The sequence below is a fragment of the Anabrus simplex genome, chromosome 3 (genome assembly GCF_040414725.1).
Source record: "Anabrus simplex isolate iqAnaSimp1 chromosome 3, ASM4041472v1, whole genome shotgun sequence".
NCBI lineage: Eukaryota > Metazoa > Arthropoda > Insecta > Orthoptera > Tettigoniidae > Anabrus > Anabrus simplex.
Window position 1 is genome coordinate 505,469,929 of NC_090267.1, and position 144,179 is coordinate 505,614,107.

The following is a 144,179-nucleotide window of genomic DNA, read 5'->3' on the forward strand; positions in this document are numbered from 1 at the left end:
CAACTACCCTCTACACCGGCATACGAAAATTTGCTCATTGACCTTCAGAGAAAAAGGGAAGAAATATGGCTGGATTTCTACTCTACAGACGCTATGTTAAACAGCGAATGGAAAAAGCCCGGTTATCAGCTTAGACATGTAATGACGCGATTTGCTGTTCATGGATTTCACCACCGGTTATGCAGCAGAACCAACTACCATGAACCAAACGATTCACAATGCTTCTGCAAATTGTGTGGCAAGGGCTGTGAAAGGTACCACGCAATGTCATGCAGGAAAAGATTGGTGTCACTGACTAAATTCTGCCTCGATGAAAATGAGAGCTAAAATTATTTTCTTTGCACATTGTGCGAATCTTTACTATTAAATAATATTTACTGCTGAGGCTTTCGCTCACCGCCGTCTCGATGTCTCGATCTTCTTATAATGCCTGTTCTATGCCACTAGTTTAACACAGGAAGGCGCGACTACCAATATTTCTCCAAGTCGCCGTAAGAGTGCAGCAGTAGACGCACAACCTTCGCTGTCAGTGTGGGTGTAGCACTGTGTTATTGGAGCATGAATGTGAGTGAAAACCTGAGTTATTTCGTACAATGAGTAAACGTGTCTGGTCACTTCCGTTCGTACAAGAGATATTTTGTATAGAACTGTGAAATGAGTTAATCATCTTATGCTTATAGATATTTCGAATGTGACTTTAAGGTGTTAGTACTTGTTTCTTTCCGTTCGTGCAAGGTATATTTTTCGTAGAACTGAAACTTCAGATTCTTTCCCCGAAATATTCATCTGTTGTGTACCATTTTGCCAATCTCGGCAAGGTGGTTCGCAACCAGAAAGGATACGACTCCATGAAATACCGTCTAGTAAAGCGGCTGTCGGCTTTATCTAGGCAATTGGATATCCACAGATTACTCTCGTATCTGTGCATTTACACCTTATTTCAGAAGGTGATGGAGCCTCCACGGCTCAGGTGGCAGCGCGTCGGTCTCTTACCGCTGGGTTCTGTGGTTCAAATCCCGGTCACTCCATGTGAGATTTGTCCAGCGGAGGCGGGACAGGTTTTTCTTCGGATACTCCGATTTTCCCTGTCATATTTAATTCCAGCAACACTCTCGAATATCATTTCATCTGTCATTCATTAATCACTCCCCCGGAGGAGTGCAACAGCCTTCGGCGGCCGGCACAATTCCTATCTTTGCTGCTAGATGGGGGCTTCATTCGTTCCATTCCTGACCCGGTCGAATCACTGGAAACAGGCTGCGGATTTTCTTTCAGAATGTGATTAAAGCCGTGGAGGATAGTGGATTTCTTGTGATAAGAATTGTGACGGACAATCACAAAACAAACGTGTTCATGTTTAGACAGTTTGGACAACCTCAGATATCCAGACGATAACATTCCAATCAAACTAGAAACGGTAAATCAAATCCTAATTTGCGGGTACTAGGTTCGTGTTGTTGAAAAGAGGATGGAGTGTGACATTTGTGTCAGTAACATCTCACTGCCTAGAGCTTCGACACCGCTAAATGGAACTGATTATGCATCAGGACAGGGGAGGAGTTCGATACCCAAAACCTTGTTTTGTTGCTCTGGTGAAGCATCTGCAGGAGTTCGTTTAAGCTGCTGTGCCCTATTGTCGAAGTCCTCAAACGTACCCGCGTAATACGAGGACTTGCGACGTCTTCCCTTTCAGAATATCGGGCGAGTTAGCCGTGCGGTTAGGAGCGCGCAGCTGTGAGCATGCATCCGGGAGATAGTGGGTTCGAACCCCACTGCCGGCAGCCCTGAAGATGGTTTTTCCTTGGTTTCCCATTTTCACACCAGGCTGTACCTTAATTAAGGTCACGGCCGCTTCCTTCCCATTCCTATCCCATCTTCGCCACAAGTCCTATCTGTGTCGGTGCGACGTAAAACAAATAGCCAAAAAAAACCTTCAGAATGTGTTTTGTTACAGTTTGAGGTCAAAGAACATCAGCAAACTGTTAGTGACATTATCCTAACCAATTTCGTAAGACCTCTATTATTTGATATTGCGTTGGCAAGAATACAAAAAGTACGATACCACTCCAAGCCTTCCTCCAGGAAAATCTTTAAATTGTGCATTAAGAGGCCAACTGCGACTTCATATAGGTAATATTGCCGATATTTAATATTACTGATGTAATTTACGAGCTTCAGTGAACATATGACCATACTGCATAGTGTTTTGTAGGCTGTCGTCATTAGAATAAGTTAAGAACATTGTGCGTCTATGTCTGCCATCTAGCGGATAAATTTTGTCGCAGCGTAGTCGCAAAAATGCTCGCATAGAGCAGGCAGAATAGGAGGATTTATATTGGTGTTCTGTGAGGAGGATCGAGACGGCGGTGCTTTCGCTATACGACAAGCTTCGCTATACCTAAAAAATAACCAAGTCTCCAAAGCGATCATTTTTACAGATTCCTTCAGTGTGCTTCAAAGTTTAATGCCACATAAGTCCTATACAAATTGGTACATCTGCAATATTCGCCGACTTTTATTTGAACTCGATGAAACTGGTGCTGATATAACGTTAACATGGATAAAAGGTCATTCGAACAACGCAGGTAATGATAAGGCTGATAAAATGGCAAAACAAGCTGCATCCGGAACCGGAATCAATGCTTCCATAGCCCTTCCCTACACAGATTTCGCGCCGTTTTTAAACTTGCTATTCAACAAAAATGGCAGCACAATAGGACACAATCGGCGAAACTCAAAGGAAAATATTATTATCAGCTGCAACCACGTATTGCTAGTCACCCATGGTTTTCAACAACAAAATATTCACGCAGACATATTACAACAATTATCAGTTTACGCTTTAATCATGCTCTAACTCCGGCTTATAAATTCAAATTAAAGTTAGCGGATTAACCCATGTGTTCATTGGCGAAGAATGAACTAAGTAAGGGGGTAGACAGAGATTTATTTTATTTAAACTGTGTCAAGCATATTATTATAATAAGGATTTTTTTCCACGCATACATCTGTATTCAGTGGTATATTAATGACTGAAAATAAGACAAACCCTATAACAACCTATAACCCTACGTGCACTTTATTTATTTTTAAATATAGACGAAATATGCCGCGGGAGTTGTCAAATAACAACATACTTTTAAAATAAAAAATAGCAATATATTTCATTGTGAATAAGAGAAATAAGAAATAAATAGTTGTTCGTACAAGTCACCTTAAACAATATTATTGTAAATGAGTTTAATCCCCCTGTCCTTCATTTCGGCAAATACCTATATCTATTACTTTCGTCTTGAAGTCGGGCGTCTTGGTAAGATTCCACAGAAATTCCTTCCATATAGCTAGAGTTCCCAAGTTAGACAGTCTCTGGTTGGTCATCCAATTCCTTAAATACGCTTTAATTCGTTGGAAGGCACTCATAGCGTGTTCATTAGAAATTGACTTTAAGGGAATATACAGCATCAAGTTAAGCAATTTTTTCCGTATGTGTACTCTAGAATACCTTATTAAGACTGGAAGCCAATAGTTGTTGCGGTTATAATGCCGCAACTAACATTGGCGGGCAAGAAAATGCACGTACTTGAAGGGTTTTGATGCTGTCATTCATTTATTAGGTGTAAGCTTACTATACTTTGTATTTGAATATCATTAATTTATTTTTAGACGTGTCTTATAATAAAGTAAATTCAAATTAATTACATTAAAAGCATGTCTGAGATGGTAGCCAATAAGAGCACGTTTACAAGAGAGATCCAAATACTAGCCAATGAGAACAAGAAGAGACGCTGGTAAGTCTGTCTACTGGGCGGAGACATCTCGCTACAGGAAAGTCATAGTTCCACAGTCAGTGCCTACAGATAGCGTTAGTGTTGCTCTATCTGAAAGCTTTGAAAATCAAAGGGAAAACACACAGAATGGACAGCGTCTACTTTCGCCTACGTGCTTCGTGTAACTGACGCGACCTTAGCATTGCCGAAGTGAGAAGAAAATAAGGAAAGCAGGAAATACAATAACGTCACGAATGTGGAAATAATTAATGTTCTAAAAACTAATTGCATTAACTAGACAATATTTCTTTCACAAAATGGTAAGGGTGCACGCTGTCTACCCTGTCTCCCCTGACGCTTCGCCCCTGCATGTGTTCATGTAATGATAGTGTGGCCGACACTACTCACATATTCTTTCAATGTTCCCATTTTGCCCTACATAGAAAACGTTTTTGCAAACTTTACGCTCACAAAAGATACAAGTACCCACATCGGTCGCTCGCCTCGTTCAACAGCCTACACCTTCACTTGTTCTTGTTATTCAAGAATTTTTGGATAATTGTCATATTAAACTCTAAATTCTTTTGTCTAGTGAGTCATATGAGCTTCTTAACTCGCATCCTCCTCTACATAACTGCAACCCAATCACTTTGCTATGACATCTGCTGACGTAACGTTCTCGACCTGTAACCCGAGTGTTTCTACAAGTGTTGAACAACTCTATCCCTCATAAGTAAAACTCAGTCTGTTTCCCTTGAAGATTTGTGATAATAAGTGTTGTGAGGGGGGTCTTTCATCGACCTCTCAAAAGTGGGAATAAAGCAACACGCCTCGACATGTTTTCGGCTGGGTGGCCCTCACCTGTATTCGCGACTCAGTCGGCCCAATAAACAATAAATAGGCAGACGCCTCGTTGGCATTCGCCTCCCCTACAACATGTTCTCCTGCATTATCTCAGGCGTGGACGCCGCTATTACTGAAAAGGACATTCTCAACGAACTCCGTATCACCGGCGCCCCAGTCCACGATGTCATCAGACTCCTAGAACATTCCACCTACTCACCGCCCACGCACGTCTTGGCATCAGTACACAGCCAAGAAGATGAGGTAAAAATCGTAAACAACGGTGTGACCATCCAGAACAAACGCTACAAAGTGGAGCCCACTCCGGAGTACATAGTGCAGGAGCTCTTCGATGACCCTAGCACCACTCCCTATGTCAATGAACACCAGCCCCCACCACCTCCCAAATCCATCCTTCCCACAACCACCACTACGACCACTACTACCACCATCACCACTTCGGCCTTTACTCCTTCTTATACGATCACCATTAGTACCACGTCCAGCCACCCTTCTCCTCTGATGTCATCCTACATCACTTCCTTCAGTTCCACACCACCCAGTACCCAGCAAACCCCTACCACCCTTACCGATGCAACCAGCGCAACACCCACACAAGGAAACGCAGCCACCACCGCAACTCCGTCACTTCAGCAACTACCACCACCGAGCTGTGTTCTTCGAGGCGTAGATCCAGCCATCACAGAAGCAGAAATACTCCGAGAACTTCAAACAGCAGGAATACCAGCCCGCCGCGCATATCGCATACACAACGTCAACGGACCAACATTCATGGTGCGGCTACAACTCCCCTCAGAAGAAGTAGTATGTCAGCTGATATCCACCAGCGTCCGAATTCACAACCAGCACCATTGAGTGGAACACTCTCGCTCCCCACCCCATTCCATGCGCCCCCCCTCCTACTAACTCGCAAGGCCGCCCCCGGCTACCCACCCCATCAGCCGATACTAGACCTATTCCGTCTTCTAGCAACCTCCATCGCTCACATCACAGCTTCCCTTCATTTCATCTTTTCCCAACCGTACATTAACAGTCCCTAGTTTACCTTTCCACCGAACCTGTAAATTGTAACAGCGCCATAAATTTTTGTATTATATCTCTGCTCAGTAAAGACCATTCTCTTTTGTAAAAAAAAAAAACACTTAACCAAGAGGCCCCTATTTGCCCCACTCCTTCATTACACATCTCCTTTCCCCTCTCCTTCGTCTATCAAATCTCCTCAACCCCGCCCAAGCTCACGGCCAGAGGAAGGGCGTAACCCTTCAGGTGGCCCGCCCATCTCTTCAGGGTGGGGAATGAAAACGTTCACGCACGCACGCACGCACGTGTTGTGATTGGGTAATGGCTTTTTAGCAGCGCCCAAGAAAATCCTAAGCAGAAGAAGAAGATACAATTTGTTTTATTGTGACTGGGTGACATACTCCCACAATATTGGTGGCCTCAGATGGTGGGATGATGAATGTCACCACCTCGTTCTTAAAAGGAAACGCCTTTTTAAAATCTATCGGAAAACACTAACCTTAGTGAATTATATTCGCCTGAAACGCCATACTGCTACAATACGTCGCATATTTCATCAAAAAAGGCGCACAGCTTGGAAAGCCTTTATCAATTCTTTCCATAAATATATATCCGTCACAAGATTATGGAACGGGGTTAGAGCACTAGCGCGTGTCTCCACACAAATTCCTAGACCTTTAATTCAGACAGATATTTTGGAACAATTCCTTTATTCATTAACTCCCAATACGGTGGTCCCAAAGTTCGTCCCTAATTGTAACGATTCTCCACTATCGTCTTCAGTTTTGCTACAGAACATCACCCTACGTGAACTCACAGCAACGCTAAAAAAATGTACCACCTCCACACCTGGTCCGGACTACATTACTTATACAATGCTAAAAGCACTCCCCACCCCGGCATTACAAGCACTTGTTAATCACTACAATCACGTACTACAAACCTCTACCCCTCCAAACGACTGGAATACATTTTTCTTAGTACCTATTCCAAAACCTCGGCTACCGTTGAATAATCATAAACATATTCGTGGAATTGTATTAGCCTCTTGCATACGCAAAGCATTTTTAAAAATACTCCTACAACGTTTTTTATGGTACCTAGAATACTATGAATTGGTTCCCAAATGCCAATATGCCTATTTTAAAGGTCGCAGTTCACAAGATGCCATTAATATACTCATAACTGACATATTACTTGCTAAAACAAGAAAATATCACACAATAGCAATCTTTCTGGACATACGGGGAGCGTTTGACTCAGTCCCATTGCATATGTTATGGGCCGCATTATCATCCAAAGGGCTTCCTACTCCGTTTATCACACTACTCCGAAACCTCCATACATATAGACAGCTCATAATCAAACACCCTGATGCACCACCGATTTCACGTCAAGCTACAGATGGACTTCCACAGGGCGATATTTTTAGTGGCATATTATTTGCCTTGTATCTCTCAAACCTCGAACAACTTGTACTCCAACATGCACGTATCTTACTCTATGCTGATGATATCGTCATATATACATCAGGTAAGGATATTAATGGTGCCCGTAATACTATTACTAAAGTCATGCTTGAAGTACAGAACTGGTTAAATGACCATGGTTTATCAATATCTCCAACTAAGTGTTCAGCACTCATTTTTACGCAGAAACGGGTCTACAACACTGAACCATTAAAAGTGGCTTCCTATGAGATACCGATACATACATATCATAAATATCTCGGCATCATCCTCGATAATAAACTAAACTTTACTAGACATATCCAGTACCTCCGAAATATAGCAGACAATTATACAAAACTCCTCAAAGCTATAACACGACGATCTTGGGGGGCAGACCCTACAACAGCCAAGACAGTATACTGTGCTACACTTCGCTCCAGATTAGATTATTGCGCTCATATCATTGATATTGCTAATCCCGCAACACTGAATAAGCTAAATACCATACAACACCACGCATTACGTATTTGTTTTGGTGCACTCACATCTACACCAACGAATGCTCTACAAGTGGAAACGGGAGAACCACCACTCCACATACGTCGGCAGTTCCTTACTTCCAAGTACCTAATACGACGTTTCATAACAGTTTCTCATCCTATTGTACCGAAACTCCACCTACTACATGAACGATATAACTCATATAATATCAGGGACAAAAGAACCCCTGCTCTAATAACAGTCTTCCAATATGTATCGACATTAACAAACAATATCATAAGGTGCGCCAAACTTCCCCATTATACAGTACCGTATGAGGTAGTACAATACCACACAGATACGCTCCAAGCTACAACTACTACTTTTGCATTCCTACAGTATCAAACCTCTATGTTTTTACCACCCTCGAAAAAAATCCGCTTATCATACTCTAACATTGGACATAATTTCTATACCGATGGATCTCGGAATTCATGCGGGGTAGGAGCAGCATTTTATTATGAACGAATACAACACATTGAACTATATAAACTCCACCCGGATTTCTCTATATTCACTGCAGAACTTATAGCGATCAGACAAACGCTCCTGTATATAAAAAACGCAGCAATCCCGAACGCTAATATCTTCACAGATTCTCTATCAGCATTACAATCGATCCAGTCTTCTAAATTCACGATGAACTGGTATGTTTATAATGTTAAGCAACTATTATATGACCTACATACTACTGGAACTCAGATTACAATTATATGGATTCCAGCTCATAAAAATATTCCCGGTAATGAAACAGCGGATAAAGCTGCCAAACAAGCATCACTCCTCAACACCCCTCCAATGACATTTATGACTCCGGTTACTGATCTAATTCCACTACTAAAGCAACATCAAAAAGCAACATGGCAACAGTTCTGGAATGACACTGCACGAATAAAAGGGAAATTCTATTACAGTCTCCAACCCTCTCTGCCAATCAAACACTGGTATCAACGATCAACTTACACACGGCGTCATATCATAACTATTATTAGGCTACGTTTCAATCATTCGCTTACGCCCATGTTAAAGTATCGTTTCAATATTGTCAGCCAACCGACATGTCAGTGTGGTTCAAATGAGGCGGATGCAAACCACCTCATTCTCCAATGTCAGTTATATCCTCAGGCTCGTACACGATTAATTGCAAGTCTCACCCGTTTACGAATACCGCTTCCAACAAGTGTGGCTTGTCTTGTTTACAATCCGTCACCGGACATCATATCCATATTAAACAGGTATTTCGATGACACGGGCATCATATTGTAAACATACCATAAGATTCACGTTTCTTTAATAGTTGTGTCACTTACATAGTCTTCATAACACTCCCGACTATGCCTACTTAGGTTTTGTTTAATTTTTGTTATTATATAACTCTAGCAGACAATGTGCACAAAGTTCGCGTTCCTATTGTCTTTTGTCGCCCCTAGCACACATGTTAATACGTTGTTCATTTGTTAGAAAGATCCAGATTCGGTAGGTAAATTCTCTTTGGTAGGTCAGATACTCTTTGGTAGACACGGTTTAGGGTAACAAGACGTTAGTTATATCACATGTCCTTGGTAAGCTTTCCTTACACTTTGCGCGATATATACATTCTACCCCTCCATTTGTGTTATTCCATCCTTAATACTAGATCCTTTAGTTTTTGTGTGCTATCCTTTGTACTTCCCAATTGTCGGCTCGTTCCGTATGTCAAAGTAGAAGACGCCAAGATGAGCCACTTCGGCGTGAAGATATAGTACCTTGTGTCCCCGTGCTTACTCCTATGTCTATTACACTTACACCCACAAGATGTAGATGTTCACCCATACCAGTGATCCTTGTACTGTGAGATGAAGTATTTCTTAGTCACCATAACTAAATGTTTCTGAGTGTTCGACGGTGTTTCATTTACAAAGTATTGGAACTGGGTGTTAGTTACATACAGAGCCCAACCAAATATCAAGAAAGAAAAAGACTGGGTGACATAACGAGCCCAAATCAGCTTTAAGAACAAGAACAAGAACAAGTTTCAATTTGTTTGTAGAAAATAATATTTTAAAACTTGTGTTCCACTTTTTGCTGTTTGAGGTTAAGATCAAAGATCTAACCGGTAGTTTGTGGAAGACACTGTTCGTAACTGTAGTGTGCAGTGATATGGGTGATGGTAATGTATACTTATTTGCGTTATTTTAATTGTTACCTTCATGACAGTATTATTTTGCATATAAATGTTCTCACATGTGTACTTCTATTAATCGGTAATTAGATCTTAAACAGTTCGTGTCGTGATTGTATTCGCATGTAGAAAAGAAAAGAAAAAATCTAAATTATTTTCGGCATAGGTAGTCGTTAGTACTAACTGCATTCCTGTTTTCGCATGGAATAACATATACAAACAACGTAACATCTTAAAAGGGCGTATTGGGATGGAATAATCACTGAGTCGCAAAATATAAGTGTACGTCTGTTGGTTATTTCACGGTAAATAAGGATGGCTAATAATTTCTTTTCTTTTCTCTACTGTTTCTTAGTCATGCGTATTGTTGAATAAAGAAACCGTAGGCATATCGTACATACCTACAGTGAGTCACCTTAATATTCGGACACCGTATGGCATGTGACAAACTAAACATTATATTTGTATTTTTTTGATACATACAGAAAAGAAAGTTTGACAATACAAAACCCCAAAGTTTCCAATATAATTACATAATAATACAAGTGTCTCAGAGCAAAAATGACATGTAGATAAAAAATAAGTCGTCACTTGATCACATACCAAAACCACTTTAATATTCGGACACAAGGATCATAATGACCGAAACTGTAGCGTAACATGGAACTCAAATCAATCTAGTACTTGGTGGCATTGCCACGGTTTTCAGTCGTTGTGTCATAGAACAAACTTACTTTTCCGTGTCCTTGGGGCTAATAAAAGCCCATTCTTGTATCAGTTTTTGTTGCAGTTCCTTCTTTGACATTATTCTGGACTTCTTCAGTCTCTTGTCAAGTTCGGTCCATAAATTCTCAATGGTATTAAGATGGTATTTGGGGTGGAGTTTCAAGCACCTCTAGGCAGTTCAACAACAGCCACATTTGGACATTCCACGCTTTATGCCTGGGATCATTATCTTTATAGAAATGAAAATGTTCCTTATCCCAAGTTTTGTTTCATTTTGGTGTAAATTCTGCTTCAGGATGGCTATATAATGTTTATGGTCCATTGTATGTTCAATAAACGACATATCACCTACTCCAGCAACAAAAAGCACGTCCATACCATTGCATTCCCGCCTCCATGTTTGACAGGTGGTTGAAAATATTTCGGTTTAAGTCTCCATTTGGTTTGCGCCAAGCCATTCTCCTCCCATCCGATCCATAAATATTAAATTTGCTCTCATCACAAAAAAAAAAAAAAAAAAAAACAACACATGTTTCCACCATTCTGTGTCCTTGTGTACATATTGCATGGCAAACTTCAGTCTTTTCCTTCCGTTCACTTAACTGATAGGCCTAAATGGCTTTTTCCTCGACACCCTCCCGTTAAATCTGGCCTTTCGAAGAGTCCTGCGCACAGTTTCAGGTTGCACTGATTTACCAGCTTCCTCTTTCTAATTTCCGTGCAAGTTGCGGAACATTCAGTTTAGGATCGTTGACTATTTTTCTTGAGAGAAGTCTCCACAATCGGTTAGCTTTTTCAGTTGACCCGTTTGCAGTGTAGACTCATCGTCTTCTTTAAATTGCTGTACAATGTCATTGGCAGTACTCTTACTCATGCACAACATTTGTACAATATCTCTGCAACTACGCCCCTTTGCATTCTGGAAAATAACCAATTGGTGCTGTTCTAACGTGTTTCTGCAGTGAAATTCAGGGAAACATATCCTACTCCTTATGTTTCTCCCTTGCTGCAATTGGGTATGGTAGTGCAAATGGAGTACCGGTAACGACGACGTGTGCGAATAATAAAGTGATGTGTAGTATCTCATGATTTCATTTTCTATCACTATCAGAACACTTCACCAATTCGCCTGACATTTAATTTTGCTGTGATACATGGGGTATATACTCATCAATTGTTGGACGTGTGTTTGTTGTATATACATTTGTTTGCATATGCATTATGTCAGGAAACTTTTATATCTGTGTTGCCCGAAAATTAAGGTGACCCACTGTACCTGCAATTTGTAGATTTGGAACCGTAAATTCACAATGGTAGCTGTCAGCTTTCATTCGGGAGATAGTTTGAAACCGATGGTCGGCAGTCCTGAAGATAGCTTTCCGTGGTTTCCATTTTTCACACCAGGGAGGCTGTAACTTACTCAAGGCCACAGTCGCTTTCTTCCCACTACTAGAACTCTCTCCTTTCCTCGCCATAAGACCTATCTGCGTTGGTGCGACATAATGCAAATTGTAAAACAGGGAAAAAAGGTCACAATGCTGATAAATTGATAAAATTGATAGCTGAATGGCAAGCGACACTTTTCTCACCACAGTGGCCTTGTCTGTAGCATCATTCATTATGTAAGTTTATGAGAGATTGGGTTAAAAAGTAATATCCCTAATTCCTTCAAAACCTTGAGGTCTCATGGCTACAATTGCTCTTGAGTAATGTTCATTCCTCCCTTTTAAGACTTTCCAACTGGTGCTCGATATGGGGCAGGTAACCCTCCCAAAAATTATTGTTCCTTTCAGGAAACGGCTGGCTATTTTATCTTAACTTTCACTTAGAAATAGCGGATCCTACAACATTCATTATTTAAGATGAAAGAGCTGGATATGATTGCTCTTGGGATTCAAACCTGAATCATGTTGTTTTGATCTTGATTCAGTTATGAGGAGACTGTCTTGTTATCAATAATAACATTATTGGTTTTACATCCCAATAACAACTGTTACGGTTTTCGGAGATGCCGAGGTGCCGGGGTTTGTCCCACAAGAGTTTGTTTACGTGCTGGTAAATCTACAAACACAGGACTGACGTATTTGAAAACCTTCAGATACCACTGGACTGAGCCAGGATCGAACCTGCCAACTTGGGCTCAGAAAGCCAGCGCCTTAACTGTTTGAGCCACTCAGCCGGGCTTATCAATCATTAGATCACGTCCTGTCAGTATCTCCTGTCCATCATAAGGGTAACTTGGGAGTGCGAGTCTGGCATTGCTTCCACTTGTCTGTGTCCTAGGTGCGAGGATAAAGCGTGCTACTTGTTTACCAGCTTCCATGTGTCCATTGTCATAGCTACCAGGGTAGTAGCATGATGGGAACTAAAAGAAAGCAATGAGTTAAGTGGGAATATAAGGCAAAGCAAGCATTATATATTCAAAGGTCGGCATCAGTTACGGGAGTTCCATCACCTCTATAATAAGCTGAAAGCTGATCCCAATACATTTTCTGAATACTGCAGAATGTTACCTTCAACATTCGATTATATAGTGGGGGTTATTCAACCACACCTTTTGCTTATGTTCATTTTGGTTTAATCATCAGTTGAATCATATCACACCTCCTGGTATCAGTGTAAAAAAATTGTGTGGAAATTAAATGTAATTTGTACTTACTGCTGATTCCAAGAATCAACCATGTCCCTGTTGTGATAATGTTTAATTCTACTGTGCCATAGTACGGGTCTCTTAAAAACATCAGAAATGAGAACCTTTGATGTTGCAATAAAGCTGACATGCTGCAGCCTGTATACTCGCGGACAAACTTGTTTGGAAGGCGTTTCCTTACTTGTGAGCGTTGGTAGCGCTACCTGGGAAGCATGCACGTGAGAACGCACCAAAGCCATACAGACACGTGTGATAGTGTGTGTTTGTCCGCATAAAGCAGGTAGCGCACAGAATCTCCTGGAAGTGTGTGCACGCTGGACGCTCGCACCTGGGACATAGCCTTACTTGTGTCAAGCTCCTCAATTTCATTTTTCTTTTCTTACATCCTTTGGTCAGCTCTTGTTTTCCTCCAACTCCAGTGGTAGTAAGTTTGCAAAGCCTAGGGAGTCTTTAATTTTCATACTATTTGCCCTTTGCAGATATCTTTAGTCTTCAAATACCTTTTTCTTTGTGGATTGGTGTTGAGAGGATAGTTGCCTGGAAACTTCGGAGTAACAAAGAAGTTTACCAGAAGGTGGAAAGAATCTCAGAGACCATGAAGAAAAGGAGGCTGGCGTTTCTTGGACATCTGTACAGAATGAACGCAAACAGACTTGCCAAACAGATATTTGATTACTTCTGGAGAAAAAAGACCACTACAGCATGGATTAAGGAAACGAAGAAGGATATGGAAAGGTTAAGCATCTTGGAAGACCAGCTGTTAGAAAGGAATACGTTTGGGAACACACTGAAGAATTTGGAAGGTGCTCAAGCCGCAGGAAGAACTAGGAAGACCGGAAGAGCCTGGACAGATGAACAACGGAAGTAGGCCAGCGCGAACGCATGAAGGAGTATTGGACACAGAGAAAACTCTGCACGAAGAGAAAGAAATGAAGTTGTAGCGTGATCCTTAGTGGTCCATTCGCTTGTAAAAAAAAAAAAAAAAAAAAAAAAAAAAAGCTGTCTAATAAGTAATTTACACTCCAACATAAACACGGCTAGGAATTCCAAAACCGAGCTCGATAGCTGCAGTTGCTTAAGTGCGGCCAGTATCCAGTATTCGGGAGATAGTGGGTTCGAGCCCCACTGTCAGCAGCCCTGAAGATGGTTTTCCGTGGTTTCCCATTTTCACACCAGGCAAATGCTGGGGCTGTACCTTAATTAAGGCCACGGCTGCTTCCTTCACTCTCCCAGCCCTTTCCTATCCCATCGTCGCCATAAGACATAACAGGAATTTATTTCAATATTTATAGTCATCACCACATCCTGGAAACAGGAGTTGGGAAAGTGATTCTGATGATTTATAGTCGTGGCTTAGTTCGGGTCCTTGTCTGAATGGTCAGCATAGTGGTCCCTTTCTTTTCTTGAAATCAAACTTCCCATGGATGAGGATTGTTTTGTGAGGGAATTTTTTGAAATGGTTGTGGGCTTTTGTTGGGTCCGGGGTTCAGTTCCTGGCTGGGTCGTGGATTTTATCTGTGTTTGGTTAATTCCTCTGAATTGAGGACTGAGTGCTTGTGCTAGTCTTTACACACAAGGCAGCACACGACCGAACCACCACAGAAACACATAATATTGGAATACATCTTCCCACATAGGGTTTGCAACAATAAAACTAGGCTTAATCATCAGTAAAGTTAAAAACTTCATTATTGTTCCGTATTGAATAGAGAAATAAGATGTACAATATTATAGGTTAGGATCCACCTTTCAATACTCCGTAATAAGATGGTAAAAAGTAGTTATAACCTGTTTAATGGGACCGGTTTCAACACATTTTAAGTGTCATCATCAGCCAATTTGCGAAGATCTTAAAACAACTAGCACATTGAATACAGGCAAAAAATTAACATTGTATCATAACGTAGCAAATCAGTAAATGTTTTATTGTGATTATTGTGTTTTGAACATTTACTGATTTGCTACGTTATGATACAATGTTAATTTTTTGCCTGTATTCAATGTGCTAGTTGTTTTAAGATCTTCGCAAATTGGCTGATGATGACACTTAAAATGTGTTGAAACCGGTCCCATTAAACAGGTTATAACTACTTTTTACCATCTTATTACGGAGTATTGAAAGGTGGATCCTAACCTATAATATTGTACATCTTAATCATCAGTAGTGCTGACCCCAGACCATTGGAAAAAAAAACAGGTTAAAAAAAAAAAAAGACCAATTACAGTCTTGGCTTACCTTGTTTTTTCATAGAATCGGGGTACGGAATGGTATACTGAAGGAAGTCACTTGTACAGTTTTATTATAAACTGCTCATGGGTCAGGATAGTTTTGCGAGATGATGTTTCTGAAATGGTTGTTGGTTTGTATATAGATCATTCCATGATAAGAAAATATTGCTCTTATGACATCAGGGTTGCCATATCAAACGGCTCTGCCTAAGAGCATCCCTGGCACATAAATTTGTGAAGCTCTGTATTTAAACCTTTCTCAGCACTTGCCTCTAATTGGAACATAGTTGCATGCGCACGGAATTGGGGACATTTGTAACAAATACGAAATATATTTTGGGATTTTTAAAAATTATCATCATTGAAGTGTTTCCCTAACATCATCATCATCATGTGGAGCAGTTTCCAACAACAGGCTGGGTCTGCTTGGAAGATAAGCCTCTCCATCGTTTTCTGTCCACTTCTCTTTTGTCACTGTCATCCAGTTCCCTCCTCTTGCCTCGATGTTCTTCTTTACACCTTTCAGCCATCATTCCCTCGGTCTTCCTCTTGGTCTCCTTCCCTTCAACTCCATTTCTCACATCTTTCTTGGTTTTCTCTCTTCTCCCATTCTTTTAACATGTCCATACCACTGCAGGTTCGATTTTTATTATCTCTTCTTATAGGGCTATCTCATTTATCATTTCTTACTCTGCCAATTCTTGTTAAATCTACCTGACACCTTTGAAACTTCATTTCCACTGCTTCTATTCTACTTTTATCCCTCTCCTTTATCATCCACATTTCTGATCCATATGTCAAAATTGGCTCAAAATAAGTCTTGTGTATAATTCCTTTACATCTCTGTCGTCCCAAATTATTAAAAAAATTGATTTCATTTATACAAATTCAGGAAGTTATGATTTTTTTTCCTACAGAAATCATGTAGGCCAATATTTAAGTTAAACAAATTACTCTTAAACTTATTCTGAAGGCCTTAAACAGCTATAAATATTCTACTATATAGAGAAGATACATAATTACTTTCATAAATATTCTGTAAAAATTTTGTGGGCAAAAACAATTTTGTAAAAATGCAATGTACAATGGCACGCGTGCGGAATGTGGGGATCCAAGTCACATTTCATGCATCACACCGACATGCCCGGGTTCCTCTAAGCCAGTGTGGAAATATCCTTGATGTGTTAGTGTTGTTGTCAAAGTTACAAGCCGATAATCTGAAGATATGGACTCACAGACCTCGCGCGTGTGATTGAAGGTAAGAGGGAAGAAACTAAGCTGAAAATTATTTTTATGAACTCAAGGGGACTTGAGTTATGTCAAAGTTTAGAAGAGGCTCATTTTAGTATTCACAGCATGACAGAAAAACTGTGGCACATACATTGATGAAACTCTGTATTAAGTTCAAGATAAGTACGCACTGATATAAAAAACATACGCACCATATAAACAGAAGACTTCTCTACAACAGTAATAACCTGCCAGTGATTCAAAGTAACGGATTACGTGTTACATGTAACAGAGCGACACAGGAGGTAAATGAAAGAAGGCAACAAATGGATGGCTTTTCCTGCCATTTTGCTTCCTCTCTGCAAATGTATTTATGAAATAGAAAATTTTAATTAGCCTACTGTAGTTGCTTTCATAATGCATGGGCAAAAAATGCCTCATCCTTTTTTCTTTCTTTCTTAATGTAATATACAGTATCTTTCATTATAATATTCCTTAATCACAAGGAATTATGGGTGTGTTAAGAGAAAGAGTGTGTTCGCTCCTCGTAGTTCCAAAAGAGCAATGCTGTTTTCTTAACATCGAACGATCTGTAGGGTAGTGTTCCATCTCTCTCTCATCACAGTTGAATTTTTATAATCTTTGTTGCAGCCAGTGGCCACGATTAGTGATACCTCATTGAAATAGTTATGTCAAAGTTTCTCTCCTTATACAGTTTGTTGCATGATATCTTTCACATACTAGCTCACACCATTTTCACACGCAGTCAGGACCCGGATCATGGAATCCTACTGTTTTACATTTTTATGGTGAAATTCATGTACAGCGAACCTGGTGACGATATGTCGTAAGTTGTATGCTGCTCCTGTCCAATCTCGAAATATTGCATCTGTCATGTAGAAATAGTCCCATATTGTAGCCCTCTTTGTGTGAACCTGCTGTAGTAGTTCCATCTAACTCGCTGTAGATGGCAGGAGAAACTGGAGTCTTACAACTTCCACTAGGAAGTTGACAGGTTCAATCCTGTCTTAGTCCGGTGGTACTGGAAGGTGCTCAAGTATGTCAGCCTCGTGTCTGTGGATTTACTAGAATGTAAAAGAACTTCTGCGGGACAAAATTCTGACACCTTTGCATCTCTGAAAACCCTAAAACTGTAGTTAGTTGAACACTCGGGGTATACCATTGGCTGTCGTAAGTGGCGAACACAAGGGGCCCCAGAGGCTCTTAACTTGAGAGCATTGGTTGGTGCCCATGGGGCCCTTAGCTGAATCCTGGCATTTCTGCCACTTACTTGTGCCAGGCTCCTCACTTTCATCTATTGTATCTGTCCTCCCTTGGTAAACTCTTACTCTTTTCCAATCACGACGGTACTACGTGCGGAGGCCTAAGGAATCTTTCATTTTCACGCTCATGGCCCTTGTCTTTCTTTGGCCGATACCTTAATTTTAGGAAGTGTCAGATCCTTTCAATATATTCCACCTGATTAATGTTACTAGAGAATGGTTGCCCAGTTGTACTTGCTCTTAAAACAATAATCACCACCACCACCTGTAGTTAGTGGGACGTAAAACCAATAACATCATTATCTTTCTCATTACAGAGGACGTGATAAGGAGGAGACTCCTAATTGATGGAGATGGAACTGGAGATGATCGTCGTTTGAATGTCTTACTGAAATCTTTCATTAAATGGTGCAACGAACCATCATATGAGTAAGTATTGCTGTTATGATATATCTTTATGAAAACTTAATTTCTTGTTATTTCTTTTAATGCATTAGTGATTGGAAAATGCTTAGGCTATAGTTTAAATAGCTAAATAATAGCTTAAAATGTAACCTTTGTACATTAAACTTGCTCTGAAAGTTGAAAAGAGGGTGAATTCAATTTTTAATTTAGGAATAAAGCATGTATTTCTGTATGTGAGATCATTGAACATACACTGTATGGTTATGCTAAAGAAGCTGACCATCACCGGTTCACTTGTAGGTGCTCTTAAATCCTATTAGATATATTCATTAATATCCAAAAACTAAGTCTCAATTTTTGCTATTGAGCCTGTGTGGCAAATTTTATTATTTAGCTATTCACTAGGAACAAAATAACTTTCGTGATATGACGACACAAGCATTTTATTAATGTTTTTAAACTGAGCTGTTAGCAATTTATTTTTGCATCATAAACAGGGTCACCAACATACACTCTGTTAGGAATGACTGAAATACCATGAAAATAGGCGTTGTGTTGTTGAATAATATTGGTACTACTATCAATACTGTTTTATGCATGTCCGTTTGCCACCTTTTCAGATACTGACGGTTTGAAACACGTTAGGTGATAGGCAGTGTTAGAATTGAAATGTTGTGGAATTGTTGTGTAAATATGCAACTTTGTGTAGTGTAATTTATTTAGAGTGCATATGAAATGAAAAGAAAGGTCAGGAACAATCCTGCTGCCGTATGTGACAATAGACGGTACTACCGGAGACTGTCTTGCTGAGGGTCAGGCGGCCAGTACCAAACCTGAGAAACTAAGAGAGAACGAACAGCTAAGAGCGGAGGATTTCTTCCTTAAGAGATCTGATGAAGCTTTGTGGAGGAAATGACATAGAAATTCATCTGAGTGCTGCTGTCTTGTAGATGTGGCAGGGGACTGCCAAAGGCTACGGGAGATTACCCCATCAGAAAATCTTCTGCAGTGTCAGGCTTAGCAAGCCAACCGCACCGAGGTAAATTTATTTCAATTTTGTGTGGCTATTTCTAGCCGAGTGCAGCCCTCTTAAGGAGGACCCTCTGATGAACGTGGGCAGCATCTGCCATGTGTAGGTAACTGTGTTATTGTGGTGGAGGGTAGTGTTACGTGTGGTGTGTGAGTTGCAGGGATATTGGGGACAGCACAAACACCCAGCCCCTGAGCCATTGGAATTAACCAATGAAGGTTAAAATCCCCGATCCGGCCGGGAATCGAACCCGGGACCCTCTGAACCGAAGGCCAGTATGCGGACAATTCAGCCAATGAGTCGGACACTGAGGTAAATGAATTTTGCTTTCATAACTAAAATAAGCCTCAGATGTAAATTAAAAGTACTGGACGTGACAATTCTTCACGCAGCTCATGAAATCATGATGGCTAGCAATCCAAAGCTCATCAGAGGTACAGGAAGAGACAGACATTTCCTGGGAAACAGCTCAGAATTAAAACCCTCAACATCCCCGCTCTCACTAACGGATGTGAAGAACTCACAGACATTATGGACAGGTGAAAGCTTTGTATGTTGGGGTTGAGTGAGACAAAGTGGACAGGCTGTGGAAAGAAATCCCTGAGAAATGGATATATGGTATATTGGCGTGGGAATATGAGTGAATAAAAAAATGGAGTTGGCCTCCTCCTTCGTAAAGATTATAGTTGTACAAACGGATGTCGCTGATGGCCAAGCTGGTCGTTATATTAGTGATATTAAAGTCATACCCAGTGAGTATCTAGCGAAACCATCGGCTATTAATAGCTGACCTTAAAGGTCTCCAAAGCTATGTGCAAGAAAATGCCGAACATATCAGTGACAATATAATCTATCATGGCTTCGATCTCTCTATCCCAACTGTATGTCGTTATTTTATAACTCTGCCTCTTCTGCTACCATGTGCTTTGTATGCTGAAGTTGTTTCATACACAGAAATCAATCAGGTTGTCTCCTTCAGAGTTTTTGTTCCCAAAGCCATGAGGTGCAGTGACGTTTTCTGTCTCCCTTTACCACCCATACAGTTGGGTCACCCACATCCCTGACGTTTCTCAGACAGTGTTGCCGATTTTGAACCGTGCAATATAAACAAACACGAACGTGTAAAATATTTCACACATACGTAGATTAGATTCTTTTGTTAATGTGATGGAAATGTATATTGAAATATGCGAAAATTACTTGTAATATATTGAAAGCCTGGAATAGTGTAACCATAATAATAAAACATTCCAGTCAAAATTAAGCACACACAGAGCATTGAATAACCGTAATAACTCAATAATAGTAGACTATAAACGTAATAATAAAATACTAACATTAAAACTCGAAGTCTGTAAATAGTATCACCGTAATTAAATTAAATCAGAATAAATAAATAAAACCCTAAGAATAGTAGCGCTGAAATAATAAATTATTGCAGTAAAATGAAACCCAAAAAAAACAAAAAAACCTCTCATTAACTAATTCAAAGGGAATACACCACACTTCAAGGAAAGCCAAGTTCTCTCAGTACTTTACTTAACCTGGTCTTCCCCCACTGAATAAGCAAGATTCTTCCAAAGAGGAAAATAGTTTCTCACGCGTGGGAAATTCCCTCCTCATCTAATAACTATAAATATGCCGCCTTATCACATTTGTCTGAAATGCATCCAGTGATGTCTTGGGACGATGTCTTGGTCTACGTTTTTCAGGGTTACGCAGCATTTCAGAAGGTATATAGAGATCCATTGGACACGTCTTCTTTTGTTAAATGTCACAGTCACCTTACCTATTTTTAAAGCGTTTCTCAAAATATTCACATAGCCGGTATGTATATTCAAAGCTTTGGCTCTTATAACAACCGATTTTTAAAAATATTTTCCAGTGGTCCACTGACCATGTCACTATAACAAAAAAAAAAAAAAGGGCTTACACAGACCGTGAACACATGCACTTCATGCAGACTAGAGAGCAACTGAGGCCACGTGTTTCTCATCAAACAAATGGCAAATACCACACCAGCATTAGACGGGACCCTGGCGACATGAACGGTGATTGGTGCTTGCTGTTAAATCTTAAATCTGGCGGTCCAGTGACGTCAGGTATTGCAAACTGTGACACTTATTCTACCAGTAGCAGAATTCCTAGTATTTTTTGCTGTAAAATAACTTAATTAAAACAATAAAATCAGATTAACAAAGGGTGTTGGTTTCAGTGATTTAATATAAAAATCATATGGCACAATGTAATTCATAATAGTGTTTTCAAGGTTATACCTACAATTTCAAATTGCCTCCCCTCTCTCTTTACATCACAATCTGTCAGGGCCGGACAGCTGGCGGCTCGACTATAATTATGATGCTCTCCTCCATTATTCGTTCTACACGTTTGGTATTGTGCCATTTCAGTGTCCTAAGATGATAATTCAATGTAGCTAAAATGGTTGCAGTTGCCGATATCATAGTTAAACAGGATGCATAAACTCAGTCATTCATATCAAGGGGATACGATATATATAATGAGATCAGAATAATACAGATCAATATGGCAGTGGCTGAGACAAAGAAAAAAAAGGACTCAGAATTATTGTTACGACACTGTACTATTGCAAAATGATACTTGAATGAGCAAGCTTAATGAACGGACGTGTCGATCTGAAGAGACTGAAAACGCGTATGTAATCTCAAGAGTTGGAAGAGAATCATTAGAAGAAGAAGAAGATTTGAGAGGTCTACATTTATTAGAGAACGTATAATTACAAAAGCATTTATTTATTTAGCGTATGACATTATTAATAAAAACACACAATCCAAAATTAAATATACAATACGCTATGTAGGTTACAATTTAACCATCAAGCTCTGCAAATAGTCTATACAAGAAGGATTTGCGTCAAGAAAGTCTTTTGGGCTACCCTGATAAGCACTTCAGGGGGCGCTGTTCCACTATATGACGAACTGTTTGCTTAGGGGCACTGCAGCTACATTCCAGCGAGGGAAGTTTGCTCCATTGATAGAGGAATTCAGCGCACTTTCCATGGCCTGTCCTGATACGATTGAGGGTTGTCCAGGTTTTGCGAGGTAGGTCAAATCCTTTTGGTATTCTTGTAATACAGGAGAAGTTCTGATACTCAGCTGGAGTCATAGAAGTCCATTCTTGAATCCAATCCTGCTGCAAGCTGAATTTGTCAACCAGGATTTTGGCAGTACTTATTGGTGGATTTCTGGACTGAAGTCTGTTGTTCAAGGCGTTGGGTATATCTCCATGAATTGGCAGATTGGAATTCCTCGACAGCTTCTGGTACTCACGCAACAAGGCATTCTTTCTCCGTAGGTGAGGTGGAGGAATTTGGCTCAGAACTGGTAGCCAAGAAGTGGGGGTAGATTTTATGGTTCCCAATATAATGCACAAAGTATGATTTAGCTGTGTGTCAACCAGTTTTGTGTAACAGCTGTTCAACCAGACTGGAGAGCAATATTCTGCAGTTGAGAAGACAAGGGCAAGGGCTGAAGTTCGTAAGGTCGAAGCAGAAGAACCCCAAGTGGTGCCACACAGTTTGTGGATGGTATTGTTCCGTGACTGGAGTTTAGCTTTTGTCATCTTCAGATGTTCCTTGAAGGACAGTGTTCTGTCAAGGGTTACTCCGAGGTATTTTGGGTGTTTGTTGTGAGGAAGTCTAGTGTTCTGGAATTTGACATTAAGTTCACGGTGGGCCAGTTTGTTGTTGAGATGGAAACATGAGACTTCAGTTTTACTCAAACTTGGCCAAGTCTCCACTTACGAAAGTACTGATCTAAAATGGTGAGATCAGCTGTCAGCGTATCTTCGGTGTTCTCCATAGATTTGCCCTGCATTGCAAATGCCCAGTCATCCCCATAACCAAATGCTTTAGAGGCTGTTTACGGTAAGTCTGATATATATAAGTTAAACAGCAGAGGTGCTAGTACCGATCCTTGAGGAAGTCCGTTATTAAGGATCCTTTCCGTACTTGTCTTGTTTCCCAAAATTACACGAAACCACCTGTCTATAAGCATGTTTTCAATGAGCTTGGCGATTTTCTTGCAAGGTATTACTCGAAGCAGTTTGTAGATGAGTCCTTATCTCCATACTGTATCGTATGCTGCAGTAAGGTCCACGAACACAACTGAGGTTTTTAGTAATTAAAACCGGCAAATAAGAAGAGAATTATAAAGGAATTCATACATTGAATTCTCATCCCGGCGAAGACTTCTTAACTCATTTACAAGGAAGAAAATTCGATACTATGCAGAAATAGCTAAATCATAAAACTGAGACAAGGGTAGACATATTGGTAATCTGCAAACGTTATTAAAATTGAATTCAAGACGAAGGAATTATCATTGAAACTATAATATTAAGGGCTTTGGATTCAACGTTATGACACAACTAACTTCATATATGTATATTTGTATCCCATTTGCGCAAGATCTGGCTGTCATACATTTCTAAGACGACTATGGTGAAATTATCTGGAGGAGGCTGAGCCGAGATGATGGCAACGAAGGTCTACATTCTCCAGAGCATCCCAATGACCAACGGCAGGGTGTGATTGCCAAGCTGAAACTGCATATGTCAAAGAGAAACTAATCCAATCCCGGAGAGGAGCTGAAGGAAAAAGATAAGGTTTTTAGTAAAGTAAAGTAAATAAATGTTATGAATTCCAATGTAATCATTCATAATTGTTTGTGAATAGATGGTTGATTGTTGTAGTCTTCAAAATATCTCAAATAAGTTACATTCTCACAGAATAATGTTACATTTGTATCAAAATACATGGATATAGGTAGTCATCTGAAAGACATAACCAATCCTGGTTAGGGAGTGTGAAGTGAATTGTACATTAGTGCCATTACTATGACATTTGCCGGGCTGAGTGGCTCAGATGGTTAAGGCGCTGGCCTTCTAACCCCAACTTGGCAGGTTCGATCCTGGCTCAGTCCGATGATATTTGAAGGTGCTCAAATACGACAGCCTCGTGTCTGTAGATTTACTGGCACGTAAAAGAACTCCTGCGGGACTAAATTCCGGCACCTCGGCGTCTCCGAAGACCGTAAAAGTAGTTAGTGGGACGTAAAGCAAATAACACTATTATTATTATTATTATTATTACTATGACATTTAAGTATATTGAAGGGTTATTTTATATGAATTGTGAGATGTATATCGATAGAATATTTACGATTATATGTGAGTGGTGATTAATGTCATGGAATATGCAGGTCGAACAGTGCCATAGGAAGTCAGAGTAGGATAATATATGGATATGAGAATAATTTGAATTGGTGATGAGATTAATTAAGAAGATTGGATTAATAAAGTGAATAATTGAGGGCCGGTTGTAATAACATAGCTGATCCAAGATCAATTTTGATTCAAGATCAGAAAATGATCCTTTACAAGGTGCTCGTTGTGTTGTATAACGTTGATCTTGGATCTCTTGATCCGGATCAACTTTGATCCGTCATCATAGAACTTCGCTTGGCAACATCGTAAACAGCGTGGGAAATTCGTACTAAGGAGGAGTATGTTGGTAGTAAAGTCATGTTATTTCCCTAGCAGAAGTTTTCTATAATGAGAATTGGTTTGCAAACGTGTACACAGTCATTTCAATCAATCTGTTTCAGCATGTAATAATCTCTCATAATATGAATATATCTGATTGAATAATGCAAAAATTAGTTATATTTCCCCTTCTTTCTTTTTCACAGTATGCAGACATTGTCTTAAATTTTACCTTGATCGTTGTCGTCACTGAAATTATACAAATACACCGCAATTGCCAAACGGATACTGCTGTCGTGAAGTCCACAGATAAGAAGGTAACAAACTACAGCTCCGAGTTCTATTTTATTTGACGATTCATTTCCCGTATTGGAAGATATACCTACAGTAGAGCCGTCATGCTCCGAGGAGATTGTAACCGAAACAGCTGGGACAGATTGACACCATATAGGTGGAATCAGTGACTAAAGCCAGTGATAACATGGAAGTAAACGTACTGACTGAATTATTGTAAACTCCAGCACACCCAAGCACGTTAAAACTACAATAAATGACTGTAAATATATTATAGCCAGTTCATTATTACTTACCAATGTTTACGAAACTAATTTGTTGGAATCGGTTCTAACAGCACTAGCTGCAGTTACCTGTCGTTGCGCACCGATAACTGTTGTTTCGGAAACTCATTGTAAACGTATCACCATGTTAAGTCGCTGACAACTACGCATCTACAGGTAACTGCCATTCCAGAAACCGGCCATAAATCCCTGGAACATCGGAATAAGTGGCTGGTTTCTATTTGATCGTCTCATTAGAGAGTCGCAAAGTCTACCTTTCATAATCTCAACAGTGTGTTTGGTTAGACGGAATCTCATTTTAAAAGCTTTATCGTTAAGTTCTAAGAATGGGTTTGCTCTTTCATGGAATAATTGAAGAGACCGCCAAAATTCTTCATTATCGTCATCTGAAGAAAAATCGGAGAAGTCAGACATCTGTGATTCAAAGACAGAATCGCGATAAAAATCCCTTCATCATATCGACCCTTGATAGCCAAAAGGGCCAACGTTACATTTTGTTAATTTTTTCAGGAGAAGCAAACAACGTTTCAGGAAATGTTGATTTATCTTCAGGTAAATAATGATAGTTCATATAAAGCGTGCAACTTTTCTGTTTATGTTGATACTATTTTTTTCTGTTTTTATTGGTTATAACTGCAATAGATGTAAAATACATGTTAAAACTGCGACGTTCGCCCTTTTGCCAGTAAGCCTCCATATTGGAATTAATACCTTGGCGCCTTATATAGGTAACTTTATCTGACATTGGCCCTTTTGGCAGCAAATATTGGGACGTCAATTTTGCGGTGCTGAATCCCAATCTCAAGTAATTATCATTGAAAGAAGTAGAACTGCACACAAATTAAATGGAAATTGGGTAATCAAATCACATCAGTGTGTTTATAGTATTTAATCATTTCAAAATTACCTTACAGCCATAAAAATAAACTACACATAACAAATGATCAAACATGTTAGCAGCGTTCTAATACTATGTGGTAATAAAAAAACAAAAGTTCGGGATGTTCTAGTTAGAAATTTAAACTACATTACTTGAAATAAATCCAAAATACTCGAGTACTTATTAATGAAGTAGAATTTCAACTCAGACATCCTCTTCATTTGTTTCTAACAGTGTGTCTGGTACATTAGGCATGGGCTTCAGACTGAGGTGTTCATCATGGTAACAAGGAGGAATAACACCTGATGTGCACAAGTTATGCAAATCCTTGTATTTGGCTGAAGATACTGGAAGTTCCTTATTGTTAGTATAAAGAAATCAAGGTTTTACTAGAGCAGCTCAGGGTGATCTCGTAGATTTTTGCTAGATTTCAGTTTCTATACTATCATTAAGTTGCAGTGAGCATTTTACTAATACCTTACATGTGTCCTTAGAAAATACAACCTTTCTTGCATTCCTCAATATTACCTTAGTCCCATCTGGTCTCATCATGGAAATATCGCCAACAAATTCTTTCCAGCTATAGAAATCGTTGTATGTCGGCACTTTTACCTCATATGGAGCAGGCTGTGTTCGGGCAGTACGAATACTTGTGGACCACTCACTGGGAGCCCATATAGTTTTCCTTCCGTAATTAGATTCACTTGTGGAATGCATGGAATCGGCAGGCATGAAGGAATGCCCTGGCATTAGGCATATTAGACAACAAAAAATCATGTTGCTATTCAAGGGAACCCAGCTGCCAATATGATTCGAAAATCAGTTTCCTATCATTCTCTGTGAATAAGTGACAGCTAACAGATTTAGTGCACTTTCGTCCAAAGCATGAGTTTTTTCCCAAACTCCTCTTATTTTTCTGAAAACCCTTTGAATTTGTGTACTCTCTTTCCTCCCTTCTAGCTATTTTATTGTTCAATTTTGCAGAAAATGGCCTTTGTTTTCGCTTTCCTGTTTTCCCTACGCACTCACTATCACTAACAATATTTACGCACCCTTGAGCATTACCACTGTTGGCATAATTTTGTATACTGCCCTGTGTTCCTACAATAATTGCAGCTGAAGAAATTTCCTGAGTGTTGTTGATTGAAGACTGTTTAAAAGTCGAGTTCAAGGTTACCATACAATCTGCTTCTGTTGCAAACTCACTGATTGTTTGAATGTCATTATTACTAGACACGAAACGGTCCAGTTCACGATCACTTATATTTGTACCCATTTCCACAGGCTCAAAACTAATGTCACTAATGCTAAATTGATCATTTTGTGGACCTGTAGTTGCACGTTCTTCAATTCGTTCATTATAAGCTTCCTCGAACTGCTCAAATTCAGATAGATTTGAACTTACTTCATCAGGATCAACAAGATCAACAATTTCACTATTTACCAATGGCTGATTTTGTGATTCTGGAGATGTACTCTCTTTAATGCAGAAATTAATGGCTCCTTCAAATGTTTGTCATGAGAGTTGAACAATACGACGAGTGAGGATGGTTGCCCAGTTGTACTTCCTCTTAAAACAATAATCACCACCACCACCAATACGACGAGACCGTGCTGACATAGTGGTACAGTTCGTAGTCACTGAAAAAAGGCATGATTTATTTACAGCCTGCACAAGGTTCAAAATCACTATTTTGAAGTTTTCTGTTATTTTAAAATCAAGTAAAAGACTTTGCAAACTTCGTATAAACTTATTCATAATTATGTAATAAATATTGAAAAACAATAGAAAGCCAATCTCTTGAAGTGTGGCTAAGCCTAAACATTATTTACAAAGTATAATCTAACTTCACTCTGTAATTAACTGTACACAGTAACATCTAAAATGTACAATAATGAAAATATTAATATAACATAACCTCACAATATTCTTACATGGCTTGACCTAGAAGCAAGGCACAATGTTAAGTTACATAGTTTGATATAAAATAAATGTTTATTACCTTACCTCGAAATGTTCTTATGGATGACTTATTTGTAGACTGATGTGGGATGGAATTATTTCTCCTCTGACTGTTACTATTCGACACAAATACGACAGTCCACGAGATATCTCAGTATGAGATTGTGTTATAGAGAGATGTTGTTAACATGAATATTACAAACAAAACACGGTAAACTGTACCTCTAGCTGACTCTGAAGCATAATACGGGTACACACGTAATGATACATTGTAAATTACATTATCTGTAATTGTAACAAAGCTCCAACTAAGGATATAATGTACCCAATTTTCGTTCGTAAAACAGGCTATATGTATTGTAAAGATAGGACGTTGGCCCTTATGACGGTAACGTCTGGAGAACGTTCGCCCTTGGCTCATACTTTGATTTTGTATTTTTCGGCTTATTATGGGACTAAAACGTCTGCCCCTTTACCAGAATGTGCATTTCACATCGCTAAATACGAATATATCAATAACTCAATTTCGCAAAAAATGTAACGTTGGCCCTTTTGGTTATCAAGGAACGATATTAAATACCGATAATAATGCAGAAACATTTTAAATATTTTCTTACCATGATTATTGTTACGGCACTATTTTTCACTACAAAAGCCTTCTCCTTTTCACATTGATAAATGCGGCCGACAATACAAGAACACCACTTGATCCGGATCACAAGGCTTGATCCAGAGTATTTCTTGGATCAATTTTGATTTGAGAATGAGGAAAAATGATCTCAGATCAATGTTTATACAACACAAATTTGAGGATCAACGTGATTTAGAATCAGTTTTATGGCTTGATCTACGATCAACTGCTTTATACAATCGGGCTAAGAGTTAAAGGATTCCAAGCGTCAAGTTGAGGTACATATGAGAATTATTTGGAAGAAAAGGAAGAAATATGATATATGAGAAGGATAGGAAGGCTAGAGAATTGGAATATGTGTTCCTACATTGGTAAAGAGGAAAATTATTAATAGTGAAGAAAAAGAGGAGGATATTGATGCAATCCAGGATCATTAATACAGCGGAACCTCGATTCTCCGTGTTTGGAGGGACCACGGAAAAAAAACCTACAACACGGGAAAACGGAAAATCCGGGAATGGATGAACCATCAACAATTTGGCTAAACATCACAATAATAAAATATGTATACTTATATTCCTCCTCTGCAAACCATGTGACCTTGCCGCGGTGGGGAGGCTTGCGTGTCCCAATGATGCAGATAGCCGAGCCGCAGGTGCAACCATTTCGGATGGGTATCTGTTGAAAGACCAGACTGACGAATGGTTCATCGAAAGGGGGGTAGCAGTCTTTCGGTAGTTGCAAGAGCGGCAGTCTAGATGATTGACTGATACGGCCTTGTAATAATACTCAACATGGCTTAGCTGTGTTGATATTGCTACACGGCTGAAAGCAGCGGGGAAACTACAGCCTAACTACCTCCCGAGGACATGCAGCCCTCTCTGTATGAATGATGTACTGATGATGGCTCCATCCCGGATAAAATATTCCGGAGGTAAACTAGTCCCCCATTTGGATCTCCGGGTGGGGACTACATGAGAGGGGGCGATCATCAGGAAGATGGATACTGACATTCTGCGAGTCGGAGCGTGGAATGTTAGAAGTTGGAATCGTTGTGGTAGGTTAGAGAATCTGAAAAGGGAGATGGATAGGCTAAAGTTAGATGTAGTTGGTATAAGTGAAGTACGTTGGCAGGAAGAACAAGATTTTTGGTCAGGTGACTACCGAATTATCAACTCAAAATCAAACAGGGGAAATGCAGGAGTTGGTTTAATAATGAATAAGAAAATAGGGCAGCGGGTAAGCTACATTGACCAGCATAGTGAAAGAATTATTGTTGTCAAGATAGACACCAAACCAATGCCCACCACAATAGTGCAGGTCTATATGCCTACTAGTTCAGCGGATGATGAAGAAATCTAAAGAATATACGAGGAGATAGAAGATTTACTACAATATGTAAAAGGTGACGGGAATCTAATTGTGATGGGAGACTGGAATGCAGTGGTAGGCCAAGCAAGAGAAGGTAGTACAGTAGGAAAATTTGGATTGGGACAAAGGAACGAAAGAGGAAGTCGGCTGGTTGAATTCTGCACTGATCATAATTTAGTCCTTGCCAATACTTGGTTCAAACACCACAAACGACGGCTGTATACGTGGATGAGACCTGGAGACACTGGAAGGTATCAAATAGACTTCATTATGATTACGCAGAGATTCAGAAACCACGTGTTGGATTGCAAAACTTTCCCAGGAGCAGACGTGTACTCTGATCACAACTTGTTGGTCATGAAATGCCATCTGAAGTTGAAGAAATTGAAGAAAGGAAAGAATGCAAAAAGATGGGATCTAGACAAGTTGAAAGAAAAAAGTGTGAGGGATTGTTTCAAGGAACATGATGCACAAGGACTAAATGAAAAGGCTGAAGGAAACACTATAGAGGAAGAGTGGAGAATCAAGAAAAATGAAGTCAGTAGGGCTGCTGAAGAAATGTTAGGAAGGAAGAAAAGATCAACTTAGAATCAGTGGAGAACTCGGGACATACTAGACCTGATTGACGAACGACAAAAATACAAGAATGCTAGAAATGAAGAGGGCAGAAAAGAATACAGGCGATTAAAGAATCAAGTGGATAGAAAGTGCAAGGTAGCTAAGGAAGACTGGCTGAAGGAGAAGTGCAAGGATGTCGAAGGCTGTATGGTCCTGGGAAAGGTAGCTGCTGCATACAGGAAAATCAAGGAAACCTTTGGAGAAAGGAAATCTAGGTGTATGAATATTAAGAGCTCAGATGGAAAGCCACTTCTAGGGAAAGAAGACAAAGCAGAAAGATGGCAGGAGCATATCCAACAGTTGTATAAAGGTAAAGATGTAGATAATTTTGTTCTGGAACATGAAGAGGCAGTTGATGCTGATGAAATGGGAGACCCAATTTTGAGGTCAGAGTTTGACAGAGCTATGAGTGACTTAAATAGGAACAAGGCACCTGGAATTGATGACATTCCCTCTGAATTACTGACTGCCTTAGGAGAAACCAGCATGGCAAGGTTATTTCATTTAGAGTGCAAGATGTATGAGACAGGAGAAGTCCCATCCGATTCTCGGCAGAATGTTGTTATACCTATTCCCATGAAAGCCGGTGCTGACAGGTGTGAAAACTACCGTACCATTAGTTTAGAATCTCATGCCTGCAAAATTTTAACACGTATTAGTTACAGAAGAATGGAAAAACAAGTTGAAGCTGAGTTGGGAGAAGATCAATTTGGCTTCAGAAGAAATGTAGGAACACGTGAAGCAATCCGGACTTTACGTCTGATCTTAGAGGATCAAATCAAGAAAGACAAGCCCACGTACATGGCATTCGTAGATCTAGAAAAGGCATTCAGTAATTTTGATTGGACCAAGCTATTTATGATTTTGAAGATGATAGGGATCAGATACCGAGAACGAAGAATTATGTACAATCTGTATAAAAATCAGTCTGCAGTGATAAGAATCGAGAGCTTTGAAAAAGAAGCAGCAATCCAGAAAGGAGTGAGGCAAGGCTGCAGTTTGTCCCCTCTCCTTTTCAGTGTTTACATAGAACAGGCAGTAAAGGAAATCAAAGAGAAATTTGGAAAGGGAATCACAATCCAAGGAGAGGAAATCAAAACCTTGAGATTTGCCGATATTGTTATTTTATTATTATTATTATTATTATTATTATAATTATAATATTTGCCTTTAATTGTAGTGGCGAAGTTAGGACTCATGGTCCTCTCTTACACTTAACCATCTGAGAGCAATATTCATAATCTTATCTTAAAACTACCATTACAAACTATGAAACAAAATAACATAAACTCGATAAATATTCTTAGTCATGTCTTAAAACTATTGTTACAAATTAAAAGTTGAATGACACAAAATACCATAAGCAGAGTAAACGTACATTCATACACACATTCACTCTACCAGATTCATTCAGCCTGGCGGCACACATCGAGGAGATGCTCACGGCAAGACAACTTGAAGGAATTTAAGGATTTTATGGCTCTAATGTTGTGGGGGAGAGAATTCCATATTCTAGCTCCATTTGCAACAAAGGAACTGCTAAATGCTGCTGACCTGCTGAGAGGGATACCAAGTGTACTGCCAGAGCGTATGTTATGCTGGTGGAAAGAGGATAGGAAATTGAGTTGTGAAGATAAGTAGTATGGGGTTTTCTCTTTTAATACTCGAAAGATTAATACTGCCACGTGGAGGTTTCTATATTGTTCAAATTTTAGAAGGGAAAGTTGTCGATAATAAGGGGTAACATGAACATCATAGCGTAAGGAAAAAGATAAATCTAATACACGAGTTCATAGCACGTTGTAATTGATTTAGTTGTTCTCTCGTGGCATCAATTAGTACTACGTCACAGTAGGAAATTATAGGGAGGATAAGAGTATTTATAAGCCTAATTCTCATGTTTAGTGGCAGCATGTTTTGATGATATTTTAGTGGGTGAAGGGACGCATACACTTTTCTACAGATATTTGTAATGTGCTCCCCCCAGTTAAGATTGTCATTTATAATTACATCAAGATTTCTTACCAAGTTTTCGTACGGAATAATTTTACATGTTATAAACCTCATTTTAGGTCCGTATTGAAAATTTAACAGTTTAACCCTTTCAGTCCAGGTGTACAGTATACTGTACATCAAATTCATTAGCTTATAGCACCAAGAATTATTAGTGAATAGAGGAGTTCTCTATCTTGCTAGAGACTTCTATGCTTTATCTTTGTTTCTCAATTGGTTGAAGTGACATCTACCAACACATTAGTGAATTATGAAGATAAACAACAAACATGGCAGACAAGCATGCTGTTAGTGGAGGTAAGTGGGAAAATTTTATTCTTTATTTTTAACATTTTATTCTGTTTAGGGTAAAGTTCTGTTTGGGGGTTAAAGATAAAGGTTTGAATAGAATATGCATACTAATTATAGTCTTTCATACCCCTTGCCTCATAACATCCATGTATATTAGCATGTACAGTATATACTGTACATGGGGTCCCAAGTGTTGCAAATAGTGTGACTGAGTTCATTATCTTTCACAAAGTTTTATTTATATACCTGGTAGTTTCTAGTAATATAGAAGAAGATTAAGTGTTGTATACTCTAGATTGTCTCTTAGAAATGTAAAAAGAAACTTTGTTTTTGTTCTCTGAGTTCCCTAAAATATATTTTTTGTTGAAATTCAGGCACATCAAGGATGAAAATGAACCCAAGCGACGTTGATATGATTTTGAAGTTGTTGGAGAATGGAGATGTGTCTGATGTGGAGGAACTAGCCAGTGATGATGAGGATGAACCACAAACCAGCCACAAATACAGCGCATTGGTACGTTATCACATTCAATATTATTACACATTATGAAACTCCAGTACTCTTATGGCAAACTGAGTTGCCCAAATTTTTAGCTAATAATTATTAAAATATAGCTTTATTTTGCGATATGTTTCAGAAGCTGATGTTGAGATGATATCTGTAAGGAGCCCAACCGAGACAAGTGGCAATGGAAATACTATTCGTACTTCTGGAGATGCTGAACTTTCTGTTGAAGATATTTTCCTGACACAGAGGCCTGATATTCTGCTCCCATAACAATGTGCAAACCAAACAAAACTTTAATTACTTTCCTCAGGTTTGATTGGCTTGTATGTCACGTCTTTCTGAAGTACAAAAATATTTGTTTTCTCTGAGTGATGGAGTACAGCCAAATGCTAGAAATGCTGGGTTGGCACAGAAGGAGATAATGGATTTGTTAGATTTCAGGCTTAGGGTAACTGAAGCTTTTGTGAAAGTTGATAACCAATTCAAGGGTATCAAAAGAGGAAGGCTATCTACAAGCCCTGTAAGATCACCTTCAACTAATAAAAAACAAACAACTGAGACGAGACCACAGAGGGAAGTGCGGACGGATAGTGTTGATCACTTACCAGAGCATGATGGCAATAAAGAACCTACTCGATGCAAGAAGATTAATTGCACCCAGCTATCACACATTATCTGCAGAAAATGTGGAGTACATCTTTGTATAAATAGGAACAGGAACTGCTTTGCAGCATTTCATAAGCAATGAAATGAATGTGAATTGTTATGAAGCATTTCTTTGTCGGTAACATGTGAACAAAATATAAATATTTGTAAATAATTATCTGTAAACAATGAAAATATCTCAAAAATAGATAATTTCAGTTCTATAGGAATGTATAGCTTACCATTTAGTACAGTATAAACATTGTATACCTCCAAATCCTGTCCTAAGAAGGTTGCCATCCCAAGGTAAAAGTTTAGGATTCAGCAACACTTGATACCAAATGTACAGTATACTGTACATTATATATTTTTTTAACGGAAGGTCTCTCATCAACCAAATTTTGTAAGTACACCCCCAGTATGACCTAAAATCAAAATCCAGTCAGAAAAATTTTTTCTTTCTAAACAGAAAAAATCAGGACTGAAGGGGTTAACAGTAATAAAGGTGTTTTAATTTGTTCCACCTATTCAATACTTATATTTTCACTTATAGTGGTTACATAATTAGATTCTTAGTTACATGGGACATGTTTCGCCCTCAATTAAGAGCATCTTCAGCCTAAACACAATCATCAAAAATACAATTAAATTAAAAGTGGAAGTTAAAAGTTTAGTCAGTTATTAAAATTCGGAACATAAAAATGTGAAAAGTGATAAAATATAAAAAAATGCTAATGGAAAACTGTCTTATGATTAAATTATAATCTTGTCGGAGACTAAAACTTCTTCTATTAAAATTCCAATTAAAACAGTTCATATAAAATATTAGTGGAAAATCAAAGTGGTAATAATATAAAGCCAACGACATGAGGGCGTGAACACAAGCATAAACTTGGTTGTCATGAATACAATCTTTCCAAAGCCGCTGATGAAATTCGTCAGTAAGTGAGGCAGAAGCATCTGTTGAAAAATTGTAAGTGGCCGTTAGCACCGGTAGGTAATAAAATGGCTGAAACCTTGCCAGAAAATGTCAGTAGATGCAGAAATAATGTTTTCTGTAAGAGAAGGAAAAGAAGAAATAAAAAATTGAACGTAAGGAGAGAATTCGGTTTACATAAAATTGAAACAGGTGAGGACTTACATGTAAGTGGAAGTTGTTATTTGTTATCTACTGTTGAGTTGGTTGCTGCCTGTCTGTTGGCTCTGAGTCTGGTGTTGTAACTGTGCTGCAGAGGCGGCAGTGAACTCGGAGGGGAAGGAATAGGGGAATACGGAAGGGAGGAGAGGATGGGTGGGTGGAGTCAATTGTGACGAGGCTGACAAAGGGGCGGAGTCAACCGCATTGCTGGAAGTAGGCCTAATATCTGTAGGTATGGGAGGAGTATTAGAGTTTGAAGAATTAAAATATATTAGGTATCCTAAAGTTATTCGAATTAACTGACTTTAATAATTTCAGCATTAATTCATGTAACATACTTTTATTGTCCGTGGTTTCATTGAGATTCTGTTGCTTATTGTACGTCTGATCTAAATAGATGTATAAACTTTCTAATTCGTTCAGCATTCTTCCTTTTTGTATGTTTCTAATTATCGCTAAGTCTTTCTCTATGGATTCAAATCTGTGACCAGTCTCCCTCATATGCAAACTCATTGCTGAATATTTCCTATGTTTTTCCGCGTTAACATGTTCCATGTATCTTGTCGTAAAACTTCTCCCAGTCTGACCAACGTATGAAAAATTACACTGAGTACATTTAAGTCTGTATACTCCCGATCCCAAATAACGATTTTTATCATAATTAACTTTTTTATGATTAAAGAATATGGACTGGTTAGTATTAGTAGTTCTAAAAGCTATATTAAAATGATGTTTCTTGAATACGTTAGTAATCTGGTGTATAGCTGGATTATTAAAAGTGAATGTAGCATACTCAGTTTTTTTGGTCTTTTCTGGTATCAGATTCGTAGATAATTTGTTCTTAATTTTATTGATTAATTTGTTAATCATTTCTATTTTGAAACCATTTTGTTTAGCGAGGTATCTAATATAATTTAATTCTTTCTTCAAATTCTTGGGAGATAGAGGGATTCTTAGTGCTCTATAAATCAGACTGTGAAAAGATGCTTGTTTATGTGAACTCGGGTGTAAAGAAGAATTGTTTATAGTTGTAGATGATTGTATCGGTTTTCTAAATATTTGGAAATCAAAAGTGTTAACCTTACGCGTAACTGTTATATCTAGAAAATTCAATGAGTTATCGACTTCGTCCTCTTTCGTGAATTTCAAATTAGGTTCTATTTCATTTAATTTATTTAAGATTTCTTGACTGTTAGTGACATCTTTGTTTATGATAACAAATGTATCATCTACAAATCTCAACCATAAATCAATTCCTTTAATTTTTGCTATTATTTCATTGTGTTCGATTGAATCCATAAATATGTCAGCAAGGATGCCCGATATTGGGTCACCCATTGCTAATCCATTCTGTTTATAAATATTATTGTTAAATGTGAAGTAATTATTGTCTAATACGAACTTTAACAATCTAGTGAAAATTCAACGCAACTTAAAGGCCTTACTTAAAAGATCCACATCTCTCTTTACTGAACAAGAACAATTAAAACTTGTCAATATGAATCCTAGGCTCTCGGAAACTAGAGCTATGCCCAAAATACATAAAAAAGATATTCCGATTCGTCCGATTATCAATTGCCGAAATTCTCCCACGTATAAAGTCTCCAAATACATTCATAATTTTTTGAAAAGACATTACACTTTTAATAATAAACAACCATTAAGAAATTCCATTGACTTATGTGACATTTTGCTTAAATTTGGCGTACTTGCAAACCAGATGATGTGTTCGTATGACGTAGTGAATATGTTCCCGAATATTCCGACAGATAAAACTGTTAATATCATTCATGATAATATTTGTAAACACAGTAATCTTAGTAAAATGGAAGTAGAAGAATTCACTAGATTGTTAAAGTTCGTATTAGACAATAATTACTTCACATTTAACAATAATATTTATAAACAGAATGGATTAGCAATGGGTGACCCAATATCGGGCATCCTTGCTGACATATTTATGGATTCAATCGAACACAATGAAATAATAGCAAAAATTAAAGGAATTGATTTATGGTTGAGATTTGTAGATGATACATTTGTAATCATAAACAAAGATGTCACTAACAGTCAAGAAATCTTAAATAAATTAAATGAAATAGAACCTAATTTGAAATTCACGAAAGAGGACGAAGTCGATAACTCATTGAATTTTCTAGATATAACAGTTACGCGTAAGGTTAACACTTTTGATTTCCAAATATTTAGAAAACCGATACAATCATCTACAACTATAAACAATTCTTCTTTACACCCGAGTTCACATAAACAAGCATCTTTTCACAGTCTGATTTATAGAGCACTAAGAATCCCTCTATCTCCCAAGAATTTGAAGAAAGAATTAAATTATATTAGATACCTCGCTAAACAAAATGGTTTCAAAATAGAAATGATTAACAAATTAATCAATAAAATTAAGAACAAATTATCTACGAATCTGATACCAGAAAAGACCAAAAAAACTGAGTATGCTACATTCACTTTTAATAATCCAGCTATACACCAGATTACTAATGTATTCAAGAAACATCATTTTAATATAGCTTTTAGAACTACTAATACTAACCAGTCCATATTCTTTAATCATAAAAAAGTTAATTATGATAAAAATCGTTATTTGGGATCGGGAGTATACAGACTTAAATGTACTCAGTGTAATTTTTCATACGTTGGTCAGACTGGGAGAAGTTTTACGACAAGATACATGGAACATGTTAACGCGGAAAAACATAGGAAATATTCAGCAATGAGTTTGCATATGAGGGAGACTGGTCACAGATTTGAATCCATAGAGAAAGACTTAGCGATAATTAGAAACATACAAAAAGGAAGAATGCTGAACGAATTAGAAAGTTTATACATCTATTTAGATCAGACGTACAATAAGCAACAGAATCTCAATGAAACCACGGACAATAAAAGTATGTTACATGAATTAATGCCGAAATTATTAAAGTCAGTTAATTCGAATAATTTTAGGATACCTAATATATTTAATTCTTCAAACTCTAATACTCCTCCCATACCTACAGATATTAGGCCTACTTCCAGCAATGCGGTTGACTCCGCCCCTTTGTCAGCCTCGTCACAATTGACTCCACCCACCCATCCTCTCCTCCCTTCCGTATTCCCCTATTCCTTCCCCTCCGAGTTCACTGCCGCCTCTGCAGCACAGTTACAACACCAGACTCAGAGCCAACAGACAGGCAGCAACCAACTCAACAGTAGATAACAAATAACAACTTCCACTTACATGTAAGTCCTCACCTGTTTCAATTTTATGTAAACCGAATTCTCTCCTTACGTTCAATTTTTTATTTCTTCTTTTCCTTCTCTTACAGAAAACATTATTTCTGCATCTACTGACATTTTCTGGCAAGGTTTCAGCCATTTTATTACCTACCGGTGCTAACGGCCACTTACAATTTTTTAACAGATGCTTCTGCCTCACTTACTGACGAATTTCATCAGCGGCTTTGGAAAGATTGTATTCATGACAACCAAGTTTATGCTTGTGTTCACGCCCTCATGTCGTTGGCTTTATATTATTACCACTTTGATTTTCCACTAATATTTTATATGAACTGTTTTAATTGGAATTTTAATAGAAGAAGTTTTAGTCTCCGACAAGATTATAATTTAATCATAAGACAGTTTTCCATTAGCATTTTTTTATATTTTATCACTTTTCACATTTTTATGTTCCGAATTTTAATAACTGACTAAACTTTTAACTTCCACTTTTAATTTAATTGTATTTTTGATGATTGTGTTGCGGCTGAAGATGCCCTTAATTGAGGGCGAAACATGTCCCATGTAACTAAGAATCTAATTATGTAACCACTATAAGTGAAAATATACGTATTGAATAGGTGGAACAAATTAAAACACCTTTATTATTGTTAAACCAGAATAATTTTACCAGATAAAGTTAGTGGAGAAATGTTTTTGTTTTTTGCCGCACTGATTTGTTTCATCTGCCCAACAATAATAGCTTTAGATTTTGATGGATTAATTAAAATACAGTTTTCATGAGCGTATGCACAGATATTATTTAAGTCATAGTTCATATAACCTATTGCTTGATTGATCTCTGAAATTTTGGAATCATAATAGATCTGTAGATCATCAGCATACAAGTGGTATTTACAGTGTCTTAGCCATGTCGATATATCGTTGAGACTGCAGAAGATCTCGAGAAGTTGCTGAATGGTATGGATGAAGTCTTGGGTAAGGAGTACCAGATGAAAATAAATAAGTCCAAAACAAAAGTAATGGAGTGCAGTCGAACGAAGGCAGGTGATGTAGGAAACATTAGATTAGGAAATGAAGTCTTAAAGGAAGTAGATGAATATTGTTACTTGGGTAGTAAAATAATTAACGATGGCAGAAGTAAGGAGGACATAAAATGCAGACTGGCACTACCAAGGAAGAGCTTTCTTAAGAAAAGAAATTTGCTCACTTCAAACATTGATATCAGAATCAGAAAGATGATTTGGAAGACTTTTGTGTGGAGCGTAGCATTGTATGGAAGTGAAACATGGACGAAAACTAGCTCAGAAAGAAAGAGAACAGAAGCTTTTGAAATGTGGTGTTACAGAAGAATGTTGAAGGTGAGATGGATAGATCGAATCACGAATGAAGAGATACTGAATCGAATTGGTGAGAGGAGATCGATTTGGCTAAATTTGATGAGAAGAAGAAATAGAATGATAGGACACATCTTAAGACACCCAGGACTTGTTCAGTTGGTTTTTGAAGGAAGTGTTGGTGGTAAGAACGGTAGGGGTAGACCAAAGTATGAATATGACAAGCAGATTAGAGCAGATGTAGGATACAATAGTTAAGTAGAAATGAAAAGGTTAGCACATGATAGGGTGACATGGAGAGCTGCATCAAACCAGTCTATGGACTGATGACTCGAACACAACACACATACTTATAATCTTACAAACACCCCTAAACCAAACTACAGCCCCAATTAATGTGACGAATCCTCTCGGCCATTATTCCTGGTTCTCTAGACCGGAGTCGCCATCTCACCATTAAATATCTCCTTAATTATAGGTAATAGTAGAATGAGTGAACTTGGAACCAGCCCTTACATCAAGGTAAAAATGCCTGACCTGTCCGGGAATCTAGCTTGGGCCCTCCAGGTGAGAGGCAGGCAAGTTAGAGCAAGGGGGCGGCTTCAAACCTTAATTACCGGTACGCGACTTAAAAATCTCAAAACTTTACATTCAGTTTTACTGGGAAAACTTTGTAAGTTTCCTCTGAAAACGTCTTTCAGTTGCAATTTTGATCAGCCAAACTCTTCGAAAAATCGAATACCCGTAACGCCAAGTCAAACAACAAACGACTACTAGCAGTTTTTAATTCTCTACTGTAATAAAATAAAGCACCCAACATGATGGCGAATTTTTTTTTTTTTTTTTGATTTTCCGTTGTAATTTGGTCATCGGTATACTGTTTGTAGTCATTTTATGGAAATCTTGTACCGCGTAAATTAGGCCTACAAAGACTTTTAAACGTTGTGTTGAACTCGAGAATATGGTTTCGAATGTAAGTATAGATCCACAAGTTCTTGAATGCATTATATACAATTCTGCACCTGACAAATCACAATCAAATTGGAAAGAGAAAAAATATCATTAACACTTACGAAATTACGGTTATTCGCGACCTTGAGCTCAGCTGGAAAGCGCGCTCGCTGTACAAATCGGTACGACTGCAAAATGATACATATTTTCAAGATGTAACGTGTGGAAATAAAACAAATACAGTTTTTATAACGTTTTAACACAAAAACGTGAAATCCCCAGTCTGATATTAGGACCAAAACAGTAATAGGCAATAGGCTTTATGTATGTAAGGTGCAACATCTGTGCTGGTCTCGTTAACATAATCGTATACGGTATGATAATATTAAAATACTAAATTTGTGTTACTTAAGAAGGAGCAGTTTCGATTCCTGCCTGAAAGCCCAGTGAGTACAGTGCCTTGAGGGAAGTGCCGAAAGCCTGTTCGGTGATACACTCGAAAGGAAAAAAGAATCTAATCTAGGACATAATGTAGAGGTTTTGCAAGTATGAACATTTGACGAAACTAGTTCAGTCTTCAAGTTGAGCTGTCGAAATATGCTCTGTCTCCTTCCAATTGTTGTGGACACTCTCTGTTTTATGATTTCCAAAGATTCCCTAAACAATACCACCCAAATGCGATGCTAAGATGGTCCCTTATGCAAGTTCACCGCCGATTGATTTTCCAGTACCTACGGTACACTACATCCTCAAATTTACCTCAGTGACAGGACGTTAACACCAAGATCCATAAGTATGCCGTAGCTGTCCTTTCGTGAGATACAGTTTCTTGAGAAACGTGTGATCGAAGATTTAGCGTTGATAGGACTAAAATTTCTGGACGGTTGATCCGGGAAATAGATTCTTCGAGGAACGGATAATGCAGGATTTTTACAACGTGATTTAATTAGGATGCTCGTGGGACCACATAATTTGAACGAATAGTACGGGGAAACGTAGTTTCCGGGAACGTATAATTGAGGTACTACTGTATTCATGGTACCGTGATGATCAGTTGTTGACATGTAATCCATATCCTTCGATGGTGAAAACATTGTGGTGTTTATAATAAGTTATGGCATAAGTAGATCATCGAAATGAATCCTTTTAGGAAGTGTTGAGTAGTAAGTTGATTAATTTTCACCTAGATCTCTACCGTAATGTTGAATATTCATTGAAGATAAGCATGGTATACACCGAATCATATGCATAGGCATTATTATTTCTTTATAAATAATTACAGGAGGTTAAATAATTCATAGACTCTTCATGAATGATATCCTTTACCAATTTTAATAAATGACGCTAGGTAATGTGTTAGAATTCAGGTATTCATGAGAGAATATATCTCATTAGTTACATTTTTATGGTTAAATAGAATTGAAGATTGAGATGAATGATACACTTGTGTTGATAAGTGATATTAGATATTAATGTAAATATTAGCACATGTTATTGCTAACTTGATACTTATCTTTTTCCTGACGCATTTAAATGAATGAATAATCCTACAACAAATGAAACCTAATGCTCATCCTAAGTAATTACAAGAAGAAGAGTGAAATATGATACTTTCCAAGATGATTTGTAAATAATTTGTAGAGATTTTGATTATTTTTTATTGAACATTTTTATAATAAGATTGATTATGTGAAGTTGATATCGTCCCTGCTCTGGCAAACTAGCGAAACTGACAAACTAAGGAATCTGTAGTTCTGAAGTTCTGGTCTAGATTTTGTTATTTATATACTGTCCACCCTCTGACAAAGTCTCACATCTGCAGCTCATTCTGTATGTCTAACACATAAAACCAATAATTAAATATAAAAATTGATTTGACATGAGTAATCACAACTTCTTTCAGCTCTCCTAACCTCTTGACAATTTTCAGATTCGTTAGTTTGCCAGAGCAGGGACGATATGTGAGTTCATTTCAAAACTTAAAGCAGAATTAATGAATTTAATATCAAATGATGACATTCCATCAATTACATTTTCTTTTCTCAATTTTTAGAATGTGAATAGTAGAAGTCTGCTATAGCGAGTACGGCATATAACGAGAACTCCGTTATACCGACGACTTTTTTCTGTCCCTTCAAAATTCCTATATTAAACTGTGTATCGTCCTTCGGGTACAGCGAGAACCCTATCACTGGCGCATCCGTTATTACGAGCGATTAAGCGCGCGCGATTTTTTCCGTTACCGATATTTATGCACCCCAGCGATGATATTGCATGCAATCGATTACCTTCGGCATCGTTTCCTCGCTATGTGCACTAGCGATTTCTCTCGTCGACATTCGAAGGCGATGTCGGAGTCGATTATATCCGTCGACAGCTGTTCCGTAAAGAAAATTCGAAATGAAAGAGAACATATTTTCGTTATAAATGCGTAAATAACGTGTCCGATAACGGTTGTTAGCTCGTTAAAAATTAAGGCTGACTAAGCGACCGCTTAATTTTGAGGCTAAATACTCCAATTAAGTAAGAATGGGATACACCTCGAGATATGGCAGAGTGCTTAATTGATTTCATAGGTTAGTTTGTATTTTGTCGCGTCTGGTTAAATTACGGAAAGGCTATTATGAAAATTTATAGCGAGAAAGGTATAATTTCTCTACCGGCGCTTGAAGTGTGTTTTCATCATACGTATAGTACGGTTAAGTTAGGATACATGACGCTGTTTGAATAAGAAAACTGAAACGTTTGCAACAAAATGCGGTCGATCATCTTCGGTACGGTATAGTTTTCTCACTTTGTGAATTTGCGAGCTCTCTCGTTGACATTCAAAGGCGATGTTGGAGTTGATTAGTAATACCCATCGACTGTTGTTCTCTGAAGAAAATTCGAAATGAATGAGTATAACACCTTTTCGTAATAAATGCTTAAATAACGTGGCCGATAGCAGTTGTTAACTCGTAAAAATAAAAACGGAATAAACGAGGTCTTAATTTTAGTGTTATATACGGAAATTACGTAAGAATGTCATACACCTCAAGATATGGCAGAGTACATCACTGATTTCAGAGGATATTTCATATCTTCTCGCGTCTAGTTACGGCTATTTACATGTAAATTTTTCGCGAGGAGGTTATTTCTCTACATGCGTTTTAAATGTGTTTTTCATGATAGGCTACATATACGGTTAGGTTAGGTGACGCTGTTTGAAGAAGTAAGCTGAGGTGTTTGCCACAGAAATCTCTGGAGTGATACCGTATTTCTCCGAATCCAAGACTTTTTTTCTCAGAATCTCATGCGAAAACTGAAGGGTTGTTGCAAACGTGGCCTAACAGTAAGTTAATGGGTACCACTGGCAACTACCGCGGTAACCACGCTGCTTCTTTTCACACGCGCACAGAACTCATTGACATTAAACGACCGCCTCTTTACTACACATCGCTACCGGTTGTACAGTGTACAGTGCCTGTGTGTTTCTCAAATCTGCAGAATGGCATCAAAACAAGCGACCCTTCGATTTCTTAGAAAAGCCATGGCTATTCAGTGGCAGTCATAACGCGTCTGTTGTACTTGACGCTTAGTAAAATTAAGGTTTATAGACAGCAGGAATATTTTCGTGATGGATAGTCGTATTGTAAAGATACGTGGAAAAGGTATTGCCGGCAAATTTTCAACGGGTTCTAGTCGATATTATGATGCCAATTTTAAGTTAATGTTTATTAAACACTCGGAAATGTAGAATAATTGTGCAGCCGCAAGAAAATACGGCATAGGCCTAACTAAAGCCATTATTTGGCGTTAGCGTGAAGACAAACAGCTAAAAAACTGCGTACTGTACAAAAAATGCATTCAGTGGTCCGCAACAAGGACGTTTTAAAGAAGTCGATGATGAAATTGTGAGGTATGTGCACGAAAAACATAAGGGCGGTTAGCCATACCGTGGCGCAATAAACTCGTTCGTTGACATTCAACGTTCGCGATTAGGCTTATACATCGCTAGCCGTTGAATTTGGCCGCACCCGACAAGCGAGACGTGCGTGTAGCGGTAGCCGGTTATATCTGACGCTGCGTAAAAGTAACAGTTTTATAGACAGCAAGAATAATTTCCGGATGGATCGTTGTATTGTAGAGACGCATGGAATAGGTATTGCCGGAACATTTTCAACGAGTTCTCTTCGGTATTATGATGCCAATGTTAAGTTAATGGTCCTTTAACCCGCGGAAATAAAGAATAATTGTGCAGCAGCAAAAAAATGAAATACGGCATGACGAAAGTCAGTGTTCGGCGTCTAAAATAGTCTAAAAATGCGTAGACCTGTATGATTTTTCAAACTTCTTTTTGAGCCCGATTTAAATTTTTTGAAGGAAAAAGTGGGGTTCATCTTGGATTCGGAGAAATACGGAACTATATTTTTTCAGAATGAAATTAAACATACACTTTCATGTAGTTTCGGATTACGAAAAATAACAAACAAGTAAGCCGTAGTACGGATATCATCTGCGGAAACGCAAGTTTTGAACAAACTGATTGCCATTTCATACCGATTTTAAAGTGCATGAAGGGTTTTCCTACTTTTATTCAAAATCTGATATAACGACAATCCGTTATAGCGAGTAAATATTTCGCTGTTATGAATTCTCGCTATAACGAACTTCTACTGTAAATAATTATGATTAAGATACATTGGTATTCATATTCGTCATCTAGCTTAGGCATTTCATATTTTTTTAGAGTTAAGGTATAGGAATTATTTTCTTGCTGAACACTAATGATTTGTGGAATGGAGACATCCATCGTTAATTTGGGCAAGTGATTCGTTGGTTGACAAGAATTTTGCGTCTCTCCCAGAATTCACGTTAAAAAATAATGACAGTCAACTAACTGTGATTGTATGCTAGTCTGGGTTTCTTCGCGACCCGCCCTGGACGCAGGAAAGGCGCAGTATGGAATTGTTCTTTCTCATCCCTGGTACATCCTGTTTGAGGTATATATATATATAAAATAAGAGTTTTGTCTGTACATTGATCAGAATTTAAAAAGGATGGTATTTATGATGATTCATGGTGTGGGTTACAGTAGTCACGTCCCAGTTCGTGAACCATGGGCAATGGCTGTGAGGCCTAGTAAGTGGTCCTGAGAGTCGGGATACAAGTTGCTACGGAATGGGAGTGGGCATCTTGGACATATTCTGATTCATGGCCCTCCTTGTGGAGCCCCACTCCCATTTGACAAGCGAGGGACTCCTTGGAAACAACTTGGCGAACGAAATGGAATTCGATGGGGAGCTATCAATATTAATGGGGCTTATGGAAAAAAGAAAGTAGAACTGGCTGAGTCAGCAAAGAGGATGCATCTGGATGTGCTAGGAGTAAGTGATATACGGGTAAGGGGAGATAACGAGGAAGAGATAGGAGATTATAAAATGTACCTCACAGGTGTTAGAAAGGGAAGGGCAGAGTATGGGGAGGGTTGTTTATCGGGAATACCATTGCACGCAACATAGTGTCTGTTAGGCACGTAAATGGGCGAATGATGTGGGTAGATTTGGCAGTTGGAGGAATTAGGCCGAGAATTGTCTCAGAGTATTCACCATGTGAGGGTGCAGATGAGGATGAAGTTGACAAGTTTTATGAAGCATTGAGTGACATCGTGGTCAGGGGTCAACAGTAAGCATAGAATAGTGCTAATGGGCGATTTCAATGCGAGAGTTGGAAATAGAACTGAAGGATACAAAAGGGTGATTGCTAAATGTGGGGAAGATATGGAAGCTAATGGGAAGGGGAAGTGTTTGCTGGACTTCTGTGCCAGTATGGGTTTAGCTGTTACGAATACATTCTTCAAGCATAAGGCTATTCACTGCTACACATGGGAGGCTAAGGGGACCAGATCCATAATAGACTATATCTTAACCAACTTCGAATTTAGGAAATCTGTTAGCCATGTTCAAGTTTTCCAGGGATTTTTCGATGATACAGACCACTGTAATAGACAAGAAAAATGTTCCACCGATCAATACATTTATTGTGAATGAATTATTGCACTAGTACCGGTTTCGGCCTATCTTGGCCATCATCAGCTAGCACACAAATTTACAGTCATTAGACAAAATTACAAATTACAAAGATGTTACGTTGGAGCATCCGGATGTCTAATGAAAAATGGAAGTAAAATATATTGCAGTATGTTGCGTTAAAATATCTCTGATTAAAAGTAGTGATGGTGTTAAACTAAAACCTATTGATTGAGCATGGACATGAGTACATAAACACATTAAAATATATATGCCACATCATAAGACACTAAAAAATACAGTACATCAAACACATTAAAACATGGTATATTTTAAAAACGTCTATTAAAATTTGAGTTCATGTTGAGTTGCATTCATTCTTCAATCCTCTTGTAGTTCTTGTAGTTCTTGTGTTGATTAAGTAGTATTAGGTGAATATCGAGAATGTTCTATGGCTGATATACTTTGTATTGGTATGTTATAAGAACTCTTGTCATTAAAATTTGAAAATTGAGTACTGTGCAATTCAACTGTTGATGTAGTCAGGTAAGATTTGTATATACAGCAAGATAGGGTTTAATTTTAGAGCAGTTGGTGGTGACACCTCTCTCGTCTATGCACGTTATATGGTTGTTATCTGTAAAGAAAAGCTAATATGAGTATAGCGTATGTATGAAGGAATGCCTGGATGTATGTGTGAAATGAAAAGAGTACTTACTGTTGTTGCTGTGGACGTTGTGTACCGATATGTTTGGAGATTTGTTGTGTTCTGCTACGAGTACGCCTGGGGCTCATGTTAGCTGTGTGGAGGGATGTTGGTGGAGGGGATGGAGGAGTGGCTATTGTGAAGGTTGGGGCGGGGTTAGGTTTGTGATTCGTCGGTTTGTTATGACGTGTGTTTACTAATTTGAGATAGTCATTTTTTATTGCAGGAATGACTTTGTCAAAGATGATACTGGTTTTCTCCGTAATGTCGTTAATGTTATGATTGGGGTTAGGGTATTGATCCAAAGAAATATAGAAATCTTCGGTTATGTTGAGCAGGGGGGGGGGGGGGGCGAAGATTTCTATATTTCTTTGGATCAATACCCTAACCCCAATCATAACATTAACGACATTACGGAGAAAACCAGTATCATCTTTGACAAAGTCATTCCTGCAATAAAAAATGACTATCTCAAATTAGTAAACACACGTCATAACAAACCGACGAATCACAAACCTAAACCCGCCCCTACCTTCACAATAGCCACTCCTCCATCCCCTCCACCAACATCCCTCCACACACCTAACATGAGCCCCAGACGTACTCGTAGCAGAACACAACAAATCTCCAAACATATCGGTACACAACGTCCACAGCAACAACAGTAAGTACTCTTTTCATTTCACACATACATCCAGGCATTCCTTCATACATACTGCACCATCCTGAGGGGGTTTCTTTCTTGCACCATATTGGGCGACCTATCAATTGCTCCGGCTATTTTCCCCTCAACCATCCATCACTTCTACAGATCATTAAATGGATGAATGCATATAATAAAAATGATGCTAAGTGTCGGTAGCTATGCTCGCTTCTAATATTCTTTGTATAAACAGTTACCGCATCATAGACTTTAAGCGATATCGTAATCTTCATTTTTCCTATCACATTTATTGATATGATAAACCTTAAATTGCCACGCGACACCTCTCAGGGATAATTAAATTGCTTATGCGAACCGTACTATTTTTTACGTGAGATCAACTGAGACACCACATTTCCTTTTTAATAAATTACCATCGATACCATTCATCATCCAGAATCAATATCAAGTTTTCCAAGTCCAATCATTCGAAGAAAAGAAAAGAAAATAAATAAATTTTTTTTTTAAATGAACAAATTCAAAATCATTTATATCATAATGATATTAGCCTATCTCCTAAAATAATAACATCTAAATTGGATAATCTATAATTTATTTCATGATTCTAGAATCATAAAAGAAAATCTGATAATATTTATCAACATCAATTATCTTCCTCCTCTCTATAAAAGAAAAATTTAATTTAATCTATCTTCGATCAGATTCAACTATTCCTCTAGCATCGATTATGCGCATCACAAAAATAAAGGATTAATTCTCTTAATTACATAAATTGAAAGTACATATTCTTTCTATTGAAAACGTAGTATAACATTTTTGGGTTAAAAATAAATCTAAGTCCCTAAGCCTTATTAAACTTCATAATAAATATGCATAATCTGAGTCCATCAGTTCTTGTTTCTTTCTTTTTAAAAAAATGCTTATTTTCATCATTATCAAATTGATATTCTGTCACTATCACGCGTTTCTTTCGATGTTATAACGTTAGCGATCGCAAGTAAGTTCCAAATATATATCAGCTCAAAATGGCTATTTCAAATATATATCGTTCATTAAATGAGAAATATTGGTCACCTTGACCATGTCATTTGGTTAAAATATTCAAATAACACCTTAAAATTAAATGTAGGTATCGTGTAAAGAATAATTATAATCGTAGTTCAAATAGAAATTATACCTAACATGATTTATAGTTTTACCAATATCCAATCAGATATCAAAAATTCCGTAGGAATGCATTTGGTAACCTATTTTATCTAATTGTGGTAGAGATTTAAATTATGGAATTGTTCTATGAATTAAATACATTCTCGACATCAAACTTCAAATAATATTCAGTACAACGTTGATATATTATCTATGAAGACAACAAGTTTCCCTTCTTTTATTTCTTACTTGGATATTTAATATGAAGACAGTTTACGGTAACCCATATACGAAATCTGCGATGTATTTGATTGTATTCGTGTACCACTAACCCAATATATCTCGCATTACCATATTAATATCTTGCCGCATATGTCAAACATCACCATTGGCCAGTAATACGCCGTATTTACCGCCAAAATTATCCATAAGCATATCTATCTCTCCATTTACCAATATTAATTACCATAATATATCATTATTCATTCCCACAAACATATCTCAGCAAATAATTATTCGTAAATCCACATCAACATGCCACTCAAATCATAACTTCCCTACATAAACATTTATCATTTCCAACACAACGGCAAATCATCTTAACATCTCATTAATGTACTGCAACGGTACTCTTTTGGGTTAGATTTCATATATAATACACATAAACACGTTATCCTGAAAATGAAACACATATATAAACCAAACAAGTTAATATTTACTCTGTCATCGCGTCGTAACAGCAACCAGATATTAGTTACTCAGAAATCAACTATCTTCTTTAAAAATATTAAATTAGGGATACGTCTCTTTGTATATGATGTTTCAATCCCATAATGGTTGAAAATCACATTCTAAATCTCTCCTTGTTCAATTATAAACATTCCTATATTATGACATTGATTGTAAACTCTGGAAGAAATACCTATTCCCATAATAATAAGTCAACAAGGACAATCTCATTGCAAAGATGGCATCGACTGAGATTTTATCACGAAGAACTACGTAAAAACAACATACCAATGTTCACTACAGATATATGAATACTATATTTACTGCATATTAATTTCAAGATAATAAAGTAATTCTTTGGAACTTATCTTGCGATCGCTTACGTTAGATGACTGGCTTCGGCTTCGATGTTGACATCTTAGGACTGCGTAGATCGTCTCCATCCTCCGTTACGTCACCATCAGGTTGTAGTTTTGGGACCCGGGATAGTAGAAACAGCTGGGCGGTCTACGTCGGAAAGTCGGCTCCATCTCCGATTTAGCCTCTCATGTTGTAGCCGTCAGTCATCTGTGAAAGAAACATTTCCAAAATGGGAATTAATTTCAGGTCCATACTCTTGAGAATGAGAATCTAGTTTATATCTCTGATTCAGGTTATTAAGACAGTAATTCAATGTTAATTCCTTGCGGCAGTTTAACAGGTAAAAATCATCAAGTTAGCTTTCTAAAAAATTTCTTTTGTCCAGCTAATCAACCTATAATGCGTTAAACTCGACTTGATTTCTCGTAACGGCCTTCGGTCTATACTACGACTACTGTTCGGATATTTTTCAACTTGCTCTGATTTTCCGTCACGATATTTGTTCAAATATAGGTGTGATTCAAATATTTCTTCGCTTTGCAGGTTCTTCAGCCCGTAATAACTGCAATATCTCCCTTCTTCTTTATGCGAGGATTTTTTTTTTCTCGTGGATAAATTTACGTAGTTTTGCGTAACAGATTTTTTTTTATTGTTCACCTACTTCTTCTTTTTTAACAATTTTAAAAACCTTCTATTATTTTATCACGGCCGCATGGATCCTTTATAACTTTCCGTCTCACTCCGTGATCTAGGCATACTTAATTCGCCAAATAAACATCTTTGCCGTCACGTGCATGGCCTTCTTGATTTTTTACGTTCGTATTATATATATTCTGAAATCACGGCCTATTTCACGTAATATATGCGTTCTTTTCAGATGTATGGCCCAATTACGTAATCTTCGCGATCTCATTACCGTGCATGGCAAACTTTTAATGTCGTGTGACAACCTTTATTCCGTTATCAGGACGATGAAAACGGTACAATACGCTATACTCATATTAGCTTTTCTTTACAGATAACAACCATATAACGTGCATAGACGAGAGAGGTGTCACCACCAACTGCTCTAAAATTAAACCCTATATTGCTGTATATACAAATCTTACCTGACTACATCAACAGTTGAATTGCACAGTACTCAATTTTCAATTTTTAATGACAAGAGTTCTTATAACATATCAATACAAAGTATATCACCCATAGAACATTCTCGATATTCACCTAATACAACTTAATCAACACAAGACCCACAAGAGGATTGAAGAATGAATGCAACGCAACATGAACTCAAATTTTAATAGACGTTTTTAAAATATACCATGTTTTAATGTGTTTAATGTACTATAATTTTTAGTGTCTTATGATGTGGCATATATATTTTAATGTGTTTATGTACTCATGTCCATGCTCAATCAATAGGTTTTAGTTTAACACCATCACTACTTTTAATCAGAGTTATTTTAACGCAACATACTGCAATATATTTTACTTCCATTTTTCATTAGACATCCGGATGCTCTAACGTAACATCTTTGTAATTTTGTCTAATGACTGTAAATTTGTGTGCTAGCTGATGACGGCCAAGATAGGCCGAAACCGGTACTAGTGCAATAATTCATTCACAATAAATGTATTGATCTGTGGCACATTTTTCTTGTCTATTAGAATCCAATCAATACGGAATATGAAACTTATAAATAATGATACAGACCCGTGTCGGATCTGTAGTGAACTAAGTATCTCTAGGGTAAAGAAAGTGAAATCTGTCTGCAAACGAATAAGGGTAGAAAATCTCCAGGATGAGGAAATTAGACAGAAGTACATGGATATGATTAGTGAGAAGTTTTGAACAGTAGACAGTCAGCAGGTTCAGGACGTAGAAAGAGTGGCATACAGGGATGCTGTAATAGAAACAGCAAGGGAATGCCTAGGAACAACTGTGTGTAAAGATGGGAAAGGCGATCATCTTGGTGGAATGATGAAGTGAGAGCAGCTTGTAAACATAAAAAGAAGGCTTATCAGAAATGGCTCCAAACAAGGGCCGAGGCAGACAGGGATTTGTACGTAGATGAAAGAAACAGAGTGAAACAAATAGTTGTTGAATCCAAAAAGAAGTCGTGGGAAGATTTTGATAATAATCTGGAAAGGCTAGGTCAAGCAGCTGGGAAACCTTTCTGGACAGTAATGAAAAATCTTAGGAAGGGAGGGGAAAAGAAAATGAACAGTGTTTTGCGTAATTCAGGTGAACTCATAATAGATCCCAGGGAATCACTGGAGAGGTGGAGGGAATATTTTGAACATCTTCTCAATGTAAAAGGAAATCTTCCTGATGGTGTTGCGAACAGCCAAGCTCATGGGGAGGAGGAAAATGATGTTGGTGAAATTACGCTTGAGGAAGTGGAAAGGATGGTAAATAAACTCCCTTGTCATAAAGCAGCAGGATTAGATGACATTAGACCGGAAATGGTGAAGTATAGTGGGAAGGCGGGGATGAAATGGCTTCATAGAGTAGTAAGATAAGCATGGAGTTTTAGTAAGGTACCTTCAGATTGGACAAAAGCAGTAATTGCACCTATCTATAAGCAAGGAAACAGGAAGGATTGCAACAACCATCGAGGTATCTCATTGATTAGTATACCCGGCAAAGTATTCACTGGCATCTTGGAAGGGAGGGTGCGATCAGTCGTTGAGAGGAAGTTGGATGAAAACCAGTGTGGTTTCAGACCACAGAGGGGCTCTCAGGATCGGATTTTCAGTATGCGCCAGGTAATTGAAGAATGCTACGAGAGGAATAGGCAGTTGTGTTTATGTTTCGTAACTCTAGAGAAAGTTATGATACGGTACCGAGGTAAAAGATGTTCGCAATCTATGGAATTAAAGGTTGATTAATAAAATCAATGGAAGGCATTTATGTTGACAATTGGGCTTCGGTGAAAATTGATAGTTAAATGAGTTCTTGGTTCAGGGTACTTACAGGGGTTAAACAAGGCTGTAATCTTTCGCCTTTGCTGTTCGTAGTTTACATGGATCAACTGCTGAAAGGTATAAAATGGCAGGGAGGGTCTTCAGTTAGGTGGAAATGTAATAAGCAGTTTGGCCTATGCTGATGACTTGGTCGTAATGGCAGATTGTGCCGAAAGCCTGCAGTCTAATATCTTGGAACTTGAAAATAGGTGCAATGAGTATGGTATGAAAATTAGCCTTTCGAAGACTAAATTGATGTCAGTAGGTAAGAAATTCAACAAAATTGAATGTCAAATTGGTGATACAAAGCTAGAACAGGACGATAATTTCAAGTGTTTAGGTTGTGTGTTCTCCCAGGATGGTGATATAGTGAGATTGAATCAAGGTGTAGTAAAACTAATGCAGCAAGCTCGCAGTTGCAATCAACAGTATTCATTAAGAAGGAAGTCAGCTCCCAGACAAAACTATCTTTATATCGGTCTGTTTTCAGACCAACTTTGCTTTACGGGAGCGAAAGCTGGGTGGACTCAGGATGTCTTATTCATAAATTAGAAATAACGGGAGGGTACTTGGAATGAGGAGATAAAAGCTACAGGAATGAACTCGATGGATGAAGCTGTACGCATAAACCGGCTTCAGTGGTGGGGTCATGTGAGGGGTATGGAGGAGGATAGGTTACCTAGGAGAATAATGGACTCTGTTATGGAGGGTAAGAGAAATAGAGGGAGACCAAGACAATGATGGTTAGACTCAGTTTCTAACGATTTAAAGATAAGAGGTGTAGAACTAAATGAGGCCACAGCACTAGTTGCCAATAGACGATTGTGGTGACTTATAGTAAATTCACAGAGGCTTGCAGACTGAATGCTGAAAGGCATACAGTCTTTATTGATAAAGTATGTATGTATGAATGTATAGTATTTATGTATCGGTCTTGTCCACAGTAACAAGGAAATACTCTTTTTAATTTTCCGTAATTTCTGTATGTATGTATGTATGTACATGCATCACGAGAAAATGGCTGAAGAGAATTTAATGAAAATCGGTATACGAGGTCGGGAAATAAGTTATAAAAATCTAGGCTATAAATAATTTTATTCACGCTGAGAGAAATGGTAGTTGAGGGGAAGGCCTAAAATTTTTAATTTTTAAATATTTATGCTATTAGTGGTCCTATCCTAATGAAAATCGGTATGCAAAGTCAGGGAATAAGTCACTACAATCTAGGCTGTAAATAATTTTATTCACACTGAGTGAAATGGTGGTTATTTTCAAATATTTGTTATTATTGGCCCTATCGATAAATACTACATAACTAAAGTTATATAGTATTAAATTTCTGATCATTATACATTTTTACCGTACCGGCTATAATAAGAGATATTCATGAATTTTGAGTTTTATTGCTTAAGTCCATATCAGCGCTGAGTCACGAGGAAATGGGTGAACAGAATTCAATGAAAATCGGTATGTAAATTCGGGGAATAAGGAACTACAGTCTACATTATAAATAATATTATAAGACACCCTAGTATCACAGAGTCGAAAGAAAACTAAATGTGAAGGCCTACAATACAGATAGCTCATAAAATTGATCAACAGTAACATTACGTTGACCATTGTGTGTTGTGATGTGCTTTGTCTCTCCTGTTGCTACTCATTTCTGATAGATGATATTACTGCTGCGAACCGATTATTTTTTAAAATTTGCTTTACGTTGCACTGACACAGATAGGTCTTATGGCGACGATGGGATAGGAAAGAGCAAGGAGTGGGAAGGAAGCGGCCGTGGCCTTAATTAAAGTACAGCCCCAGTATTTTCCTGGTATGAAAATGGGAAACCACGGTAAACCTTCGCCAGGGCTGCCGACAATGGGGTTCGAACCAACTATCTCCTGGATGCAAACCCACAGCTGCGCGTCCCTAACCGTACGACCAATTCGCCTGATCATACCGAGTGTAACAGCCTGTCTGAATATTGGGGGGAAGTAACTGGGGTGTTACATAACGTTCTTCTTTAGCATCCCCTTCCTCTAGTTCATAAATTTTCTGATACTACTGGTACGTAACACACTGGTTCATCATAGCATTCCAGCTATTCATTCCGTACTCGGTGGCACTGATTGGAATGAGCAGTGTGCACACTTACATGAATAATGGCAGAGGAGTATTCACGGCTATCTGCGGCCTGGTCATTCCTGCACTGGGACTTTGGACTGTTAGATCGGCACTGTAATACTTTTCGTTAAAAGTGAGAAAATGTGCGGTTTTTCATTTGAACGAGTAGTTTATATGATAACATTGCTTTTAATCGCTACATTCCTACTGCCTTTTTTGCAGTGACCTATGTTGACTTCAGGTAGGAAAACTTCACAAAGACAGTCTTTCTGAGAATCCCGTAGCGAAGCACGGATACATGAGCTAGTACTTTAAATAAATGTGATGCATATTTCCATCTCATAATCTCACCTGGATGATCCTATCTTTCGCATAGTTGACATATGTCTGTACATGTTTATCTTTGTGAAGGAGAAGTTGTTTAAGAACCCAGAGGAGAAAAAAGAATTCCCAAGCAAAGATAACAAGTAAATTACCCAAAAATGCGATTAAAGGGGTAGAAGAAGAATGGATCTTGGTCAAAGAAACTCTTGTAAAGGAAGCTGGGGAAATCTGTGGGAAAACAAGTGCGACACCATAAGAGAAGGAAACACCTTGGTGGAATGACTGTGTGAAGACAGCAATAAAAGAAAATTATATCAAATAAAACGAAAAATGGGCAGTGGAAGAAATGAGGTAGAAATTGAAGGAATATCGGAACAAGACGTTGGCTATATATATATATATAAAAAAACTAGTCCAAGAAGAAAAGAAAAAGTGCTGGGATGACTTTACTGCCAGGATAGAGGAAGACTGTCAAGGAAATAGGAGGCTACTATATAAAGTAGTAAAAGGTAAAAGAATTGAATGTGGAAATATCCTTGAACCGGAAACAAATGATAGTAGTATGATAAGAACAGAGGAAGGGATCAGAGACGAAATGAAGACGTACTTCAGCATGTTGTTAAATGGAGATGGAGATAACACCACCACCAACAGCTGTAGAATACATTAAATCCAGAAAAACCCAACCCCATTAACATGGCTTGAAAATCAAAACAGCACTAGAGCACGCAAAGGGAAATCCTGAGGTTTTGATCTCGTCTCATGTACAATAAAGGCAGCATACCAGGCATAAATTGGCTATATAGAGTGCTGTCAGTGATCTGGGAAGGAAACAAATTCCCAGAAGATTGGAGAAAAGGAATCCTCATCCTACCGTTTAAAAAGGGCAACAGACAAAGATGGGGACTCCTGGCAGAAAGCTTATGGGGAGAAGAAAAACACAGAGTAGGTCATACAAAAGTTACAACAGTGACATAATCAGTAAAGAACACTTTGCCAACATTACAAAATACTGTCACAAAAACTGCTGTGGGAACACTGATATTCAATTGCTTTTATGCTCTGGATGCAAGTTTTAGTCAGTGCTGTGGCAGGTTGAGGGTAAAGCTGACTGATAGACATTTGTCTTTGCAGTTAAAAAGTGCCTATATTCATATTGTTAGCTAATTCTTTGTTAACAGCTTAAAACTAAAGTCCTATGTTATTGTTTGTTCAAGGTATAAACTGTGCAATGTACAAAATAAAAATGTATAATAAACAAAAATAATTGATGAAATATGACCTCTGTAACATCTTTTAAAATTATATAGCAACTAAAAGACAAGTATACAGTGCAATATAAATGGAAAATATCAAATATTTAAAATAATTATGATATATAAACCTAAGAAAATGTTTCCTAACACAAGAGTTTACATCTCTGTTTCATCAGCCATTTTCTCAGAAAGTGACTTTCCTACTGATGTCATTTTTCCATCAAACCTCTCAATTGGGACATTGATTTGCCTTAAAAAAAATAAAACACTATGTTTCAGTGAGGCTATCATCCATAAACCACAGTTATTTTCTTAATGTTTCCTTGTTCAATTAAGGTGCTTATTCATCATGTCTCTTCCTCAATTTCTTATGGGGAATTCATGAAAAATTATACTTAGAAATTTTAGGGAATGATGATGAGCCTGATTTGAGTATACTGTAGTGAAGATAAGTTACTGTGAAACAAGCTGTAGACGTTTGTCACACCATTGTCAAATTCTGGTAAAAGAGCCAACGAGAAACTATGGTGGTTAGCTTGTGTTCGAGAGACAATGGGTTTGAACCCCAGAATCGGCAGCCCTGAATATGGTTTCTGTGGTTTCCACTTTTCACACCAGCCAAATGCTGGAGCTGTACCTTAATTAAGGCCATGGTCACTTCCTAGCCCTTTCCTATCTCATCATCGCCATAAGACCTATCTGTGTCGGTGCAGTGTAAAGCAATTCGTAAAAAAAAAAAAAAAAAAAAAATTGAGAACGGGAGAACTGCAGTAACCTGAAGTTCTTGCAACAGCGACTCCAAGAAACTGTTCAATGTACCAGGCCTTCTCCTCAAGTCAAGGAAACCAACCATTCTGGACCATTAGCCAGCATAAAGGAGTCCCAGACTTCAGCCACCAACAGCTCAATGATCCCACATATCTTCCTCGACTTTAGTTACCTAGAGGAACTTGGTGCTGATTGAACCATTTGAGGACTAGTCGTGCCCGAACTAAGGCCACGCTGCACAAATGGGGAATAGTAGACTCCTCAATGTGTGACTGTGGATTCTCACAACAGACAGTGACCCGCGTTATTGAAGAATTCCCTGGGAGACATTTTCAAGGCAGCTGGAATGAACTGCTGGATGCCATGCCAAGAGCAGTGAAGTGGATCATGTCATTGGACATCAGACTTTAGCCTGCTGGGAGATAAAGATGTAGATTTTATGAATGATTTTATGATTTACATGTTCATTTCATTGTAAATTGCTGTCATGTTACATTAATAATATAAACTTTTCCTTAGCATGGATATGTTGTTTTTGCAGCAATGATCTACTTTCTATGTACTGATACTATTCAGTAAATTCACTTTCACTTGTGTTGTGATTAAATTATTACAGAAATGTACAATATGTGTATTATACTATTAAAACAGACAAATAATACCCAGATTCTTGTTTAAATTAAACAACTATCAGTAACTGTTAAGACAGTTGAAACTCCTGATGTTCATGTTTACAGATAGAATTCTATAAAGTAACAGGTATACTGCCTGACAAGAAAAAGTTAAGCACCCAGAAGGAGTGGGTGCAAGTGAATGGAACTACATATGCTGAAAGACCATCTGCCTTTATTGAACTGATCACAATATAGGATGGAAGAGATAAGGCCGTTGGCATTTCCAGTGGAATGTTGGCGCCAGGTCAGTAGGGTGTCGCACACCCCGGTCCGCGATGCTTGCCCTTATGCGGTTTGGAATGGTGTCAAACAGCCTGTGGAACCTCTCCTGATGCAAGCTCGTCCACAGTTGTTGCAGCTGTCCCTTCACATTCCGCAGGTTGGTACTAGGACGGAGTCCCATTCCAATATCATCCCACATGTGTTCAATGATGGAGAGGTCCGGGATCTTGCTGGCCACGGGAGGACCTCAGCATGCTCTAGGCAGTCCATAGACACACGTGTTGTGTGTGATCGTGCATTATCTTGTTGGAACACTGTCCCAGGGTGCTATGCCAAAAAAGTTAAGACGTGTGGATGCAGAATGTCTGTGACGTATCGCTGTGCCGTCAAAGTCTTCCGAAGCACTATTAGAGGTGACCTGAACACATATTCTATGGCTCCCCACACCATGATGCCAGGAATTATGCCTTTGTGTCTTTCCGCATTATGGGCAGGATCTGCACTCTGCCATCGATGCCTCCAAACCCGCACACGATGGTCATTGGAGGTTATGGAGAAGCGGGACTCATCACTGAACATGATGAGACGCCAGTCATCCTCTGTCCATGCCCCCCAGTCAAGGCACCACTCCATACACAGGCGTTGGTGTTTTGCTGTCAATGGCAACCGACACATGGGGCGGTAGGACCCCAGTCCGGCAGATGCCAGTTGTCGAGTCGGTGTGCGGGAACATATAGGATGTTGTAGCGTCGCCAGTACATGTTCGCGAATGGCGGGTGCCAAAGTTATGGGATCCCGCAATACTTGGCGCACCATGTGATGGTCCTCCCTTGGGGTGGTGTTCCTTGGTCGACCCGAACCTGCACGACGTGACTGCTTGCCTTCATGTAGCCATTGAGTCCAACATCGGGCCACATGTCTGGCAATTACACGATATGATCAACCAGCCTCATGCAGTCCCACAATGCGGCCTCTTGTCAAATGCTGTAAATTCGTGGATAGGCTGTCTAACACGTCTGCGAGGCATAGCAGGTGCTTCGTACTGTACGTAGTCCTCTCTGCACATCTTGCTTAACTGTCTGACTCATAGCAGTTGACTGGTAACAGCTTATCAACAACAGGGCATTGCCATCTGGTGGGCGTTCTACACATTACAGATCCTTGTAAATCTAATCATTTACTCACACATCAATGGTATGCATGTATACTGAAATGGGATAATATTGGACCACTCCTTCTGGGTGCTTAAATTTCTTTTTGTCAGGCAGTGTATATTGTAAAAACTTAGTATTAAATCTACACTGCTTGTTTCATAAGCATCCTCACATCTTAACAAATGCCATTATAGGCTCCATGATAATTTAGTATTAAACAAAGCCCTAACAGGAGCAAGACAAAATATATGCACTATTTAGAGAAAACTACTCCAAATATGCAATCGTGTATGCAGTAAGAATCACGGTTGACAGTCCTGAATTCTGAGAAAAGTTTAAACATTTACAAATGCCTCTGCCTAATATTCTAATATGAATACATCAGTGTTGGAAATGAATAAATGAGTGTCAATGTCGTTTCCTCCCAGGGACTCGAACTCAGGACTGCTATTCCCTCCGAGGATCGAACCCCAGGAAACGTAGGAGGAATTGCTGTACCTGATATATAAGGATCCGCCAATAATAGAGGCCAGAAGACAGATATAGGCATACCTATAGGCATACCTGGTAATAAGAAGGGTTGTAAAATAATTATATTCATGAAATTGAAAAGTTAAGAATAGAAGTCATATTTCGTGCACGGTGAGAAATCTTGAGCAACAGAGAAGTTTGTCATACAGGACGTGAGTCATGTTGACCGGAGCATAGGTCAACGCAGTAAGAAGGTACTAGAAGGTCTCTTGGATATAGGCTCTGATTGGCTAGAACTACGCAAAGTTCGGTAGTCACGTACGCCGGTTTCCACAAGCTTCCAGAACATGGGGTGTGACCCCGGAGGCTATAAAAGGTCTTAGGAAGCCATGGATTGGGGCTTCTATCATTCATCTCGCGGACGAGTTGCTAGCAGAATCTTTGCCAGTTGGCAGGACGATTACGCAACCAATAATAATAAGTCTTCTCATACCTGATTTAGAACAGAAGACTAGTAGACAACTTCTCGCTCAAGACTTGCCAACATTAAGTCTTGCAATTAATGTATGTAGTGTACATAATGTAATTAACTCTACATATCAGAACACATTATCTTCGTGGGAATCCACTTCGACTTCCTCCTTCTCTTCACATTAGTTGAAACTTCCCTACCTGTTTGTTCCTACCGCTTGGGAATGATCCAACCAATCTGACATTTTCCTACCAGCTCAACTCCTGTCTGTCATAACAGAAGACAAAAAATTTTGGTGTCAGATGTGGGGTAGGAAGCAGACAACCTCAGCAGAGGAGACGAATTATTTTAAAGCCCTGCAGAAGAGGCTTAGCTCAAGACAGAAGTAACGGCCCAGCAGAGTTCCTGTTCCAGTGAGAGGTGCCAGCAGCATGGGAACAACAGCCTACTGAGCCAGCCCAGTGTGCGGTAGCAGACAGCAACCGGAGACCGAGGCTCCAGCCCGTCTTCAACACCAATCAACCTTAAGGGTGAGTGCTTGTAACTTTCTCTTACTATGATGGCAGAGTCAAGTGAAATGGGTAATTTGGTAGACGATGTTAGTGATGCAGGATCCGATACGGGTAGTGTGCATGCAGAAGAATGATTATTTATATCGGCAGCAGAAGGCCATAAGTTAATAGGTCATGAATTTGACGGCAGTAAGCCGGAACGCCTCCGCGAATTCATTGCGAATGTAGAAGCCGCACACTGCATGGTACGGCCCAGTGAGAAGGCACTGTTCTTTAAATATATCCTAACAAAGATAATGGGTCCAGCTCGCGAGAAGTTATTATCACGGGGGGATATTATAAATTGGAGGAATGCAAAGAGTGCTTTATGAGAATATTATGGCAAACACGGCACATTAGAACTGTATCTATGCAAGTTATTCCAGTCCAAGCAGGGAACTAGGGATACCGTGGCAGAATGGGCTCACGAAGTTGAAAAAATTGTTGTGTTTAGGAACGCGATTCTAGAGGAAGAACAGATAGAAGACCGTGAATATCAGTGCCGGTTGATAGTTAAAATAGCCATTGCCGGGTTCACGCAAGGGTTCCGAAATAGGAGAATTCAGCACAAGGTGCAGGACCGAGATCCGATAACATTCGAAGAGGCTGTAAGTACAGCCAGACTGGAAGAGGCATTACTGCTCTCTCAAAAAGAGCGTGAAGCCTTATACAAGCCACAGCCAGCTAGAACCCTTCATAAGGAAAGTTGGCAGGTAGTGCCTACCAAGGGCAGCTCTAAAGGCAACTCAGGGCGACGTCAAACAATGGGAAATACGCAAGGCACATCCTGATATGCCCTGGTGACTTGCTTCAAAGGTAAGCAAGAAGGCATATCGCAAAAGAGTGCGACCGGCCAAGATCCATGTCTGACACACCGGCGCTTAAGTGCACGTATTGCAGAAAACTAGGTCATAAGGAGCGAGAATGTAGAAAGAAATTAAGAGACCAAGAGAAACCTACTACCGGTGAAGTAAAAATAGTCAGGTCCACGAAGGTACCATCCAAGGTACAATCCCAGCATGTGCGGGGAACAGCATCAAAAGGGGCGAACTGAGCCCATGATACGATGCTACGAGTGCAATGAAGTGGGTCATAAGAGGCCCGAGTGTCCATGACGTAATAAGGACCGTGGATGTGCACGTAAACGGTGTTATGCTTTGGGAGGCAAGGACATTTACGGTGGCAATGTACCGCCAAACGAAGCCGAGAGGCTCAAGATAGCCCTCAAGGAAAGGGCCAGAGAGTAGTCCAGGCTAGTGCGACACAAAATAGCCAAGACAAGCCGGGTAGTCCTTCTATGCGCAATCACTGCCGTAAATCACGGTGTATGATATGTAAGCGATGGTCTCACGATAGCGAGGACTGTTGGTTCAATACCCGGGACACGTTAAACTAACAAGGGGTCACGAGCAAGGGACAGCAGTGAAAACCCCGAAGGTATCAAGTCCTGCCGCAGCAGAATTATCCAAGACCGAAAGCACAATCTTGATAGATTTAGATGGTCGGAGAGACCCTGTTAGATTTTAAATAGATACAGGTAGCGATGTATCTCTCCTCAAGGAAAAGTGTGCACCTAAAGACGTCTTCGTGAATCGAAAGGAGACCCTCCAGCTGAGAGGTATCAGTGGAGACGTAGTATTCAAGAAGGGGAAGTTCAAATCCCAATAGGAGGAAAAATTCTAGAATTCCACCTAGTAGGTAATGATTTCAATCTGAAACAAGATGGGATCATTGGAAAGGATGTCCTGCATAATAGTATATTAAATTACCAGGATGGGTATGCGCTAATAGCAGGAAAGAAATATCCCTTTGGTGCACGGGAAGCCATGTGGGTCACTTTAGAACCCCGAACTGAAAAGATAGTGGCTATCGAAGTAGATAAATAGAATACTGAAGGCCTTATTGAAAAGCAAGAAGTAAGACAGAGCATTTACTTAGCAGAGTGCCTGACCAAGTAAAAAGATGGCTATTGCCGGTATGTTGAACACTGCTGATAAGACTTGGAGATTACTAAGTCCAGTGTTGGAACTTCACGCTGTAAGGAATGAGACAGCTGAATCACCCACTGCAGTAAATAAGGTCGAGCGAGCCGCCTTATCTTGAACAAGCAGCGGAACGCAAGAGCACTCGGAGAACGGCAATAATAATAATAATAATTGTACCAGGCGGTACACTTCCACGCCGCTAATTCAAACTTTGCGCCAGTTGAAACTCCTCTACTGGAGGAAGCCTGAACTCTAACAACCATGTTAATTCTAAAGGTTATCAGAAGATGTCGCTATCTGTAAATTTTGAAGCGTTCTGAACTGTGTCTTTTTCGATTTATTTTTGTTTTCTCTGTAGTGAGAAGTGTGAACATTCTCTTCTAGATGGCACTACTGAAGAAATACACGGTGCACCCTAGTGCGAAGTGAAAGAACTTTTTTTTTTTTTTTTTTTGAAGAATTCTAGTATGCATAAGTTTGTTCTTTGTTAAATTTCTTTCTATCATTGTTTAGGTTGGCTGTATAACCCTTGTCTTTCCCCCAGTTTTGAATTCTACCAATGAGTAATTTTTGTAATTAATTTTCCACCAATCCTAGATGTCTTCTTCAGTTTTGACTTGTAATCTTTTGGCCGTCCAATAAAAAGCTTGTGGGCGGGTGTTATTATTCATGAAAGGTCTCGAATGTTCCGCGAGGGTATATAAACTGCTGATTTTCGGGTCTCTGCGCCACTTCAGTAACATCTCTCAAAGTGTAAATTATGTAGCAGGGGGTGGGAAGCGCCTCTTTCGTCGGGCAGCGGTTCATCCATAAGGTAATGGCCTTTTAATAACTTCTTTTCTTGCTAGCTCAGCAGTTTAACCCTCGGGGCGGGTTCGAAACTTTTATCATGTAACTTTCCTTTAAAATGTAAAAGACTCTTGGTATAAATTCTATCTCTTTAAACTACAAATTGGGATAGAGAGTGCCTACCCTCTCGAGCTCCATTTCATATTGTTTTTGAGGTGACTGCGTTTTCTCAACCATTTTTCTTCGTTTCGTAATGTAGTAAGTTTTCCTATCGTGTCACCTCTTTAGTATGGGATTAGCCCTTGCATATGCGGCCTAGTGCCAAATAGGTTTTAAATAAAGTGTATTAGGAGTGCAAGGACGCCTCCTCTCAAGTTGGTATTTTGGAGGCCATGTAATTTTCCTGTTTCTTTAATGAATAGGCCTCAGTAGGTTGGGTATTTTTACCCCTGTTTTCATGTGCTTGGAGGTCAACTTGAAGGTGGAGTTTGGTGTGGCCTTTGATAGGCTTGAACTTTAAGAGCGGGTTGCTCTTTCTTAAAATTTTGATTTCTGTGTGCCTCGAGCAGGCTTTACTGAGTTATAGGGAGCGAGTGCTCCGGGGCATGATTGGGGTTTTCTGCCCCTTTGTTAAACCTTGTGTATAAGTAAAGTTGGGCTCATTGCTCAGGGATTGTGTTTTAGAACTCGGAGCCCAATACACATTAATAAATTGTAATTGTACTTTCTTAACTTGTTGCTATATAACCAAGTTCCTGTTGTAATTGTTATTTCTTGATCTTGAAAAGAAAATATAACCTTGTTGAATTTTAAATTAACTTTAATTTCGTAAGTTGAGACCTATTCCCGCCCGCACCTTCTTTCACCTCTAACTACCACGGAAAACTCCATAACAATAATAATAATGTCAATGGTGAAGAAGCGGAGACCAGCTTTCCTGTTACCAAGTCTAGGGTTCAAAAACTGTGAGAGCAGTTGCGTTTAGATCATTTAGCACCTAAGGATCGCGAAGAGATATGTGCGATCTGTACCGCCTACCAAGATGTATTTTACTTGGAAGGTGATAAGTTAGCGCACGCGTATGTGCTGCAACGTGCCATTCCGACACCCGCAGATCAGCCTCCCATACATCTACGGCAATATAGATTGCCCGAAGCCAAGAGATAGGTAGACAAATTGACAAAATGCTAAATTATGAAATTATAGCTCCTTCTACTTCTCCATGGTCCTCACCCATTCTTCTGATTCCCAAGAAAATGGACGCCTCTGGGAAGCAAAAATTTTGATTAGTAGTTGATTTCTGTGAGCTAAACCGGGTTACAATCGGTACAGCGTACCCGCTTCCGTTAATTACGGAAATACTAGGTGCCCTAGGAAAAGCACGGTACTTCTCCACCATGGATCTAGCGCATGGCTATCATCAGGTCACGTTGAAGCCCGAAGACAGAGAAAAGACTGCATTCTCTGCACTAGGGAGACATTACAAGTACCTAAGGATGCCCATGGGGATCCGAGACACCCCCGCAACATTTACGCGGCTAATGAAAACCGTACTGACAGGGCTAGAAGACATAAAATGCCTTTTTTATTTAGACGACGTCATCGTCTATGGTAGCTCGATAAAGGACCATAACCAGAAGCTTCGAGGCGTATTTCAACGGCTGAGAGAAGCCAACTTGAAAGTAGGACCGGATATCGTTCTACGTTGCGAATTTGACGTAAATAAATATCACACAAGAACATGTTCACTGCCTTGTATAAATGACTTTATTCACACTGTGTTTATTTATTCACGAAGCACGAGATACAGCTACACTGAGCAAATTTCACTTGCACTGTCAACAGACTATGTAACAAACGTAAACTTTCATAATAAAATATAACAATCATAACAAAATATAACAAGGTCAGGTACACATCCTGCTTATAACTGTCCAAATCGAAAACCATGAGAATGTCCATTTTCATAGCCAAGTCGTCGTGGGTCAATATGGTTGTATAATCCCTTCACATCAACTTATCTTTAACATACTATTTACACACCTCTCGAATACACGTTTATTTGATGCTATATCAAGCTCTTGTCTCCTATTAATATTGTTAAAGAGTGTTGGGAGGCGGATTAGGAAAGATCGTTGAAGTATTGAGTGCTGAGTGTGGGGAATGTGGAGAAGGTCTTTGGTTTTGGTGGAACGGGAAGGAACGCGGAGAGAGAAGAGTGAGACAAGATGTTCCGAGCGGTAATGTCCATTTAAGATCTCGTGGAGGAAACTCAGGTCAGCTACCTGTCACCTGATGTGCAGCGGTGACACATTAATTGCCATTAATACCTGCTGCGTATACCGATTTCTGAGCTTGGGGTTTCTGTTCTTTACAATTGCAGCAAAGAAGGACACTGCTCTGTCTAACTGCTTAGTATTGGAGGGGGCGGCTGTTGTCCAAATCGGAGAGCAGTAGTTTAAGAGAGGTTGAACGATTGTGAGGAAGAAGTGACGAAGAGCAATGGGGTCAGAAATTTCCGTGAAGCGATAGAGAATGCCTAGTAATTTCATAGCCTTGGTTGTATATGTTTCTGTATGGGTCTTAAATTGTAATATTGTATCGAATATTACACCTAGGTCACGCTGTTGCGTAACCACGGTGGTGGGGGTGGGCTTGTCGAGTAGGTAATATGATGTCGGTAGAGGAGATTTACGTAGTGTTATGGTCATGTGGCTGCATTTTTGTGGATTGGGGATAAGTTTCCAAGTACGGCACCAGTTCGAGAGGGCATTAAGTGAGGACTGTAGCTGAGCTGCATCTGCTGGATTCACAACACACAATTATACACACTAGCAAATGATACTATATACAACACTCAATAGCAGATTACCCTGAAGTCGATTCTGACCGTTACAGATATCGACAACACTGACGTGCGCACTATAACATACTCCCTCTTGAATTCACCGCCTCACTCACTTGAGCCCAATACTCAGACTGTCTCACTGATTTGACAGCTCGATATTTATACTATTCGATCAACCATCTAGAATGATCGACTTCTGGAAGAGTTCTTACAACACTCTAATGAAACACACTCGAAACATCGATCGACCAGCTAGTCGAACGGGTACTCGTACGTTTCTTCAATATTTTAAAATGTACATGGAAATATCTACAACATTCGTAATGTCTCTACATGTATCTGGATAATAAAACCTTACAGTAAGTTTCCAGAACCCTTCATATATATACCAAATTATAGTACAATAAGTCTAACATACAAACATTATGGAATTTTCTACCGCTTTCGACTCTATAGATTTTGAGGTTAAACAATACACGATATGTATTTGAGGTTATACAATTTTATACTACATATTTACAGGGAAATCATATATTTATCATATTTAACATTTAATAAAAGATAATTTAGCCTTCTATAACTATATTAAAATATATTAAACATAATAATTGAAGGTTTTACACCAGTTGCAGCGTCGTACGTACGACACGGACAAGTGAGAGTTCTTACGAACCGAAGTCACCTTTTTAGGTCACGTCATTACAAAGGATGGAGTCCAACCTGATGAGAGGAAAATCCAAGCAGTAAGGGATTTTCTACAACCCACTACCACAAAACAGTTGAAGGGATTTTTAGGGTTGTAGGTTAATACCGTAGGTTCATACCTAATTACAATAAGATAGCGAAGCCACCGTACGAGCTCCTAAAGAAGGTCGTGGGCCGATGACCTTCGATGTTAGGCCCCTTAAAACAACAAGCATCATCAAAGAAGGACATACCATATGTGTGTGGACAGAACAGCAGGAACATGCGTTCCAAGTGCTGAAGCAGAAACTCATTGAAAAACCACCCTGACTTTGAAAAGCCATTCATTCTAACCACAGACGCAAGTGGGGATGCATTAGGTGCTATACTGTCTCAGGGTCTGTTAGGCAAGGACTTGCCAGTGACTTATGCCAGTAGGACATTAAATAAGGCAGAAAGGAACTACAGCTCCATGGAAAGGGAAGCACTGGCCATTGTATTCGATGTGAAATATTTCCGTTCTTATTGGTTTGGTCGCCATTTCACAGTGGTGATCGACCATAAACCGTTAAAATGGGTCCTCAATGTACGAGACCCATCTTCTAGGCTACTGAAATTTCAGCTAAAGTTAGCTGAATACAGTTTGATATTGTATATAAAGAGGGCAAGCGTAATTGCAACGCGGATGCCCTGAGCAGAATTCCTGCTATCTCTGAACAGGGAGTGAGAATAGTTAGCTCTGAAGGCCAAGAGCCGGACACGGCAGGCAGTAGGGAACGAAGTAACGAAAGGACGTAGACTCCTAACACAAGGTCGAACGGGGAAGGCGAGCAGACAGATATACTCAGCTCTGAATCTGAGGATGCTTCGGTAGAGGTGACAAAGCCTGAGAATGAAGTAGGAACACCTGCTACAAGCGAACCAAAGTCCGAGCTAACAGAGCAGGAAAAACGGAACATAATCGAAGAAACGCATGCTTCGCTGGTCGGAGGTCACCAAGGCATTGCCAGGACGTATGCTAGGGTGAAAGACCACATCCAATGGGATGGGATGCATAAGGACATAGAAAACTATATCCGTTCATGTCCTTCTTGCCAAAAGAATAAGATTAAGTAAAGGCGCCAATGATAATAACAGACTCACCAGCCACGGTGTTTGATAAGGTCGTATTAGATATCGTAGCCCCTCTGGACTTGACAGAGGCCGGAAATCGATATATACTCATCTGTCAGGACCAGTTATCAAAATACCTGGTCGTGAGTGCAATGCCAGACCAGAGCACAGAAACAGTAGCCAGAACTCTGATAAATAATGTAATCAGTGTCTTTGGAATACCAGGAACGATCTTAACCGATCAAGGGGCGAATTTTATGGCGGACATGTTTAAGAAACTGTGTCGAACCTTACGAATTAAGAAGGTACACACAGCCGCTTTCTGCCCACAATCGAACGGAAGTCTAGAAAGATCACATAGAGTGCTAGGTGAATTTCGGAGACATTATGTGTATAACTCTCAGAATGACTGGGATAAGTATCTCCCAATGGCTATGTTTGTGTATAATACCACCAGACATACTAGCACTGGATACACACCGTTTGAATTGATATTTGGAAGAAAGGCCAATATCCCAGGTGTACTTCAGAGAAAACCTGAGCAAACTTACAATGAGTATCAAAATGTGGTAGAAGAATTAACTCGGCGACTCCGGGAGAGTCAAGAGATAGCTAGAAAAACTCTAATTAAGAGTAAAGAGCTAGAGAAGTGTCGGTATGATGAATCGCAGAACGAAGTTTCTTTCAAGGAAGGAGACTTAGTATTACTCCGTAATGATGCCCTAAGACGAGGGCGTATACAAGATCATGAAGGTAAACGGTGTGAACTGCACGCTTCAGTTGAATAAGCAAGGAAAGCAAACCATAGTCCACAAGAATAGATTAAAGCTGTATATTAATTAGAAAGGGCATAGATATTTGTTAATTGGCTCTAATTTAGGTCGTGGTAAATTACGCTCCCTTTACCCCAACGACAATGTGAACTTTCGATGGCCGCTGATAGGGTTAGTATAAAATACCCAGTCAGGCCACGTTCCAAATTAGGGATATTAATGTTAGAAATTTAACCCAGAAATTTTAGAGCGAAGATTATTGGTACGGGACGTCAAACAGTGCACGATCCTCGGTATCTGTTGGAAAGACCACAGTGGCAAGGCTGTGAGTCTAAATGTCAACCCTCGCCAAGCTTGACCCACGGGGTCTTGAGCTGAGCACAAGGCTCACTCATATAGTGAAAGTAGAAGGCTTAAAAGTCAGTTCCAAGTTAATAGGGGTATTGCAAATGCGCAACCTAGTGTCTTATTGAACAACATGATAGAAAGGAAACTTCATTTAAATTACCAATATGAAAAGGTAAGAAATTGTGAATAGATAGTCACAGAGTCACTGATCAATGCCAAGGAATTAAGCTATACAGTAATTCTCTCACAAGGGAGAGAATGGAATGAGTGCTGTTAGTAAGGTACACGGAAAAACCCAGTGTGGTACCGGGGATTAACACGAGCAACCCTACACCAGAATAGTACCACGACTCGATCCAGCCTATCGTAGGAGGCGACAAATGGATTCTCATAGTGAGCGGCCTTGCATTTAGTCCTTATAGCACGAATGCGGGCGCCTTATGGGAGGTGTGAATTCCCGTGGGACGGATTCCACGTGGGGGTATGCCACCACCGGGCCGGTGGCTACCCAAGGAGGTGCGATTTCTGCAGTGCGTGGAATCCACCTAAAAAGGGGGATTGTAAACTACAACCATGTCTTTGTTGTTATTATGAACTTATAGGATGAGCAACTACGTTCACATAGAACAAGGTATTAGAAAATACTAGAATTTTCCCAAAAAGCATTATCATGATGTAGTAGGAACTGTGCGATCTCTGACAAGAACAGAACCCTCCACCACGCAACTCTGTGCCACTCTGCGCAGAATGAATAACTGGGGAACATATGCCCCACAAGACATTACCCTCAAGGTAAAATTCTGACCTTCAAATTACATAGCTGTTACCTTAGACCGGAAACGCTATGTCTCCTATCAGAGGATTGAAGGCAGAAGGTGAGCCACCCTTGGCTGGGAGTCACCCCTTGAGAAGACCCCGTAAGGCGGGTAGTTACCTGAGTGCTTATGGAGAGCCAGGTAAAGAAGAGCCATACTCTGCATCCAAGATTGTATTGGAAAGGGCTCTTATGAACTCAGGACTCATGTTACCGAAGGTTGCCGTGAGACTAATAAGGAAAAATGAATTTAATACCACATTCATAGAATAGAACCAAACCCGAGACCCACGGCACCGCAACCACCGTGCGGTCAGTAAAGGCAGTAATACAGCGAGGAAAACTCGAAGGTCATTCAGGGATGAATAGTGATAGCCTGTTGTGTTAACACCTAAGCGTTGTGATTATCTAACTCAAATATAAGACAAGCTAGACGTAAGACAATAGGAAGTCAGCTTGCCAAGGATAAGAGAGACCGTATTCAAATTACAGGCATGATGTCCAGGACGGCGACCCTGCTATTGCTGATAACGCTGGTAGCTGCCGGCGAGCCGTCAGACCTACAGATAACTCCCTACGATAACATGCTGCCAGGCATGTACTTTGAAGATATGGGAGAAGTAAGACTGTATATCACAGAGTGGACATTAATTACGTACGTCCAGTTAAATAAGTTGTCCCAGATGTACAATTTAGCCTGTAAGAATTTACAAAGGACCCAGACTCTTTGTATTAATATTGAAAAAGAAATGCACTTATCATGCCAACACGACATAAGGCTAGTAGAACTACAATTGGCACGTATACAGGAATTAAAAGATATAATAAAGAAAATTGAAAAGGGAAAGGTATTAGAATTGGACAGTAAACAAAGTAAAAGGGGACTAATTAATGTAGTGGGAATCATATCTAAGACATTGTTCGGAACCCTCGATGAAGAGGACACGAGGTTTTACCAAGGTAAAATTAATGAGCTGCAGCAGGAATAATTATCCCTTAGAAAATCAACAAAGGAACAATTAGTAGTAGTAAGATCCACTCTTCAGTCGGTTAACAACACTCTATATGATGTCACAACTAACGAATTGAAATTAAGTGAAAATTTTGAGCAACTAAAGACGTACGTGCAGAATGAAACCTTACAAATTTCATAGGCCTTCCGACATTCTGAATTTCAGATAATGTTAAATAAACACGTAATAGAATTACAAGGTGTGTTAGTTCAGCTGCATCAGCACTATCAAATAATTTTAGATAGTATAGTAAATGCTCGATTAGGACTAGTACAAGTAAGAATTCTTAGTCATGATGATATCCTGAAAAGCTTATAAGAAGGTACAAGGGGAATTTCCCAAGGGTTATGATCTGCCAGTAGAGATAAGAGAGAGTTATGGGTACCTCACATATCAAATTTCATCAGTGACCGTTTACCTAACAAAAGACTCTTTGGTATATATTTTAAGGCTTTCACTGACAAATGGAATTAAGTATTCCCTATACAAATGTGTTCCTTTCCCTACTAAAATAAAGAACAATCCCAACCACTTTGTATACCGACAGGAAGAAAAAGTTTAAATTTAAATCTAAGAATTTCATTTTTGTCCGTATTGAACTGAGAATGGAAGATAGGAAACTTAAAAGGGTCCACCTTTTCAATACAAAAATGTTATAGATTATTTACAACATATATTTACACTTGGAACTAGTTTCGACGCTGTTTGGCGTCATCTTCAGCCAAAATGTGGGAAATAGGCTAGCATGTAGACATTTATATTATACAAGGCGTTACATTAAACAATACAGATCTTACGAGGAGATAAAAACAGGGACGAATATAGAAACAAATGAATCGTTGGGAAAGCAAAAGTTATACATATTAAAAATAACCTTAACCACACATCTTGCAGTGCGAAAATATTCGCCTTGAATGATTCCTGAAATACATAACGCACGCGCACACATTTCTGAAGAGCCAGCAGGCAGGAAAAAGTAAAGTGAAACATTAAGAGTTCTTCTGAGAAGAGTTCATCATTTTTTCTATGTTCTGACTAACTAATGAAGTCTCCCTTGAGTTCCTGATAAACATACACACAGGAAATTCTCCTTCACTCTCAACAATAGCTATAAAGACCAACGGTAAATTGCATTTTAAATATTGTGCAGAGACGTGTTCATGATCTTGAACATGATGTAACTTCTTCATTTAACCCAATTTTTTACACAAGGTGTTACATTAAACGGTACACATCTTACGAAGAGATAAAAACAGGGACGAAACAAATGAATCGTTGAGAAAGCAAAAGTTATACATATTAGAAATAACCTTAAACACACATCTTGCAGTGCGAAAATATTTGCCTTGAATGATTCCTGAATACAAAACGCACGCGCACACACTTCTGAAGAGCCAGCAGGCAGGAAAAAGTAAGGTGAAATCTTAAGAGTTCTTCTGAGAAGAGTTCATCATTTTTCTATGTTCTGAATAACTAATGAAGTCTTCGTTGAGTTCCTGATAACATACACAACAGGAAATTCTCCTTCACTCTCAACAATAGCTATAAAGACTAACGGTAAATTGTAATTTAATACTGTGCAGAGACGTGAAAGCATGATTTTGAAAATGATATAACTTCTTCATTTAACCACCTTTGAAAGTCTCTCTCTATATTACATAGCTTCATTAACACCACTATTCTGTAGATGCACAAAATAATCTTGTAATCTTCACAGATCCGGTATTCAGCTCGACAAGAATATAAAATTGGTATTAAGGAATACGTTTTCTGAGAGTATATGTAATCCTAGACAAGGAGAAACAAACGTATGCACAATTAGGTGAAGGACAAGTGCAACAGTGCAAGTTAATAGATGACAATCAAAGGCTATATAAATATAATTTTCCACTAAGAAATGTAATTACCAAGAGACCTTGTATAATCAGTTTGTTAACAGGTGTGAATTACCTCCCCGAAGACAGTGAAAAAAGGGTATTGCCAATCTTTGAGCTCACTTGGATCCCTGTGAATGATAATAAAAACATTTATATATCCCCAAATGAAACCCAAGTGACATGTGTTTGTAAAGAATCTACTAGTGATGTAAAATTGTATGGCCTAGGTATAACAAGTTTCATGGATTTGTGTACTGTATACTCCATAGATAGTAAAATACAGAGTAGTAAAATACCAAGTTCAGGGATTATAAACTCCACCATGAAGAAGGACATTATTGCTGAAATTGCACTTGAATATGATTGTTGTGAATAGAGTTTCAGTAGTATAAAACTCAGTGAAATTCCTGAATTAAACAGAGTAACTCTAGGTAATTTTTTTTTTTTTAAATCATGTAGATGGCTTAAAATGGACCAGTCAAAAGGTCAGTGAAGTCGAACGTTTAGTGCAACAGCAAGAGACTGAACTCGAACATAACATGGCATTAAGGTACTTAAGTGTGTATCCAATCATAACTTGGAGTGTTTTAGTACTAATGATAGTAATATTGTGTTGTTGTTGTGGCTGTTGTAATAGCTGTAAGTATAAATCCAAGTGCATTGATGACTACAAGGAACACTGTCCCAATCTCTGTATATATCAGAATGTAATTACTGCCAACAGAAAGCCAAAGATGTCGGACGAAGACATTACAGTCCAATTTTGGCAACCCCGGGCCATTGGAAGGGCCCCCAGTGAGCCGGGCTTGCAATCAGAGTTAGAATTAATAGAAACACCTGAGTCACGGGTGTTACTGAACGAGACATTGCCACAGCGTAGTCCTACTAATAGGAGTGTAAGCTCCAAGAGGTTATAATTTGTGACTATTATAACTTGTAAGTAACAAAATGAATGCAAGGGATGTTTGCATTCATTTCTCCCCAGGGGAGGGAGGTGTCGTGTCCTCCCAGGGACTTTAACTCAGGACTGCTATTCCCTCCGAGGATCGAATCCCAGGGAACGTAGGAGGAATTGCTGTACCTGATATATTAGGATCAGTCAATAATAGAGGCCAGAAGACAGGTGTAGGCATACCTATAGGCATACCTGGTAATAAGAAGGGTTGTAAAATAATTATATTCATGAAAATGAAAATTTAATAGAAGTCATATTTCGTGCACGTTGAGAAATCTTGAGCAACAGAGAAGTTTGTCATGTTGACCGGAGCATAGCTCAACTCCATGAACACAGTAAGAAGGTACTAGAAGGTCTCTTGGATACAGACTCTGATTGGCTAGAACTACGGAAAGATCGGTAGTCACATACACCGGTTTCCACAAGCTTCCAGAACATGGGGTATGGTCCCGGAGGCTATAAAATGTCTAAGAAGCCATGGATTGGGACTTCTATCATTCATCTCGCGAACAAGTTGCTAGCAGAATATCTGCCAGTCGGCAGGACGATTACGCAACCAATAATAATAATAATAATAATAATAATAATAATAATAATAATAGTGTCTTCTCATACCTGACTTAGAACAGAAGACTAGTAGACAACTTCTCGCTCAAGACTTGCTAACATTAAGTCTTGCAATTAATCTACATAGTTTACATACTGTAATTAACTCTACGTATCAGAATACATTATCTTCGTGGGAATCCACTTCATCAGCTTCCTCTTTCTCTGCACCTTAGTTGAAACTTCCCTACTTATACATTCCTACCGCTCGGGAACGCTCCAACCAACCTTCCAACCAATCTGACATATTCCTACCAGCTCAACTCCTGTCTGTCACAACATCAAATCATCTCCAATAATGAGAGATAGGACCGGGCGAGTTGGCCGTGCGCGTAGATGCGCGCGGCTGTGAGCTTGCATCCGGGAGATAGTAGGTTCGAATCCCACTATCGGCAGCCCTGAAAATGGTTTTCCGTGGTTTCCCATTTTCACACCAGGCAAATGCTGGGGCTGTACCTTAATTAAGGCCATGGCCGCTTCCTTCCAACTCCTAGGCCTTTCCTATCCCATCGTCGCCATAAGACCTTCCTGTGTCGGTGCGACGTAAAGCCCCTAGCAAAAAAAAAAAAAAAAAAAAAAAAGAGAGAGAGATAGGAACACTTACTAGGATGGATACAATGGCAGGTCATTGTTTGAAAATGGGACAAGGATATACATGAAAACAAAAGAACAAGGGCAATCTCCACATCTTCAAATAAACAGGCCCTCTCCTTATCAATCTCAGTTCTCCGTTTTCCTTGTCTTGTTCCTGTCTCTATATTGGTCTTCCTTTGTATACATATCTCAGTGGAATCCAAGGGGTGGTTTTATGTTCATTAAAATGTACACTGATCAGCCAGAACATTATGACCACCTACCTAATAGGCAGTATGTCCACCTTTGGCACGGATAGCAGTGGCGACGTGTCTTGGCATGGAAGAATGAGGTCTTGGTAGGTAGCTGGAGGAAGTTGGCACCACATCTTCATACCCAAGTCACGTAATTCCCCTAAATTCCAGCCGGGGGGGGGGGGGTGATGATCTCTGACACCACATTCAATCACATCCCAGATGTGTTTGATTGGGTTCAGATCTGGTGAGTTGGGGGCCAGCACATCAGTTGCAACTTGCCACTGTGTTCCTCGAACCACTCCATCACATTCCTGGCCTTGTGACGTGGCGCATCATCTTGTTAAAAAATACCACTGCCGTTAGGGAACACAATCATCATGAAGGGGTGTACATGGTCTACAACCAGTACATGATACTTCTCGGCCATCATGGTATCTTGTAAGAATTCCACTGGACCCATGGATGCCCACGTGAATGTTCCCCAGAGCATAATTGAGCCGCCGCCAACTTGTCTCCGTCCCACAGTACAGGTGTCAAGGAGCTGTTCCCCTGGAAGACGACAGATTCACACCCTCCCATCGGCATGATGAAGGTATCAGGATTCATTAGACCATGCAACGCTCTGCCACTGCGCTAGCGTCCAGTGACGATGGTCACGTGCTCATTTGTCGTAGTTGCCGAAGTCGTGGTGTTAACATTGGCACATGCATGGGTTGCGGAGGTTCATCCTTAGGAGTGTTAGTGTTCAGACACACTTGTACTCTGCCCAGCATTAAAATCTGATGTTAGTTCTGCCACAGTTCGCCGCCTGCCCTGTTTTACGAGATGTCCGACATCTGTAATGAGGGGTGGCTGCCCAACCCCTTGACATTTGGTTTCACCACTTGTTGAAGACAATCACCACAGCACTCCTCAAACACCTGACAAGTCATGCAGTTGTATAGACAAGAAATGTGTTTTTCCACCAATCAATACTTAATTTATTGTAAACAGATTACACTAGTACCGGTTTCGGCCCCTTTACGGCCATCATCAGCTAGTACATGATTAATTTCCAGCCATTAGACAAAATCACACGTTGTTCTTATGTTAGACATCCGGATGTCTAATGGGGGATGGAAATACAATATACAGTAGCGTGAAGTTAAAATATCTGTGGTCAAAGGTGGTCAGCAATAATAACAAATACAACCAATCGGGTATCTACCATATCAAATGTCACAACTGTGACACAAGTTATATTGGATGTACAGGCAGAAACTTCACCATCAAAATGAACATATAAATGCAGTAAAACATAACCATTTCTCATCAATAGGCCAGCATGTAGAAGAATCTAAGCATAGTTTCACAGACATCAACAATGATATGACGATACTAAACAAAAACTCTAAGGGCCCCCTGTTCAACATAACCGAAGATTTCTATATTTCTTTGGACCAATACGCTAATCCCAATCATAACATTAACAATATTACAGAGAAAACCAGCATCATCTTTGATAAAGCCATTCCGGCATTAAAGAATGATTACCTCAAAATAGTAAACACATGATCTAACAAACCGACGAATCACAAGCCCGACCCTGCCCCTACTTCCCCAATAGTCACTCCTTCTTCCCCTCCACCTACATCCCCCTCCACAGCTAATATGAGCCCCAGGCGCACTCCTAGTAGAACACAGCAAGCCTTCAGACATATTGGTACAAGACCTCCACAACAACAATAGTAAGTACTCTTTCCATATACACACGAGGCATTCCTTCATACACACTCTATACTTATATTAGCTTATCTTTACAGACTACAACCACATAACGAACATAGACGAGAGAGGTATTGCCACCAACAGCTCCTAAATTCAAACTCAAGACCTGCAGTTTATTATATAAAAATTTACTGAAGTACATCAGTTGGACTACATAATACAAAAAAAAATTTGCATGACAAAGGTCCATACCAGTATGACACATATCAGCCTCAGAGCAATTTCGAAGATTACCTCATACAGCTAATCAACATGACATAGAAGCAAACAAACCACACAGAAGATAGATGGAATTTAAGCATTACGAACTTAAATTTTAATAAGTGTCTAACTTATACATACCAAATTTTAATGTGTTAAAACTTTTTAAGTGTTTTATGTTGTGGCCCATATGTTTTAATGTGTTCAGTATACTCATGTCCTACCTTATTGTAACCTTCACCTTTGACCACAGATATTTTAACTTCACGCTACTGTATATTGTATTTCCATCCCCCCTTAGACATCCGGATGTCTAACATAATAACAACTTGTGATTTTGTGTAATGGCTGGAAATTAATCATGTACTAGCTGATGATGGCCGTAAAGGGGCTGAAACCGGTACTAGTGTAATCTATTTACAATAAATTAAGTATTGATTGGTGGAAAAACACATTTCTTGTCTATACATTGAATCAATACGGAAAATGAAATTTATAAATAATAAAGTCATGCAGTTTCCGAAATGCTCGTGCCGAGCCTCCGGGCCATCACAATCTGGCCTCGATCAAACTCTGATAGATCGCGCCCCTTCCCCATTTTACACACGGACAGCACATTCACTGATGCTCCGTGCTTGTATCTGACTTGTCAGGTGACGCTGCTATCGCCTGAATGGGTTTATAACTTAGAAACATTGTTTCTAAGTTTTAACTGTATCAATACAGATCTACACAATGAAGTTCGTAAATTGTACTGAATGGGTTTATATCGATAGTAGGTAGGTGGTCAGAATTTTCTGGCTTATCAGTGTACAGGGTGTCCGAGAAGTCCCCGTACCCCTAGTTTCATATTATAGTGGAGTACTTACATATAAAAACTATGAATCCAGGGAATCTGTATGTGCACCATTATGCCTTACACAGAGTTTTATCTGTCTCCAAGTCCTCCTTGACATCTTGCGGAGCATCTCAAGAGTTATGGGACGAAAGGCTTCCTCCACACTTTGGCGCAATTCTTCATTAGTAGTGTACTGACTTTGAGCCACATGGGACTTGATTGTTCCCCATAATGAGTTGTCTGGCATGGTAAGGTCCGGGCTTCATGGTGGCCATTTCAACGGGGCTGGAGATGTTGGTGAGCCACGGCCAATCCAGCGGCCTTGAAATTGTTCATCAAGGAACTCGTGCACCTGAATAGCAAAATGTGCTGGAGCCCCATCCTGCTGTATCCACACGACTCATGATTCCTAAATCTTTTCATTTTCAAATCTCTTTTAATGTGGTCATGCATTGTTGACCGCGGTACTTGAAGTTCAGCTGCTCTTTTGCAAATGGATTTCAATGGAGACTACTCAATTGAATGAGCGGTGGTGGCACTTCTTACATCCACTACACGGCCTGTCTTTGACACTGCCTGAAGCAAATGCCCGTTTCTCCCAATCAAGCAGAGTAGCTTTACGAGGTGGGGGGTTTGCCAAAGCGATCTCTAAATGCACTCATCACTGTCATTGTTTTCCCCGTTTGTGCTTGTTCGTGCACCCACACACACGCCACTAATCGCTCCTCAACAGTGTAGCTGTGTCTACTCACGTCCGCCATGACTTAACAACTGAAATGAGACTGAAAACAACACTAGCAGCAGGGATACCACTACCAATAAAACAACTATTGAATTCCCTAATTATACAAACTCAATTGTCCATGCCATAATGTAACAAAATAATAATATGACAGTATGAAACTAGGGGTACGGGGACTTCTCGGACACCCTGTACATCATCTCGGTGGAATCCAAGGGGTGGTTTTATGTTCATTAAAATGTAAAATTCATTCAGGAATTCACTTTTTAACTCTCTTATTTTAGTATTGACCAAGCATATAAAAGATCCATTTTCAAGCTTATGTATCTAGTCTACCAAAGAATTTTGTCTTAAAAAGAATTTGTTTTCTTTTACAGCCAAGTAGCCCATGATCGAATGTTAGCACAACTTGCTCAGTGCGAGTTTGCTGTGACTAAGTCTCGTTTATCGGCTACCATGAGTGCAGCGGAACTGCAGAATTATGAGAATTTATCGCAACAGATAGAAGCTGGAATAGAACAGGCAAAGTATGATATAGAAAGAACAAAATTAGAGTTTCAAGATGCAAAGACAGTGCGAAAGAATCGTATTGAGTATGATGTGTTGGCGAAAGTTATTAGCGAGCAGCCAGATCGGAAAGAAACTGATGAGAAGTTAACTCAGCTTCGTAAGGAACTTGGGTCGCTTGAGGTAAGTTAGACATTTTACATAGGTAATTTTTATTATTGTGATAGTGTGTCCCATAGCTTACTTAGAAGTGCAAATTATTTTAATTTTACTAATAAGGATAGCTTTGTACATTATTTAGCGTATGTCCATCACAATGTTATCAGAATGGGCCCCAGGGGTTCTCAACTTCAGAGCGTGGGTTGGCGACCATGGGGCCCTTAGCTGAGTCTTGGCATTGCTTCCACTTTTGCCAGGCTCCTCACTTTCATTTATCCTATCTGACCTCCCTTGGTTAACTCTTGTTCTTTTCCGGCTCCAACATTATTAGAGTTCTCGAAGCCTAAGGAGTTTTTAATTTTCACGCCCTTCGCGACTCTTGCCTTCCTTTGTCCGATACCTTCATTTTTCGAAGTGTCGGGTCTCTTCTGTTATTCTCTCTGATTAGTGTCATATACAGGATATTTGCCTAATTGTACTTCCTTTTAAAACAATAATCACGACCACCTTTTATCACAATATGCTCAATCTGTTCTGTCAGAGAACTGTTCAGTAAAGGGTGTTTTAAAGGGAACAACTCCGTGTCGGCTTGCGGCACAATAAAGAAACTCCTGCGGGGCAAATATTCAACACCCCGGTGTCTGTCAAGAACTAACATTTGGGACAGATGTAAAACAAATATTATTATTATTTTCAGTACAATACAGATACAAAGCTAACTGGTGCAACAAACCAAACAAAATGCAATTTCTCTGTAACGAGACACTGAAGACCACGTCCGCCTCATTGGCTGAATGGTCAGTGTTGAGGCGTTTGGTTCAGAGGGTCCCGGGTTCGATTCCTGGCTGGGTCGGGGATTTTAATTACTTCTGATTAATTCTTCTGGCCCGGGGACTGGGTGTTTGTGTTTGTCCCAACACTTTCCTCTTCATATTCACACAACACAACACACTACACTACCAACCACCACAGAAACGCACAATAGTGATTACATCCCTCCATATAGGGTTGGCGTCAGGAAGGGCATCAGGCCGTAAAGCAGGGCCAAATCCACATGTGCGACACAGTTCGTACACGCGACCCCACAGTTCTGGGAAAAGCAGTAGAAAAAGAAGAAGAAAAATACACACTGAAGACCACGGGTCCCTTATACCAATGTACTCAGAAGGTATCCCTGAATAACCTCCAAAAGTTTGTCGGTGAAGTTTGGGTTCACCCTGCATATCAAAGTCGTCGTACCAGTCCTTGAGCTGTGATATCTTCGGAACAAAATATTTTCTTTTTATGAATTAGAAAGCAACTCTCTCTTTCTTTTTCTCTGTGTCTGTGTGTGCGTGTGTGTGTGCGCGCACGCGTGTGTGCATGTGTGTGTCACGCACACATATGTGGCAATAGGAAATATCAGGGTGTTGAGTAGGTGTTATCATCCTGTCCTTTCATATTTTAGCTATCTTGAAGCAGCTACCATAATTTGAAATCGGTGTTCCCCAGTAGATTAATTTGCTCACTTTCTCTTGTTGCAGGTGATATTTGCTCTGTCTACAAGCATCATCTTTGTTTTGGACCTGTTGATCTCTAGACTATACTTATTTGTAACTGTCAACCATTCCATTATGACTACCATTCGTAAATCATTCATCTCTGATCCATTTCAATTTCTCATGGATTGAAACAGGCATGTGTGCTTGCTCCACACTCTTCGCTCTTTATCTATCAGCCGTGCTCTATGGAACATCTACAGACAACCAAGGTGTAAAGGTCAGATATTGCTTTGATGGAGGACTGTTCAATCTGGCTAAACTTCACTCCCAAAAGCTTACTAAGATGTACTGCTTTACGGAATTGCAGTATGCAGATGACGCTGCCGCATCTGCCCTCACACCTGATGAGCTACAACAATCCGTCATTTGTTTCAAGAGTACTTGCGATTGTTTTGGTCCCTCCATTAATGTTCAGAAAACCAAAGTACTCGCTAGGCCCGCATCTGAGTCGAATCTCCCAGCTTTTAATATCTCCATTGCGGATACTCCACTGGAGCAGGTCGACCACTTTTTATATCTCAACAAATGCTAACTGTTCACAAGATGTGGACAGGAGAATTGGTGCTGCCCGCTCAGCATTTGGATGTTTATCCAGTCGTGTCTTCATGAATTAAGGACCTTAGAATGCATACCAAGATCGTTGTTTACCATGCCGTTGTCATATCAACACTGCTTTATGGTTGTGAAACTTGGACCCTCTACCGTCAGGATATCCAAAAGCTAGAGCGACCAAGCTCGATAGCTGCAGTTGCTAAATTGCGGCCAGTATCCAGTATTCGGGAGATAGTGGGTTCGAACCCCACTGTCGGCAGCCTTGTAAAGGGTTTTCCGTGGTTTCCCACTTTCACACCAGGCAAATGCTAGGGCAGTACCTTCATTAAGGCCACGGACGTTTCCTTCTCACTCCTAGCCCTTTCCTATCCCATCGTTGCCATAAGACCTATCTGTGTCGGTGCGACGTTAAGCAGCTTGCAGGGGGGGAAAAAAAAAGCTAGGGCACATCCATCGCATGAGTGAAATCAGGCTTCCTCATCACTTCTGTATGGTGAACTCTGCTCTGGCACAAGACTTCATGGAGCCCCTTTGAGACATTTCAAGGATCAGCTAAAGCATAATGTGAAAAGAGCTGGAATATGTCCTTGGATACGCTTGCTGAGAGTCGTTCACTTTGGCGCCACACAGTTTCTACATCAATTACGGTGTTTGAACAGGAACAACAACAAGCACGCAAGCTCCGTCAAGCTCAGCCCCGCCCTCCCCCCAGCCATTCCATGTGATTTTTTTGTGGACGTATGTTTCATGCCAAGGTCGGGCTACCACTGTCGTCAGCTCTGAAGATGGTTTTCTGTGGTTTCCCAATTTCACATTAGGTAAATGCTGGGGTAGTATGTTACTTGAGGCCATGGCCGCTAGCTTCCCACTCCTAGGCCTTTCCTATTCCATCGTCGCCATAAGACATATCTGTGTCGGTGTGACATAAAGGGTGGAGAAAAAAAAAAATTGGGCTACTAAGTCATATGAAACATATTCATAAAGCATTGCTAGTGTGAAAATGTAAACTGAAGAATATGTTTACTTGGAAACGAGTTGCAGCCCACACCGATGATGAAAATTTACTTGCACCACTCATCTGGCCATTTCCCCTATCTCCCACACTTGACTACACAGTTCCATCAACATATCAACTCTTTCGTCACCCATTGCTTTCAGGGATTATGCTGTGATTCCATCTGAGCCAGGTGCTTTGCTGTTTTGGAGCTATTTTACTGCTTTCTCCACACTATTCTCTCCCAAACTGATCTGGGATTGTTTGGCTTTCTTCTCTCTGTAGCTGTCCAGCTTTGAACAGGTGTTTGCAATATCATCTTCTTACCACAGCAGTACTTTCAGGATCACTTTTTTGTCTTCCCAGAAGTTCATGCATTTGCATTTTTTTCTTAGGTGTTAAAAATATGACATTTTGTACAAATTATGGAATTTTCAATTATTTGAACATGATTTTATGGTGCATATAACTGCATATTATAGTGATTTTAATAAATGCTTTTTATTGTTTGAGTCATCAGTCCATAGACTGGTTTGATGCAGCTCTCCGCGCAAGCCTATCCTGTGGTAATCTTTTCATTTCTACATAATTGTTGCATCCTACATCTGCTCTAATCTGCTTGTCATATTCATACCTTGGTCTACCTCTGTTGTTCTTACCACCTACACTTCACTCAAAAACCAACTGAACAAGTCCTGGGTGTCTTAAGATGTGTCCTATTATTCTATTTCTCCTTCTGGTTAAATTTAACCAAATTGATCTCCTCTCACGAATTCGATTCAGCATCTCTTCATTTGTGATTCGATCTATCCATCTCACCTTCAGCATAGTTCTGTAACACCACATTTCAAAAGCTTCTATTCTTTCTTTTTGAGCTAGTTATCGTCCATGCCACACTCCAGGTGAAAGTCTTCAAAAACATCTTTGTAATCCCTATATCAATTTACGAAGTGAGCAAATTTCTTTTCCTAAGAAAGGCTTTCCTTGCTTGTACCAGACTACATTTGATGTCGTCCTTATTTCTGCCATCATCAGTTATTCTACTTAATTTAATTAATTTCATGTGGCTATTTCTAGCCGAGTGCAGCCCTTGTAAGGCAGACCCTCCGATGAGGGTGGGCAGCATCTGCCATGTGTAGGTAACTGCGTGTTATTGTGGTGGAGGATAGTGTTGTGTGTGGTGTGTGAGTTGCAGGGATGTTGGGGACAGCACAACCACCCAGCCTCTGGGCCATTGGAATTAACCAATGAAGGTTAAAATCCCCGACCCGGCCGGGAATCGAACCCGGGACCCTCCGAACCGAAGGCCAGTACGCTGACCATTCAGCCAACGAGTCGGACAGTTATTCTACTACCCATCTAACAATATTCATCTACTTCCTTTAAGACTTAATTTCCTAATCTAATATTTCCTGCATCACCTATTGTTTGACTGCACTCCATTACTTTTGTTTTGGACTTACAAATTTTCATCTTGTACTCCTTACTCAAGACTCTGTCCATACTATTCAGTAATTTCTCCTGATCTTCTGCAGTATCAGATGAAATAACATTATCATCAGCAATACTCAAGCTTTGATTTCCTCTCCTTGGATTGTGATTCCCTCCCCAAATTCCTTTTTGATTTCTTTTACCAACTGTGCTATATAAACATTGAAAGGAGGGGGGACGAACTGCAACCTTGCCTCACTCCTTTCTGGAATCATATTTCAGTATTTTACTGCCTATATGGCATATTTGAACAAGTTAAGTCTTTTTATTTTATAATTTTTTAAATCTGGATCATATTGGCAGTAACGTTGTACACAAAAGAGCAACTCATCACATGTTGCTGCCTTGGCTGGCCACTGGCAGTAGTGCTGTAATTTATAACGTTGATATGAACTGGTTGCATGCCAGAAAAATTATATTAAGTTGCCTGTATCAAGTGTGTTAAAAGTCCTTTAAATACCAAAAGTAAAACCAACTTCAAGTGGTAGATTAACTAATTTACAGAAAGAGTTTTCAAGTGAAATAATATCTACAGATGATAGGGTACTGTTCTGTGGAGGATATGAAAAATATGTAGGGAGTGAGAAAAACATTTCAAGTAGTTCAGTACATAAACACAACGTAACATAAGGAGAATTTAATCAGGAAACTTGCAAATAAAGAGCCTGTTCAAAAGTAACTAGTAGAGTGTTTAGAAAGTAGGGTTACAGAATTTTCTTATGACTTATGCCAAGCATTTTTAGCCACTGATATTCCCTTCTGAAAAATTAATAATGCGACATTTCAATGTTTTCTTACTTAATACACTTGGCAACATGTGCCTGAAGAAAGTACATTGCGTAGGACATCGTTACAATAACGTAATCTCAAATTTACAGAATGAACTAGCAGAGCAATTCATGTGGTTGCCTGTTGATGAAACCACTGATTTGAGGGCTATTCTATTGCTAATATAATTGTCGGTGCCTTAAATAAGGAACAAAAGACGATACCTTATCTTCTTAATGTGTGTGAATTGCCGGCCACGAACAATGCAACCGTGGCCCAGTGTGTGATGGACTCCTTGAAATTATTATGGCCATCTGGTATCAAATACAACCTGGTACTTTTATTTGTTAGAGATGCAGGTACTTGCTAAAATCAGGTCAAACGCTCAAAGGGATTTTTCCCAATATACTTAATTCATTTAACTTGCTTAGCACATACTCTTCATCACATTGCTGAGACAATACGCAATTCTTTCCCATTGGCAGATCGATTTGTGTCTTCAAAGAAAATTCTCATTCAAGATTTAACTTAAAAGCTTTTCGGTCTGTAAAACGTACACATAACACTATACAGTACAATAGTAAACACTCAAAAACTAGTAGGTGAGTGCACAGCCCAATACGGGAGGCAGATAGTTCCAGGTGGAACAGCCATTGTTCACCTATTTCGCTCTTTTTTTTTTTCCTATGTTGCCTCTTATCGTTTGCTATCCGCCTACGGTTTTCTCAAGTATAAATGATTGAGAGCCAAGATCTCCCAGTTAACATCAATGTGGAACATCTTCATATTAGTCTTAGATTCTTAAATTGCTTCCTCTGACCTCCCAAACAACATTTACATACTGTTAACTCAGAGTAAAACACTTGCTTGGGAATGCGATTATCGGACATATGTATTACATGCCCTGTCCATCATAGCTCACGTCTTAAAACCGTGGCTTCTATACTGATGGTCTGTGCCTCTTCAAGTACGCTGACATTTGTGCGTCTATCATGCCAGGTTATATGCAGAATTCTCCTTGAACATCGCTGGTGATTTTGTTTCAACTTTTTAATACGCCGTCTGTAGCATGTCCAGGATTCAGATCCATGTAGTAAGCTGGGAATTACACTATAATATACGTGTAAAATATACACACTATTAAGACTCTTTCGAGAGTGAAGTTGTTTAGATTATCAGCATCCACTTCCTCCAGTGCCAGTGTTAACTCGTTCGAGAATAGTGTTGGATGCAGCATTGTGTTATGCTCATAGAATTAGTCTTTGGACTTGAATAATGCTGCATCAGTAGAAAGCCTTCAAAATATTCTATCAGGAATAGTGTTGGAAGATAATCTTGTTTTCATGTCTGCCCATAGCTGCCTCTGTGGATCCGTGGTAGAGTGTCGGCCTCCGAATCCCAAGATAGCGGGTTCAAACCCGGCAGAGGTAGTCGGATTTTTGAAGGGCGGAAAAAAGTCCATTTGACACTCCATGTCGTACGATGTCGGCATGTAAAAGATCTCTGGTGATACATTTGGTATTTACCCGACAAAATTAATTAAATCTCAGCCATAGACGCCCAAGAGAGATCCGGTTTACTCTGTCTGCCATCTAGCGGACCTAGAATAAAACGGAACGTCGAAATTGACGAGCAGACAGCCAGATGGCGTCAAATCGAAATGTCTGCACACGGTAGCTGAGGCCATACGATTATTATTATTTATTTATGTCTGCCAATTTTTCATAACCTCACTGGAAGCTGTGGGATCTCCCTAAAATTAATCACTTAGTAAGCAATCTAAGTTCTGTCTCTGGTGGTATAGGACAAAAAGTGAAAGAGGAAGTGAACTGTGTAATTTCCAAAAGTCCTGGTTATAAACAGGTCTGCGATATTCGAGACATTCTCAAAGGAAAACTGTTTGTCATGGCAAGAGACTTATTTGTTTACGTAAGATAAAAGTCAAAAGTAAATAGCATATGGTGATGTTATGGTTCACTTTGATGAAGAAGTACGAGGTTGTAGTTGAAGGTCAATATACAGTGTTGATATTGGACCTCTTTGGACCATCTCATTTGATATGATGCTTTTACGTTGTTAAGACATGTAGGTTTGTTGACATGCTGGTCGAAAAGGCAATGTGACAGTTGAATGTAGCTAACATGTTGAATGTCGGATCAAAAGTAGAATCTGTAAAACAGAACCAGAAGCGGAGTGTTAATTTTATGAAAAAAATCGTAATAAATTTTAGGTGGAAATCGTGTACACTTACCATTTGACGACGGTGAGGGTAACTTGTTATGTTATGAACCAAAAGTTGAGATGACTGTCGAGCTCTTACTACGTATGTTATAGCTGTAGGTTTGTATTGGATTTGCTCCTTCCCACACAGACTTGTCTTTGTGCTTATTCTATAGTCCAGTCATGTCCCTATCTTTCAATATATTACTTGATTTGTCATTGTTCCTTTCTATTCCTTATATGGTAATATATTGTATCTCAGTCCTAATATGTGAAGAAACATTCTTGGGCAAATTAAATCTTATGTCTTATTTTTCTTGGTATATACTGCATAGGTTTTGTAGCTGATTCTGTGTTTGATCCTGGCACAGCTAATTCACCTTTTTACAGTAAAACCTCGTTAATTCAGTCGTTGGGACGTTAAAATCGGACTTCGAATTACGTGATTTTGAATTAACCACCGCTAACTCGAAATTCAGAAATGCCAACCCCTGCTGCATCACCAAATATTCTTTTATAGCATGCAATCATCTTGATTCACAGTTAAACCTTTGAAATGCTATGGGGAAAAAATCCTAAATGTATCCAACAAGGTGCATTTATTGAAATAATGCTCTCGTTCCTTTCTATTTCTTATATGATAATACACTGTCATACACTGTCGAATGTAGCCTCACACTCAGGAAAAATAAAACACAATTCAAAGACAAAGGATACGGTAATCTACTGTATATGCAATTTAAGCAAATCTACTTGATTTAAGTGCAGTATAAAGCACTTGGACAGGGGAGCCAACAACACTGTCCAAATTGGAAACACATAACAACAAAACAGACTTTAAAAACCCCAGACATATATTTAACACAGATATCAAGAATAATAAATGACTTTGTAGAGAACCTTAATAGTTTGCAAATGTTTAATGGTCCAGTAGGGCTTTTTTTTTTTTTTTTTTTTTTTTTTTTTTTTTTTTTTTTTTTTTTTTTGTCACACATTAGGCTTATGGGCTTTTAAAGAAAGAATGTATCACTCGCACTTATTACAGAAATCAATACTGTCAGAGCGGCAATTACATAATTTTTTGACGGAGTAGTTGCCACCTGCGCCATATCTTCGTCGTGTTCAACATCAGCTGTAGCTGCATCTCCCTCTGGTGTCACGTGATCACAGCTGATCATGGTGGGATGCCGCTCTTCTGAAGTAGTCTCTGCATGGTCTGTGGCGATGTATTTCCCATTCATCTTCATTGTCGTCTTCTACTTCATTTAATGAACCAAAACCACACTTGATGAAACAGTTCTTGATTGTCGATGAAGGAATATAGCGTCCCAGGCAACTGTCACACTCTGCATTGCATCAATCATGTTCCACTTGCGTATTTCTCCCGCCGGAATATTTCTAACAACTTCACGGAGAAAGTAATGCATCAGTCACTTTCTGTAGGCGCGTTTCACAGATGGAATTATACCTTGATCTAGGGGCTGCAAGTAGCTCGTAGTGTTGGCCTGCAGAAAAAGAAGATGCACATGTTTTAAAATTAAATTATGTTTGTGTGCAGTGCACTGATACAACAGAAGTATTTTTCTGTCCTGGCATGCCATTTTGTGCTCAAGGCATACCAGCCACTCCTCAAAATTTTTACCTGTCATCCAGGAATTTTTAGACGACTTCTATTAGCACGGAAAGTGCCTGATGCCCTTAAAACACCGTGGCTTCTTAGACTTGCCTATGACGAGGGGAGGAAGTCTCTCGCTTCCCTCCGCATTGCAACACTGAAGGACTGTGACCCTATCCTTGTAAGATTTTCCGCCATGGCACTTCTCTCCCTTAAAACCATAAGTCCGTTTGGGATCGGCATTAAAAAACAATGCAGTCTCATCGGCTCTGAAGATATTGTTCGGTGCATACAAATTGATTATGTGAGCTACACTTTCTCGCCAACTGTCTGCATCACTAGTGTTCACTGATTGTGCTTCTCCACACACTGCCTACCACATGATATTGTGCTGTTCCTTAAAATGTTGAATCCACCCGCTTGAACACTGAAACTCAAGCCCCATCTTTAGCGCCAGTTCATCGCCTTCCCCTTCATAATGTTACCATCAACAAGGATATTGTTCGCCTGAACATGCCGAAACCACTCAATCAATTGTACTTCCAAATCAGGAGTGTTTAGCTCCTTGAACGCGCATTTGCTTTGATTTATTTACACCCTGCATTTCCTGAGCTTCTATGCTGTCACGATTTTTTTTAAATGTAGAAAGCTTGGACACAGGAATTCCAAAGTCTTTAGCTATTTCAATTTTCATTTTTTGTCGTTTGTCGACCTCCCTTATAATTTTTACTTTCTCGCTGAGTGTCTTGAAAGAATACTGACGCTTAGCCATCTCGGAAAAAAAAAACACACACGTGCCCTAAACTAATATACCGTAACAATAAACTAAAGCACAGTATTAATAAAATATAACAACTTTGAAGTTTATAACTGCACACTAAAACTTTAAGTAAAATGAGCAACTACAAGAATACAAAAGAACTATGATTTCACTAGAACTTGGCAACTCTAAAGCACGATGTAGACACATCAAAGTGAAAGTGCGGAAAGATATGCTTGCACAGTCCGGAAGATGCATTCTATTGTGACGCGGACAGTTTTAAATTCAAATTACGGCGTAAAATATTATTTTTAACAAAATGAAGGACAATTTCGAATTACAAGTCTGAGTTTCAATACTGGGATCGACGTTGTTCTTTGAATGACGAATTATCCGTATTTCGAATTAAACATTTTAAATAACGTGCAAAACCATACCTCATGTTTCCGGGAACGAGAGATTCTTTGAATTAGGTGGCATTTTGAATTAATCGATTTCGAATTATCGAGGTTCTACTGTACATGTTCTTTTCCAGGTACCATATTCTAGATTCTTTAATCTTGAAATGTTTCGTTTTAGGAAACAAGGGAACAACTGGAGAGGAAATTAGACATGAGAAGAAAGCAGTTCCATGTTTTGGTGACATCAATCCACCAGTTGCAAGCCATGTTGGATGATACAGAGGAGATCATGGAAACATCACTTGATGCCTTCGATGATGATGTAATTGAAATCCCACCTCCTCCTCCTTGTGAAATTACTATAGAATAGGGATCATGTTATCCCTTTCAGTCCCAAATTATTATTTTTGAGAGAATTTTTTTTCTATTTTAGAACAGTTGTTTTAGAACACAGTGATCATGTTTATTCACAATTTTCAAAATTTCCCACATAAATTTAGAAAACCCAGTATGTTGCTGTTGGTTAATATTGGGAACCTTCCAATGAGACATACATATTTGATGGTGATGATGATGCTTGTTGTTTAAAGGGGCCTAACATCGAAGGTCACCGGCCCCCAACATACATATTTCACAGAGCAATTTACATGGTGTTCTTCTCTATACAAAATTACATCTAGCAAACAAAATAAGCTATATGTAACATTGTCTCATTATATGTTTGTCCAACCCTTGTCCCGTTTCCCTATGGGGTCGGGTATGAGGTGAGATGAATTTGTCATGGCAGTTTTTATGACCGGATGCCCTTCCTGACGTCAACCTCATCAGAGGAGTTAATGAGAGATGAAATGAATGACGTGATATATGATAGTAGGGAGAGGGTGAAACCCGGTGCCGGCACATAGCCTACTCCTGTCGAATAGCACCAAGGGGTCTGCTCAAGGCTTAACGTCCCCATCCGACGGACTAATCACCATCAACAGCGTCATATGCCCTCACTCCATATGAGCACTGCGGAGAGGTTTGGAATTTAATCCAGGCTTTTGGCACGCAATCTAGTGATTAGAAATTGTATACCACCACCTCCCCTACCCTGCCGGCCAACATTCTGATGGTGAAATTTTTTCGACCAACGGGACTCGAACTGGCTAACCTCGGTGTTAGACCGTTTTAGACTTCAGCGCCTTAACGATCATGGCCACCAGGCGGGCTAACATTGTCTCATTATATAATTCTACAAAAATGAATAGAGCAGTAAATCATGAATCAAAATTTAATATTTCCTCAATTGTTTGTTATGAAATTGGAAGAAGCAGTTCTTATCTCCTGCCAAGCACAAGTTACCTCTGCATTTAGAGCCAGGTCAGCTCGGTGATTCACTAGGACAAAATTTACATTGGCCCTTCTTCGTTTTATACTGAGGCCAGTGAGCATATGCATCTTACCTGACATCGACTGGTTTTGGAGCAAACATTTTTTTGTCTGGGTTCTGGAATTGGACTGTCACTTGGAGCCCATGCTTTTGAGTCAGAACCTTCTCTGCCTTAGTCAATGCTGGAGATATTTCTAATTGAAATTGTACAGGGGGATACATACATTTTTCTCCTCGCTGCTTTTTATGTTTACGTTACCATTGACTACTCCAACACTAATACACAAAAACATAATTCCCGTATACACAAGAACCTTGTTTATTTGGCCCTCATTAATCCGGATCTCCAGTTTATCCGGATCGAAAGTTATAAAACTTTATTTTTACTTGTAGGCCTACAGTATTTCTTTCACGGCATCGACTCTTCTTGAATGCCTTTTCCGCCAAGGATAGTTAACGGACAGGAATTGGAAGTAATTCGGCCACGGTCTATCAAAGGTACCGTTCCGGCGTTCGCCTAGAATTGAGAATGGGAAACCATGAAAAAACATTCCCAGGACGGCCGAGGAAGTATTCGAACCCATGCTCTTCCGAATGCAACGCACCGTTAATTCACTGATGATGAATTCGAAAATGAAACCGGTGTTCCATCAGAAGAAACAATGACTCATGGAAAGGTAACAATGCAGCTGGACAAACTGATGGCCTATTTAGAATCCTTGACTGAAACCACACAGGCAGAACTGTTATTTGTAAAACGTCTTAGTGATTGTGCTGTGCGTAAATGCTATACAAATGTAAAACAGAAAAAATTCACACATTATTTTAGTGCATCAAGCAGAGTCGTAAATGTACGAAAAGTGTTCTTATATATTTTTTTTACAGTTGAAAAAGGGTGTAGGGAACCACATACTATTCTTTGACTTTTGATGTAGTTTCCGAGAAACCTTCCGCTATGATTAACCAAGAAGGCTGTGATGGTTTTGAATGAACAAGTAAGTGATAGTGCTTGTATTCAATTGATGCTACATTTGTAGTTAAATGTATTTTGGTTATTAAGTTACATGTAGGCTAACTCGTTGAAGACCTACAAGTGGTGACCCGCGACGTGATACGATAATGTGTGAACCGTACATTGCTTGTTATCTGCACCAAACTGGCAAGTGAAAATAGTGACGATGCCAAACAGTCAATTGAAAAGGTGAGTGTAAAATTACCTCCTTTCTGGGTTGAAAAACCAGAAATATGGTTTTCGCAAGTAGAAGCGCAATTAACCTTATCGGAATCACAAATGAAAACACTAGATTAAACTCTCTTATGGCTCAACTTGATCTTAAAATTGTTGAAAACATTGGTATCATCAAACGAGTAGAATAAATACATGATCGGTAAGGAACAACGTTTGGCAATTTACCGTGAAAGTGAAGAAAGACAAATCAAAAAGTTAGTTTATTGAACTTGGTGACTTGAAAACATTGTGGCTTGCCAAATTACCTCAGGAAATTCGCAGTGTATTAGTGACGGTGATGTTAATAAACTTGCAGATATTGGTGATAAGATACGAGAAATTAAGTTCCCTTGTAGTGTTGATGAAGTTAGGTCAGTAACCTCGACCTCTAACCCCACTTCTGGTTTCTCTCTTCAAGAAATCATGGAGAAAATATGTGAGTTAGAACGGCAACTTAAGCGTCGTGCTAATTCTCGTCCCAGGTCGCGAAGCCATAGCCACAGCAGGCCCAGATACAGACCTGAAGGAAAATACTGTTACTACCATTTCAGGTTTGGTTCCAAGTGCAAGCCTGAAAAATGTGTATCACCATGCCAGTGGAATGATCAGGGAAACACAAGGCAGCAGCCACTGTAGTGGTTGCGTGTGCTGCTAATGATTCATTGAAAGGCCGCTCACGTAACTACCGCCTGTTCGTCAAAGATTTTCATTCAGGACAACATTTTCTGGTCGATAGTGGAGCTGATGTTTCCATTATACCAGTAACAAAATTGACAGGAAGTGAACCATCAGATTTCAAGCTTTTTGCAGTCAATGGAACTCAGATACAAACTTTTGGTTCAAAATTAATGAACATTGATTTAGGACTAAAGAGAAAGCTCGAATGGGCCTTTATTATTGCTCAAACATCCAAGGGTATTTTAGGAGCTGATTTTATTCATCAATTCGGTTTATTAATTGATTTTAAAAAAACAATTGATTGATAGAAACACGAAGTTGACTGTTTCAGCTGACCTAGCAACTGTATCGGAGGCTGATTCAGTTAGTACACTGAAAGCTAACTGCCAATTTTCTGAGCTCCTAATGAAATTAACTGATATAACAAAACCTGCCATCACACCTGGAGAAATCAAGCATGACGTTCGACACTTCGTTATGACATCTAGTGACCCACCAGTATTCTGCAAGCCTCGTAGACTGGATCCTCAGAAGCTTAGCCTGGCAAAACAAGAATTCCAATTTATGTTGAATAATAACATAATCCGACCATCGAAGTCTCAATGGGTTAGTCCCCTGCACCTTGTTTCCAAGAAGAACGGACAATGGAGAGTGTGTGGTGATTATCGTTGACTTAACGATCGCACCATTCCAGATCGCTATCCCATTCCAAGGATCGATGATGTTAGCCAGATCTTAAATAACAAATGCATATTTTTCAAGCTAGATCTACAGGCGTATTATCAAATACCCGTAGCTGAAGAAAACAAAGAAAAGACTGCTGTTATTACACCATTTGGATTTTATGAATTCAATTTCATGCCATTCCGGTTATGGAATGTCCCGAGTACTTTCCAAAGATTCATCAACGAAGTGGTTCGAGGACTGGACTTCTGCTTCGACTACCTCGACGACATTCTTGTAGCTTCTAAATCCGCAGAAGAGCATGCTGAACATCTTAGCTTAATTTTTGAGAGACTAAACCAATTTGGACTGCGCCTTAATGCCAGCCGGTCCATATTTGGAGCAAAAGAGATAGCGTTTCTTGGTTACCTAATCAATGAAGAAGGAACACAACCAGACCCCGAAAGAGTAACTGCTATGAAGAATCATATCTTGATATGATACACTTCCCTATCATCTCACGACAATAGTTAGCAAGTATCCTAGACCGAAAAAGAACCACCTACAACAACAGCTTTCATAACCCCAGCAGCACATTCATCTTCAATCTGTATATTTAACAAGATAATATAAGTTTATAGTGATTGGACTTTAGCAAATATCTTACAGTGGCCAATAGTGCCCCATTTGAACTTGGCATGTACACGTGAAGAACAGTACTTCATATGAAGCTTTACAAAATTTGCAGGACTGCCTCTTACCTTTTAACTTGCATATTGAAATGTACCATTGTCTTATGTTGCATATAATGTATTTTACACAGTATATATTTGAAGAGGTCATTCAATACAGGTTTTAATCACCTGGCATTTCATTTGTCAACGCAATCTCAAATTCAGATTCACATTATTTATTTTGACAAAGTTTATATAAAGTATACTACCCCATTTGAACTTGACACATGCGCATGAAGAAAGAACAATACTTCATATGAATTTCACAAAACTTATATGATTGTCTTATATCTTTCAACTTTTATATATTGAAGTGTGCTAATGTCTTCTTTCATGTAATGTATCTAAATAGCATATAATTGAAGGAGTCATTCAACACAGGTTTCAATTACCTAGCTTACTGTTATTTCAAACGCATTTCTCTTTGTTATCGTAATTTCAAATTCAGATTCACATTACTCATTTTGACAAAGTTTAAGCCTAATAAAAGTATACTGTATAAGCACATGGAGCTACATTTAAGCATATTTAGTCGACTAAAAACAACGCAATATGAAAGTCTTTTTAAAGAACTTTTACTGGTAAAACTTGAACGTTAATGCTATATTCAAGGTCAGGTGTAAACAACAAATTTTATCATGTGTTGTAATTCTTTTAATCTGTTAAAGATAGATATATTTTTAATATATTCTTGATCCTCTAAACTTAGACGTAAGAAGCAGAATTTCACTTCTAGGCATACTACCTAATGTCTATCAAATATGACATATTTATTTGTAAGATACAACTGTTAAAACAAGGATTCTAATGTGTATGTATATAACAGCTGAGGATGACTTGTGAAGAGTCGAAACCGGTCCTGTTTTAAAAACATTAATAAATTTAGTATTGATAAGGTGGATCCCTTTCTTTCTATGACATTTCTATGACATGAAGAATCATAAGCGACCTGAGACTGTCAAAGAACTTAGAGCATTCCTTGGTTTAATCAATTTCTGAAAATCAAGGCCTTCTGAATGACTACTTCAGAAACTCTAAGAAGAAAGACAATCATCAAATAGAGTGGACTGAAGAGACAAATGCACAATTCGAGAAGTGCAAAGAAGATCTATGCAATGCGGAACTCACACTGTTTGTGGATGCTTCCGATTTTGCGACTGGTGCTGCCATCCAACAAAGAAAAGAAGGTGAAGAATGGAAACCCATTGGATTTTATTCTAAGAAGTTCTCTGGTGCCGTAAGAAAATATTCGACAAATGACCATGAACTGCTCAGTATATCTAGCAGTCAAGTACTTCAAGTACCTTCTAGAGGGTAGAGTTTTTTCAATCTACACAGATCATAAGCCCTTGATTTTTGGCTTCAAGCAAAACAATGAGAAAGCTTCTCCAGGACAACTTCAACATCTCCAGTACATTTTGCAATTCACAACTGACTTGTATGTATCAGGAAAAGAACATACAGTTGCAGATCATCTTTCCAGAACAGAACTGCTTTCCATCAACTATGATGATATCTCTAAAGCACAAATGAAGGATGATGAGCTTAACTTCTTGCGTTCAACTCCTCAGACTTTGCTGCAGTTTAAACCACAGCCTACCCCAGCTGAAAACATACTATGGTGTGATGTATCTACAGACAATATCCGTCCATATGTTCCAGAAAAGTTTCTTTTAGCTGTGTTTCAACATTACCATAATATGTCTCATCCAGGCATCAAAGCAACTGTGAAACTGATTTCTTCCAGATTCATCTGGAAAAACATGAAGAAAGATGTAGCATTGCAGACAAGATGTTGCCTGTCCTGTCAGAAAAGCAAGATATTGAGGCACACAATATCTCCCATTTCAGAATTTCCAATAGTCGATCAACGATTCAGTGTAGTGCACATAGATCTTGTAGGACCACTACCACCATCCGATAGCTTCAGTTACTGCCTAACATGTGTGGAAAGATTCTCAAACTGGGTCGAAGCTATTCCTCTCCAAAACATTACAGCGGAGACAGTGACACAAGCTTTCTACAAGAACTGGATAACCCAGTTTGGATCACCTAATCAAATAATTACAGATCAAGGAAGAAAGTTTCCATCAGAACTCTTCTGTGCACTAGCCAAAAGTATGTGGATGCAAACTGTCAAGAACCACCAGTTATCATCCGCAGAGCAATGGCAAAATCGAGAGATTTCACCGCACCCTTAAAATAGCAATAAGAGCGCACTCAACTGACAAATGGACCGAAGTATTACCAACCATTCTCTTAGGACTCCGATGTACAGTTCGAGAAGACACCAACTCCTCTGTAGCTGAAATAGTGTATGGCACACCTCTCAGAATCTCTGGTGATTTCTTTATTGAACCATATTCTAAGCCACGCGTGGACCTGCCAACTGTTGTTAACCAACTTTGCCACAGAATGAACAATTTAAAATCGGTGAAACAGCTTCAAAAGAATAAGACAACGGTATAAATCCACAAGGATTTCCACGAAACCTCTCACGTCTTTGTTAGAGTTGATCGAGTTAAGTCATCCTTCGAAAGGCCGTATGATGGTCCGTATTGAGTTATTATCCAGACTGAGAAGTATTTTACTTTGAGCATCAAGGGAAAAGAGGTGAATATTTCAATCGACCGACTTAAACCTCAAGAAGTTAGTAAAATAACCACCTAATCGATACTTTATTATTGCCTCAGGCAAAATTTAATATAAATTAGCACTTACAGGGCATGTTTCGACCACTTAGTGGTCCTCTTCAGCTGTATAAAGAAAGAATTGAGAAGAAAAAACATGAGGACAATAAGCACAAATAATAAAACTTCTTTGGAGACTCCTTTGTTAAAAAATGGAGGTCATCAGAACAGGACATCTTGCCTCTCGTGCTTGTTTGGAAAAGATGTTTATTCTGCTCTGTCTAGAGGGTTTGTCTTTGAGCGCGACCTGGTGAAGTAACGATGTAACACAGTCTGACAATTCATGCAGAGCTCTGGAGAGAAGGGAAGTAGAGTTTTGTCGTCATCTAAAATATCATGTGAGGGAGGAGGGAGATTGAGCTGTGCTTTTGCGATGTCGTGTTTGATTATATCTCTTGTCCGTCTTGTCTGTTTTATGTCTACCCATTCCAAGTATTTACTAATGTTCCCGTATAAGATGTTTTTTTGCTTGTTGTTTTCGTTAAGATTCTCTTCACCGTTTTCTAATTTATCAAGAACGATGTGGATGTTTTCAAGGTTGTTCATTAGATTTCCTTTATTTATCATAGAGATAATTTGAAGGTCCTGTCTGATATTGGTGAATTTGTTGTTAGACTCTTTCATATGGGATCCCATGGCAGAGAATCTGGCTGATGTTGATCAAAAGGCTGATCACCCAAGACTTCGTCCAGATCATCAAGATCACCCTTCTGGTTTTAATGATTCTGACATGGCTGATCGAACTTCACAGCAACAGCAGCCACGGAGAGAAACTCAGACTCGCAGCTGAAGAACGGTTCTTTTTTCAGCTAGATTCGTAGATGTTGTACACTGAGGGGGGAGTGGTGTAGGGAACCACATACTATTCTTTGACTCTTGATATAGTTTCCGAGAAACCTTCTGCTATGATTAAATAAGAAGGCTGTGATGGTTTTGAATGAACAAGTGAGTGATAGTGCTTGTATTCAATTGATGATAAATTTCTAGCTAAAATCAAAGTCAAAAGTTAAATGTGTTTTGGTTATTAAGTTACATGTAGGGTAACTCGTTGAAGACCTACAAGGGTATTACTGTACAACTTATGTTAATAGATTACATTACATGCACTGTATTTGTTTTTTAGTTTTTCCAGATTATCCATATTTTCGATAATCCGGATCAGTTCTGGTCCCACTTAATCCGGATAAACGAGGTTCTTGTGTACCACTTTACCAGACATTAGTCTGTTCTGTATAGCTAAAGCTATATATGTGCTAGATCTACTCCCCCCATGAACTGATTATATTCTTTCACCACTTGGGGACAGACTATTTCCACAGTTTTCTTTTCCAACTAGCTCCATCGTTGGCATTTATCTTCTGAACCTACACCTACATATGTAGAAATAAAGTTGATTGCCTTCCTATCGAACCACCGTATCACTGTCTTCAAAGTCAGGCAATGTAACATCAACAAGCTCCTCAAGAATATCCTCCATTTCTGTCTTTCAGTTCCCTACCAAAATGCTTTATCTTGCTCATTATTCTTTTGAGGTTAGGGTATAGTAGCACAGTAGTTTACCCTGAGTCCCAATGTTGCTTTAGAATAACAACAACATCAAACCTATTTATAACAAAATGTTATTTCTAAATTTAAGTTTATCTGGTGCACACAGTATATTTAAAGCTTTTTACACCAATTAAGAGATGAAAGTATATGATTTTCCACCTGTTCAATACAAATTCAAATGTGATATACAATGAAATGTCACATTTTATTCATAAATATTAGGGACCGGTTTCGGCATGTCTATGCCATCATCAGCCTAAAGTTAGATACACAAGGACACAAGTAAATTACACATGTCAATACACAAATAAACTTTCTAACATATTGGCAATTCATAATAGCGTTGATACATACACAATTTTGAATGTATTAAAACTCTCAATTATACCTCTTATAAAATTTACAATAAAGGTAAAAGGATCTATTTACAATTCTGTGATATCTATTATCTAGTGATGTTTTGTGTTACAATTGTGTGTTAAATAACAAAACATGTCTTTTAAAACATTTCTGTTGAACAGCTTATATACCTAATAAAAATTTTGGGGTATTGACATTCCTATAGTATTAAAATTTAAGACGTTCTATCACGTAAAAATACTCATGTAAATAAAATTAGTAACAGTGTCCAGTATTGTTACATTGTAAAAGAGAATAGCTGTTCGTTATTTAATGTTTGTTAAAATAGTTCCTCATTAGAATATGGCACTGCACAATGGTTTTAATCATGGTTTCATAGAACGCATAATGCGTAAATTTAAACACCGACCCAAAACTTGCCTACAGAAAGAAAAAACTAAACCAATAACATATGCAACTTTTACATTTAACCCGGATATTTACCGTGTAACTAATCTATTAAAAAAGAAGGACGTATACATCGCCTTTAAAACCAATAACAGGAATCTTGATATATTCCACAACTCCAGCCGTGTCAACTTTCTTAACCCTTTCGACAGATCAGGCGTATACAGATATCATTGCAACGACTGTTCCAGCAGTTATTTCGGACAAACCGGGAGATCCTTCAAAATTAGGTACAACGAACATATTAATGCCATCAAATACAAAAGATTCTCAGCCATAGGACAGCATACGCACGATTACAAACACAGCTTCTATGGGATTGACAACGATTTAGATATCATCGAAGTTATGAATAAAGGGCTTCTTTTAGACCTCACAGAGCAGTGCTTTATTCATTTAGACCAATATTACAATCCTAATTTTAATCTCAATGAGATATCTGAAAAACCGACCATCTTATTCGACGTCCTTATTTCAATTATTAACCTTTTGGATGCCGACCCATAATCGGTCATCATATGCATAGAATGCCAAGCATGTTTCAATGGGTTTTGCATCACTGTATAAAATATTTTATTTACGTCTCAGTTTAAAAGATATGGAGGTAAAATTTCGTATGTAAGCTTGATATACTCCAAGGAATATAAACATGTGACTTGCATTTCAAAAAACAAAATTTCATGGTATAATGTGCACAAAAATGTTATTATTTTTATTTAAAAAAAGGAAAAACATAATTTGAAATTAATTAGCACATTTTACACTAAACCCAAAGTGAAGATATTTAATATTAACTCTTATCTGGGATCATATATACCAATTTATATTGTTAATGTAGATCTAATTTCCAATTTATAAACTAATTTCCAAAAACATTGAACATGTGGCGAGAAAGACATCAACAGTGTAACCTGTCAACGATTGGATATTTTATGAATTTTGGGAGAGTAATAGTAATCTTTTGAGAGAACTGTCTAGTAGCAGTATTTGTTACTGCAGAATAGTTCAGAAGATCAGAACAACATACAAAATCAACTAATAGTGTCAGGAATGAAAGTGTAAAGAACAGATTGAAATATTCTATGGGCGGAGCATCAGGTTGAGGTAGGTCTACGTGTTTAGGTCCTGGGATTTGATAAAAATGATGGGGATGGACAACATTACTTTCAGGGAATATGCATTCAGTCCAAGAATCATCTAATTCACTGTCACTGTCATTTTCATTAGCACTGCCACTATAACATTGCACGAAATGTTGTAAGCCCATTAGCCAATGACACGGCTCCATCATTCTCTGGTGCGCTATCTGAAGACCTCAAAAACATCATAATCATCACTTTCGATAAAAGTAGAGTCGCTTACATCTTCAAAACAACCCAAAAGTTCCTCAATTTCTTCTCCCGAATCAGGCCTACATGATGACATGAATTGTTGTGATTAATGTACTATTTACAACTTTACTACGACCTAAATAAATTGCTAGGTAATGATAACTGCAGTAGAATTAATAATAAACTTAATATATTACGATAAATAACTCAAATGCGTCAATTAGAACGTAAAATTATTGAAAACAAGTCACAACAATCGGACATAAACAAACAAGGAGGCTGCCATATTGGATCATAGATGTGAAGCGCTCACAGATCATACACTCACAATCGACGAGTAAACTAGCAAAATGAATCTATGTCAGTGCCATCTAAGGACATAAGAAGGAATTACAAACATTCTACCTTCTTTCTACTTGATTTGTGGCACAATCTAGCACCTTACTACATAACTACACCCCTTATAAGAGGGTGCCGATGGAATCGGCATCCTGGCATTTTTCGTACAGAATGTAAGTGCCGATGCATCGGCATCTTGGCACTGTAAGAGTTAATAAGCTCAAAATGCCTAAAGATCAGCCATTATATAAAACAGTTCGCAACATGTTAGCGTATTACCCCTACCGAAATCCACGCCCTCCCGACCCCTACTCGCCTCTGCCTGCAACCTCTTCCCCTCCACCTACATGACACGCCCCAATTCCCCGCCAGTACTTGCAGCTTGCTGCCTGACACATCGCTCGCTAGTATCCCGCATTAATTCCTCTTTAGCCTTCTTGCTGGTATGTGGTGCATGAGGTGAGTTTATATTTCAAAATTATTTATTTTCTTTCGCGTTTTTTTACATTATATTGATACAGTTTTCGATCTTTTTTAGGTCTGTTTTGAAACAAGATCTCTAGAATTGCATTTCACCACCTGATGACATAGTGCTTTGTGAACTCATACTCGTCAACTACGGCCTTAGCCACTCAAATGTTCTTTGTACTTCTGAGATTTAGAAACTTAAAACCATCTGGCAACCTGACAACTAAGCTACCACTATTTCAAGCAAGATTTGATTTTTAAAGCTGCTCAATTTAACTTGGCTTACTGCCTATATTGTAATGAGGAACTATTTTAACAAACATTAAATAACGAACAGCTATTCTCTTTTACAATGTAACAATACTGGACACTGTTACTAATTTTATTTACATGAGTATTTTTACGTGATAGAACGTCTTAAATTTTAATACTATAGGAATGTCATTACCCCAAAATTTTTATTAGGTATATAAGCTGTTCAACAGAAATGTTTTAAAAGACATCTTTTGTTATTTAACACACAATTGTAACACAAAACATCGCTAGGTAATAGATATCACAGAATTGTAAATAGATCCTTTTACCTTTATTGTAAATTTTATAAGAGGTATAATTGAGAGTTTTAATACATTCAAAATTGTGTATGTATCAACGCTATTATGAATTGCCAATATGTTAGAAAGTTTATTTGTGTATTGACATGTGTAATTTACTTGTGTCCTTGTGTATCTAACTTTAGGCTGATGATGGCATAGACATGCCGAAACTGGTCCCTAATATTTATGAATAAAATGTGACATTTCATTGTATATCACATTTGAATTTGTATTGAACAGGTGGAAAATCATATACTTTCATCTCTTAATTGTAAATCTTTTTTCAATACGGACCAATTATGAAGTTTTTAACTTTTTACACCAAACAAAATAAATATAATCCTCCATGACCATGCAGTACACCACTGTCAACTATTTTATCTAAGAGAAATTATATGAGACTTTTCCGCCATCTGTTGACTGATTATGGAAGCTTACATCTGTAGTTAATTCGCAGCGTCATTGGGACTCTGGGGAAAGTAATAACCTTAGTGCATGTATGTACTGAATATCTTGTTAACCTAAAGCAACATTGGGACTGAAAGGGTTATTGCCTTTGAATACCATGTACTTCTAAATAAAACTGATTTTTAATGTCACTATTTTTCATTGCTTGAAATAGGTACAGGCATGTAATGAGGTGTGTCAACTGCCTTCCATGTTAGTAGATGATGTGCCGTCGTCGCTGTCATAGTTATTACCAGGCCCTGGATTTTGAAGACTGGTGTGTCGTCGTCATTGCTAACTTATTACATAAAGCCTGACCATGGCACTGAGATTACAAAAACATATATTTCTTGTGGTTGCTTGAACATGAAAACTTAAGGCCCAATTTGTAGGCTCATATGTTACAAACACTTCTTCCAAGTCAACCAAATTTTGCTGAGCTTTTAACATGTACTAAGACAGAATAAATGCATATCATCAACTAAAGTCTGTGTCAAATGAGAAGACGGTTCTATTGCCGATGTTTTTGGTAAGTAAAGATATTTTGGTCTGATGCAAGTGATATCACATTGAAATTTTCTGCAAAGCACAGCACATTGAGCAGGCGGGATAATGCAACAACATATCCTCTCGATGCTTCTTAGTTCTTCAAATTTCTGTCACAATTTTAGGTACAATTCTTTTTGTGAACATTTTTAACACTAGGATCTCCTATGAGGATTTAAAAGTGTATCCAAAAAGTATTTTCATACCATGATGAAATTGACTTCTTTACAGTAATCTAGCTACTTTCTGGACAATTTTATTAGAAATCCCTCCAATTGGTTGAACTCTGCTTCACACCTATGTAAACACGGATGAATTTGTAGGCATCAAACTTTTCTCCACCTAATAACAGCACTGTGGTTCTGAGTCCAACTACACCATAAATGTTGTATATTTTAAAATTCATATTGCCTTCATTAATCCAGGACCAGAGGACCATGTTCACAACTCTGGTTCCATAGTGGATTGTTCACTACTTCAAATAACATTAGTGGATTATTTGTGTGACGTGTCAAAATTATTTATAATTAAATATTTCATTTAAAATACGTAAAATCACCACTGGATGAAATAAAATATTGCACGCAACAACCAGTAAAGTGAGACAAGTTCCAAAATTCCATTCGAGTGGAACCTCGATTCTCAGTTTTGGAGAGACCCGAGGGGGGGAAAGAAAAACACGGGAAAACAGAAAATCCGGGAATGAAGACAATAGACAATTTTGCTAAACATTACGAAAATGAAATATGTATAATTATAATCTTACTAACACTCCTAAACCACCGAGCTCGATAGCTGTAGTCGCTTAAGTGCGGCCAGTATCCAGTATTCGGGAGATAGTAGGTTCGAACCCCACTTCGGCAGCCCTGAAAATGGTTTTCCGTGGTTTCCCATTTTCACACCAGGCAAATGCTGGGGCTGTACCTTAATTAAGGCCACGGCCGCTTCCTTACCACTCCTAACCCTTCCCTGTCCCATCGTCGCCATAAGACCTATCTGTGTCGGTGCGACATAAAGCAACAACCAACCAACACTCCTAAACCAAACTAAACTACAGCCCAAATGGGCTTTTTCCTGCCAAGTGACCGCTGCTCAGCCCGAAGGCCTGCAGATTACGAGGTGACGCATGGTCAGTGAGATGAATCCTCTTGGCCGGTAATCCTGCCTCTCTAGACTAGGGTTGCTATTTCGCCCTGCGGGTGAGAAGCGGGCAAGTTAGACCATGTACCGGCTTCAAACATTATTTACCAGTACGTGAGTTGAACATCTCAATACTTTATATTCAGTTTTACTGGTGAAACTTCTCAGTTTTCCAAAATTTCTTTCAGTTCAGCAACTTTGTCAGCCAAACTCTTAGACAAATCTAACAACACCAAGCCAATCGACAGTCTACCACAAGTAGTTTTTAATTCTCTAAACTAATAAAATAAAGTACAAGTGCCTAACATGATAGCAAAATCCCTTCTTTTTTTAAATCTTCTATTGTAATTTGGTCACCGCTCACCAGTGTGCTGTTCTATCCTCTTTGGTTCGTAGTAATTTTCTGGAAATCTTGTACCGTACCGTGTAAATTAGGCCTACATCGACATTTACAGATTATGTTGAACTTGAGAATATGGTTTTGAACATAAGTATTGATTCTCAAAAGTTTGCGAATGTGTTATATTCAGTTCTGTTCGTCACTAATCACAATTAAATAGGAAAGAGAAAAAATATCAGAACTTCAGAAATTACAGTTATTTGTGACCTTAAGCTCAGCTGTAAAGCGTGCTCACTGCACAAGTCAGTACGAGTGAGAAATGATAAAATCTATTTAAATGAAACGTATGCAAATAAAACGACTGCAGTTTTTATGACATTTTAACACAAAAACATAAAATTCCCAGTCTTATATTAGGACCAAAACAGTAATAGGCAATCGCAAGACCTCCTATGGCTTTATGTATGTAAGATGCAACATCTGTCAGCAGAAAATGTTTTTTCTCTCAAAGATTTTGAGAGGGTTGGTGCCATACTACTTCACTACTACATGTAAAGGAAAAATATATCTTTTGCAAGTCTTCCTTGTAGCTTTTAGGTAAGTAAAGAAGTGCTTTGAGTTTGATTGCTCTAGCTATGGTTCCTCAGAAAAATGTACTTAAATATGACTTTTACTTTATTTTGTTTGGAAATGTAATGCCAGCTGGGGGAGTGTGGCAAGGGGGATGGCATATTTAAATAGCCTTTTAAAATACTTTTTGTATGAACATACTCATAGCATATAATTGTATATGCACATAATCACAACATTAAATAATTTCAAAATTTTGAAAATAATCCTTTTGTTTGTAATTGTTGCATATTTAAATTTCTATAGAAAACTGTAAATTCTCTAAAAAAAATAAATTATAAAATGAAGCAAGATGTCACATTATAATCTTCATTAGTATAGTCCAATGGAATTTCAAAATATACTGGTGTCTGGTTTACATTTGCACTTGTAAATACAAATTTCTCTGGTGCAAGCTGAGTTGCACAGTGCTAGTTTCCTACGAAAACTAAAGTGTGAGCCATCCATGCCTAGCCTTACAACCCGTAATTTTTAACTTCCTTATTATTGCTTTTAACCGACATATTTCTCACTCATTACTGCACATACGAACCGGTTCTTTCTAGTCATATATTTGCACATCCTGTTTTTGATTTCTGGAAGGTTGCTCTTTTTTTAGCGGTTGCTGTTTCCTGTCCAATACAAGTTTTATTTTTCCTCCAATGATGTATGCAACTCTTATCCACATTGAAGTTTCTTCCTGCAGCACGATGGTCAATTTGCTCTGCGTTTCCAGGATGTAGAGAACTCTCACCAGCCGTTCTAAACACGCGTTACTACTTAAAATGACACCGTGCAAATGACGTGCGCGCTTCTTAATTTTTAGCAGGAACAGAATTGCCAAAAAAGTGGGCAGAAAAAACCAACTTCCAGATTTCTGAATGACAGCAGCTCTGTACCTCACTTGATAATACCTGCATCCCAATTTCTCACTGCCAAATTTTGAAATAATATGTGGCAATTTATTCCTGTACTGCAAAATGACAGGCAAGTGTTTCTTGCCATGTAGACTTCATTACTTATTTTGACTCTTCTGTGTTTAATACCAATATAAATGATCCATTATTGGACATTATAAATTTTTCAGCTAATTCCTGGTTGCCACCGTTTCGCCCCCGTGTGCTAAGTTGGGCTCATCAGTTGGTACTTAACACACCCACCAAGACGCATGGCTAGTGCATACTGTGGAGGCCACTGCGTAGGCTACTTGGAGCCACCGGCAGTGCCAATGCACTATGAGAGACTTTGTCTCATTACCAAAAATTGATGCCTGCTTGGCCATCAGTTCCCATAGGGAACCTGAAATATTTGTCCCGAATGAGTAAATTTATAATACCAATATAAATGGTCCGTTATTGGACATTATAAATTTTCCAGCTGACTCATTCCTCCACGGTATGCACTAGCCATGCTTCTTGGTAGGTATGGTAAGTACCAACTGATGAGCCCAACTTAGCAGACGGGGGGGCGAAATGCTGGAAACAAGGAATGAGTTAGCTGGAAAATTTATGATGTCCAATAACGGACCATTTATATTGGTATTATAAATTTACTCATTTGGGACAAATATTTCAGGTTCCTTATGGGAAACAACATCTTTATATCATCTTCTGTGGGATACATTTCCTGGCATTTGCTTTAATTGCACCCACAAATCGTTCATAATTGGATGGGACTGGAGGATTCGATTGAATAGTATTATTTAGACCTTTCTGAAATAGTTCTCAGCTTGCAAGTTGAAAATTCCACCGAGATTGAGGTACGGAGGTCACTAATGGAATTTCAGTACCAAAATAATGACTGGTCTATGCTGGCTGTGTGGGAAAGACTTGATGACTTTTCGTTGTGTCGTTTCATTATTTCCAGATCTAGATGTGATGCAAATCAGGAGAATAATCCCTTAACCATCTGCCAGATTGGAACATTCCAGGATCTTTAGCATTATACACAAGCTGAAGATTGAGCATGTCCATCCATTCATTTAGGATAGCTCCATTTTGGTCTTCTTTCTGGTATCCCCAGACATGACTATGACTGTTGAAATCACCAACATACATAACTGGATGACTGAAGAATCTTACAGGTGGATTTGGACAGTTAACTTGCGATGGTTTGTAAATATTTGCAACCGTGGTGCCGGCAACTTCTACACCCAAAACAAAAATATCTGCTGTTCTATCTTGGTAAGTTACTTTGTAGTCAGTAAGATGGGACCTGCAAAACAATCAGGGAAGACCTCACATCAATCAGGATGAAACTGTTGCAAGAAGCAATCACTAGATTTTTTGTGTCCAATTGTTGGACAATAGACTGTACAATTATTGTGACACACAATGGTGTGAAATATCATGTGTCAAGAAGAGTGGAATTGGACAGGATTAAATAAACAGATAGACCGAAACTAACATAGCATTACACAATTTACAGTTTAAACTAACTTTAGAATATTACTGTAATTACTATTCCAACTATTACTTTTAGATATCATCTTCATTAGATTTACATATAATAACTAGGAAAGATAGCGTACAGGTTGGCAACTCAAAGTAACAGTGTTGCACACGTTTCTATTTTCTGCAAGGTTACTGGAGGTCAGCTGAGCGGAATCTCCACTCCCATACCTACCCAGCCCCCTAATACTAATCCTCTTACAAGTGCTTTTAACAACTTCCCAAATTCCTTACAGGTAGTACATGCTAACATCCAAAGTCTAATTCCTCACTTCCACGAACTCCGTAACGTAATTGCTGATGTCAACCCTCACATCGTGATGAACGGGCAAACTTGGATGAAACTTTGGTTGTCAGATTCTCTCGTCCACCTCAAAAATTATACTTTGATCCGAAACAATCGCACAGGTAAAGCCGGCAGTGGAGTAGCTAAGTATATTAGGAACAATCTAAAATATAAAGTAATTTACAAAACAATAGAGAATACTGCGCAAGGCCTGAGTTCATGTTCATAGAAATTGAGGCTCTAGGTGAAAAGTACTTACCGAGTGTAGTGTATCGCCCACCAAAGATTGGATACATCACCTACCTTGAAGACATCCTACTAGACTGCTTACCCAGGTATGAGCATGTTTTATGACTAGGTAACCTCAATACTGACATTCTTAATGACAAAATGATTGAGACTAAGCAACTAATCAATATATTTACATCTTGTAACATGATGATTTTGCCACTTAACGCAACACATCACACAGCCATGTCACATACATTACTGGACTTGATTGTGATGAATAACCCTGACAGGGTACTCACGGGCAGATGTCTGCTTGCGGACTATCCAATCACGACTTTATTTAGCTTATTCATTTAAATTCCCCAAGTACAGACCTAAATTAATTACATTCCGAGACCTAAAAAAATATAAATGACGAAGCCCTATTAGAAGACGCTGCAAGCGTACCTTGGCATAATATCCATATTTTAGATAATACAGATAAAAACGCCCTGCGGCTCCATGGATGACTCGGGAAATACGAGACTTAATGACAGAGAGAGACAAAGCTTTCAGAAAATCTAAAACTAGCCAAGTACCAAACGATTTTGATCTGTACAAGACCCTTCGTAACAGGACCCATCAGGCCGTAAGGAATGCAAAAATAAGCCATACACAACATTTTGCTTACCCGGAACACGACAACAATCTGGAAAAAATTAAAAATAGGAGAGGATTTCCACCAATCAATACTTATTTAGTGTATATATTAAACTACAGCCTACTATAGCATGATACACAGAGCATTCAATATACCGTTAACAAAAGATGATCTAAACAAAGAATTACAATTAATTCATGACATAGCTAAAAACAATGGATTCAAGAAAGAAATGGTTAACAAAATCATTCACAAAATAAAATCCCAACCCAAAACCAAACTAACAAAAGTAAACGAACCCAAGAAAGATTATGCACTATTCACTTTCAATAATGTACACATATACCCCATAACTAACATTTTTAAAAAACATAACCTAAGAATAGCATTCAGAACTACACACAATAGTACCAACATCATACACAATGTCAGGACAATCAACAACAAATACAACCACTCAGGGGTATACCGTATCAAATGTAATAACTGCGAGACCAGCTATATCGGACGTACCGGCAGAAACTTCCTAACCCGATATAACGAACACGTAAACGCAGTGAAACACAATCATTTTTCCTCAATAGGACAACATGTCGCAGACTATAAACACAGTTTTATAAACATCGATAACGATATGCAAATCCTAAACATAAACCCCAAAGGCCCCCTGCTCAACATAACAGAAGAATTTTACATCACTCTAGATCAGTACACCAATCCAAATTACAATATAAATGAAATCACAGAAAAAACTAACATCATCTTCAATACAGTTATCCCCGCCCTAAAAAACCCTTACCTTAAGTTAATCGATAAACAACGCAACACGCAACAGAAAAACACCAAACAACACACCCAGCTCCATCCCTACCCCCACAACAACAACTCTCCCTACCCCTCCTTCCCTTCCCCTCACAGCAGCTAGTATAAGCCCAAGAAGAACACGAAGTAGTACATTACAAGCTCGCATGTCAAATACAACTCAGCTACACCAACAACAGTAAGTACATATTCCAATTCACACACATAACCCTTAGACATTCCTCCAACACAATATCACTTATAACTCAATCTTATCTTTCACAGATAAACATAACATCATTGCACAGCTACAAATGGGAAAGGAGCCACTACTTTGAAACCAATGTCATCCAAATTTACGGACGCCAAAAGACAACATGAATTGGTTCTAATAAAAAGGGCAACACACACAGCAGAGCTGAACATATTTTACTTGAATTTCATCCATACATTTGGCACCTTTTTTTAAAAATTGAAAGTGTTTTATCTCACATACGCACAGGAAGACAAAACTTTTATCCATGCAATTTTACAAACTCCAAGAATAGCAGCTGAAGTGTACAACTGTGAATAAGACTTAAATACGGAAGTTAGTCGATGTATTGACCACCAAGCAAGAACGAATGTTCATATGCATGAAGTGTTTTTATATATTGTTTTTATCTTGTACATATATATAAGTTAGTTTAGGTAAAGACGTGTTTTATAAACTAGTTTTAAGACCTTCAACATTTTAGACATACAGTTGCAATATTGTACAGAATGACATATACGCCAGTTCACGCTAAGACGTGCCCCATTTGTATGTGACTAAATGTACATCATCATATGGCATTCCTTTAACACCACAATCTTAATCAAAGCTTCATTAAATCAATATGTATGTATGGTTCAGCTGAAGATGACCTTGAATATGAGGTCGAAACCGGTCCTGTAGTTTAATATATTCAATAAATAAGTATTGATTGGTGGAAATCCTCTCCTATTTTTAATTGTGCAATTGTCAATACGGAAATGAAGATTATAGATTACAACAATCTGGAAAACCGTTTAAAAAATGGGCATAGGTGGAAAAAATATACATACTGCTGACATTAAACTACCACTGGATGATTTAAACCAATTCTTTACTACAAGACCCGTTAACATTGACGAGACAACAAAATAACAGACAATTAACAAAATTCTACACAGTGACAATACTAACAATGGAGGAGACCAGTTATATTTTTCAGTCGTAACTCCCGCAGAAATTGAGACAATTTGCAGTGGCGGCCGGTCAGTACGTGCTACCGGGCTCCAGCACGTAGCTTGGAACTGAAAGGAATATTATTTATGTACAGTACAATTATCCTGGTGCCTTTTCGTTGTTTTGAGTACGATATGAATTTGTGTTTTGTGAAAATCAGGACGAGATCTGTCGAACACCTAGCGCCGTTCTCCCGGGGAACAAGGCTCGTGCTCATGTGAAGTGAGCCCTTGCCTGTAACCTGAAAGAAGCAATACGCAGGCGCAGCCAAGCTTGCAACACTCCCCCTAGCCGGCGGAGTATACCATAAACCGGGATCAACTTTCACTGATCCCGTCTATAGTTACTTCCTCTCCCGCAAGGGGATAGAAGTACTCGATGTCTCCTGCTACCCTTATGTTCACGGCCGACTTGATGCGTCGCTCTAGCTAGCTCCTTGGAGCACAGCGAGGGATCCAGTCGGCCGTGCTTATGTTGAACGTGGTAAGCGAGTCTGCCACTAGAGAGTAGCATCGTCTGGGCTCGAAAGTAAAGCGTAAGCGGAGGCAATCTATCTCACACATGCTTATTAAAATATCCATCTTCCTTTTGTGTCAAAAATAAGGAATTCGTAGGTGAGTCAAAGAATCTTTGACTGACCCTAAATGTTATCCCGCATTACAATGTATTTTACTCTGGTGAAATGAAATAGCGTATGGCTTTTAGTGCCGGAAGTATCCGAGGACATGTTCGACTCGCCAGATGCAGGTATTTTGATTTGACTCCCGTAGGCGACCTGCGAGTCTTGATGAGGATGAAATGATGATGAAGACAACACATACACCCAATGATGGTTAAAATTCCAGACCCTGCCGGGAATCGAACCCGGAATCCCCGTGACCAAAGGCCAGCGCGCTAACCATTTAGTCCTGGAGCCGGACATTTACTCTGGTAATAGGGGAGGTCTCAATGAATCAGTTGGCAGCTCTTTCAGATGCTTTGTGCGGTTTTTAATCTCGCGGTTATATTACTGGTGCATGTTTTTTGTCATTGTGTTAGTGCTAAAGTTTATACGGAGATTTATCAAATTATTTATCCACTGCAGTGTATATAAAGTGAAATTAAATTAGTTTTCTTAGTGGGGATCTATATTCCCACGATTCTATTTGCACTGATGTAAATTGCGCCATTAGGTTAGTAGAAACAATATTTCTCGAATGAATTATTTATCTCGTAGACAGTTGTCGAATAATTCATCTGCTTCCAAATTAATGTTGTTTTTGTTTGTTCTGAGTTATAAATTGTGAGAAAAGTCGTATTATTATTATTATTATTATTATTATTATTATTATTATTATTATTATTATTATTATTATTATTACCAAGTTTGAAGTATGCGTTGTTCATCATGGCAATATGCAGATTTAAAACAGCGTATTTAGCTTGTTTTTTGTAGCACGTAGGACGATTTTTTCACGAGCCGCCACTGACAATTTGCACGATCAATAAAGACAACTGCGACAGGATGAGCTGAGATTGTCCCACAGTTACTGTTAAAAACTACACGTAATCCTAACCCACATCATTAATACCTCACCGATAACCGGCATATTCCCTTCCCTTTGGAAATGTGCAATTGTTCACCTATTCCCAAAGACCAACAATCCCACCGAACCCAAAGACTTTTGATCCATTTGCATTTTACCATTTCAGTCCAAAATTTTGGAGAAAGTAGTTCACAGACAAATAACCTCATATTTGTCGTTTTTGTTGTTGGTAATGATTTTTGGGCTTTTTATTGCAGTAATTTCACCCAGTCTACAATCCCTTTCTTGCTGAATAACACTGGTACAATTGAAAACTTCAATCCATGAAAAGTCTTCGTTTTGAAGGGACTCATACCTCTATATCCCACTATGTCACTATCACCGAATACACCAAATATATGATGAACCACTCCAATGGAATCAGAAGTATATGAATACGATTCAACAGACACCAGATAGAATTTTATAACACAATATTTGCTTCATCCAAAAACATATTTATGACTTTGATTATATCAGAAGGATTATGTAGCAAACAAGAAACACTGGTTGGAAAAACATGCTTAAGTCGCATTAGACTACTAATAAGCTTTCCATGGGGAGGCATGTATAAATAGGTGATTCGCATCTACATCACTAGAACCACACAAACAGTTTGGCTCCTGCGTCAAATGGTACTAAAATTTATATTGGGGCGTAAGGGCATGATTAAAATTTAACCTTATGATGTTTGTAATATGTCTTCTGGAATATGGTCCTCTCATATACCATGGCTACACCGGGATAGTTGTTTGTAGTTGATGATAAAAGGTACCTTTGACTTGTGCAGTCTGGTGCCATTCGTCTTGCCATTCATTACGGGCAGAGTGTTTAATCACAGCTAAATAATCTGACGAAGAAGATAGCGGATAGCGGGACAGGGAGGCGAGAAGTTTGTTTTGCTAGGAAATCTGCTTGTTCATTACCTAAAATACCCGTATGTCCGGGCAACCAGACTAATGTTATATAAATACCAGAATTATCAAGCATATAAAGAAGGCTTTTGACGTTATATACTGAAATGGGAATGCCCTGCGAGCATTCCCGTTCATGTATTTCTTGAGGAGAACTCGCTAACACCCGGCTGTATGGATTCAAAACAAGAGCCGAGCGCGCAGGCATTGTGGGGAACAGCATGCAAGCAAGCGCTGCTACAGAGTGCCAGCCAAGGCCAAGTGACGTCACACCGAAAGTTCTGTTCGATTCTTTGGCATTTCATCACGAACGGACGGTTAAGTCGTAATTTCGAGAACGACACCTCGTAGGCCTGGACAACAAGTGCTACTACCAAAACTTTCATTAAAATCGGCGGAAGGATGGCCGAAATATGAATTTTTTAAGATCCTCACATTTTCAATTTCACCGTCCGAACTTGGGCAATAAGTAGATAAAGTCATGGGTTCTGGCGCCACCACCGCCACCGGCTCTCTACAGAGGCCACCACTGCCAAACGCTCTCGGGAGAGGCCACCTCCTCACGCTCGCTAAGAGCGCGACCCTAACCCCACATCCGCCATCTTGGAGGAGCTTAACCTAACGTTTTATGCGTAAGAGAGCTAGCCTAACCTTATGGAAGGACCTAACCTCAGTGATACAGCCGGATGCCCTTCCTGACGCCTAAGAGCGCGACCCTAACCTCACATGCACTATCTTGGAGGGGCTTAACCTAACTTTTTATGCGTAAGAGAGCTAGCCTAACCTCATGGAGGGGCTTAACCTCAGTTTTACGGCCAGCTGCCCTTCCTGACGCCTAAGAGAGTGAACTTAACCTTACATCTGCTATCTTGGAGGGGCTTAACCTAACTATTGATGCACAAGACAGCAAGCCTAACCTCATGGAAAGACCTAACCTCAGTTTTACGGCTGGATGCCCTTCCCGTCTCCAATTGCACAAGATGGCGGCTATACATGGCTCCTTATGAGACGCCTTAAGGGCGCTTGCGCAAGATGGCGGCTGCTCTTATGAGACGGCTTAAGGGTGTTGCACAAGATGGCTTGAGATGCCCTAAGAATGCTTGCACAAGATGGCGGCTATACACGGCTCCTTATGAGACACCTTAAGGGTGCTTGCGCAAGATGACTGCTGCTCTTATCAAGAAAGCTAGTTTAGAGGCTAACGTACCGTGCTGGTTGAAACCGAGGTTTCGTTTTTGTCTCCTTTCCACCAACGTTTTGGGATTGCCTATTGCGGTGTAGAAAACTGTATTGTAATTTTCTTCTGCTTTGAAACGGTGTTCTCACAATTTCTCATGTTTAACTCTGGGAGCGCATGTGAGCTCTGATTGTTACTGCTATCTACTGCTATAATGTGAACTATTTACCCCCTTTCTCCTTGAAGCTGCTCCGGCCAATCAGCGCTTGGTGTCAGCCATCTTGATGAAGACTCTCTCTCTGGCGCGAGAGAGAGGGAAGCGAAGCGAGCAGTTGCTGCTTTGCAATCATGGTTAAAAGTCGTTGGTGTTCTGAGCTCAAGGCAATGCCTTGGGATACCATCATGGACGGTGGATAGTGAATTATAAGGATGTGGGGATGTGCTCCACACCCTCATCATATTTTCTTTATATTTTCAATTTGTAACCTCGTAGTGAGTGATTTTTAATATGGTGCGAAGGAAGATCTCCAACTGGTAAGGCGCTCATGGCCTAGCCATGTATAAATCATACTACTGATTGAGCAAGCAACCAACCTGTAAGTCAACCTTTGTTATTTTGGTATTTTCATCGGCGGTGAACTGTTCGTGTGATTTCTTCGGAGGAAACCTTTTAATTATCAAAGTCGTGCATTCGATTATAATGATGTGGACCTTTTCATTGTTGGGTAAAATTATAGTGCCCTTTCAAAACAAAGTATCGGGTTGAAAAGACCTTGTTAATTCAGAGTACCTAGTGTATAACATTTCTCGTAATGGAATTTAAGTGTTACTTGGGGTGATTTCCAAAGAAAAACAGTGGTGTAAAATTTTTATTATTATTATTATTATCATCACACCGTAATGATGTTACTGCTGCTCTGAAATTATTTTGGTTTTTAAAGGTAGGATAATACATGGGAGATCCAGTAGGGATTACTTGTGCTGTGCTGGTTTATTTTAATTTAATATCCTTTATTTTTTTGGGGCTTTAAACGTGTTTTGCGTATGATTTTTGCCCTTCCGGCCTCCATTGTTTTGGTGCCATTGTTGGTCCTTCCATCGGGATTAGTTCTCCCATGGTTTAACAATTGCTTTGTTGCCTGGGTAATGGATGTTGATTTTGAGATGGAATGATGCTGGTGATGATTTTAATGTTGGGAGACTACCCTGTCTGATGTTGATTCAGTTTTTTGACACCCCGTTGTGTATTTACTGTTTCTTGGGCACCCCAGTTGCTCTCTTTCCCTTTTCCTTCTATGTTTGTCGTGGTGGGTTTCTTTCCCTTGGTAACTTTTTATGAAAAGCACTTAGCATCCCATGACTGGAACTCCCACTGTATTAATGGTTCCCTGTTTGCTGATGTGAAACGGATAGAGAGTAGGAACCTCTCAAGGAATAACGGTGAACCAAGAAGGTTGTATTTTCAATTTTTAACAAAGTATCCTTTCCAAATGGAATCCTCTGATAAATGATTTGGTGGTTGTTGCTAAGTAAACAGGTTGAGGTGTTTGTAATCCTTCCTGCAGCCTATATCTTTCTTGCCGACTGGCGTTTTGTGTTTCAGTTTCTTTATTTTAGTCTGTTTCAAACTCAAGGTACCATTTAATTTACTTTCATGATTTTCTTATCGACCGGCGGTTTCAAATGATTTTTCATTAATTTATCTTTGGGTGTTTCTTGAATTTATTGTGGATTTCCTGCTGTTTAGTGAGGTCTGCTTCCCTTATTTTATCTAATTTAAATTAATCTCTTTGAATTTTAAAGGCCTCCTTATTTTTATCCTATGTCATCTGATTTTATTTAGTTTCTGGTACCTAGTTTTTTCCTAATAATACTAGCTACGAGGATGTCATTTAATTTTATTTGTTAATCTGAGTTTCATGAATTATATATATTCTTTTTAAAAAAAGGAAGTTTGTCTTTATTTCCACGCAACATTTATTTGACGCACTGTCCGTTGGTAGTTTGATCCACCTGTTTTTTTTCTACCACCTGGAAGTAAGTTAACCTTTACTATGTTCCTTTTGGTGTTTTCTGGGTGTGTAGTGTTTATCACGCTTCCGTTTTGTTCCTTTCAACAGGATCTTTGTCCCGTGTTGTGTCTTTGACTGCCAATCAGTTTAGTTGGCACCGGGTAACCTAACTGGTGGGGCATGGTTCAATTCATTGAATTTGAGGCTTAAATGCAAAATGTTAAATATCTCGAAAACGGTGCGTCATAGAGCAAGACGGACACAATTTTTCTGCCTAATACGTGGGTTTGCAGTATAAGGAACATGATGTTGTGTTGTTGGAGTCATCAGTCCATAGACTGGTTTGATGCAGCTCTCTATGCCACTCTATCCTGTGCTAACCTTTTCATTTGTACGTAACTGTTGCATCCTACATCTGCTCTAATCTGCTTGTCATATTCATACTTTGGTCTACCCCTACCGTTCTTACCACCTACACTTCCTTCAAAAACCAACTGAACAAGTCCTGGGTGTCTTAAGATGTGTCCTATCATTCTATCTCTTCTTCTCGTCAAATTTAGCCAATCGATCTCCTCTCACCAATTCGATTCAGTATCTCTTCATTCGTGTTCGATCTATCCATCTCACCTTCACCATTCTTCTGTAACACCACATTTCAAAAGCTCTATTCCCTTTCTTTCTGAGCTAGTTATCGTCCTTCGTCGCCATAAGACCTATCCGTGTCGGTGCGACGTAAAGCCCATAGCAAAAAAAAAAGTTATCGTCCATGTTTCATTTCCATACAATGCCACGCTCCACACGAAAGTCTTCAAAAATATCTTTCTAATTACAATATCAATATTTGAAGTGAACAAATTTCTTTTCTTAAGAAAGCTCTCCCTTGCTTGTGCTAGTCTGCATTTTATGTCCTGCCTACTTCTGCCATCGTTAGTTATTTTACTACTCAAGTAACAATATTCGTCTACTTCCTTTATGACTTCATTTCCTAATCTAATATCTCCTGCATCACCTGCCTTCGTTCGACTGCACTCCATTACTTTTGTATTGGACTTACTTATTTTCATCTTGTACTCCTTACCCAAGACTTCATCCATACCATACAGCAACTTCTCGAGATCTTCTGCAGTCTCAGATAAAATAACAATATCATCGGCAAATCTCAAGGTTTTGATTTCCTCTCCTTGGACTGTGATTCCCTTTCCAAATTTCTCCTTGATTTCCTTTACTGCCTGTTCTATGTAAACATTGAAAAGGAGGGGGACAAACTGCAGCCTTGCCTCACTCCTGTCTGGATTGCTGCTTCTTTTTCAAAGCCCTCGATTCTTATCACTGCATACTGATTGTTATACAGATTGTATATAATTCTTTGTTCTCGGTATCTGATCCCAATCACCTTCAGAATCTTAAATAGCTTGGTCCAATCAACATTATCGAATGCCTTTTCTAGATCTACGAATGCCATGTATGTGGGCTTGTCCTTCTTGATTCGATCCTCTAAGATCAGACATAAAGTCAGGATTGCTTCACGTGTTCCTACATTTCTTCTGAAGCCAAATTGATCTTCTCCCAACTCAGCTTCAACTTGTTTTTCCATTCTTCTGTAAATAATACGTGTTAAAATTTTGCAGGCATGAGATACTAAACTAATGGTGCGGTAGTTTTCACATCTGTCAGCACCGGCTTTCTTGGGAATAGGTATAACCGCATTCTGCCGAGAATCAGATGAGACTTCTCCTGTCTCATACATCTTGCACACTAAATGAAATAACCTTGCCATGCTGGTTTCTCCTAAGGCAGTCAGCAATTCAGAGGAAATGTCATCAATTCCAGGTGCCTTGTTCCTATTTAGGTCACTCAAAGCTCTGTCAAACTCTGACCTCAAAATTGGGACTCCCATTTCATCAGCATCAACAGCCTCTTCATGTTCCAGAACAAAATTATCTACATCTTTACCTTTATACAACTGTTGGATATGCTCCTGCCATCTTTCTGCTTTGTCTTCTTTCCCTAGAAGAGGCTTTCCATCTGAGCTCTTAATATTCATACACCTAGATTTCCTTTCTCCAAAGGTTTCCTTGATTTTCCTGTATGCAGCATCTACCTTTCCCAGGACCATACAGCCTTCGACATCCTTGCACTTCTCCTTCAGCCATTCTTCCTTAGCTACCTTGCACTTTCTATCCACTTGATTCTTTAATCGCCTGTATTCTTTTCTGCCCTCTTCATTTCTAGCATTCTTGTATTTTTGTCGTTCCTCAGTCAGGTCTAGTATCTCCTGAGTTATCCACTGATTCTTAGTTGATCTTTTCTTCCTTCCTAACACATTTCTTCAGCAGCCCTACTGACTTCATTTTACATGACTGTCCGTTTCTTCCTCTATAGTGTTTCCTTCATCCTTTTCATTTAGTCCTTGTGCAACATGTTCCTTGAAACAATCCCTCACACTCTTTTCTTTCAACTTGTCTAGATCCCATCTTTTTGCATTCTTTTATTTCTTCAATTTCTTCAACTTCAGATGGCATTTCATGACCAACAAGTTGTGGTCAGTGTCCACGTCTGCTCCTGGGAAAGTTTTGCAATCCAACACCTGTTTTCTGAATCTCTGCCTAATCATAATGAAGTCTATTTGAGACCTTCCAGTGTCTCCAGGTCTCGTCCACGTGTACAATCATCGTTTATTCTTTCACTATGCTGGTCGTAGTAGCTTACCGGCTGCCCTATTTTCTTATTCATTATTAAACCAACTCCTGCATATCCAATGTTTGATTTTGTGTTGATAATTCAGTAGTCGCCTAACCAAAAATCCTGTTCTTCATGCCAACGTACTTCACTTATACCAACTACATCTAACTTTAGCCTATCCATCTCCGTTTTCAGATTCTCTAACCTACCACAACGATTCAAACTTCTAACATTCCACGCTCCGAATCGCAGAATGTCAGTATCCATCTTCCTGATGATCGCCCCCTCTCGTGTAGTCCCCACCCAGAGATCTGAATGGGGGACTAGTTTACCTCCGGAATATTTTACCCGGGAGGAAGCTATCATCAGTACATCATTCATACAGAGAGAGAGCTGCATGTCCTCGGGAGGTAGTTAGGCTGTAGTTTCCCGTTGCTTTCAGCCGTGTAGCACTATCAACACAGCTAAGCCATGTTGAGTATTATTACAAGGCCGTATCAGTCAATCATCTAGACTGCCGCCCTTGCAACTACCGAAAGGCTGCTACCCCCCTTTCGATGAACCATTCGTTAGTCTGGTCTCTCAGCAGATACCCATCCGATATGGTTGCACCTGCGGCTCGGCTATCTGCATCATTGGGACACGCAAGCCTCCCCACCGCGGCAAGGTCACAATATTCGCAGAGGAACATGAGGAACATGATAGCATAAGAAAAAAGTAGTCTAATGATGAGATCAACGGTTCGGTTCCTACTTAAGCCCTTTGGCATTTAGTCATTTTTAGCTTGTATTGAAGCAAGTTTTCGTAACTTGATTAGGTCTTGCTATGGTAGAGATTATAATATGCTGTGCTGGTTCGATTCATTAAATTTGGGGCTTATGTGCAAAATGTAAAAAAAATATCTCGAAAACGGTGTGTTGTAGAGCAAAACGAACAATTTTTTTCTGCCAAATACAGTACGTCAGTTCGCAGTATCAGGAACATGATGGTATAAGAAAAATGTAGTCTAATGATGAGATCAACGGTTCGGTTCCTACTTAGGCCCTTTGGCATTGACAGCTATCTAATTCTACAAGATGACGGCTATACATAGCTTCTTATGAGACTGCTTAAGGGTGCATGTACAAGATGGCTGCTGCTTATATGAGACGCCCTAAGGATGCTTGCGCAAGATGGCGGACACAAAATGGCGGCTATACATAGCTTCTTGTGAGACTGCTTAAGGTTGCTAGCAGAAGATGATTGCTGCTCTTATGAGACGCCCTAGGGATGCTTGCGCAAGATGGCGGCTATACACAGCTCCTTAAGAGATGGCCTAGGGGTGCTCGCACAAGATGGCGGCGGTTCTTATGAAGAAAGCTAGCTTTGATGCTACTGCGCAAGATGGCGGCTGCTGTTATGCATGCGGTAGGGGGCAATTTGAAACTCCACGTGCTCTTCAAAGCTACGTTCTTTTTGACAAGGTGTCATCTTTAATCAACAGAGCACCGTGCTGCTATCTTTAGCTACTTCTTTTGAAATGTGGTGGCGGCAATTTCTACGTGCTCTTGTTTGGAAACAAATCCACGTGCTTTTTGACAAGCTGACAGCAGCCTTCTTTAATCAACAAAGCATCATGCTACTGTCTTTATCGTAGTAACGGGCAATTTAAAAAATTCTAAACAGCTGTCATCCGCTATCTTTAATTAACAGAGCACCGTGCTGCTATCTTTTGCTACTACCTTTGAAATGTGGCAGTAATTTGAAATTGTATCCAGCTGCCATCGTTAATCAGCAGGGCACCGTGCTGCTACCTTTAGTCAAATACAGTAGAGACAATACACAACACTGAGCGAGATATCGAGGGGCAGCTATTGGAGCTCACTCTAGCGGATAGACCTGAACGGTACTGATTCTGTCATAAGAGCACGTGTATTTTTGTGTGAAGTTTTTGGTGTTATTTATGCGTTTTCAGGGAGTTGACATAATTGAATAGTAGCGTGTGTCATTCCTTGATATCTCCTCTCAACATGAGGGGAAAGGTATGTGCTGTGTTTGGCTGCAGTAAATACGAAGTAGAGAAAAATGCGTGCTCGTTCTTCAGGTTCCCTCGTGACAAGAACTTGTAAGTAATATTGTGTTTGCATATATATTCTTCCAGTGACAGAGATTTTTATAGTACTTCATAATCTTCTGACCTGCTCGACCCATGTTTTAACGGGCTTAAAATATAATACGCATATTTTATTGTATAGTGCAGCAGTTAACCTTCAATACCGATGTGTTGTAGGTGTGATCTGTGGGTTTTGATATGTCACAGAAGCGATTTGGATAAAGTGTACAAGAAAGAAGGGACGTTACGCTTGTATAAGAATTATAAGATCTGTTCAGATCATTTCCAGGCCAGCGACTTTAAAAATCCTCGACTATACAGCCAAGGGTATGTTACATTTTTACTCTAATTGTACGTAAATATTCCTCAAAGCATCACTATCGACAACATTTTCAAACTTTTCTTTCTTTTATCCCTCTTCTCAGATTAAAGCCGGGATTTTATAGATTTTCTTTCTGTTAGTAGGCTTCATGTTAAGAGGAAAATTGTCCAGCTATTAAATGTTAAGTCATTGCATCATATGTGTAAGGAATGTGCCGATATTTTTATTGACAAATGTCTTAATGTGATGATACATTGTTTTTACATGAGGAAGAAAGACAAATACAACCGTAAGATTTCAGGCAGGTATGCTAAAGCTAAAAAACTAATGCATAAATGAAAGATCAAGCCATTTCACAGCAGTCCATTTCACACCTTGTTTATATGTCTAATATATGTCTAAGGTTTGAATAATAACCTTTTAAATAATTCTTCATTCATTTATCCAGAATTGCTTTAGCAACTTCGAAGTTAATATCTCAATACCACTTTCTTTCTAGACGTAATTTATTTATCCATTTCCGTATATACATTTCCATTGATATTTGAATTTAGCGCGATTTGTTCAGGTCAAGTCACTAGGAGCGCCACCGTCGAATTGTCTCCCATTTTAGCAAGGCGAAATCCCTAAGTGTCGTGTATTGTCCCTACTGTATTTGCTTTAGTTACCTTTAAATGTGGTGGCGGGTAATTTGAAAAAAAAATCCGTTCGCTATCATCAACTTTAGTGCATACGTGAACCTAACCTCTCATCTACCATCTTGAAGGAAACTATCCTTAGTTTACGACATGATACCCTTCCCGACGCGAATTAGTACTTAGAGGTTACTACACAAGATGGTATGTGCACGAACGTAAAGCATAAAGAATAACTATGTGTAAAAATCTTGTGGACATAGCAAAGTTCTAACCACGTAGGTGTGGACTTTGAACTTCGCATGCTGACGTAGCATACTACGTGACCGTGACGTCACGACCACGTGCACATGTTGTTAAACAAAGCCACGTGCTTTTTTGACAGCTGTCATCCGACAACAACGCATCGCTAACCTCACTGCGGCCATCTTTACGGCGCTAAACCTTAAGGCTGACATCTTATGCATATTGTAGCGCGGAATTTAAAATCCAACAACAGAACATCGCTAATTTCATTGCTGCCTTCCTGACGGGGTTAAACCTCACTGTTGCTACCTTGGTTATACGCTTTTGTGTTAGTTTACTGTTAATCGCTAAGCTGTTCGCATCATCGAAGTAGCGAGTAATAAGTGTCTAACAGATTTAAAGAAGAATCTGTTAGCAGAAGATAAAAGTCCGTCATAGAAAACCCTGTTTCTAGGTATATTTGCAAAGAGTGTAGAAAAGCATTTTCCCGAAGCTATCACAAGACACGTCATGTGATATAATGTAGGACAATTTTTCAATGCAAACATTGTAGAAGAGAGTTCAAGAACGCGTACAACGCTCAACGTCGTGAAGCCGCGTGTAATGTAGCTTCATCGAGAACAAAATACAAAGAGCTGAACCGTATTCAAGCGAACACCGATTTATTTTAAAAAAGTATACCTCTGCGAGGGATTTTTAAATCTCCCTTGTTGTCTAGGCCTGCTACAAGTTTTGTTACTAAGCACAAACTTCAAAATAAAGAGAGGCAAGATCATGATTATGATAATAAGGATAATGATGTTGATCAAAACAGTAGTAAAGGGAAAGTAGAAGGAGACGAAGATCTCAATGTTTCATTGCCATTACAGCTTGATGATTTTACTTCATTTCCTAAGCCTAGTAGACGTTCTGTCGTAGTGCACACGTCGCAAGAAGAGGTGCAAGATAAAGAAAAAGAAAATATCAACGCTTCATTGCTATCGAAACAATCAAATCAATCAATACTGATCTGCATTTAGGACAGTCGCCCAGGTGGCAGATTCCCTATCTGTTGCTTTCCTAGCCTTTTCCGAAATGATTTCAAAGAAATTGGAAGTTTATTGAACATCTCCCTTGGTAAGTTATTCCAATCCCTAACTCCCCTTCCTATAAATGAATATTTGCCCCAGTTTGTCCTCTTGAATTCCAACTTTATCTTCATATTGTGATCTTTCCTACTTTTATAAATGCCATTCAAACCTATTCGTCTACTAATGTCATTCCACGCCATCTCTCCGCTGACAGCTCGGAACATACCACTTAGTCGAGCAGCTCTTCTTCTTTCTCTCAATTCTTCCCAACCCAAACATTGCAACATTTTTGTAACGCTACTCTTTTGTCGGAAATCACCCAGAACAAATCGAGCTGCTTTTCTTTGGATTTTTTCCAGTTCTTGAATCAGGTAATCCTGGTGAGGGTCCCATACACTGGAACCATACTCTAGTTGGGGTCTTACCAGAGACTTATATGCATTCTCCTTTACATCCTTACTACAACCCTTAAACACCCTCATAACCATGTGCAGAGATCGGTACCCTTTATTTACAATCTCATTTATGTGATTACCCCAGTGAAGATCTTTCCTTATATTAACACCTAGATACCCCCTCGTGTGTGCTTCTACAATTGTAGGGGGCTAACCTTGGTTACCCTCTTCAATTGAAGATCCTCTTCGCGGTGAGGGGGACTAGTAGCTCCTTTCTTGCGATGCCGAATGGAGCCCTATTGGGTAACCATTCGGCATACAAGGAGGAGGAAGCTAAAGCACCGCCCAACCCTAAGGTGTAACGCGACCCGTGCCGATGGGGTGCATGGCACATGGGAGATGTGTCTTGAACGGAGCCTTCGAGATACTTGGCGACCTCTCGAAGTAAGTAGCCTTACCCAGGTATGCGGGGCTCTGCCTGGGCGGACATATATTTCCCTAGCTACTCGTGGGACCTACATGAGTTCCGTAGCCACCCATAAACCGGAGAGCTCTTCTGGGGCCTCCGAGAGAAATACCAGCACAACAACAACCGAAGGGGACTCTTCGGAGATACCCTCGGACAGTACGACTTCAACAGTTAGAGGGCTCACTCAAGAGGTGGGCAATCTGCAGGTGAAGAAGAAGAAGAAACAGCGCTCTGGCGCTGAAAAGAGGAGGTACAAGAAGGCCTTAAGGGCCCGGGAGCAGGCCAAAGAAGGCCTAACTCCTGGGGCTGAGGGGACTTCTACTACCACAACAGCGACAACAGTGGAGGGATCCAATGGGCACAAGAGGCGGGACCCTGAAAAGGGCTCTGCTTCTAGGGCACAGAGGACCCCACCCATTAAGATGCCAGCGGGGAAACGACTTCTGTCGGGGGCAACCCCAGAAGAAGATCGGCAGACCCGCAAGAGACCCAAAGTGGAGTACGCCAGGATAGCTAAAGCTGGGATCAGGATGGCCATAGTACCTGTGGGATATCCTGACCAGCAGCTATCCGAGAAACAGGTGGAAGCTGTGGGAGAGGCTATCACCAATCTGATAGACGAGCTTCCGGAGCAGGGGCCCATTAAGCCTCAGTTCCTGGACTGCTATCTGTCAAGGGGTGCGGCCGTCATCATAGCGGAGAACAATGAAACTGTAGCATGGCTTTCTAGCCTTGTTACAGATATACAACCGTGGGAAGGAGCCAGGCTCACAATTGTGGGCATGGACAAACTCCTTTCCTACAAGAGAGTCATGGTCTGGATACCAGGACAACCAAAGGACAATAACGTCCTTTTGGGAAGAATGGCACGCCAGAACCATGGCTTAAATCCCGCCAGCTGGAGGGTCTACGACCGCAAGGAGGAGAAGAGAGGCGTCCGCCTTGTGGTCAGCATGGACTCCAGGGATGTGGAGAAAGTGGTGGGGAAGAAGATCTTCTGCGGGGTGCATGTGGCTACCTTCACATTAGTGGAGGGCAAGCGTGACAAGCAGAGGACCAACCCCACCACAGATAAAACCGAGACCAGCAGGGGCGAAGAGCTGGAGCCCGGACAGGAACCGGGGCCAGCCAAACCCCAGGATCCATCGCGGGAGACGGAGCTGCAAGTTCCGGAGACCGCATAAGGTAAAGTATTCTATGAAAGTAAAGAATGATTACTTTCATACAAGCAAATATACAACATTGTATAGCGGCCTCTAGGGTACTTAATAGAAGTATCCAGAAAGGCGGGTTTTCGGTCGCCCTGATACAAGAACCCTGGCTTAGACAGGGACATATCATGGGACTAAATTGTGCAGGTTTCACTCTATTCAGTGGAATAGCAGAGGAGAAGCCTAGAGCATGTATACTAGTTAAGGATCATAACGCTTGGGCTATACCGGGTTTCATTACTAGAGACCTAGTAGCAGTCCTAATGAGATATGAAGAGGGCGGACAGCCAAGAGACTTGGTTGTCTGTTCTGCATATTTCCCAGGAGACTCTGAATCTCCACCCCCGCCGGAGGAGTTCAAGAGACTGGTGATATACTGTAGGAAACAAGGATTAAACCTCGTAGTAGGATGTGATGCCAATGCTCATCATAGCATTTGGGGAAGTAAAAATACAAACCGAAGGGGAGAGCACCTCATAGAATTTCTATGTACAACTGATCTTGAGATCATGAATATTGGTGATACCCCTACCTTCATTAATAATAGGAGCGAAGGGATCATAGATCTTACCCTGGGTTCCATGGGAATCATGCAGGAATTTAAAGACTGGAAGGTCTCTCTGGAGCCTTCCTTGTCAGATCATAGACACATTGTGTTTTATATAGAGGGCTCCATCGAGATCCCGTCTTGCAGAAACCCTAGACGAACCGATTGGATATCTTTTAGGGAGGACGTGAGGAGGGGACTGGAGGGAGGACCCTCAAATATAATTAAAAACAAAGAGGAGCTGGAGCTCAGTGTGAGTTTCCTCACACGGACACTGGTTACCTCTTATGAATTAAACTGCCCTATTGTTAAGGCAAAAAGAGTAACAGGAAGCTTCAAGTGGAATAGTTATCTTGAACACCTGAGGAGAAATACACGAAGGCTCTGGAATAAATACAGGGAACTTCAGGATCAAGAAAGCCTAGATTCTTACAAAGAATCTCAAAGAAGGTACAAGTCAGAAGTCAAGAAGGCTTCTAGGAAATCTTGGAGACAATTTTGTGACTCCATTGAAAGTCAACATGAAGCGGCAAGGCTTCATAAAATTTTAACCTTGGATAGAAGGGCAAGGCTGGGCTCATTGGAGACTCCTTCTGGTGGATACACATCCACAGAGGGGGAGACCCTGAGCTTACTGCTTGATGCCCACTTTCCAGGTTCGGTAATCACGAATAGTGAGGTAGAATCGAGCGGATCCTTCAGACCCGATAAAAGTGGCTGGAGGGAAGCCGCAGAGATTGTTACCCCAAGAAGGGTTAAGTGGGCATTAGAATCCTTTGCCCCTTACAAAAGCCCAGGTGTGGATGGGATCTTCCCGGCGCTTCTGCAGGAGGCGGGGGGGGTCCTTATACCATACCTGGTCAGAATCTTTAGAGCCTGTCTCACTATGGGGTACGTGTACTCCTTGTGGCGTCAGGCGAAGGTGGTATTTATACCTAAACCCGGAAGGTCTTCATATACTAGACCTAAGGATTATAGACCCATTAGTCTAACGTCTTTTCTACTTAAGACCTTGGAAAGACTGGTGGATAGACATATCAGGGAGAAAGTATTAAGAGACTTTCCCCTGCATTCTCATCAACATGCATATCAACCAGGGAAGTCGGTTGAGACGGCACTACACCAGCTGGTTTCTAGGCTGGAGAGTGCCTTGGATCAGCAACAACTTACTATGGTTTTATTCCTAGATATAGAAGGGGCCTTTAACTATACATCTTTGGGCTCCATAGAACGTAGTCTAGAGAGAAGAGGAGTGAGCAGTATGCTCATAAAATGGATTATGGCCTCACTGCAGGGCCGTCAAGTTCTGTTTACTCTCAACGCTGTAATGTTGAGAGCTAATATAGACAGGGGGTGTCCACAGGGAGGAGTATTATCACCAACATTATGGTGTCTGGTAGTGGATGAACTACTTACCAGGTTAAATGTTGGAGGAATATACGCCCAAGGCTATGCAGACGACATAAGCCTGATGGCGGTAGGAAATTTCCCCAGTACGGTTTCCGAACTCGTACAGAGCTCTCTACGTAGGGTGGAAAGATGGTGTCACGAGACAGACTTGTCGGTTAATCCCGATAAGACGGAGCTCGTGGTATTTACCAGGAGGAGGAGGCTAGACGGACTGTCAGAGCCTTTCCTATTCGGAAAAAAATTAGTTAAGACAACCTCGGTTAAGTACCTAGGGGTAATCCTTGAGGCAAGACTGAGTTGGAAGAAACATATAGATCATAAGGTGGATAAGGCTCGCAAGATTATGTGGGCCTGTCGCAGGGCCGTCGGGAAGACTTGGGGCCTAAGACCTAGGGTGGTCCAGTGGCTCTATATCTCCATTGTACGGCCCACGATCACCTATGCATCTATAGTCTGGTGGCCAGGCTCAGAGAGTAAAACTGTGAGCACCAAGTTAAACAGTGTCCAAAGACTTGCGTGTCTAGGAATAACAGGGGCACTGGATACTACACCATTATGTGCAATGGAGGCCATCCTAGGTTTTCCCCCCTTACATTTATATGTTAAGGTAATAGCGGGAATGAGTGCCTATCGCCTTTGGTCACTCGGAGGATGGTCCTTCAAAAACCCGAATAGAGGTCATGCCTCTATTCTTACAAGGCTTCACCAGACTTGCCCTATGACAATGATGATCGGGGATCTGATGAAGCCTAGCTTTAATTTGAATTATAAATTCACAGTGGTGATACCCACAAGGGAGGAGTGGGCCGCGGACGCTGGGGCCCGTCTTAAGTCTGGGGGCTGTACATGGTACACAGATGGCTCGCGGACGGAGGCGGGCACAGGCGCCGGGGTCTGGGGGCCTAGGACAAGGCTCTCCCTTCCTATGGGTAAATATGCTACTGTTTTCCAGGCTGAAGTATACGCAATACTAGCCTGTGCTTTAAATATACGGAAAATGCCTGGACACAGAAGACACATCACTATATGTAGTGATAGCCAGGCAGCGTTAAAAGCACTATGTGCAGTTAAAACAACATCAAAACTGGTTTGGGAATGCCAAAGGATGTTAGATCAGCTGTGTGAGCTTAGCTCAGTTACCTTATTATGGGTTCCTGGGCACACAGGAATCAGTGGAAATGAAGAAGCTGACAAACTAGCGAAACAGGGCTCAATGGGTTCCTTCACAGGACCAGAGCCCTTCCTGGGAGTGTCACTCCGAAGTGTGAGACTGGCAATATCCCAATGGATAAACCAGTCTCACCTAGATATTTGGAAGAGGTTAACCATAGCAAGACAGGCACGTGAACTTATCAAAGGGCCTAGCCAAAGCTATAAAAAGGTCCTAATGAATTTGAATAGGACCAGAATGAGAATGGTAGTTGGACTGTTAACAGGCCACAATACCTTACAGAGACACCTACACATCATGAAAATCACCCAGGATCCGATGTGTAGAAGATGCGGTAAGGAGGAGGAGACCTCCGCGCATGTGTTATGTCAGTGCGAGGCTTTTGCAGGCACTAGACATCGATACCTGGGCTCACATTTTGTGAGCCTGGAGGACATCAGGAACGCCAAAATCCGGACACTGGTATCCTTTATAGGAGCACTAGGTCTGGACTAGGCAAACCCGTTCAAGGGGCACAAAGGGTCTTCATAGACCTACGTGTGGAGCTCTGCGAAAACAGGGCTCACCCATTTCTTATCTATCTATCTATCTAACACCTAGATACTTACAATGATCCCCAAAAGGAACTTTCACCCCATCAACGCAGTAATTAAAACTTAGAGGACTTTTCCTATTTGTGAAACTCACAACCTGACTTTTAACCCCGTTTATCATCATACCATTGCCTGCTGTCCATCTCACAACATTTTCGAGGTCACGTTGCAGTTGCTCACAATCTTGTAACTTATTTATCACTCTATAGAGAATAACATCATCCGCAAAAAGCCTTACCTCCGATTCCAATCCTTTACTCATATCATTTATATATATATAAGAAAACATAAAGGTCCGATAACACTGCCCTGAGGAACTCCCCTCTCAACTATTACAGGGTCAGACAAAGCTTCAACTTCTCTAACTCTGAGATCTATTTTCTAGAAATATAGCAACCCATTCAGTCACTCTTTTGTCTAGTCCAATTGCACTCATTTTTGCCAGTAGTCTCCCATGATCCACCCTATCAAATGCTTTAGACAGGTCAATCGCGATACAGTCCATTTGACCTCCAGAATCCAAGATATCTGCTATATCTTGCTGGAATCCTACAAGTTGAGCTTCAGTGGAATAATCTTTCCTAAAACCGAATTGCCTTCTATCGAACCAGTTATTAATTTCACGAACATGTCTAATATAATCAGAAAGAATGCCTTCCCAAAGCTTACATACAATGCATGTCAAACTTACTGGCCTGTAATTTTCAGCTTTATGTCTATCACCCTTTCCTTTATACACAGGGGCAACTATAGCAACTCTCCATTCATCTGGTATAGCTCCTTCGACCAAACAATAATCAAATAAGTACTTCAGATATGGTACTATATTCCAACCCATTGTCTTTAGTATGTCCCCAGAAATCTGATCAATTCCAGCCGCTTTTCTAGTTTTCAACTTTTGTATCCTATTGTAAATGTCATTGTTATCATATATAAATTTTATTACTTCTTTGGCCTTAGTCTCTTCCTCTATCTCGACATTATCCTTGTAACCAACAATCTTTACATACTGCTGACTGAATACTTCTGCATTTTGAAGATCCTCACATACACACTCCCCTTGTTCATTAATTATTCCTGGAATGTCCTTCTTGGAACCTGTTTCTGCCTTAAAATACCTATACATACCCTTCCATTTTTCACTAAAATTTGTATGACTGCCAATTATGCTTGCCATCATGTTATCCTTAGCTGCCTTCTTTGCTAGGTTCAATTTTCTAGTAAGTTCCTTCAATTTCTCCTTACTTCCACAGCCATTTCTAACTCTATTTCTTTCCAGTCTGCACCTCCGTCTTAGTCTCTTTATTTCTCTATTATAATAAGGTGGGTCTTTACCATTCCTTACCTCCCTTAAAGGTACAAACCTGTTTTCGCATTCCTCAACAATTTCTTTAAACCCATCCCAGAGTCTGTTTACATTTTTATTTACCGTTTTCCACCGATCATAGTTACTTTTTAGAAACTGCCTCATACCTGCTTTATCAGCCATATGGTACTGCCTAACAGTCCTACTTTTAAGACCTTCCTTTCTATCGCCCTTTATTTTTAACTACCACAAAAAACAGCTTCATGATCACTAATACCATCTATTACTTCAGTTTCCCTATAGAGCTCACCTGGTTTTATCAGCACCACATCCAGGATATTTTTCCCTCTGGTTGGTTCCATCACTTTCTGAATCAGCTGTCCTTCCCATATTAACTTATTTGCCATTTGTTGGTCATGCTTCCTGTCGTTCGCATTTCCTTCCCAATTTACATCTGGCAAATTCAGATCTCCCGCTACAATCACATTTCTTTCCATGTCGTTTCCCACATAGCTGACTATCCTATCAAATAATTCCGAATCCGCATCAGTGCTACCCTTTCCCGATCTGTACACTCCAAATATATCAAGTTGCCTATTATCTTTAGAAATGAGCCTTACACCAAGAATTTCATGTGTCTCATCTTTAACTTTTTCGTAGCTTACACATTCTTCTTTCACCAGAATGAAAACTCCCCCTCCCACCTTTCCTATCCTATCTCTACGATACACACTCCAGTGCCGTGAGAAAATTTCTGCATCCATTATATCATTTCTAAGCCATGATTCAACTCCTATTACAATATCTGGTAAATATATATCTATTAAATTACTTAATTCTATTCCTTTCTTTACAATACTTCTACAGTTCAACACTAACAATTTTATGTCATCCCTACTTGATTTCCAGTTCCCTGTCCCCTTATCACCGCTCCCTAGGCCATCCCGTTTCCCTGAATGTACCTCCCTATTACCCTTCCAAACAAATTTCCTAACTTATACGTACCACTGCGGTTTAAATGAAGGCCATCCGAGCGCAGATCCCTATCTCCTACCCACCCATTAGGATCTAGAAATTTCACTCCCAGTTTCCCACATACCCACTCCATAGTCTCATTTAAATCCCCAATCACCCTCCAGTCAGTATCCCTCCTACACAGTATTCCACTAATAACAATCTCTGCTTTCTTAAACTTCACCCGTGCTGCATTTACCAGATCCCACACATCTCCAACTATGTTGGTACTTATATCAGCTTGCCTTACGTTGTTGGTACCAACGTGAAACACTACCACCTTCTCCTTCCCCTCCTCCCTCTCTTCTACTTTCCTCAACATCTGCCTCAACCTAATTCCTGAATAACATTCTACCCTGGTTCCCTTTCCTCCACACACTTTCCCCACGTGTCTAACGATGGAATCCCCCATGACCAGAGCCTCAACCCTACCCACCTCATATGATCCCCTCCCCTCCTGGTCAGCCCTATCTTTGCTGATATCTGCAGAAGCTACTTCCTCCTCCCTTTTCTCCTTCCCATGACCCTGTACCACGTGTCTTTTCCTATCCTCTACTCTACATTTCCCTTTCCTACCTTTTCCCTTCCTCCTACTTCCATGCATCTCAGCAACAGTTCCCTGTCCCTCATCTTCCCTCTGTTGTTCTACCTGGAGTGACTCGTACCGATTTCGCACAGACACCTGTCCTGAATTCTGATCCTGAATAGAGCCCTTGGCCTGCAATCTCCTTCGCCTTAGAACATTAGACCACCTGTCTTCTACAACTCCTCCCTTTCCTTAACCTCCCTCTTGTACACCTACTGTAACCTGTACATTGTTTGAGGGAGTCCTATCTTCTGTGAGAATCCTAATTATCTCCCTCAAACTTTCCAACTCCTCCCTCATACCCCTCAATGCCTCACCACACCCACAATAAGTACACTCGCGCTCCTTAGCCATTCTTTACGGAGGGATATATTGTCTGGGATAGTACACAACAATAAGGTAATTAATATACGACTACACTACAATACTACTTAGTCGTGCTCTATTTTTTTAATCCTACAACCCCTAACAGGATAAAAACTGCTGTTAATTACTGAATATCGAAAGTAATACACATGAACCACACAATTCCAAACTGCAATTAAGCCTATCCTAATTTCAACAATATTTTAGTAAGAGTTTCTACGGATACCTCTACTACACCAGTACTACACAAATATTTTACAATAATAAAATAAGCACACTAAATTCTAATAGGATATTACTCGTATACTACTGTACAGTACACTACAGTAATTTTTAAACTACTTTCAGACGTATCCTAATTACGATACCAGTACCGTACCGTATGTCACTACTAAGCACAACAGAAATGAAATTTGCAAGAACTACTGTACTCAAAGATTACCAACGAAGCTAAATGCTTAGACAAGTTAAGTTTGTTCCTAGAAACGCTACTGCTGAAGCACGTATTACATCAAAACAAGTCCCTACACATCAACTGTCTGCATATAGACTCAAAGTTCAAAACAAGCCTCTGTTACCGGTACCCTATCTAGACATAAGATACGGTAAAGACCCAACGTACTCGTAAAACGTTTGCAACTGCTAAGATCCTATCATGATGCTGGTTAGACACACTACAAAGCAGATATTTTTGAAATACGTCATGTAGGTATTATTAAGTAATAGCTCTCTCTCGACAGTGCAACAGCTTAAACACCTTCCTACAATCCCAGCGCTTACCCTCACCTAAGTCAACCTTCTATAGTATATAGTCGATCGAGTAGCTATATTCGTATAGATTATTTTTCAACATTCTCCCTTCCTTAGGGTGTTAACTCCGCCTCTAGATGTAGAGCCGGTCTCAAGCCCGGATAAAGAGAGGAGAGGCACCCTAGCCCTTTAGCCCCACAAGGAATGTGCGGCAATCTGATGTTCTTAGAATAAAGGTATCCCTGACATTTTCTAAACACATGCTGTGTCGAGTGCAGTGTTCGATTCTAGTCTTGTTATTACTTATTTAATGATCTGGACACATCAAACAATGTTCTAAACGCATGTTGAAGTTAACGACATCGAGTACAGTGTTCGATTCTAGTTTTGTTATGCTTCATTCACTTCTTTTGTAATCAGCAAATCTAAACGTGCACAACTATGATGACGTCATCGCTGCAGCACATGCACACTCTTGCTTTCATGATGCATACTTATTGCATTCCTTTGCCTCCTTACTCTTGAGAAAACGATCAAGTCTAAACATGTACGATAACGTCATCACCGCAGCACGTGCTCACTTTAGCCTTCGCAATGCATGTTCAAACTTGTACCTTAACAGATGAGAAGGTCAGAACAGCAGCCACCATCTTGTGTAGTAACCTCTAAGTGCTAATTAGCGTCGGGAAGGGTATCTTGTCGTAAACTAAGGATAGTCTCTTTCAAGATGGTAGATGAGAGGTTAGGTTCACGTATGCACTAAAGTTGATGATAGCGAACGGATTTTTTTTCAAATTACCCGCCACCACTTTTCAAAGGTTGATGATGGGCAACGCTCTCGCTCGAGACTCTCGAGACAGACGTCGCAGATCTCGAGACTCGCGAGAATCCCGAGACCGATCCTCCTGTAGCGCAAACTGTGCGACGTACTAGTAAGTACGACTGTAAACTTGACAGTATATCATTGGCAGTTATTGCGTGAAATAACGTTCTCTTATGAAAACGTGTGAGCCAATACATTTTGTCAAACGCCTGGAAAAGTACTGCATGTTCAACTATGAACCCCTTAATACCATTAACTAAAGTGGAAACAGAATGTCAGTATCTTAAACTGTTCATGACTTATTTGGGGTGGACATCTTAGGTGAATAACAATGCATACTTTGTTAATAACTGTACATAGGATGTACACCTACTTGGATACTAGAGGCGTGCATTATTCGAACCTGAGACGGGGAAGATGTGCTTTGCTACATATGTAACCCCCATTACACATGAGTGGAACGTGTAACAGGGGTGATGGGCAACGCTCTCGAGACCGATTCTCGTGTGCTGCGAGCTGTGCGACGTCCCAGTAACTACGAGCGTAAGCTTGATAGTTATCAGCAGTTCTCACATGAAAACATGTGTGACGATAAATTTTGTTAAAATCCTATGAAAGCACTGCATGTTGAACTATGAGCTCCTTACCATTAACGAAAGTGAATAAAGAATGCCAGTATCTTCAACAGTTCACGAGTTGTCAGGTGGACGTCTTAGCTGAATAACCCCTATAATTTGTTAATGATTGTTATTAGGATGTAATCCTACCTGGATGCCTCACAATCGTTGTCGGCAGGGTAGTTTCTTGTGATTCAGACCGCGCCGGAGGTGTTCTGTGACGAATCCCCTTCATTGATTTCGTTTTTTTTTGCTAAGGGCTTTACGTCGCAATGACACAGATAGGTCTTATGGCGACGATGGGATAGGAAAGACCTAGGAGTTGGAAGGAAGCGGCCGTGGCCTTAATTAAGGTAAAGTTCCCAGCATTTGCCTGGTATGAAAATGGAAAACCACGGAAAACCATCTTCAGGGCTGCCGATAGTGGGATTCGAACCTACTATCTCCCTGATGCAAGCTCACAGCTGCACGCCTCTACGCGCACGGCCAACTCGCCCGGTCTTCATTGATATTATGCGTTTGTAAGTGCCGGATCATCCCAGAAGTATTTCTGCCGATGTAATTTACTTCTTTTGAATAAGCAACACAGTGGGCTTGCTATGTGACATCTCTTAAAAATAACCGACATCCACGACTTACGTTGCGTTTCGGACATCGTCTTCAAGTTGTCGCGTACAATTAGACACAGTTCACATTGCACCGTCATATATCGAAGTACCTACCTAATTATGACGCGAATACTCGATAGCAATTTAGATTGCACATTCCACTCATGCATAATGGTGGTTGCATATGCAGCAAGGCGCGTCTTGCCTCGTCTCGAGTTCGAATAATGCACGCCTCTAGTATCCAGTTACGTGTACCTACAGTAGCCGTCAGGTTCTGTACTTAAACCACTCATTCGTGTACCTACCAGTGCATACAATGCCCGAATGCGTATGCTTTATAATTATGTTATACTTCGTCAAAATAGACCTCGGTATAAACGAACGCCCTAGTCGCTTGTTGACACGTATTTACGAAAATGATAAGGCCCGTGGTTGGCTATTCGCATATTCGGAACAAACAACATTCAGCTCCGACTACCTGCAGGCCTGCGACACGCTGCTCGCCGGACATTGTGGGGACAACGCTCTCGAGATTTCTCGAAATTTCTCGCGAGAAATAATGCTTGCGCTAGTCTCGAGAAATCTCGAGACCTCGTCTCAGACTGCCCATCACTATCAAAGGTATATAGCTAAAGATAGCAGCACGGTGCCCTGTTGATTAACGATGGCAGCTGGATACAATTTCAAATTGCCGCCATCACATTTCAAAGGTAGTAGCTAAAGATGGCAGCACGGTGCTCTGTTAATTAAAGATGGCGGATGACAGCTGTTTAGAATTTTTCAAATTGCCCGTTACTACGATAAAGATGGCAGCATGATGCTCTGTTGATTAAAGAAGGCTGCTGTCAGCTTGTCAAAAAGTACGTGCGTTTGTTTCCAAACAAGAGCACGTAGAAATTGCCGCCACCACATTTCAAAAGTAGTAGCTAAAGATAGCAGCACGGTGCTCTGTTGATTAAAGATGGTTGCTGTCAAAAAGCATGTGGAATTTTTCAAATTGTGCGCCACCACATTTCAAAGGTAAGTAGCTAAAGAGGGTAGCACTAAGGTTAGCGATGCAAGATGGCTGCTGCTTATATGAGACGCCCTAAGCTGTCACGTAGAAATTGTCCACTACTACGATAAAGATAGCAGCACGGTGCTTTGTTGATTAAAGATGACAGCTTGTTAAAAAGAATGTAGATTTGAAGAGCACGTGGAGTTTCAAATTGCCCTCTACCGCATGCATAACAGCAGCCGCCATCTTGCGCAGTAGCCTCTAAGCTAGCTTTCTTCATAAGAACCCCCGCCATCTTGTGCAAGCACCCCTAGGCCATCTCATAAGGAGCTGTGTATACCCGCCATCTTGCGCAAGCATCCCTAGGGCGTCTCATAAGAGCAGCAGCCATCTTGTGCAAGCACCCTTAAACAGTCTCATAAGAAGCTATGTATAGCCGCCATTTTGTGTCCGCCATCTTGCGCAAGCACCCTTAGGGCGTCTCATATAAGCAGCAGCCATCTTGTACAAGTACCCTTAAGCAGTCTCATAAGAAGCTATGTATAGCCGTCATCTTGTAGAATTAGATAGCAGTCAATGCCAAAGGGTCTAAGTAGGAACCGAACCGTTGATCTCATCATTAGACTACATTTTTCTTATGCCATCATGTTCCTGATACTGCGAACCGAAGTACTGTATTTGGCAGAAAAATGTTGTCCGTTTTGCTCTACGACGCACCGTTTTCGAGATATTTATCATTTTGCATATAAGCCCCAAATTTAATGAATCGAACCAGCACAGCATGTTATAATCTCTGCCATAGCAAGACCTAATCAAGTTACGAAAACTTGCTTCAATACAAGCTAAAACTGACTAAATGCCAAAGGGCTTAGGTAGGAACCGAACCGTTGATCTCATCATTAGACTACTTTTTTCTTATGCTATCACGTTCCTTATGCTGCGAACGTACGCATTGGGCAGAAAATTTTTATCCGTTTTGCTCTACGATGCACCGTTTTCGAGATATTTAACATTTTGCATTTAAGCCCCAAATTTAATGAATCGAACCAGCACGGTACGTCAGCCTCTAAGCTAGCTTTCTTGATAAGAGCACCAGTCATCTTGCGCAAGCACCCTTAAGGTGTCTCATAAGGAGCCGTGTATAGCCGCCATCGTGTGTCCGCCATCTTGCGCAAGCATCCTTAGGGGGTCTCAAGCCATCTTGTGCAAGCAGCCTTAAGCCGTCTCATAAGACCAGCCGCCATCTTGCGCAAGCGCCCGTAAGGTGCCGCATAAGGAGCTATGTATAGCCGCCATCTTGCGCAAGCATCCCAAGGGCCTCATAAGAGCCTATGTATATCAGCCATCATCTTGCGCAAGCACCCTTAAGGCGTCTCATAAGGAGTCGTGTATAGCCACCATCTTGTGCAATTGGCGTTGAGAAGGGCATCCGGTCGTAAAACTGAGGTTAGGTCCTTCTATAAGGTTAGGCTTGCTGCATTGCATGTCAAAAGTTCTTGCCAAGCACCCTTAATGCGTCTCATAAGGAGTCATCTATAGCCGCCATCTTGTGCAATGGACGTCGAGAAGTGCATCTGGCCCTAAAACTGAGGTTAAGATCCTCCATGAGGTTAGGCTTGCTGTCTTGTGTGTTAAAAGTTAAGTTAAGCCCCTCTATGATAGCGGATGTGAGGTTAGGCGGTGTCTCATAAGGAGCCATGTATAGCCGCCATCTTGTGCAATTGACGTCAGGAAGGGCATCCATCCGTAAAACTGAGGTTAGGTCCTTCCATGAGGTTAGGCTTGTTGTCTTGTGCGTCAAAAGTTAGGTTAAGCCCCTCCAAGATAGCAGGTGTAAGGTTAAGCTCACTCTTTGGCGTCAGGAAGGGCAGCCGGCCGTAAAACTGAGGTTAAGCCCCTCCATGAGGTTACGTTAGCTCTCTTACGCAAAAAGTTAGGTTAAGCCCCTCCAAGATAGTGCATGTGAGGTTAGGGTAGCGCTCTTAGGCGTCAGGAAGGGCATCCGGCTAGGCCCTTCCATAAGGTTAGGCTAGCTCTCTTACGCATAAAACGTTAGGTTGAGCCCCTCCAAGATGGCGGATGTGAGGTTAGGTTCGCGCTCTTAGCCAGCGTGAGGAGGAGGCCTCTCCCGAGAGCGTGTGACGGTGGAGGCCTCTGCAGAGAGCCGGTGGCGGTGGTGGCGCCTGAACCCGTTACTTTATCTACTGCAATAAAAGGAGGTCGCCAGTCTTGAGTGTGTCTGTGTGTGCGAGCGAGCACATCGTCGTGAACCAGTCGCCTCGCTATGTGATACGGTTTGTTACTCTGTCCGGCTTAGGACCGTGGTTCGAAAGTACGTAATACTGGTGTTGAAAGCCTTCTCTGTGGACTCTAAGTTCGCGTGTAAGAGAAACCTTATTCAAGGATAATATCGCTCCGTCGAGCTGAGTAACATCATTTCGTTTTGTTAATTGTGTAATTGAAGAGATTGTATAGTAATCACTTGATATTTTGAAGCTGTGCTTAAAGGACTTAGGGCATAAAGATTGTGCTTTAGTTGTTTCCTCTACAAGAGACTGTGTTAGGCTATTTCGTAAAAATTGTGCCCTAGTGAAAGAACAATTCTTTTATGGACAGTGTCACTTTGTTCCGTAAAGGACAGTGCCTACTTTTCTTTCAAAGACTGTGTCAATCAGTCCGTGAGAAAGACAGTGTCGACATTTTTCTTTTCATAAAACTGTGCCAACCTTCATTTTTAAAAGACTGTCAATCCATTTCACAGAACTGTGGTAACATTTACTTTCATAAAACTGTGCCGATATTCCCTTTCAAGGACAGTGCTGATTCTTGGAATACGGTACCTTTATTTCTTTCAAGGGACTATGTTAATTGCCCTCATCAAGACTGTGTCTAAATTTGCGTGTAATATTGTGCCTCAGTGCAAATTTTACCTCTGAGAAATCACGTGATTTTTGTTGAGACTGAGTCGTAACTAGGGAATTCGATCCCGGCCCTTATTTCTAATCCCGGGATTTCGGGGTTACACTTGGTCAGTCCCGGGATCCCGGGATTGAAGGTTACAAATAAAAAATAAGGAAATCTTACAGAAATCAGCTGTTGAATCAGCAAATAGAAACTGAGACAAGGTCAACATATTTTGCGGTATACACCTAGCTAATCTAATCACTCTAACTAATCAGACTTAGAGTCAGACTAACCAGATTTAAAATGATTCAGTCTCTATGTTAAAATTATTATTTTCCAAGAATCAGCGAGATCTCTTTAAACTTACATAAATTAAAAAATCCTTATGTAACAAACTATGCAAATAAACTTTGGAAATTAACAACGATCTCTCGGAAATAGACTAAATAGACGACTTTCATGTAACAACATAATAAGTAGGTAGACATTTTCTTAGCAAAAAGTATTTAAAATAAGATTTATCAGTCACATTTCTCGTAAATATAAAGAAAACTTAATAGGAACATTCTAATGTGAATTGCGAAAATATGATCTGAGAAATAACAACGCGTCCAGTGTCTCATCATCACGCCTGCTTCTCAATTTGTTGCACATATATGCAGCTGCTGAGAAAGCGCGTTCAGGTTCGATGGAATTTGGAGGAATCGTTTGTAAATACTTACTTATAAACCTGCTCTAGGTTATAGCTCAGAGTAGAATTTGAAGACTCGTATAGGTTCATTTCCTTCTTAACAATTCAGGAAAATTCATTTTCATTTAATGCTGTTTTCTATTTCGAGCTGAAGCTTTTCTTTGAGAGTCAAATAACTTTTTTCTGTATTTGTAGGCTCGACTTGCATATTTTTTTCTTCCTCTTTGTCATTTTTTAACCATTTAATCTCTCAATTAAAAAAACAATCTGGTTTTTTATCAGGACTTTGCTCGGACTGAAAAGGAATGCTTTATTTCATAATCGAACGCCAACACCAGATTGTCACTATGAGGATTTTGTAGGTAGCATAATACGCCACTCAACTCATTTCTTCGGCGATCTTTCATGCGCTTTTGTAAATGTACTCGTATCTTGAATTTAGAAGCAACTCTGAGCTATTGTCATTTAACTGCTTAAAAAGGAACTTAAGGGCAGCATCAGCTGTGCATAAATACGCATCACTGGGACAGAGTGCTTCTATTAATTTGACTGGAGCCAAGACTTTAATTATTTCATCGATGAGCTCGAAATCGGACTCTTTCCACTGCACTGGATTATTCAAATCTATAAGCACCTCTTAAGGCCGGTCTCCACTGATTAACATTTAACACCAACATGTTAAATTTAACATGTTACAATTGACATGTATATTGTGATTGTGTCTTCCAATTGACTTTGCATGTTAACTCAGAATGTTGAGGTTAACACTTTTAACATGTTGGCGTGTTTTCCGCTCCAAGTGGAAAACATGTCAAGTCAATTCGTTGTTCGTGAGATGTTGGCACAGCTTCGGCAACTTCCTTGCCGTTTCCATGTAAACATATAGCCAGACGACGCAAACGACGTGTTTCTCGTGAAGGAGGATTATAGTTACAACACTCCGCAACACTCATTCTCTTTGTTATAAGCTACAAATACAGTACCGGTACGCGCACGTGTGTCGTTCTCTCTGCACTATAGTAAAATTTATAGTCAGAAATGGAGTGGAGCAAGATTATTTTGGACTTAATGACATAATAGAAAGGCCTTGTTTGTGGAATGTCTCATCAAAGGAATACAGAGATAAAGCGAACAGTTTCCAGGAACTCTAAATTATCTATAATTATTCCTGCGAGTGCATAAAAAAACTAGCGTCCCTCCGCTCCCAGTACAGTGGAGTATTGCCAAAAAATATATATATATATATCAGAAAAAGTCGGAGGTCGGGAGCGGACGAAGTTTATACTTCAAAGAGGTTCGCTTTTGATGCAATGAGCAGGATGAGGGGAGAAAATGTATCTAATAACTGCATTTCTAAATCATAACAAGAAGCAACAGTGGTAATAACAAAGGCCAAATCCTCTTCATCTGAGTCAATTTTCTTTGTTTGAAAATACTAGACACCACCCAAATGTATTACCGCAAATTGATATGATGAACTACCTATATATAAACAAAGAAAGTCAAGTTTAACATGTTTATTAAGTGTGGACACAATGTTAAATGAAATAGTATTCAACATTTAACATGTTGTTGTTAAATGTTAATCAGTGGAGACCGGCCTTTAGACGCTAAATTTCAAGAAGGCAAAACGCTCGAACATAATGTACTGTAACGTGCTACTGCCATAACCTCTCGTTCGACGTTCTATGAGTTTCTGCAAACTTCGTCGCATGTACATCTCCACATACTCTACAATTTTATGTTTCTACAGGACTATACGCTATTATTATTATCTGCTCTGGTTATCAATACTTCTTCGTATCATCAGAATTACCTTACTTTTTGCTCACCTGTCGTTACCCTCCGACATTTCTCGACACACTGACTGCTAGGGATGGGCACGACTGAAGCCCGGAATCGAGAGCGTCGACTCCATCAACTCCGAACACCGGTCTCGGTTCGCATGAAGCCTCTCGACTCCAAGTTAACTGATGCGCACTGCGGGGCCGCACGGTCGCTTCGCATGAAGCCTCACGACTCCAAGCGAAATTGACTCTCATTGCGGGGCCGCTTGCGTGTCGAGGCGCGGAAAATAGCATGAAATGTCATACATGTTGCTGCTCATTTGCCCATTGGGTTTTTTAAGAGTATTGTAGAGTGAAGTACGGTATCGTTAACGAAGACGACGAGCGTAATGGTGTAGTTGAAATAAAATTAAACGCGTCAAGTCAGAAAGTATCGGCATAGTAGACCACGGACATTTAATTTCACGTCTTTACTTGTCGTGATCAGGAAATTGATAAACAGATATCGATGGTAAATCATTATGAATTGCACATGAACGATGAAAACAAATCTAATATGAGTAAAGCCACTAACATAATTCGAACAGTTCATGTCTATTTTGCTGTTTATGTATTTTGAATTTTATCAGAGAAATTGTATATTTTGTACAAACTACAACCCTAACATACCTTATGGTAAAATAGGGTTCACAGCACTTTGGAGATTAAATAATAATAATACACCAAACCACCAAAAGCCGCCGTGGCTCAAGCGGCAGCGTGTTGGCCTCTCACCGCTGGATTCCGTGGTTCAAATCCCGGTCACTCCACGTGAAATCTGTTTTTCTCCGGGTACTACGGTTTTCCCTGTCATCTTTCATTCTAGCAACACTCTCCAACTTCATTTCATTTCATCTGTCAGTCAGTCATTCATTGCCCCAGAGGAGTGCAGCAGGCCTCGGCAGCCGGTACAATTTCTATCCTCGCCGCAGGATGGCGGCTTCATTCATTCCATTCCTGACCCGGTCACTGACTGTAAAACAGGTTGTAGGTTTTCATTATAATTCAAGGACCACGTGAAGTCTTGTTGCATTATTATTATTATTATTATTATTATTATTATTATTATACACAAAAGCCCCTTTTCGCGACAGCCCTGGTAGGCCTTGGCCTACCAAGTGACCCCTGCCCAGCTCGAAGGCCAGTAGATT

At 39.6% G+C, this 144,179-nt stretch overlaps 1 protein-coding gene across 3 annotated transcripts; it reads left to right on the forward strand.

The window, feature by feature from the left end:
• Positions 1 to 9,621: 9,621 nt before the first annotated feature.
• On the forward strand, positions 9,622 to 106,686 carry thoc7 (THO complex 7). 3 transcript variants are annotated; one of them, XM_067143671.2, is made up of 5 exons: positions 9,622 to 9,791; positions 18,239 to 18,350; positions 80,206 to 80,518; positions 91,015 to 91,158; positions 98,816 to 106,686. In XM_067143671.2, exons 1-5 carry the CDS (start codon positions 9,782 to 9,784, stop codon positions 99,020 to 99,022), a joined length of 786 nt encoding a protein of 261 aa, XP_066999772.2. In that variant the 5' UTR covers positions 9,622 to 9,781; the 3' UTR covers positions 99,023 to 106,686. The 3 variants fall into 3 exon arrangements, with proteins under 3 accessions (XP_066999772.2, XP_066999774.2, XP_066999773.2); XM_067143673.2 differs by having other exon boundaries at positions 103,913 to 106,686; XM_067143672.2 differs by lacking the exons at positions 9,622 to 9,791; positions 18,239 to 18,350 and adding an exon at positions 67,531 to 67,626.
• The last annotated feature ends 37,493 nt before the right edge of the window (positions 106,687 to 144,179 follow it).

What these genes read in the sequence shown, in the direction of transcription:
- thoc7 (XM_067143671.2), top strand. An exon ending in TGCAACGAACCATCATATGA is followed by an intron (nt 18,351 to 80,205) that starts GTAAGTATTGCT and finishes TTTCTTTTACAG; the next exon opens with CCAAGTAGCCCATGATCGAA. An exon ending in AGGAACTTGGGTCGCTTGAG is followed by an intron (nt 80,519 to 91,014) that starts GTAAGTTAGACA and finishes GTTTCGTTTTAG; the next exon opens with GAAACAAGGGAACAACTGGA.